This window comes from Pezoporus wallicus, unplaced genomic scaffold, assembly GCF_028554395.1.
Source record: "Pezoporus wallicus isolate ANWC-B61680 ecotype Strahan unplaced genomic scaffold, APGP_CSIRO_Pwel_v1 contig_10813, whole genome shotgun sequence".
NCBI classification, from domain to species: domain Eukaryota; kingdom Metazoa; phylum Chordata; class Aves; order Psittaciformes; family Psittacidae; genus Pezoporus; species Pezoporus wallicus.
In genome coordinates, this window is record NW_026642940.1 from 1 (window position 1) to 133,932 (window position 133,932).

The 133,932-nt window shown below is 54.8% G+C and overlaps 9 protein-coding genes and 14 non-coding genes across 28 annotated transcripts; 4 read left to right on the forward strand and 19 right to left on the reverse strand.

Annotated features, from left to right (window-relative positions):
• The first annotated feature begins 1,220 nt into the window (after positions 1-1,220).
• On the forward strand, positions 1,221-4,170 carry PSMB3 (proteasome 20S subunit beta 3). Its single transcript, XM_057433238.1, has 6 exons — positions 1,221-1,312; positions 1,484-1,738; positions 2,375-2,482; positions 2,835-3,012; positions 3,369-3,463; positions 4,049-4,170. Exons 1-6 carry the CDS (start codon positions 1,221-1,223, stop codon positions 4,095-4,097), a joined length of 777 nt encoding a protein of 258 aa, XP_057289221.1. The 3' UTR covers positions 4,098-4,170.
• Positions 4,171-6,826: 2,656 nt separating this feature from the next.
• PIP4K2B (phosphatidylinositol-5-phosphate 4-kinase type 2 beta) lies at positions 6,827-27,767 on the reverse strand. The gene is made up of 10 exons (XM_057433227.1): positions 27,489-27,767; positions 18,814-18,911; positions 17,176-17,272; positions 13,562-13,714; positions 12,673-12,819; positions 12,271-12,309; positions 10,853-10,966; positions 10,321-10,579; positions 9,847-9,950; positions 6,827-9,213 (listed from the first exon to the last, which is right to left on the reverse strand). The coding sequence occupies exons 1-10, from the start codon at positions 27,663-27,665 to the stop codon at positions 9,133-9,135; spliced, it is 1,269 nt and encodes a 422-aa protein (XP_057289210.1). The 5' UTR covers positions 27,666-27,767; the 3' UTR covers positions 6,827-9,132.
• A 1,095-nt stretch (positions 27,768-28,862) lies between these two features.
• On the reverse strand, positions 28,863-43,621 carry CWC25 (CWC25 spliceosome associated protein homolog). 2 transcript variants are annotated; one of them, XM_057433230.1, is made up of 11 exons: positions 43,614-43,621; positions 35,272-35,309; positions 34,894-35,066; positions 34,413-34,649; positions 33,654-33,723; positions 33,036-33,163; positions 32,734-32,803; positions 32,195-32,367; positions 31,556-31,642; positions 30,824-30,985; positions 28,863-29,373 (listed from the first exon to the last, which is right to left on the reverse strand). In XM_057433230.1, exons 2-11 carry the CDS (start codon positions 35,287-35,289, stop codon positions 29,259-29,261), a joined length of 1,233 nt encoding a protein of 410 aa, XP_057289213.1. In that variant the 5' UTR covers positions 35,290-35,309; positions 43,614-43,621; the 3' UTR covers positions 28,863-29,258. The 2 variants fall into 2 exon arrangements, with proteins under 2 accessions (XP_057289213.1, XP_057289214.1); XM_057433231.1 differs by lacking the exon at positions 43,614-43,621 and having other exon boundaries at positions 35,272-35,359.
• TRNAC-GCA (transfer RNA cysteine (anticodon GCA)) lies at positions 36,175-36,246 on the reverse strand. Its single transcript has one exon. It is a non-coding gene; the product is annotated as a tRNA-Cys (tRNA).
• On the reverse strand, positions 36,632-36,703 carry TRNAC-GCA (transfer RNA cysteine (anticodon GCA)). Its single transcript has one exon. It is a non-coding gene; the product is annotated as a tRNA-Cys (tRNA).
• Positions 37,026-37,097, reverse strand: TRNAC-GCA (transfer RNA cysteine (anticodon GCA)). The gene has a single exon. It is a non-coding gene; the product is annotated as a tRNA-Cys (tRNA).
• Positions 37,573-37,644, reverse strand: TRNAC-GCA (transfer RNA cysteine (anticodon GCA)). Its single transcript has one exon. It is a non-coding gene; the product is annotated as a tRNA-Cys (tRNA).
• Positions 38,029-38,100, reverse strand: TRNAC-GCA (transfer RNA cysteine (anticodon GCA)). The gene has a single exon. It is a non-coding gene; the product is annotated as a tRNA-Cys (tRNA).
• Positions 38,458-38,529, reverse strand: TRNAC-GCA (transfer RNA cysteine (anticodon GCA)). Its single transcript has one exon. It is a non-coding gene; the product is annotated as a tRNA-Cys (tRNA).
• Positions 38,935-39,006, reverse strand: TRNAC-GCA (transfer RNA cysteine (anticodon GCA)). The gene has a single exon. It is a non-coding gene; the product is annotated as a tRNA-Cys (tRNA).
• TRNAC-GCA (transfer RNA cysteine (anticodon GCA)) lies at positions 39,392-39,463 on the reverse strand. The gene has a single exon. It is a non-coding gene; the product is annotated as a tRNA-Cys (tRNA).
• On the reverse strand, positions 39,732-39,803 carry TRNAC-GCA (transfer RNA cysteine (anticodon GCA)). Its single transcript has one exon. It is a non-coding gene; the product is annotated as a tRNA-Cys (tRNA).
• RPL23 (ribosomal protein L23) lies at positions 41,738-43,611 on the reverse strand. Its single transcript, XM_057433232.1, has 5 exons — positions 43,538-43,611; positions 43,190-43,273; positions 42,630-42,758; positions 42,032-42,145; positions 41,738-41,864 (listed from the first exon to the last, which is right to left on the reverse strand). The coding sequence occupies exons 1-5, from the start codon at positions 43,548-43,550 to the stop codon at positions 41,782-41,784; spliced, it is 423 nt and encodes a 140-aa protein (XP_057289215.1). The 5' UTR covers positions 43,551-43,611; the 3' UTR covers positions 41,738-41,781.
• Positions 42,376-42,506, reverse strand: LOC130611968 (small nucleolar RNA SNORA21). Its single transcript, XR_008975364.1, has one exon. It is a non-coding gene; the product is annotated as a small nucleolar RNA SNORA21 (small nucleolar RNA).
• Positions 43,622-43,805: 184 nt separating the features above from the next.
• TRNAC-GCA (transfer RNA cysteine (anticodon GCA)) lies at positions 43,806-43,877 on the reverse strand. Its single transcript has one exon. It is a non-coding gene; the product is annotated as a tRNA-Cys (tRNA).
• Positions 43,878-45,196: 1,319 nt separating this feature from the next.
• On the reverse strand, positions 45,197-45,268 carry TRNAC-GCA (transfer RNA cysteine (anticodon GCA)). The gene has a single exon. It is a non-coding gene; the product is annotated as a tRNA-Cys (tRNA).
• Positions 45,269-45,522: 254 nt separating this feature from the next.
• Positions 45,523-73,857, forward strand: LASP1 (LIM and SH3 protein 1). Of its 2 annotated transcripts, XM_057433228.1 has the most exons (7): positions 45,523-45,637; positions 50,626-50,720; positions 61,844-61,928; positions 68,366-68,473; positions 71,134-71,314; positions 71,428-71,516; positions 71,655-73,857. In XM_057433228.1, exons 1-7 carry the CDS (start codon positions 45,569-45,571, stop codon positions 71,826-71,828), a joined length of 801 nt encoding a protein of 266 aa, XP_057289211.1. In that variant the 5' UTR covers positions 45,523-45,568; the 3' UTR covers positions 71,829-73,857. The 2 variants fall into 2 exon arrangements, with proteins under 2 accessions (XP_057289211.1, XP_057289212.1); XM_057433229.1 differs by lacking the exons at positions 45,523-45,637; positions 61,844-61,928 and having other exon boundaries at positions 50,640-50,720.
• Positions 73,858-78,587: 4,730 nt separating this feature from the next.
• Positions 78,588-89,504, reverse strand: FBXO47 (F-box protein 47). Of its 4 annotated transcripts, XM_057433234.1 has the most exons (12): positions 89,390-89,504; positions 89,128-89,243; positions 87,412-87,618; positions 86,829-86,999; positions 84,050-84,126; positions 83,431-83,508; positions 82,326-82,434; positions 81,257-81,433; positions 81,011-81,157; positions 80,271-80,413; positions 79,717-79,876; positions 78,588-78,778 (listed from the first exon to the last, which is right to left on the reverse strand). In XM_057433234.1, exons 3-12 carry the CDS (start codon positions 87,590-87,592, stop codon positions 78,657-78,659), a joined length of 1,365 nt encoding a protein of 454 aa, XP_057289217.1. In that variant the 5' UTR covers positions 87,593-87,618; positions 89,128-89,243; positions 89,390-89,504; the 3' UTR covers positions 78,588-78,656. The 4 variants fall into 4 exon arrangements, with proteins under 4 accessions (XP_057289217.1, XP_057289218.1, XP_057289219.1 ...); XM_057433235.1 differs by lacking the exon at positions 89,128-89,243; XM_057433236.1 differs by lacking the exon at positions 86,829-86,999.
• Positions 89,505-98,956: 9,452 nt separating this feature from the next.
• PLXDC1 (plexin domain containing 1) lies at positions 98,957-116,772 on the reverse strand. The gene is made up of 14 exons (XM_057433233.1): positions 116,669-116,772; positions 115,573-115,697; positions 113,621-113,764; positions 113,475-113,544; positions 112,512-112,634; positions 112,263-112,381; positions 111,358-111,457; positions 109,619-109,714; positions 106,373-106,454; positions 104,100-104,160; positions 103,133-103,268; positions 101,606-101,641; positions 100,377-100,537; positions 98,957-99,281 (listed from the first exon to the last, which is right to left on the reverse strand). The coding sequence occupies exons 1-14, from the start codon at positions 116,721-116,723 to the stop codon at positions 99,162-99,164; spliced, it is 1,428 nt and encodes a 475-aa protein (XP_057289216.1). The 5' UTR covers positions 116,724-116,772; the 3' UTR covers positions 98,957-99,161.
• A 182-nt stretch (positions 116,773-116,954) lies between these two features.
• On the reverse strand, positions 116,955-117,026 carry TRNAC-GCA (transfer RNA cysteine (anticodon GCA)). The gene has a single exon. It is a non-coding gene; the product is annotated as a tRNA-Cys (tRNA).
• Positions 117,027-120,311: 3,285 nt separating this feature from the next.
• Positions 120,312-120,402, forward strand: TRNAI-UAU (transfer RNA isoleucine (anticodon UAU)). The gene is given in 2 exon segments: positions 120,312-120,349; positions 120,367-120,402. It is a non-coding gene; the product is annotated as a tRNA-Ile (tRNA).
• A 119-nt stretch (positions 120,403-120,521) lies between these two features.
• Positions 120,522-121,689, forward strand: LOC130611958 (dickkopf-related protein 1-like). Its single transcript, XM_057433224.1, has 3 exons — positions 120,522-120,739; positions 121,303-121,498; positions 121,581-121,689. Exons 1-3 carry the CDS (start codon positions 120,697-120,699, stop codon positions 121,633-121,635), a joined length of 294 nt encoding a protein of 97 aa, XP_057289207.1. The 5' UTR covers positions 120,522-120,696; the 3' UTR covers positions 121,636-121,689.
• A 2,178-nt stretch (positions 121,690-123,867) lies between these two features.
• On the reverse strand, positions 123,868-132,614 carry CACNB1 (calcium voltage-gated channel auxiliary subunit beta 1). Its single transcript, XM_057433225.1, has 12 exons — positions 132,528-132,614; positions 131,569-131,688; positions 129,999-130,121; positions 129,767-129,903; positions 129,559-129,635; positions 129,158-129,306; positions 127,435-127,515; positions 127,281-127,339; positions 126,286-126,395; positions 125,640-125,791; positions 124,668-124,763; positions 123,868-124,167 (listed from the first exon to the last, which is right to left on the reverse strand). The coding sequence occupies exons 1-12, from the start codon at positions 132,561-132,563 to the stop codon at positions 123,883-123,885; spliced, it is 1,425 nt and encodes a 474-aa protein (XP_057289208.1). The 5' UTR covers positions 132,564-132,614; the 3' UTR covers positions 123,868-123,882.
• Between the last annotated feature and the right edge of the window lie 1,318 nt (positions 132,615-133,932).

Sequence of the window (133,932 nt, forward strand, 5' to 3'; positions counted from 1 at the left end):
AGATGCCACCAGGACACCCTGCAGCGATCCCAGCTTTGCCCCAGGCATATGGGGGACAGGGATGGGGGTGCTCTAGCCTCGGGAACCCCCCCAGCACCACCCTGTGATGTGCTGGTCACAACCACAGGCCACCTTCACAATGCTCATCCAGCTGTGCATACCCCCATGGGCACATCCAGCTGTGCCACGACCTTGAATGCATATCCAACAGCTGCATGCCTCTGCATGTACATGCAACTGTTGTCCTTGGATGTACATCCAGCTGTTGCATGACCCTTGAACTCCCATCCAGCTGTCACCCCCCTGCATGCCCCAGCTGTGCCCTGTTGTATCCAGCTGTGCCATGCCCCTGTAAGCACATCCAGTGCCTGCATGATCCTTGCGTGCACATCCGGCTGTTGCCTCTATATGCACACCCAGCTGTTGCCCTTATATGCGCACCCAGCTGTTGCCCCTATGTGTACATCCGGCTCTTGCCCCTATGTGCACACCCAGCTGTTGCCCTTATATGCGCATCCAGCTGTTGCCCCATGTGCACACCCAGCTGTTGCCCCTATGTGTACATCCAGCTGTTGCCCCATATGCACATCCAGCTGTTGCTCTTGTGTGCACATCCAGCTGTTGCCCCATCCAGCTGTTGCCCCTATCTGCACACCCAGCTGTTGCCCCATGTGCACATCCAGCTGTTGCCCCATGTGTACATCCAGCTGTTGCCCCTATATGCACACCCAGCTGTTGCCCTTGTGTGCACACCCAGCTGTTGCCCCTATGTGCACACCCAGCTGTTGCCCCTATGTGCACATCCAGCTGTTGCCCCAATGTGCACACCCAGCTGTTGCCCCTATGTGCACACCCAGCTGTTGCCCCTGTGTGCACATCCCCTATGTGCACACCCTGTTGCCCCTGTGTACACACACAGCTGTTGCCCCTATGTGCACACCCAGCTGTTGCCCCGTGTGCACACCCAGCTGTTGCCCCATGTGCACACCCAGCTGTTGCCCCGTGTGCACACCCAGCTGTTGCCCCGTGTGCACACCCAGCTGTTGCCCCATGTGCACACCCAGCTGTTGCCCCGTGTGCACACCCAGCTGTTGCCCCTATATGTACATCCAGCTGTTGCCCCTTCACACCCACCCAGCTGCGGCTCCAGCTGTGCGCGCCCTCCCTCCAGCGCGCCCCTCCCGCCCAGTCCTCCACCGTCCCGGCATGCCCCGCGAGCAATGACTCCTCATTTTTACCCCCCCTCCCTCCCCGCCTCCGCAACCAACGCGGCAGCCAATGGGAAGGAGCGGGAGGCGGGAGCAGCGGCACGGTGTGGAGCGGAGCGGGGCCTGGCGGTGTCTCTGGAGCCGGCGCCATGGTGAGCACCGGGCCCGGGGACCGGCGGGGCGAGGCGAGGCGCGGGGGTGGCCCCGGGGTGGGATGGGGGCCGTCCCCGCGGGGGTCCCATCCCCGCGGGCTTCCCTCAGGCAGCGGCTTAAAGAGAGCGGTGCCGGTGCCCCCGAGGCCTCCGCAGGGCCGCGGCCGTACCTGCGCGTCCTGCTCTGTTCCAGTCTATTATGTCCTATAACGGCGGGGCCGTCATGGCCATGAAGGGGAAGAGCTGCGTGGGCATCGCGGCGGACCGGCGGTTCGGCATTCAGGCGCAGATGGTGACCACAGACTTCCAGAAGATTTTCCCGATGGGAGAAAGGCTGTACATTGGATTGGCGGGGCTGGCCACGGACGTGCAGACGGTGTAAGTGGGGCTGCCGCGTGTGCCCATGCCGAGCCCCCCAAGAGGACAAGAAGGACTCAAGCGGCAGCTTATGCTGAGCAGAAATGGCTTTGGTTATTGGTGGGGGAGGTAACGTAGGTGGGGTCAGTTCGGCACTGCTTGGTCTCCCTTCTGTTACTGTAAGTGATTTAAGATCCCATCCCTATGAAGACTTAAAGGGGGTGACAGGAAACCTGGTGAGGGGCTTTGGACAAGGGCCTGTAGGGACAGGCCAAGGGGAATGGCTTGAACCTGCCAGAGGGGAGACTGAGATGAGCTCTTAGGCAGAAGCTCTTCCCTGGGAGGGTGCTGAGGCGCTGGCACAGGGTGCCCAGAGAAGCTGTGGCTGCCCCATCCCTGGCAGTGTTCAAGGCCAGGTTGGACACAGGGGCTTGGAGCAAGCTGCTCCAGTGGAAGGGGTCCCTGCCCGTGGCAGGGGTTGGAGCTGGAGGAGCTTTAAGGTCCCTTCCAACACAAACCACTATGGAATACCTACTGGTCTCAAGCAGGTGTCAGGAGCTGGCATCCATCAGTGTGCAGCAGAACAGTTCATGCCTGGGTGAAGGCAAAAGAAAAGGAATCTGCTTCTGCTGTAATGCTGATTCTCCTCTCTCACAGTGCCCAGAGACTGAAGTTCAGGCTGAATCTCTACGAGCTGAAGGAGGGCAGGCAGATCAAACCTCAGACTTTTATGAGCATGGTTTCCAATCTGCTCTACGAGAGACGGTAAGTGTCAAACAAGAGTCGCTGTTTATGCATCAGTGAAGGTCGTGGTGGCTGGAGCTGATGTGATCCTAGAGAAGCCAGGAGGCTGAGGAGTGCTCCTGCAATGACTGCCCATGATACAGCAAAAGGAGACTTCAATCTAGTGACGATGTCATCTTCAGTTTCCTTGCAAAATAACACTCTATAGCAGTACCACTTTGTTCTCTTTGCTGTGCTGAAGCCATGGTACCGTGCTTCTAGGTTCCCCTCACCAAAAGCACCTGTGGGATGTTTTCCTTGCCTGGATATTCACATGGGATGCAGAGCTGGAGCTGCATCAAGGTGGTTTCACTGCTCTGTTTGTCCTTCACAGGTTTGGGCCGTACTACACAGAACCGGTCATTGCGGGGCTGGACCCTATAACACATGAACCCTTTATCTGCTCCCTGGACCTCATCGGCTGCCCCATGATCACCGATGACTTTGTGGTCAGTGGGACCTGCTCGGAGCAGATGTATGGCATGTGCGAGTCCCTCTGGGAGCCCGACATGGTGAGTGGGGCTCCTCTTCTTGGATTCAGGCTCCTGCTGCTCACTGGAGAACTGGGGATCCATGCGTTGGATGAAAAGCTATGTCCATTGGTGCTTCCCAAGGAGCATGGGAGAACAAAGAGGCTGGAGCTTATAACTGCAGGAAAAATCTTACAGCAGCTTGGATGATACTTTGGGGGTTGAACAAAATCCAGTGCACCAACATTGCTGGACAGGGCTTGGAGCAACCTGCTCTAGTGGGAGATGTCCCTGCCTGTGGCATGGGGTTGGAACTGCATGAGCTTTAAGGTCCCTTCCAACCCACATCATTCTGTGATTCCATTTTCACACTGACTAAAAGAGCTTCTGTTCCTCAGGAGCCCGACCACCTCTTCGAAACAATCTCACAGGCCATGCTGAATGCAGTGGACAGAGATGCCATTTCTGGAATGGGAGTGGTGGTGCACATCATGTAAGTGCTGCTCTCCTTCCCCTGCAGAACAGAGGTAGAATTCAACAAGCTGTGTGTAAAGGAATTTGGTGCCAGGGTATCCCTATCCCGCTCCTTCCAGCAGTATCATTAACAACATTCTGTCCATTCTAAGTGGTTTACTTCACTGCTGCAGCTCGTGGCTGTGGCTCCAGCTGCAGGAGCCACATTGGAAATCAGTCCTAGACACAGGGATTACCTGCCTCCATTCCTGGTGGTATTTATGAGTGCAGCTCCTCAGACAAGTAGCACTGCCCAGAGGGATGCTCTTTGCCACAGCCAGATGCAGTGTTACCTCCCCAGCTCTGCAGTCAGACTTCTGAAGCAGTTCATTTTGCTGATGGGGCTCATTCCCTGGAGCATCCCTGGCACTGTTCTTGCTGGAGCTCCCTTGGGGTAAAACAGTACAAGGATGAGCTTTACTTGGCTGGAACAGGCACCTTCAAGCCCAGATGATCCTGCCTGTGCCAGCAAACCCAACTACCTGTGCACACTGCAGAGGGGCCAATCTGTATGTAGGTATTAAATGTGGGTTTACTAATAGGTGTTTTCTCCTTTCCCCTCTAGTGAAAAAGACAAGATCACCACCAGGACCCTGAAGGCTCGCATGGACTAACCCAGCCCCAATCCTGTGCTTCACAGCCCCCTTTGCTTGGAACTTTTTTAAATAAAGCCCTCTATCGTAGTGAGCTTTCCTTTTCTTGAGTCTCAACGCTAGGATTAAGTTCTCTAAAGCTGTCAGGAGGAGCTTGGTTTTACACAGCAGCAGTGCTTACCTTTGTTTGAGCCACCCATCATCCCCCTACATGTGGTGCTCCCAGGAGTCAACCCCATCTCCTGGAGACAGCACAGCAGCGTTGGCTTTTCCTATCAAATTCATATGTTCTTACATCCAGGATTTGGTTAAACCAGTTCTTACTTAACCCCCCCCATTGTACAGACACATATCAGATGACTTTTCCAGTTCACAGAGGACTGAAACCAACCACGTACCTTGTGGAGGCACGGTGAGGACACTTGAAAGAGGAGAGCAGGAAGGAGCAGACGTACACAAAGTTTTACTTTTATTTTTCTCTGGTTGGAGACTCATCTTGTAACATGCATGCATTTCAAAACAGTAACAGTGTCTCAAACTGCTCCTAGCAAACAGACAAGCACAGAGGACTTCAACTTCCTAGTTAAAAAACAGCAGTGAAAAAACCCTAGAATGTTTTTGTTGTTGTTTTCTTGACTTTTAACTTCATTTATTCACATTGTTTTCAGTGGCACTGATCAGCCCTGCCCACCCTTACAACCTGCGTGTAACACGCTGGGGTGCAGCTGAACAAAGACCAGTACAACAGCCGAGTAGGGAAAAACCCAAACCTCTCAACCCGATGGATGCCCAGCGGCTGGTTCTGAGCTTTGTCAGCACTGTTACACGTGATACTCACACCAAAGAGCAAGGAAAATCAGTAGTGGCTAATCTGGATACTGGAGAATGGCTCTGCAGGAGTAGGGAAGCCAACAGGCATTAGGACACGTGGGGAGAGGAGAGGGGTTTCGTTTGGAGCTGTTGGAACCCCCATCTGTCTCAGATCGGTTCCTCAGCATCACAAACCAAGTTGAGGACACACACACACACTGACTTCAGAAAGGTTTGGACCACCTCAAGGTTCAATGCTTGGAGCTCTGCAGCTGGGAGGGAGGTGGCTGTAAAGACTGTGGGACAGCACACAACCCCTACACCAAAGGCAGCCCATAGCTACAACCCAACCCCGCTCCATGCCTTTCCTGGGCTAAGAGGCTACTGAAGGTGACTGTGGGGGTGCTCCCAAGGGGAGAGCAGGAGGTTCCTCCCAGAGAAGGAAATAAGACTCCAGTGCTTTAGTGTTCTTCCTGGTTATGAAAATTGGATTCAAAATTAGGATGCTTGGAGGTGAGAGTACAACCTCATTCCCGCAGGAATCTGGAGTTCTGAAGTTCTCCCTGTGATGAACTGCATGGCTTTTAAGAATTAAAAGCAGGTTAATCAGAGGCATGTACCAGACCAGAGGAAGGAGCCCTTGCTGTGAGAACTCCTGCTGACATTCCCATTCCACACAGCAAACCCAGACCCTCTTCCTGACACTGAAGCTGCCCCACAGGGCGGGTGCTGGCCTGGTACCTCCAGAACATGGTGCTCTATCACAGGGTGACCCACCACGTCCTCGAGTGGGTTTTATTGCACTATTGGAGCAGAACAGCACCCCCAGTCACAACCTGTGACTGCACTCAGCCTTCCCTCTCCCGCTATCTCAGACAGGGAAGATGTCAAAGTTCTAGGTTAAACCCACTTTTTAGGTCTTTAAATTTGACAGATCCCTGTTCAGAACGAGACCCTCAGCACAGGCAGGACTGTGGACGGGGGCAGCTTCCCACTCAAGCTTCCCCAATAATCCTTTCTGAACCTCCAGCTGCCCAAAGAACTGCACCATAATTCCTGGCCGCATCCTTCCCTCAGAGCAGGCTCTGAGGGATGTGCTACCCACTGCAATTCTTTCAGCCAGGGGTGGTTTGCAGTCAAAATGTGCTTCAGTGTAAAGTGTTCTGCAGGGTACATGCTACAGACAGGAATATCTACATTCAGCAACCTAGAACTAAATTCACACCAGAAACAGACAACAAACTAGCACAAGCAGTTGGTAAAAGCAAGAATTAATTGAAAGGGCTGGGGTTTTTTGCTTTTAAATACTTCGAGTTAAAAAAGTGACCTAAAACAAGATTAAAAAAAAACCAAACCAAAACAACCCCAAAAAAACAGAAAAAAAAAGTCCCTTTTAAAAAGAAATCAAATATTTGCAGCTTCACTTCTTATTCTGGTAAGAAAAATACTGTCTAGAACCAAAACTGAGCATTTTTTCAACGCAATGCTACCGCTCCAAATGTAAACAATATACAAAATGCTTCTGTTAAACCAAAGTTCCATACCTGGGGAATACATCAGGAAGTGAGGAAATCGCATGTCCTTACTTTAATACACAAATATGGCAACTTGACAGAACTGGGGAAGTGCTAAAGTGAATGGAGTTCATGGGGCTTTTGGTGTCACCCGAGCCAGCGACAGCCAATTTGATCCTCAAAGGAGGTCGGTTGGAGTGGAATAAGAAAATACAATTAACTGCTCTTAAGCCCTTTAGCATCAGCCTTCCAGAAAGATTGCTGCAGGAACTAACTGCATTTTCATGTCAGCCCTGGTGATGAATGAGGCTCTTGCTCCGAGCTATGCAAGCTTCATCTGCTGACTTTCTTTGGGTTGTTTGCTTTGTAGGATGGCTGCAGTTCACTCATCCCCTTCTCTCTTCCTCCCCCCATTTCTCTCTTCTGTTTTTCCTCTACAAATGCATGATTTCAAGCCTTTCAAAGGTCCCAGCTAGTTTCCCCAAAGGAGGATACAAACTTACCAGGCCAAAGTTGCAGATTCAATGCAGAGTTTTATAACTGTCAAGAATAAAAAGTGATTGGTATTTAATTTCCGACAGTAAACTTAAGTGCTTAGTGTTTTAAGAGAAAAGCAACCAATATAATGCCCACAAAACCAAGCTGATGATACCCTCCAAGTCCTCCCTTTTTCAAAGCATTCTCATAGCTGCATTTGTTTTGTGGCTTTTCCAGCTACACACCTTAAGACATGAGACTCTCAGGCCTCCCAGACAATGGTGTGTTAACCCCACATCACACAGAACAAGGACCGGACTCCAGCGGAGAAGAGATCTGTCCCGTGTCAAAGGGAATGACCCATGAATGAAGGAAAAGATTCAGATCCCGTTATGACCCCTAATGTGAATTCTTGTTTTCTTAAAGACTCTATTTACAGTGCACTCTCGTGGGCTGAGACTTCAGCCCCTTTTTGTCCCCTTCAACGTTGAGACCTGTGGGATTCACATCACAAATGTGCGTGTGAACATCTACGAGAACCCCAAGCCCACATTCAGAATCCAGACCAGAGCTAGGTTTAGGCTAGGGAAATTACCAGAAGGTGATGAGCACCAGTTATCTCTCAAAAGGACCAAATTCCACACAGCAAACTGTAGCACGTGTTACAGCACAGGACAGACATTCGAAACAGCTTATTCCCGAAACAAAGGCATATGTGAAAACAGTTTCAAGGCAGAGAAGCAACATGTTTCAACTGCAAGAGGTTTGTTCAAAACACTAAATCCTGCTTCAAAAAAGAGAAAGACAATTAAAAAAAAGGAACCAAGAGATCTGTAAGTGGTGTGCAGCAGAGCTAACGAAACCCAAAGCAAGTCTGACAAGCTTGGCTGTGAGAAATAGTACAAGCATTCTGGAGACAAAACAGGACGTTTTTCAGTCACTCCAATAAGTTCCAATTCCTTAAAGGGGAGGAGGAAGGGGAGGGAATAACCTGGCGCAAGTGTTCAAACATTTCCACTCCTTGACTGTTGCTCTAGAGAGGGGTATGGAGCAGAGAAGAGTAAAACCAACCACAGCTCAAGTCCTGAGTCCTTTGGAGCTGGGAGACTCGCTCCGCAGTCCCAGCTCCCAGCACTCCCCACTGGTAGCGAAGTCCAATTCCTTCGTGTGCAAGTCACATTGCCATGTGAACAATGAACCACCTAAGCAAAGAACCTCTGTCAGGAAACAAATTCAAGTACCTGTTGCAGATGGGGCTAGTAAGGAAGACTGAACATTAGCTAGATTAACACTGGCGGAAGTGCGATGTTAAGCTGTCACCTAAGAGACACGGTAATTCCCGACTGAGGTGCGACAGGGAAACGCTCCGGATACTCAAATATATCCCATATCTACAGGTACAAAATGCCTTTTTCTTTTTCCTTTTATGAAATCTTCATAGCTGGCCAAATTAAAGCACAATGGGTCCGAGCACATTATGATCTGAGGTCATTCAATGCCTCTACTACTTCTCATACCTGTTTCTTTCCGTTCTAGGAGTTACACCTCTTTAAGTGATCATCTTTGGTAGATGTTCATTTCCCTCATCTTTCTTGGAAACCAAGTGCAGTTACAAAAGTTTGTCTTGCTTAAATTAACCCAAAAGCATAAAGTGTCCCAGTCTGAATTTACCTAAAGTTCAGCGACTCCTCCTTATCAGAGTAGTATTTTCTGTCCTTGAAATGGTGAGCTAGTTTCCTTCCAATTCCTACCAAGAGGGAAATAAAAGGGTTTGTGTGTCTTTCGGGTAAAGACAGTCCAATAATAAAAAACCCCCAAAATAGTAGTTTGTGGAACCAGGCACTGCTTCACTCCCACTGAACGTGATCTAGAGCGACCCCTTCTAGACAGTGCCACGTATCATATCCCTATGGGCTTCTCTTGATCGGAGAGGAGAAAATGTCATTAGAAAGAGCAGCGCTGAAACAATGCACTTTGCTTGTTTTAAAAAGCCCTCAAATCTGTGTCTGGGCACTTCTGTTAACATAAAAACCCACTTTTCCACCTGGGTCAAGTGGACTGTTGGAGGGTGCACCTAGAATGAGTTTTTCTCTTAAGTCACGCAGTGCCACGCACTCGCTCTTGCACACTCACACACGCACACACACGCACACCCCACATGCTGCTACAGTGTCTGTTTTAGTGTCACAGGCTGCGTTCTCTGTTTGGAAGTAGCCCCCTCTTCCTCTTCATGTCTCGCTGAAGGCTGAAGACGACTATGTCAGGATATTGGAGATAAATTCATTGAAGCGCTTAGAGTACTGCTCTGGATTCACGGTGGAGATCTCTGCCCCAGCCTGCAAGGCAGAGAGGAGACAGGAGTCACAACACCTTCCTCCAAGGGCAGCAGTGCCAAGGGGAGAGAAGGGAGGACAGAAGGGAGGGATCATGTCGGCACAGCCTGGCACAGACCCATAACAAACTGCAGGTTCTAGGGGGGAAAAAAACCCATCAAGAGGTCAAGAGATATCCCCAAGGAACTGATTTTAGGTCCAGTTGGATCTTCTGCAGACCCCTGAGTCAAAGCACTGGATTTGTTCTCATATGGTTTGGAAGGAGCATGAAAAACTCCATGTCCTCCTAAACCAGGCTCTTTCCAAGCCCTTTCGGGAAGCTTGGGATTGCTACTAGGGAGCGGGACTGGCCCCAGGATGGGGATAGGGTATCACGCCCAACTGCAAGCCAGTCTATTCTGCTCTGTGAGGCAATTTGGTGTCACACCAGGGAAATCAAGCACCTCCCAAACTGGGAAAACCTTTGCAAGACAGTCTGAGAAGATGCTAAACGAGGGAAGAGCTGCTCTTGGCCATGGAATCACTGGAGAACTTCCATACTGATAGAAAAATGAGAGTCAGGAGGCATCACCCATGCGCACGCAGGCAAAGCAGAAGCCCCAAAGCCCATCCTCCCTGCAGTGGGTGGCTGCTTACCCCATGTTTCACTGTTTTGGCAGCGTGTGCAGCTTTCTTCTTCGCATCATATGGCGTAAGAATGTCTATAATGGCCATGAAGTACACTTCCTTCTTGGGGGCACCTAGCAAGGCAAGAGAGTCGCTAGCACACCCTGAGCTCTGAGCAAAGCCCCCCTCCTCTAGAAATACGTGGCTGCTTTGCTGCATACAGCAGAGAAAGCAAGGAGCTGGAGGCTGTAAAGGGGTAGAGAAGGACTGGAAACAGCACACTAGAGGCCCACATGCTCTCTGACCATGCCACTGCTCTCCAAGCATCACATCTACCCATTCCAACTCTCACCATCCACAACCAGGCACTGCACGGCAAAGGAGAGACACTTGGCAGAATCCCTCTCTCTGTGTGCACAGTCCTCCCATTCCATTCAGCCCAGCCAGACCACAGGACACCCCCCCTCTGCCCTCCAGGGCTTCCCAGCATCCCAGGATACTCACTTTCGTGGCTTTTCATGGCATAGACGTCGACAGAGGGATCGAACTCCCCGGGCCCAAAGAAACGTGGGTAGTTGAGGAGGTTGCCAGGGCTGTCAGGGGGGGTGCCATAGGAGGAGATGGGGTTGCCTCCCAGCCCATCGTTCTCACACTCCTCGTCCTCTGCCCGATCCTCCACTTCCATCTCTTCCTGCTCTGCTCGGTCAACATCGTGGATCCCAACCAGCAAGCTGTAGTCCATAATCTTCAGCTGAGCTAAAAACTGGGAGAAAGAGATGAGTGAGAACAGCAGCATCCACGTGGGATCAGAGATTATCAGTCCTACCCTGCCAGTATCCCCCTAAGGATGGGCTGTAGCGAGAGCTAAACCCTTATTAGACTCCAGAGAATCTAACCAGCATATCCTTGACTGTACTTGCTTGACTGATCCAGGAATGGCATCCTTTGCAGCTACTACTGAGGCCACAATGAGGACCCAGTTATGGGAGACAGTTACAAGCCACCGCCCCCCCCCCCCCTCCCCAGGAAACTCTACCTCCACATCCCTCTTCAGCTTCTCCAGGAAGTTCTTTTTACTCTCTTCTCCAACGTGCAGCTTCTGGCCCTCATTCAAGAAGTCGTTGTCCTTGAATGTTGGTAGATCCTTGGCCTGCAACAAGAAGCCTGGGTCAGACTCTCCAAAGCCCGGCTTCCTGGGGGAGGGCTGGTACATGGAGTGCCACAGAGACTCTGACCAAGCGTGGCCTTGCACCAGGGTGTTCTGGCTGTTTATAAGGTGAAGTGGCTCATCCTGTCCACTAAGTATGAAAACGGCATTAGGCAGAGCACACTGTTTGTCAGGGAATCCATGTGCTGAGCTGGACCTAAGGGGAAACTGAAGGGAGACACAGAAAACAACCCAACTTCAAAGGCTGCTGCAGGCTGAAAGCTCCAAAGCTGGGCTCCAGCCAGAGGTGGCCCAACCAGCTCCCACAATAGGAAAGAAATCCATTTTGTTGGCTTGTGGCTGGAGGAAGGCTTGGGGAAAACATGCTTCTCCTCCAGAAGACTTGAGGAAAGGCTTAAACCCACTGCTCTTGGGAGGAATGCGCTTGCAGCAGGCCCTGAGCACTTCTCAGGGCCACGGAAGAACATGAAACCCCTTTGTACAACTGGGAATTCATTGATTTTGTTCTTAGAATGACATATGAGTGTCTGGTGGCTTTAGACAGATCTAGTCTGAATGGCCTGAGACAAAGTGCAGCAGCAGCAAAGGCTGGGGGGGTAAAGAGCCAGCAAGCTGGGCCTTGACACCAGAGCATTCAGTGTAAATGGGAGATCCTTGGCTCACACCAGAGATCTAATTTTAGGCCAGGCTGGAGCAGACATACCCTGTGGTCCCAAACCTGAACATTCTATGTGCAAAACATGTAGTACTGTGAGTTACTACTGTGATTTCTACAGGACTTTTCCCAGCAGCATCACAGCCAAAGTTTTGCAGAGGCAGATTCTTAGTCACAAGTTCCCCTAATGGCACCAGAAACCAAACTGAATAACACACTGAGATAGCCAAGAGCCTGAGATGAGCTGCTCTGGTTTATGAAGCATCTGCTGCAAAAGCTAACTGCTGACCTGACTCAGTCTGGTACTCAGGGAGAGCTATGAAGAAATCCTTCTGTAAAGACACCATTGCACTAATGTGGGCTTGGGTACATGGGGGATTGTCCCCCAACAAATTCCCCCCATTCCTGGTAGTGTCAATATAACAGAGCAGGGTAGGGCAGCATCAGATCTGCACCATCTCTTCCTGAGCACTTACTGGGCACAGCCTGAAAGGTGGGACAGAAACAGGTTATCACTCAAGGCCCATTTAATATCCCGTGCTCAATACCCCTTTGGAAAAGGGAAGTCAGTTGGATCCATGTGCTTCCAACCACCTGGAGGAAGGAAAGGCTGGCCAGGGATGGTCCATACCTTCTCTTTATCGCTTGCTTCCCTGGATACTGTTGAGCCCTGATAAAAGAATAAAGAAAAGAGCATTGCTGCACTATGTGTCACATTCCCAAAGAATTCCTCAACCCCATTTAATTCCTCCATGCAGAAAAATAACAGAAGCAGCTTTAACATCAGTTCTCAGCCCCTTTTTCATGCCCGGGGTACGCTTATGGGTCTCCCTGGTGTAGCAAAGGCCACTTGTATTGTGGGAATGGAACAACATTTGAGCTCCAGGAGAAGCTCCATCCACAGCCCCCCCAAACTTGCTTCCCCTGAACAAAACCCAAAGCCCAGGACATGGTCAAATGGGTGTCACAAAGACCAACTCCCCCCACTCTGGAAAAGGAGCTCAGCTCCATGCCTTGCCCTCCAAACCCTCACCTTCAGGTCGTATTTCCTGTGCACAGTCAGCCTGTGACTAAACACGTTTCTGGTCACCACCATGTAGGTTTCCACTCCATCCACGGTGAGCCGGTACATGCCAAGGAACTGAGGCAGGAGGGTGTTCCCATGACACTCCACTATGAACTGGAGGAGGGCAGGGAAGGGAAGGGCAGAGGAAGACAGCACTGTCACACAAACCCATCTCTGACAGCTCAGCAAGACGCTGACAGTGAAGCCTCCAGTTCCAGCCATCTGACACCGATGGGAAAGGAAAGAGGCTTGCAAATGGCTCCGAGGGTCTCAAGAAGAGCAAGTCAGGGCATTGTAAGGACCTTCCAGCCCTGAGCTGAGACAGAGCATCCCACTGTGTGTGCATGTCTGCTGTGGCAGACTAGGTGTGCATGACCCACAGCAGAGGGAGTGTGTTGTTGGCACTGGCTAAACTTCACTTCCTGTGGTTGTGTGAGTGAAGAGAAAGCAAAGAGAAGGTCCACTGGCAGATAATGTGGACAAGGGTAGGACATTTCCAGCTGTCCCAGTTTGCCCTCCCTTCCCTGCTGCGTGTACCTGTCTCCTCCCTGGCTCCTCTGGGAAGTCTAATTCAAAGGATGGAATTAGGAGCATGTCTATGGATCTCAGGTACCAGTGATCCATCATTCATCAATACAAGGAACAGGGTGAGCTGGGAAGGGGCTCAGCACTGAGAAGAAACAGGCAGCTGTGCCGTGACTGGCTCTCCAATGCTAAGAGACACCGTTTCCTCCTGCAACAGCTCTTTGCAAGCTCTGCCAGGTCGCACGCTGCAGATCCAAGCTCCAGCTCCCCATCAGCGGATGCTCCCCCAGGTGTCTGCCACCTCCCCGCCAGGCTTCCAGACTCACCGTACCTGATGGTACTTCTTTAAGATGTTGTGCATCTCTGCTACATCCTCGCTCGACACGGCCTTGATGACGAACCTCCTGTCGTAGGTGGTGAGGAAGCGGGCCCCGCACCGGCCCTGGCTGTCACTGTTCACCGGCGCGCTGCGTGTCACCGAGTTCTGAGGGAACCAGAACAGAGCAAAGTGGGGAGGAGAAGCCGAAGCTGCCACCTCCCTGGGGAAGAAACAAAAGCAGATGAGACCTGGGGGAGCTGGGCCAGCTCCACACCCTGGCTCTGGAACAGCACACATCCCAGGGATGCTGTGGTCCACTGTAAGCGTGACGGTGGCCAAGCTTTGGAGAGCATTTCACTCATGACCATTGGAAGCATCCTTGAGTGCCCAGGTTAACCCAGCTATTGATTTACCTGGTTCACTCCACCACCTGGCGTGTATTTTTGATGAGGTTTTTTTACTAAGAGCTTTTCATACACAGGCCAAGCCTCCTTTTCCTCCTGGAAGCTTAAGAACAGTCAGGATATTTCTAAAGGCTTAAAGAAAACCAGAATACAGTGAAGGAAATGGCCTTCTTTTCCCTCAAGCAGCCTAAACTGGCAAAACCACCATTGTCTGGGAATTCTTTACAGGTCCTCCTGGAAGCAAAAGCCACCCTCAGCTTCTGCTCTTCCTACAATGGGATGAAAAAGATTGGGAGTATAAATAGCTTGGTTGTTCTTCCGACAACCAGCAGCATCTGTCTTTATATCCCTGTCTCCACCCTTAGCAACGAGCCATTGCAGCTTCTTTTCCTCCTTGCAGCACGACTGGAAAATCCCAGGCAGACTGCAGAGTATCCACAACATTCCCTGAGCCCCAACGCGTTCTGAAGCCTCTCCCCAGGTAAGGAGCCTCATCCCACTGCTGGAGCCCCTGCTCTTCACACCTTCCACACCAAGTCAAACAGGTCCCCAGTCTCCTGCTTGTTTCCTGTGTCACTCCCCAGCAGCTGCCTTCCAGCTCCATGAGCCCAGTCACCAGTGCTGGTTTAGAAACCATTCTGTCAGCCAACAGTGGTGGCTCTCACTGCTGTTTCCTTGCCACTGGTGCAGGCAGACGGGGAGAATTGAGTTGTGCTCTGAAACAGTGATACTTGGTGGTGGTCTTCAGTGTCTTTTAGGATGTCAGGGCTGGACAATGCATTTCATGCTGTGTATTTTAGCTGCTGGTTACTGTTCTCTCCTCCTCTCAGCTTTCTGAGGAGCAGGCAGCAGAGGGAGCCTGCTCTTCTGCAGACAGATAGGCGAGCAGAGCCTGCTGTGAAAGAGGGATTTACCATGTCACGCTGCAAGTGAGCTCAGAGGTTTCCTTTCAGAATGAAGCATTTAAAGCTTTTAAAACTTTAATGAAGCAGGGGAAAATCTCGGCTCCTGCCAATGGCTTTAGAAACCATCAGGAAAAGAAAGGCAAACAAAAAAAAAAGCCCCTTTGCTTCTTACTGACATTTGCAAATGAGTCCGTGCTCCACAATTTAATCACCCCTCACCTCAAAACCACAGAGCTTTTCTGGTAGAAGAGCTGGGAAGCAGAAATCATGACCACATATGGACATGACCAAATTTACAGCCCTTCGGTTTACTCCGCTCCCTTCCTGTCACTCCCACCTCTTCCCCACTTGGGGTGTTATATTTAGCATTCTGGCTCCATTCCCACTGAAGCCATCACATTTTACCCACCTGCATTTAGCTCAATAAATGTTTTCTGCTTTCTGTTCTAGCTGCCGGCTTCTAAAGAGCCAAAGATGGGAGAAGTAATCCTTCAGACCGACAGCTAAAGTGGCAATGAGAGAAACCAGGTAGTGAGAACCAACAAGCACCCCAGGGGCAGGGTGCTGCTGGCCAAGCAGCCCCCTCAAGAGCCACACACAGCCTGGCATGAGCCACTGCCAACAGCCCAGAAGGTGCTGGTGCTGCTTCTCTCTGGCACCATCGGTGCCCAGAGAACAAGCCTGAGGGGAGGAGGGAATAAATGAAACCAATAATCTCACAGGCATGTGCTCAAGAAAAGCATGTCCTGAAAATAGAAGAGCTCTTCCATCACAAGCAGGAGAGATCTGCGTGCACAGCTCGCAGGTAAGGACAGCGCAAAGAACCTGGGCTCAGCTCTGTCTCTGTCAGCTCATGGGCACTCACCCAGCCCAGAGCTGCAGCAGGCAGCGTTTGCCATTCCTCCTGGGGATGGCTGGCCCCTTGCAGAAGAAAAGCAAAGCTGACTGTCAGTTCTGCTTGAAAAACACGTCTCCGTTTGAGCAAACAGCCTCCGAGTGCCCAGCACGCCTGAGAACAGGCAGCAGAGTGGGATGAGCCCTGGCAGGCAGCAGAGAGGCAGCTGAGACAATGAAACTAAGCAGCAAAAAGCCCCAGCACCGAGCCTGGTACCCCCAGAGGTCACCCCTTCTCACAGAGGCCGGTGTGCTCCCCTCTTGGTCTGGACCAGGAGGCAGAGGATGGGATGCAGGCGCTACACAGCTGCTCTTTGCCCCATACATGAGACTGCATGGAGTAGATGCAGCATCTTCCCAATGTAGCAAGCCATGGGCTAAGAAAACAGATCTCTTCATGATACTAACCTTGAAACAGAGTGAGATCAGGCATAATCTAGATACAATCTGGGAGAATTCTGACATGCTTGGGGAGGGTATAGGGAGATGTATGTGGACATGGGAACACACACACACTCCCAGAAGGAAACAGTGCGGTGGGATCAGCAGGAACAGCCCTGCTCCTATCTCCTCTCCTCACAACACAGGCAGCAGTGAAGCAAAGAAGGGAGAGAGCAAGCAGCTTGTGCCACTCACCCACTGCTCCAGTGCTGTGGTGCCTCTCTGGGCTGGTGGATTCCAGGGAGGATTTTAGCTGAAGCCCTCAAGCAGCGAGTACTGGAGCTCTGCCAGCCCTTATCAACTGCAGCCATGCCAAAGACACCGGGTTTAATTACCTAACCCCAGCCTGCTAAAGGCCATGCAGCTATCAAAGCCACCCTCTTCTTCTGCACTGGCTTTTCCCCCAGTTTCAGAGGTCTCCAAGAAGCCTGCTACTACACAGCTCCTGCAAGCAGCAAGAGTTGTGCCATCTCTTTCACTGGATTTAAGCTTAGTGGTATTAATACAAGAAAATCTCCCCTCCAAGGCAAGTCTGAGCCTTTGGCCTTTGGGGTCAAAGCAGCAGCCAGCTCGATAAACCCAATTCAACAGCACCAATCCTTGGCACACACTTGGTCAAAGCAGCATCCGAACCTGTGAAGCCACGGCAGACTCATTCTCCTTGCAGATGTTCTGCACTAGATCATGGTTATCCTCCAGCTCCTGCCTGTCTGCAGCCATCTGCTGCCTCTTCTTTCCTGCCTAGACTGCACGCTCTCTGCAGCGGGGACCATCTTTTCATCCTGCAATTGCCCAGTGCTTGGCACAGCAAGATCTACTCTGCTGCTGTGAGCCCTTGGGGTTCTGGGAAACCCATTCCAACTGTGATAATAAACCCCTAAAAACTGGCCCCATGAGAATGTTGTATCACATCTCCTCTGCCGGTTTGGTTCTTGTATCCCAGGGAAAGGTGTTTGGAGGGCAGGGAGAGAAGAGACTGTACCTGGTAGTCTTGATCATCGATCCCAAATCTCTCCCGGAGGTTTCGGAACACCAGTGGACAATATTCCTTAAATTTAAAGCGACTTGGCAGGTTTTCCCTAGGGCAAAGCAGAAAAGAGATTCTTGTGCAATGATCAGCTTGGGAAATCACACTCAATTCTTCTCCCACCTCACTGCTAACCCCCCCCCCCCGGGATAGCCAAGCCCCCTCCTACCTACGAGGGCCCTATTCTGCACGTATTTACCCTCATGAGGGTAGCTTGTTTCTCTGGATGCCTACAAGAGTCACCTCCTCACAGGAACATTTGCAAGCCTAAAAGGCTTTTTGCATGAGGATGTCTGTCTGAACAGAACAATCTCCCCTGTCACAAGCACAGATGTGACAGAACCATTTCTCTCTTTCCCCTTCCTTTGTTGCTTTGTTCCCTTCAGTAACACAGCTGCCCCCTGCAACACACTGCTACTGTTCAAGAGGAAAAGCTGCAGGAAAGGAAGGGGGGAGCTCTGATTTCAGATCAGATCAGATCACTGGTGCATCAAAAGAAAGGTCAACACGCGACAAACCGTCTGACCCAGAACCCAAAGGAGAGGACAGGGATCAGCTCCAGCCAGGCGCGTTCCAGACCCCAGCATTCCAGAGCCAGCTCTGCTGCCAGGCCTCCCCAGAGCACAGTGGACACCTCACAGCATTCCCCATGGCTGAAGGATGCTGCCATCTCCTCCCTAGCAGAGCTCTTTGTCTGCCCAGTGGGAAGAAGCAGAGAGGATGGTCCTGCTTGGACACAGTGGGAGATGTTGGCAGCTCATTCTCAATGAGAATCCTTTGCATTAATATGTGGGAAACCAAACTCTCTGTAGGAGAAGAGGGAAGAGCAGATACTGCAAATTGTAAGCGCCAGGGAAGACAAACTTTTGAATCACACTCCCACTCCTCAACACTGATCCCTGTAAAATTGAGTGAAACTGAAGCATTAATCAGGGAGCACCACACACACACAGAGCCAGGGTGGAGAACACGGCGCTCAGCATCAGTCACAACCACGGCTTCCCCAGGGATTCCAAACCTTCATCTCCAGGAAAAGGAAAAGGGGGTAACTCCAGACAAAACCCCTGGGCCAGAGGTTTAACACAGCCTCACAGCTGTCTCCTGTGAACAGTCCCAAAGGGACAAGGAACTCGGGAGGCCACAGAGAGAAAACTCCTGCCCTCTGTTCCATGCTCCATGGGATTTGGGGAATACCCAGACAGGACACTGCAGGAGTCACTGTCCTCCATCAGTTTTGTGCATAACCAAGATTCCAAGGCCCTAGGGCTGGAGTTTGCTGCACAAGTTACACCTTGTGAACTCTAAACTGTCCAGTCCAGTTATCCACATGTAACTTGCTTTGCAGTGGTGCCACTTCTGAGCCTGGTCTTACCAGACTTCTTATCCCTCAAAGGCTATAAACCAAACCATGAGACAGCATCTCAGTGACAAACTGACCCTCACCATGGCCTCTTGAGGGGTCTGGGCAGGGCACAGACTTGGGGCATGTGTGCAGCCATGCCATATCCTCTTGCCATTGCAACAGGGAACAAACCAAAAGGCCGTCACCGTGCCACAGCAAAGAGACAAACAAGTTGGGAAGCACCTACTTACTTGTTGAATAGATGATTGTCCACCTTAATCTTACTGTAGGCTTTAAAGTCATCTGGCATTAACATGACAGGGACAGGAACATTGCTGAGCTCGTTGATCTAAAAGAGAAAGGAAACAGAGACTCAAACCCCAAGTTCCACTGCTCTGCAGTTACTGTCAATGGACTTCAGGGATGCCAAACACCCCAGAAGCTGGTTTGGAAGCAATAAAACCCATTAGACTTTTAGAACAACTTGCTGTGCTGAAGCAACCTGGAGAACACTGTGGTTACAAGCGGTAGAAGCATCTCAGTCAGTCATGTGCTGAGCACTCTTGAGCCAACCTCAGCTCTTCCATCTTTTCACCTTCCGCTGATCATCCAAGACACAGCTTAGAACTGAGACAAACCGACAGAAATAGCAGATCTCCTGTTTTAAATAAATCCCCTCTGCTTTTATTTAGGGAATGTTGCATCAGCCAATCTCTTAACCAGTTCTCACCATCACAAATCATGGATGACCGAAGCCTCCAACGTGGCCAGAGCAGACTGGGGGGAGCAACACAGCACAGCTCCCCTGTGGCTGCTATTCCTATGCTTTTGCTGTCTCTTGTTGCTCTTATCCCACCTTCTCGAAAGGGATGAGTCACTCCACTAGATTGTTTTTGCTCCTTAGTCATGCGTGTGCCAAGCACAGGAATAAGGGAAGCAACAGAATGAACCTGCAGCTACTATTGTACAGCCAGGCTCATGCTACAGCACCCAGCAGCGAAACAGCACTGGTAAAAACCTAGCACATAAGAACAGAATCCACCTCTGGGCTGGATGTGGCCACCCTGCTCCAGCCAAGCCCAGGCACTGACAAGGCTGTGCCAGATTCAAGAGCAGGTCAAGAGGCAGCACTGAAGACAGCCCCAGTGTCATCCATTCACATGGACCTCACAGGAATCACACGAGTCCCATCCCTCTGAACTGATATTAACCCACTGGATTGAGGAAGTCATTCCATTCCAGCTCCATTCCCATAACTCTTGTGCCAAGCAGGTAATGCTGGAGAGGAGCAGCCAACACTGGCAACAGCGGGGTTTGGACAGCAGTCAGGCCTGGAGTCTGTTCCCAACACCAACACCTTGGGCAGGGCAAGTGACTTCCAATAGGCTTGGAAACCACCAGCACTTCCCTGCTGCCTGGGAACAGGGTCCAAGCCATCAGCCTAAGGACATGGACTCCAGCTCCGGGATTCCCTGCTCCCTGCATGCAACATTACACACAATACTGTCCAAAGAGCTGCTGCCACAGCACCTCTGGAGGCAGAAACAAAAGGAGGCACAAAGGGAGCTGCTCTGCAGCAACACAGAATCACACAGTTTGGGTTGAAGGACCTTAAAGCTCCTCCAGCTCCAACCCCTGCCATGGGCAGGGACCCCTTCCACTGCAGCAGCTTGCTCCAAGCCCCTGTGTCCAACCTGGCCTTGAACACTGCCAGGGATGGGGCAGCCACAGCTTCTCCGGGCACCCTGTGCCAGCGCCTCAGCACCCTCCCAGGGAAGAGCCTCTTTACTGTCTAATCTGAACCTAAGGAGGCCAAGGGAGGCCCCAGCTCCAGAGACGTGTGATGAGCTGTCTGATGCTCTGAGCAAGCCTTTGACAGGGTATGGATTTAGCCCATCCTTTCCCCATCATTCCCAATGACAAAACCAGAGCAGATTTAACAAATGTCAGACGGGAGAGAACGACACACACACACTGCAATGAGAAAAGATGACTATTTTCAGAGCCTGCCATCCCACACAACAGATAAGCGGGAAGTAAACCGGGAACGGCTCCGTGAAGAGCAGAGATGGTGCTCATTAAAGCTCTGCCTTGGATTTCCTTTACAGCAGCACCGAGGAGCATTAAGCACTCCCATAAAGTGCTTTGGGATGTATGGAGAATGCTGCACAAATGAATGAATAATGCCACAGGCTTCCCATCATTTGTAATCACAATGGGAGCAGGGAGGAAAATACCCCCTGACTTCAGCTAAAGGCTCAATCCTGCCCAGGGCTGTTCCTTGAGCAGTAGGTAGGAGAAAGGGAAGGCAAAAGGGACGTCCCAGATGCTGATGTCCAGCTCCCAGCTCCTGCCGGGAGCTGCATCAAGCAGCTCCATGCACTGACTTTCCCCTCAGGGCACCAGCTCATTCTGTAGCTGCCTCCAGCCACTATTTCTTGCTGTCTAACAGGAGGGGAAGCTCCTTCCACACGCCTGTCCTCAGCCTCTTCCCAGCTATTAGCAGCTTGTTCCCGAGCGGAGGAAGGATGCTGAGAGGGAACAGCCATTTGGAGAGAGTCTCCTCCCTGCCAGGAACTGAGACACAAACGTTAGCAAAGTGAGATGTCAAGACGTCTCTGGATGTCCTCATTTCTGCCAAAGCACAAAGCTCAGAGCAAATGTTGTACCTGTTGCAACCCTCCTGACTGGCAGAAACGGTGCGCCAGGATTCCTCGGCTCCTTTAGAAGATGCCCCCACTCTTCCCAAGGGAAAACAGCCTGACACCAGTGAAAAAATCCCCCTCTGAGGAAGCCTCTCCCCCCCCTTTCAGCTGCAGTCAGCAGAGATTTCTGGATGCTCTGGGATTCCTGGAGGAGACAGGGAGAAGGGGTCTGTGCCAGGCTCTGCATCACTGACTGGTCACTGATGGCCTGTTCCCCACCACGCAAGGCAGCTCCTGGTCACTGCACCTTTGCTCCTGACACCAGTCTGAAAGCAAACATGAATGGTGGGGGGTGGTTTTGTCCCAGCAAAAGGACACGCACTGTGTGCTCCCACAGTGACTCCTGCGCTCGATGCCTTCCTCAGGACGTCAAAGGGATTGGAATGGGAAGCCCCCACACTGCCTTCAATAGGGATATCCCAACCCCTCCCTCCTCACAGTATAAGGCTCAGCATCCAGCTCCCCTTCCTAAGGCTTATCAGGCCAGGTCCTGCAGCACGGTGCCAAGTGAAACCCTAGGAGAGCAGCAGCAGACAGGACAGGGATCCTCTCCTGCGGCTCATCATCACATCATGCTGGAATGTGAGCAGCCTCCGAGCGCAACGTGACGAACGCCTGGCACATGTTTGCTCTCTCGCCTTCTCCCCAGGGAGAGGCGTGGAGCAGGGATTATATATAGCAGAGTCTGTGTCTCGGAGTATTTCTGCTACAGAAGGCAAGGTCACAGCAAGGTGCAGAGTGATGAGGTGCCCAGCAAGCCCCTGGGGAGCCCTGCCCCACGGGTCTGACCCACCTGGTGCTCATAAAAGAGACGACACCGTCACCCAGCTGCAGGAGGTCTGTCCCTGCCAGGACCTGGGGAGAGCTCTGGGTACAAGGTGCACAGTGAGGTCTTGGATTGGGGTCTTTGGAAGAGGCAGCAGCCAACAGCAGAGGTGCAGCAGACACAGCCAGGCAGCAGACACAGCCAAGACAGACAGCAGAGGTGCAGCAGACACAGCACCGCATCACACACCTCGGTCCCTCACCACATGGGTTGCTGTAGGAAGCACAGTGGCTGCAAGGAGCAGGTCCTGCTGCATCACAGCCTGTGCCTGGGGTGGGGGGGGGGTCCACACCTCCCCATCAAATGCTTTAATGGTCCCCAAGGGACCAGAATTAAGACCAGCTGATGTAGAGCAGGAGCTCTTCAGCCCTGAGCCCTGTTCTCCAGCCCCTGCAGGTTTCCTGTAACACATCCAGCTTTTCAGATCTCACCATCTACCTTTGAATCCTCTGGAAAATAAGCCCCTGGTTTTGCACAGTCCTCTTAGAGCAGTTTTCTGTTCCCCTGGGTAGGGGACATACACACAACCTGACAGGGACCAGTCCAGGCTGAAAGCACCACGAAGAAGAGCATTTGCCACTGCTGCCCTTCCCCAGGAGGGACAGCGTGAATGGGACATGCTCCTCACAAAAGGCTCAGACGTGCCAGGCTCTGAGAGGCATTAAAACAAGACACATTTTAGCCAAACCAACTGACATCTTCCCAAGGCACCAGCAGGGGAGGGAAGAAAGAGATGCTTCACATTTCCCTGCTGGTTTCCCCCTACGGTGAGAACAAAGGAGCCACTTCCCAAGCAAGGCAAGGAGTCCGCTGCATCCCGAGGTCAGCCCGGCCAGGAGAGAGGTGAGGCAGCCCATTGCCTGCTGTGTCCAACAGCCATCGGAGAGGGAAAGGCAGGCAGAGGCCAGTGCAGCAGGGACCAGGGCTTGGGGCAACAGTGGGTTAGAAAATGCCCCCTCCCCTCTGTCTGATCAGCTTTTACTCTCCAGTCACTGGAACTGCAGAGCAAGAGCAGTCAGCAGGATGCTGGGTTTATCTATAGCTGATAATTTGTCTTCCCCACCAAAGCCAAGTCCTTTTTCACTCCGAGACACATCAATAGCGTGTGTCATTCAGGGACAAATGGGCCAGGCAGGATTTGGTTTCAAAACCTGACTGTAGCCTCAGAGTAGCAATTACCATTAGTAAATTGATGGGAAAATGCGAGCTGTTTACTAACAAGAGCCAGATGATGGAGTGTGTGAGTCTCCTCTCCAGGATTCTTTACACCAGGAATTTGCTCAGGGAAGGAAAAATACTTTGCCCCTCTCCAAGTCTTTCAAGCAGACTTTCCAAGTGCTTTGTGAGGATTAGTTAAACTTCAGAATCCTCCGGGGAAGCAGGTAAAAGACACATAGAAAAATCACTTCAGCATGGAGACAAACTCACATCTGCAGCAAAACTTTGCCTCTGCTGGGCTCTCTGTGCAGGGATTTGAGGAAAAAAGAGTTTTCCATGAATTAAAGCATGATTAAGCAGTATCCAAGCTAATACCCCCCCATGCAGTGCTATGGAAGCATGAATCTTGATTTCTCTCAGTGCTCTGGGGACACTTTGGGCTTTAAGAGGGAAAAGCAGCATCGCCCAATGACAGCAAACCCACCTCTGCCCTGAGGAAGTACTTTGAAGCCTGCTGCAAAGGATCCTGCATCCCAATGGAGCTGCAGCACAGGCTGAATCGGTCAGTGCTGCCTTGCTGATGTGGGGCAGGCTGTGCCCCAGCACCTCAGCAGGGCCTCAGGACCACTGGAGAGCATCTGTCCTCCCCATCCATGCACAGGCAAGCAGAGCTAGTGCTTCCCTTGCTTCAACCACCCTCAGCCACACGAGTCAGGGGCAGAGCAGGCAACTGAGCCCCATTTTCCTTATTGAACCACCCAGGAAAACCTCTTCTCTCCATGGCCCAAGAAGGAAAAAGCCTCCTGGAATCTCTATTTTAACAGGAGGTCCCTGGATAAGAAGGTTCAGAGCAAGGGCCTTGATCATCCATCACCATATGTTGCACTCTCCAGAGGTCAATCAGAGGCACAGCAGACAGCAAGTGCCGGAAAGCACAAATCCACACTCTTTACCCTGTGCCAGCACCAACTGATGGGACTTAAATGCTTGCTATGTGGCAGATGCTGCTCTGGCAACACCAAACCCAGTGCTGCAGAGAAGGGAGAAGCGTGCTGCAAATCCCAGTTCTTCCACTGGAATACTCCATAGCTGCGTTCTGCACCAGCACCACTCTGAAGGGTCCCAGACGTGCTGGTGCCTCAGCCAGTGATCCAGGGAGAGCAGGAGCCTGCCCTGGGCAAGATCCACAGAGCAAGAGGAAGAGATCTACCCATTTCCACAAACATGGGGTCTGTTTATACCCACCTTTCCCTACCAACACCCACAGAGCTCCGGGGGCTGTCGCCAAACGGATCCAAGAGTCACCTCTCCAACAAGTCCCTGGGATCCCAGTGCCTGGTAGAATCAGCACCTTACAACCGTTTCTATGGTTTCCAGAGCATCACACAACGCTGCTGTGCTCATCTCGCTCCTCTTGCGAGATGGCTTCTCCCTTCCAGAACCATCCCAACGTTCCCCCCTCCTTGCACATCCAGCCAGGGCATGGATGGAGAACACGCACGGAGCCCAGCCCCAGGAGCTGAGTCTCCTCTTGCAATGCCGTGACGACAGCAGAGCTTCCCCAGGAACCATGGCCACGGCTGCTGGATTCCCCAGCGCCTGACAGCAAACTCGGACATCAAGAGTGAGCCTCTGGGACTCCACTTTTCCCTCCTAGCTGCACAAGTTCTCCTCTCTCTGGTTTCTTAGCCCCAAAGTGAGCTCTTGGACTAATCCCACCCACATTTGGCTTTGATTAAACCAGCCCCAGTCCCATCCCAATCCCAATCCAGGCAGTTTAAACGCTGGCTGGGGAGCCCCACGACAGCTAAGACCCAGAAAGGCTCCAAACTGGTGCTCCAGAAACCAGCTCCTGCTCTTGGTGTGCCAGCATCCCTGCTCCTGAACCTCTCCAGAGCCAGCACTGTCTGCATGCACACCAGCTGCTCACAGGCTTGTTTAAACACAAGGCAGGGCCGAGCTGTTGCCAGACTCGGTTAATGGACCCAAGGGAATGCCTTCAGTCAACAGAAATGGTGGATTGGGGAAAATGGGTGTTCTGGTTGCTTTGCCCACTAAAAGGTTCATCCCAAATGGACAGGATCTCCCTGGCACAGCCTCGTGGTTGCGCCAACAGCCATGCATCTCCTCCTGCTATAGAAGACCCCAAGGGAGGGCTCCACAGGCACAGCCAAGAGATTCACCTCTCCTTGTAAAGCCGTGGCTCAGGAGCCGAATACTAAAGAACCCCCCAGAAAAGAGGTTTTGAATGAAGTTCCATGGCACCCCCGAGAACAGGTCCTGCCCACACCCACTTCCCATAAAGCACCCACACCATCTCCCAGCCGCACACTGGGATGAGCAGCAGCTCAAGTGCCATCAAAGCCACCTCAACAGCGCTCGGGCACTCACAGGAGTCACCCAAACCCAGACCGAGATCGGCAGCAGAGAGATGGAGGAAAACCAGCAGGAATTTGTTGGGGAACCCTGGATTTCCAAGGGTGAGGAGGTCACAGCTGAAACGTTCTCACCCCCTTCCCAGCCCCCTCGGGTCCTCCTTTCTGGAAGCAGCTTCTTCAGAACACCCATTGGAGACAGCCTCACTACCAGCTCTGTGCTCACCACCACCGCAGCTTCCTCCCTTTCCCTAAGCATTTCATAGCCAAGTGCTCCAGAAATCCCATTGCCCTGATCCAGTGCCTAAAAAAGTTGCCAGATCCCTCCTGCTACAAGAAGCTCACCCCAGAAAGGGTAATTGCCACCAAGCAACAACTGTCCCTAAGGGGCCGCAGATGAAACTCCAAAGAATCCCTCCGATTTCCATTTCTTCAGGGCTCCACTGATCAAAGCCTCATTAAAACTCATTACCCTGCTTCCTGGGAAGGCTCTGAGCAAGCAAGCACTGGAACATCCTTTGACTCAGAAAGGCAGCTGCGTTGAACTACATTTGGAAGCTTCACTCCAGCATCAGGCAGGCTGGAAATGCAATTCTCATCATTGTGTGTGTGTGTGCTATTGGTACCTGCAAAAATTAAAGCTTAAATCCCTTTCACTCTCTAGGAAACAGCCACTAATCCACTATAGGTGTCTTTGAGCCCTAGGAGCATATTAACTTAGGAAGGGATGAGGTTTGTGGGTTCTCTGACTACCTGAATGCACAGCATCCATTCCCCACATCCCGGAGAGAGCAGTGGTAAATCAATCCTCCTTCCCAGCACGAGATCTGCGCCTGGCATCAGAGACGAGGGAGAAGTTTCCAGAGCCAAAACATGAAAGCTGGCTTTGGGAACCTCCAAAGGAGAGGGATGAAAGCACTGAGCCATCACAGGCATTCCCAAGGGAGCCCCCTCCTGAGCGAGACCTGGACCAAGCCATCACCCAGAGAAACCAAGAGTCCAGCAGCGAAAGCCTGAAGTCAAAGGGAACACGAGGTTGGGCAGAACGGAGCCAAAAGACCCTTTTGTCCTTTGGGATGGAGATGAGAGGCATCACTGTGAAGACCGGGACTGTCACCGTGCGAGTGGGACCTCGACCCCGCGCTGTAACGGTGCCATAGGGATGGGACAGGGGGTGTCAAAGGGATGCGCTCAGGGCACCAGCACCTTGCACAAAGGGGCGTTAACCAAAAGGGCATCGCTCCCCCCCCCCCCCAATCCCGGGATAAAGACCCAGGAGCGCTGAGGAAGAGGGGATGGAAAAGGGGTTGGGAAGAGGCCGCAGGCAGACGGGTGGGTGTGCGGGGGCTGCGTGCTCCGGCACAGGGACGTGTCTGGCAGCAGTGAGAAAGACAGGGACACCCCGATCCATAGGGAGAGGGAACACACCCTGATCCGGGGAGGGAGGGGGGGGAACCCGACACACCCCACCTTGATCCATAGGGGCTCCCAAACCGCCTGGACACTGGGGAAGGAGCCCCAGCCCCACAAGAACGGCACCACAGGGACACAAGCGGGAAGCAGCGGAGCCCTCACAGGGCTCCCTGGGCCGGGGAAGGGAGGGAGCGGTGCCGACCCGGGAGTGCGCTGGGAGCAGGGATCCAGGGAGGGAGCAGGGATCCAGGGAAGGGATCGACTGCCGGGGGGGGGGGGGAAAGGCTGCGATAAAGGGGTAAAGGGGTGTGGGGGGGCGAGGGGCCTGGGTTGAGCCCTGCCTGAGGGAAGGAGGGAGGGGGCGAGGGATGAGGAGGATGAAGGCTCCGTCCCTTGGGTCTGGGGGTCCCGGGATGAGGATGTCCGCGGCCGAGGGGCCCCGCGCTCACCGTGTGGTTGGCTCCCCACATGAGGACGCTGAGCAGCGGCTCCGAGGCCCGGAACAGCTTCACCTTCTGGCACACGAAGTGCTTCTTCTTGGTCTTGGTTTTACTGGCGCTCAGCACCGTGCCCAGCGCCGCCCCGCCGCCCCCCGCCGCCGAGCCCCCCGCGCAGTTCGAGGCCATGGCAGCGGCACCGGCAACCGGACCGAGCCCCCTCCTCCGGGAGCCCCCCCTACCAGCGCCTCCGCATGGTTCCGCCCGGGCCGGCACACGCCCCCCGCCCCTACCCCGGTGGTACCGCCCGCTCCTGTCAGCCCTTGCCCGTTGGTCCGATCCGGCCCGTTAGCTTCTCCACACCCCCCCCGGGTGTCCCCGCAGTGGTTCCGTCCCCGCCTCCCCCTGTTTCCCCCCCCCCCCCCCCCCCCGCCCCCGCGGTGGTTCGCTCCACCGCTGAGGCCGGCCGAGCCCGCTCCGGCCCCGCGCTGAGGAGGCGCCAAGATGGCGGCGGACGGCGGAGGTGGGGAGCGGGAGGCACCATGTTCTCGGCGAGGAGGGGGAGTCGGGGATGCTGAGGAACGGGAGCGCCGCGCTGGCCGCCGCTTCGCTCCGCCTGGAGCTGCGGTAGAAACGAGGAGAACCGCTGCACGGCTCAGGCTGGGACAGAGAGCAACGGAAAAGGTTGGACATTGGGAGAGGGAAAAAGGCGAAAGAAAACGCCCTTCCCTCCTTCTCTTCCCGGCGATGGTCTCGCCCAGTTGGCGTGACGACCCCGCCCGGGCCACGCCCCGCTACACACGGACCAATAAGCAGCGAGGCGCCCGGACTTATGAATGGACTGCTGCACACGTCACAGGCCGCCGTTCCCAGGGTGAGGACGGGGATCGGCGCTGCGCGGGGTGCCCCCCCCCGGCCCCCGAGGGTCGTTCCCCCCTCCAGGTCTCGCAGCACCGGGGTCGGGAGCTCGGATGAAGCCGAGAAGGGGCCACCACTGCCGGTTAGAGCCCGCCTGGGCCCTCACAAAGGCTTCCCCGCCCCTTCCGCCCCCAAACACCACAAAGAAGCATTTAAATAGGAGAGGGAAGTTTCTTACGATTCCAAAAAGGAAAAGGCAGATGTACAGCGCTGTACATATACACACTACTTACAAAACCCCAGAGAACCGTCCGTGTGCCAGCTCTGCTCCTTACCTTGCCCCCCCGGAGCAATGACTCCTTTTGGGTCAAACATCATTGACATCTGCGAGCAACCAAGTAACACCCCCAGGGCTTTTGGAGATGACACATTCCAAACCCACGCCCCACTCAGCCACAGGACTGAATGGGATTTTGTCCGTTACTCGCATAGCTTCATCAGATTCCACCAAATTAACTCACGTGTGAATTGGTACCAGTTTGGGGTTTAAGGACTAACAAAACCAGGGCTTTTGCTCCGTCAGGTGGAGAGCTTGGACCATCTGCTCCAAGCAGTCACCGCCCGGCAGGATTTGGTAATGACAATATACAAAAGTGATCCCGGTCAAGGTGGGGAGAGAAGGAAAAGACGTGGCCATAGGTTAAAAACGGGATACAAAAGCTCACGAGTTCTCCGGCAAAGGTTTTCCTGCAAGGTCACATCACTACAAACATGTTCGCAATGTCCTGAGCGCGCAGCAATCCAGCACCTCTTGGGGAGATGGGAAGTGTTGCTGTAGAGAGCAGGGATCTGTGCTGGAGGCCTCTCACCTTTGGGAGCAAGTGTCCGTTTCAATTCTGCACAGTGGCAGAGGGAGAAGTTCTTTCATCTCTGCATAAAGTTCCTTTCCAAGGCAGCAGGAGTCCTCTGGAGGGAGTGGATATTGCGCTTCACCCGATCTTCCAGGCTGGAAGTGGATGCACTCTCCAGTTTTAAGCGACTGCAGGGAATTGAGCCAAAAGAGAGAACTCAGGATTGATAAATCTCTTTTAAACATGACATGATTTCCAGCAGGACTCTTCATCCCGAGTCATCTACCCCAATCTAACAGAGAAACCAGCGAATGAGCTCCTATTAAAGTCTGCATTAAACTGAGCACCTTTTAGTCTGGCTTGTAACAGCTCCAAGGCCTGATTTAAGGTCAGGAATACATCTGCAGCAGCTCTCCAGCCGCTCTCCAGCCTCCTCCATTTAATTACAAGCACAGTGGGGATTTGGTTGCTTTCTATGAAGCAAGCAAGGGAAAAGCAAAGTGTTCTTGAAGGGAAGGCAGCGTTCTCCAGGGACCAGAGCTCGTGTTGTACATGCCTATGTCAGTAACAGGAGAGAGGAGGGATCCTTGTGACCACTCACTTGACTCTGCTACTTCAGATCCCAGTGCTGTGCTTTGATGAACAATCCCTTCCTGCCTGTCTCTTAATATGCAATAAACACCATGTTTATCAGCTCAGCCCCATGCTGCTGCACAAGGAACCACAAAAAAATCATTGAATCCCAGACTGGTTTGGGTTGAGGGGACCTTAAAGCTCCTCCAGTTCCAACCCCTGCCATGGGCAGGGACCCCTTCCACTGGAGCAGCTTGCTCCAAGCCCCTGTGGCCAACCTGGCCTTGAACACTGCCAGGGATGGGGCACCCTGTGCCAGCGCCTCAGCACCCTCACAGGGAAGAGCTTCTGCCTAAGAGCTCATCTCAGTCTCCCCTCTGGCAGGTTAAAGCCATTCCCCTTGGCCTGTCCCTACAGGCCCTGGTAAAAAATTCCTCTCCATGACATTTGTGATTAAGCCACCCTTGTGTGATCCCAGCTCTGGGCAGCTTTGGAAATCAGAGTTCTCCTCTGATTAATTTATAGAGCCTGAAAAACTCTACTCCAAACTACCTAACACTGCCCTGGGACCTTTATGACACACCACTGCCTGTTCTGGAAGGCAATTTCCTTTGCTTGCCATGTGCACAAAGGACTGTAAGTTACCACCCGTGTTTAGAAATGGTCTTATTTCTTGTGGGTCAGAAAGCCGTACCCAACAAGCTCTTGGCACACAGTGGGTTTGCAGGCTGAAAACTGCTGAAAGCTCCTAAAACCAGAGAATTTTCTAATATCTATGTATTAAATATGTAAAGCACTACCAGGTATTTCCAGAGGTTGGCAAAAAAAATACCTGATTGCTGGTTCCCAAGTCTGACTGCCAAAGCCATCACAGAAATACCTATCTTTTGGGTGCAGAAGAGAGTCTGGCAACAGTAGATGTTAAGTTCTACTGCAAAACACAGTAGAGATGGATCTTACACCATTACCTGAAGCACCTTGAACATTGAGGCCATCACTCTCTCTCTCAGACGCTATGGCCTGTATTTCCCTTGAGTGCAAAAGCAGACCCTAAAAGACACTCACTTGAAGAACTTCCCATCTCTGGAGTCGAGCTTCTCCAGCTCCCGCTCCTGCTCCTCCTCCTTTTGGTGCTTCCTGAGGTTGGTTGCTCTCTCCTCTTCCCGCCACTTGGCATTTTCCATCATTTCTTGGCGTTTACGCTCTAGTTCCTCCGGAGAGATCTTCCTGTTGTGTTGAAGACATCACTGCTCTGAACCAACAGCACGCTGGGCAACCCCCCCCTCCCCGACCTTTGCTTTCCATTCTTTGAGTTACAACCCCCAAAACCAAGGTGTTTAACACGGATTTTTCCTTTGGCAGCCAGTCTGTCAATACAGGTCTAAGTGTTCTGCTTTACCACACCCCTAAAAAAACAACACTCTGGTTTCTCCCCCTTTGCAGCCTTCTGGGTTTCAAGATGATGCTGTCAAGGTCCTGTTTTCTTGTTAGCAGTGAAACAGAACCTTTCTAATTAACAATCCATGGCACTTAGACTGACTTCGTGTCACTGCCTTGCATAGCGATATGAGACACATGGAGAACCAACAACCACATGCATTGGTTCAGGAAGCTGGCCGAGATGGCAACTACCAGCCAAGCTCCAGAGCACAAAACAGGGCACTTTAGGACTCCCTGTCTGACTTTCTGGACATTCAATCCAATCTATTTTAGTTAACAGAGGAAAACTTGGTTCACAGATTACACCTGCAATCACCAGGGCAACTTCCATCCAAAAGCACAAGGACAAGACCTCACCTTGTGTAACCCTGAGTCTGCTGTCGTCGGTAGCTCTTCTTAGGGGAAGGGCTTCTGGCTCTCCCTTTCTCCTCCCGATTGCTGTGCCTGTAACCCAGAACTACCCATAGTAGGACAGACAAACACACATGATCACACCTCTAAGCTTGCCCTGGATTGTTTCTATACAGTTGGAAACCGAGATCTCTCTCACAACTGCAGGACTCTCAAACCCTGTCCACTCTCAAACCCAATTCTAGTGAGTATACCGTGAATTCCCATCTATTTTACTCAGTTTTAATTACTTTAGCAAACAATAAATACCATTTAGCATTTAGTCAAGGTAATTCAACAATTCTAAATACCTTTGAAAAGGTATCAGTAGCCCAAATGCAGCACAGCCACAGGCAATACCTAAAGCGTGCTCCTAGACAGAGGGTGTCCCAAATGAAGAGCGCAAAGAGAGCATGTCCTCACTAGGGACTGCCCCATGTGCTTCTGCTCCCTTCAACAGCAGCACAGCTCTGGCCTTTACACCCTGAACCCAGCAATAACATGGACAGGAAGTGGTAGGAGACTGAGTAAGAGGATTTTGACTCTGGAGAACTCTCCCCCCACAAGCAGCCTGTGGTTTACAGCACCCAGGTCAGCCACACTCACTGTTTGTGTCTAAGAGGAGATCTGGAGCTCTTGCATCCAGGCTGCTCTGAATTCTTCTTGCTCGAGCGGGACCGGCTCCTGGACCTGGAGCGATCCCGGTGCCTGTGGGACCCCCTCTCCTGAGTGGCAACTGGAGAGCTCCGAGACCTGTGGCTCTGCTCAGAGTCTCTAACCTGGAATTGAAAAGTGTTTTCAGGAGAGATGCCCTGTAAGAGCACAACAACAATGGAAGGCCACAGAGGAGACCTCTGCCAAGACAGTCCAGCAGAGGATTAAACCAGATGGGTAGTGATGTGAAGAGAAACTAAATCAAGCTTAACTCGAATTCAGAGCAGACAAAAGTCCTACCAGGATCTGAACAACTTTAGCTTAAAGGTCTAGATGGCTCCAAAACGAATCCAAACTTTATTATACCATGTCCCCCTCAAAATCCTCTTGCAGTTGGTGAAGGAGCCTCACAACAAACTGCCAAAACTCCTTTTCTTCCCTAACTCAGGGCTGCTGCTACTGAAGGAGTTGTGCAAAACACATGGACTTACTTGTAAGCCATATCCTGTGACTCTGGGAGGAGCAGGTTTCCAGGATGAACTGTTCACCCTCTTCTGAGACCTAAAGAGAAAACAGAACAGGGCTTCTGAAGCAGAGGAAATTCAAGAATACCATCGGGTTTTTGTCCACATTAAAATGTCATAAGAATAATTTAATGATGCAAACCCAATGAAGTAACAACACTGAGGGAAATAAAGAGCACCCATTAGAATGATAAGACTCAAAGAGAGGATGCATGAAAAACAAGTAACCAGCAAACAAGGTACTTTTAGTATCAAGCCTCCAAACATACTTGGTTTTGCTTCGCTCCTCCTCACTGCTGTCACTTCCACTGCTGGAGCTGCGATGTCGATGTTTCTTGTGCTTCTTCTTCTTCTCTTTCTTCTTCTTTTTCTCCTTTTTCTCTAAACTGCTTTGCAGCTACAAAGCAAGAGACCGGTTCCTTAGTGAGAATGACTGGGACCACACTTAGCACCACAAGGTAAGGAACAGAGCTCTCTGTGCAAAGGCTCCTGAAACAAAACCTAAAGCATTAAACAAGGTCCTCTCTCAGAACTAAGGAGGTTAAAGGAGTCCTCCCTAGTGACAGTCTGGTATCAGTGCTTGTCACACCCTATGCCTGCAATCACCCTGTAGTACTAAAGCATTAATCACCAGCTAACAAAACCCAAAGCACATCAGAAGAGTAAAATAAAACTGAACTTGAAAGGAGGAGAAACTGATTCCTGCAGACAGAAGTTTGAGACCCTTATTCTATGCTATGAGGATTATAGGAAGCTGAATTTCCTGAGTCAGGAAACAAAACTCAGCTCCTTATCCTAAAAGGAGACTGATTTTGACCTATGATCCTCTCCTTGGTTCAGTGCATTCTGTGCTTTCAGTCTGTAAGAGGGCACCGAGATAGACTTACCAGTGCCTTGATTTTCTTCATTTTCACAGGATTATTTAACACTTCTCTCTTCTTTTCCTCCTCCTTCTTCCTAAAGCAGAACAAAAATAACCAGGATTTTCAAACAATTGAAAAATACCAGCTTTTCATAAAGGGTACCAACCAAGTGCAAGCTCTACAAACACATCAAGCAGGAAAGTTGTGTCCATTCAAAGCAGATCCAGCTATGGAGGTGTCTGCCCTTTCCTCCTCCAGTTAAGAGTGCAACCAGTAGGGAAAACAAAAAGCTCTTCTATTAACCATCAATGTGCCCACAACACTAAGAAAAGCCTAATAATCACAGCAGAGCACATATATTCATACACATGCAAGGGTGAGCTAAGCTGGGAGAGGGGAATCAATGTGGAGTAATAATCTTTGCATTTCCCAACTTCCAGCTCCACGATCATCAGGCTCGTTCAGGTCACAAAGCCTTAGATTTGAAACCAAGTCAGCAATGTTACCCCAAAGCAGCAAACTGCCTCAAATGCATTCTTTGATGTCGCGTTGCTGTGTGTGGAACACACAACAACCAAAACCCTACAAGTCATGAAGAGGGCCTCTGACCTCTTCCCAGGCAGGACCGCCACCTCCAGCCTAGAGCTCACTAACAGGCAGCTGTAGCTTTGAGACACACACACCACAGCAGCCTTTACAAAGGCAAATAAGACATTTCTTAGGGGGTTGCTACTCCTGGTGCTTTGCCTCAGCTACTGCTGCTTTCAAGGCTTCATTTAGTACCTTATCATGAAAAGCGGATCCTCCCGGATCTTGTTTGCCATATCCAGGACAGAATTGGCACCCGACTTGGCAAAAATGGAGCCTGGGAGAAGCCCTGTCTCACTGGAACAGCCTGCATCCTTGTCTTCTATCTTCTCAAAGATGTATTTGTCCACAGGGCGACCCATAAGGTACTCCTCTCTGTTCACCATGCCGCCAGGACCCTGGTACATCCACTCCAGCTTCTCTTCTTTTTTCCTGTTGCAAACAAGACCACCTTATTTCCCTTCTCAAGCTTCTGAAGTTACATTTTAAGGCAGTGGCTTATGGAGGAGAGTGGCAACGTCTTTTTGACCTAAAGAACCCTCTCATCATAGAACGGTTGGGGTCGGAAAGGGCCCTAAGATCCGGTTCCAACCCCCCAACAGAGACATTAAACCCATCGACAGGGGCACACGCAACGCCTCATCATGCAGGGCTGAGGCTCCGGGGTACCCCTCACCTCACGGTGCCCATGTCCTCAGCGTAGCGCTGCATCTCCTCCCGCGCCCGCTCCTCCTGCAGCTCCCGTTGCAGCTCCTCGATCTTCTTCCTCTCGGCCTCATGCTTCTGCTCGGCTTTCCACACCTTCTCCACATTGCGCAGGGTCTGCGGGTGCCAGCTCTTCTTCAGGTTCTGCGGGAGGGGAGACACCGCGCTGCCACGTTAACCACGAGCCGCCTGCCCTCACGGCCGGAGGCCGACAAGGGCCCGCTCCGAGCCCTCCGGCCCCGGACAACGCCAACCGCGCCCTCCCATCACCGCGCTGCCAAGGCTGGGGAAGGCCCCAAGCCCAAAGCGGTGCCCGGAGCCTCTCCGGTGCCCCCCGTCCCCCCCTTACCAGGTCGCCTCCCCCCATGGCGGCGGCCGCTCGGGCGCTGTCGTCTCCGCGGATACCGGGCCCGGATGTGCGTCACCAACACTCGCCGCCGGCGCGACTGTCCTGCGCGGCTCAGGCTCAAAGTCGTCACTTCCGGCCGCGGCTCTCTGAGGAGAGGCGGGGAGATGGCGGCGGAGCTGAAGCGCGGCCGGGCCCGGGCGCCTCCCGGTGCGGTTCGGTAGGGAACAAACACCGTAAACCCCAGCGAAACAACCCGCAATAGAGACACCGAGCAGTAGTGAAAGCCCTCCCACACGTAAAGCAGCTCAAACCCGGCTGCCCCCGAGCCGGAGCTCTCCGCATTGCCATGTATAAAGGCGGTTTCCGGGTCCCGTTGCTGGCGGTAGCGGCCCTGGGTGGGTTAGAACCGGCGACCTCCCGGTTCCCGGCCCGACGCGTCTCCCCTGCGCCACCTCACCCCGGCAGAGCCCCCCCGCCCCTCGAGCCCTGCGGCGGGGGCGCGGCGCAGGGGCAGGGCGTCGGGCTGCGGGGCTGAAGGAGCCGAGTTCGAGCCCCGCGAGGGGCGCAGGCAGTGATTCCCTGTCGGTTCAGCACCCAGGAAGCCGCTGAGCCCCACAGCACTGCCCCGGTGCCCCTTGAGCAGAGATCCCGCTCCTAGAAAAGGGTTAAGCGCTGTGGTTAGTGGTTAAATTAATGGCAATTACTCAAACAGGAAAAACTGGAGCAGTAGCACCTGCGTTAGCCAGCGTATGCATGTACGTGCAGGATTCAGGAGAGCTTGAAACGTGGCAAACTCTGCAAAACGATCAGCAGGTGATTGCCAAGAGCGCAGAAGGGTAAGAAAGTCTCTGTACTGTCTGTGAGCAGATTCCAGACGAGAAGAGGGCCTAAAAGCAGCTAAAGAGGGGGCACCTGGAGTTGAACCAGGGACCTCTTGATCTGCAGTCAAATGCTCTACCACTGAGCTATACCCCCTCGACAATGCACTTTCAAAAAGAGACATCTGAAACATTCATATAGAGACAAGTTTTGCTGTCTGCTTTGGGGATCCCTTTACTTGACAACCCCCCTTTGCCTCTTCATGCACCTGACAGAACCTCTGCAGGCAGTTAAATATGATGCATTATCATTAATGTCATTACTGCAGAGAATTAAGAACAGAGAGCAGTGCACGCACAGACAGGGAGCAGTTACACAGTGCACTCCAGTTTCCTAAGAGTCAGGGCCTCAGCTCCTTGAGCACTGGAGCTCAGAAACCAACGTTCAGTGCACAGCACATCCTCACAAGGCCCAGGGAGAGCTCTCGGTCTCCTTTCTGGATCCTATTTTGGCAAAAGGCAGGCTGAAGGAGGAGAAAAAGAGGGGGCACCTGGAGTTGAACCAGGGACCTCTTGATCTGCAGTCAAATGCTCTACCACTGAGCTATACCCCCTGACAACACACATAAGCAGGGTTTTACAGAGAGCCAAGCTTTTCTGTCCATGGTAAGACTGTGACCCAACACCCCCTGTGCCTCCTGATGTGCCTACCAAGGGCCATACAGAGAATACTACTGAGAATCAAAACCAGGGAGAAGTCTATAGAGAGGGAGTAGTTACTCACACAGTGCACAGCAGTTTTCTTTAGTCAGAGCCTCAGATGCTTGAACAATGGAGCTCTGAAAGCAGTGAAGAGCACAAGTCACAAGATCCAAGGGGAGTTCTCCATCGTCTTTGGGATCAGTTTTGGCAAGAAGGCTGAAGGAAGAGAAAAAAAGGGGGCACCTGGAGTTGAACCAGGGACCTCTTGATCTGCAGTCAAATGCTCTACCACTGAGCTATACCCCCTGTGTGATGGTTTCTACGAGGAACAGCACACAACTTCATCTAGAGTTCTATGTCCACTGGTTCATGCTATAGAATTACAGAATGGTTTGGGTTGGAAAGGACCTTAAAAAACATCCACTTCCAACCCCCTGCCTCTGGCAGGGACACATTCCACTAGGACAGCACCCTTGTCTGCATGCTAATGTACAAGCAAAATTGTCTCTGTAACATTCTCTGCACAATCTGGAGACAAACACATATAGACAGGGCCTAATTACACACACAAACTGGATCCCCTGCAGGTTCCTCTTCTATAAAAATAACCTTTGTGTCTTTGCTTCGTCACTGACACCATTCCCATAGGAAGTGTTCAGCTAAGTGCTCAGCTGAGTATCTTCAATCTTGGCCTTTGGAGATGCCGTCATGGGCAGGACAAGGACAGCAGAGCTGAAAGGGAGGAATGCTCAGTTCTTCGTGAAGGAAAAGGACAACCCAAAGGGGGCACCTGGAGTTGAACCAGGGACCTCTTGATCTGCAGTCAAATGCTCTACCACTGAGCTATACCCCCTTGGCAACACATCTTCAAGAAGAGATATCTGAAACATTCATATAGAGACAAATTTTGCTGTCTGCTTAAGGGATTCCTTTACTTGACAACCCCCTTTGCCTCTTCATGTGCCTCACAGAGGCTCTACAGGCAGTTAAATGTGATGCATTACCATAAATGTCATTACTGCACAGAATTAAGGACAAAAGTACACACAGAGACAGGGAGTAATTACTCAGTGCACAACCCCTGCAGTTTCCCTATTCGGGGCTTCAGCTCCTTGAATAACAGAGCTCAGAAACCACTCTTCAGCACAAAGCACATCCTCATAAGGTCCAAGGAAAGCTCTTGGTCTTCTTTCTGTGACCACTTTTGGCAAAAAGGTGGCTAAGGGAGAAGAAAAAGAGGGGGCACCTGGAGTTGAACCAGGGACCTCTTGATCTGCAGTCAAATGCTCTACCACTGAGCTATACCCCCGTGGCAACATGCCTTCACAGAGAGGTTCTAAAAGCATTTCTATAGAGAGCCAGCCTTTTCTATTCACTTGTTACTCTTTTACCTGACAGCCCCCTCTGCCCCTTAATGTTCCTCCCAAAAGGCTGTACAGAGAATTGCAATAGAGGATCAAGAACAGAGAAGTACATAAAACAGGGAATAGTTACACAGTGCACAATCCCTCCAGTTTCCTTAGAGTCAGGGCCTCAGCTCCTTGAGCACTGGAGCTCAGAAACCAACGTTCAGTGCACAGCACATCTTCACAAGGCCCAGAGAGAGCTCTCCACCTTTTTTCTGGGACCAGCTTTGGCAAAAGGCAGGCTGAAGGAGAAGAAAAAGAGGGGGCACCTGGAGTTGAACCAGGGACCTCTTGATCTGCAGTCAAATGCTCTACCACTGAGCTATACCCCCACTGTACACAGTGGCCACCAACAAAACAGCATCTCAAGGATGTTCTTTGCCTAGTCTCCAACCTCTCTGTTCCATAGGAATCCAATCCAGAGGCAGAAATTGCAAGGCTGAAGCACAATAGCAGCACAAGACATCAAGTCACCACATTCCAGCACAGGAGACTGACACTCCTCTATTCCCCAAACAGCCTTGGCCCAGTTCCTCCCAGCTCAGTCTGCTCTCTTTGAGTCCACTCTTCCATGACATGGCCTTAAGAGTCTCGGACAGGACTGGGCAGAGTCTCCCCACACTGTTCTGCTCCAGGTCTAACATGCAAAAGAATGCACAGGAGAGGAAGCTGAGGAAGCTGTTCACAGGCTTCCAGTGAACAAACACCCCAAAATCCTAAAGAAAAAGTGACTCCTGAGGGGGCACCTGGAGTTGAACCAGGGACCTCTTGATCTGCAGTCAAATGCTCTACCACTGAGCTATACCCCCTCGACAATGCACCTTCAAAAAGAGACATCTGAAACATTCATATAGAGACAAGTTTTGCTGTCTGCTTTGGGGATCCCTTTGCTTGACAACCCCCCTCTGCCTCTTCATGCACCTGACAGAACCTCTGCAGGCAGTTAAATATGATGCATTATCATTAATGTCATTACTGCAGAGAATTAAGAACAGAGAGCAGTGCACGCACAGACAGGGAGCAGTTACACAGTGCACTCCAGTTTCCTAAGAGTCAGGGCCTCAGCTCCTTGAGCACTGGAGCTCAGAAACCAACGTTCAGTGCACAGCACATCCTCACAAGGCCCAGGGAGAGCTCTCAGTCTCCTTTCTGGATCCTATTTTGGCAAAAGGCAGGCTGAAGGAGGAGAAAAAGAGGGGGCACCTGGAGTTGAACCAGGGACCTCTTGATCTGCAGTCAAATGCTCTACCACTGAGCTATACCCCCATGCACAACTGCTCCCCACAACTGCTCCCCATAAATCACCAGCCCAACAAAGTCCCTACAGATTAATCCCAGGCCAAAAACCAGTTTCTCAAGAAATGTTCATTTCTTCCCTCACAAACATCCCACTGATATTCTTTAGGAATCAACTTCACCTCTGGCCAGCACCCTGTCAAACCCAGGATGGAGCCAGCAGACAGTTAAGGGGAAACACATGGCAATGGAGAGCCCCCCCCCCCAACTTTTTCTGGATAAAAAGCAGGAAAAGGGGAGGGGGCACCCGGATTTGAACCGGGGACCTCTTGATCTGCAGTCAAATGCTCTACCCCTGAGCTATACCCCCACTGTGCAGCAAGGGCAGGAAGAGTTCCTTGTGTGCAGGGATGAGGCAGCTCTGCAGCATTCCACTGCCTCACTCCCTGCACCTGTGGCACTGCCTCTTCTACATTGCAGCCCTCTCATTACCCTTCATTTTATCCTAAACCCCACCTCTCAGCATGCTTCCAACCAGGCTCCTGGCACATAACCTAATGACTTCCCTATTAACTTTCTCTAGAACACCTCATCATACAGAAAAAAAAACCAAAGAACACTTTCAAATACCAGCTTCAAACTATGGCTGAAGCCATTCAACTGCCCCTCTGCTTGGTCTTGGGGTGGGTCATTCCTCAGCCTCAGAGAGGGATGACCTGCCACAACACCTCTCATGCTGCCAACCCATCCCAAACTGCTGCCCAGGAGCAGGGACAATCACCCACCCAAAGCATTTCATCCAGGGCCAGTCACCCAAAGCATGGCAGCCTTGTGCCCTGCCTCACAACAGCTTCAGACATCAGAAACGCAGCACAAGCTGTTAAAATCCGTCAAGGGAGAACACGTTTATTTTAGTGATGGTTCCTTACTCAGCAGCAGGTCTCCGTGTCTCTCCCCAGGGCTGAAGAACAGCTCCTCCATCACCAGTGCATCGGAAGGATGGCACCTCTCAAAGTGACTTGAGCCATGGGTTAGAGCAGTGCAATGACAGCCAAGAGCACCCCTTGTGCCCTCCTGGCACTCCAGCTCTCCTGGGAAGAAGCCACAACCTTTTGCCAGCTCCATGGAACGACCTGCAGAAAAGAGAGCAGCCCTCAGTTGGGGTAAGTCTTTTCCCAAGTTTCCCTCCCCAGATCCCAGTTGTCCAATTGGAATGCCCGAGTTAAGACTTTCCAGGCCACATTATTTTGTGCATTCTTGGTCTCTTGGTCAAACAGCTGTGTCAAAACAGGGGTTTACAAAGCACTGCTTTTGTCCATTTCTTATCTTTTTCTACACAACCTCTGAGGTTTTGGTGCTTGTAACCACTTCATCCACTGTAACCTCTCTGCGCTGAAAGCATCAGGAATAGCAGGAAAAGACCAGGAATCCTTCACAAAGCAAAGCACGCCATGGGCAGTCCAAGGAAGGGTTGCAGCTCCTGTGGGTCACAACGTGATGTGGACTGGGGCCAAGCGGGGCATTACAGGGCTACAGCATCCAGGACACTATCACCCCTATTTTACCTTGCTCAGGAGAGCCAAAAAAACAGCTGACCTCTGGTTCACATCCAAACATCCCCTTCTCAGCTTCCACCTGAGAGGAACATGAGGAAAACCACTTCACACAGCCCAAGTGTTTGTGTGTAGACGTACCTCCAGCTCTGCTCGTGAAGCCTTTCAGCTCAGCTTGAGAGTTCAGCTCAGACCTTTCACTCACAACTGCCCATCGCTGACCTCGGGGCTGGAGGGCTTCACACACGACCTCCACCAGCAGCCATGAAGCTCTGTGTCCTTGCACGTCTTCAGCAAGGCCCAAGAATCATTCCTCAGAGCTGCTGTGCATGGTGAGCTCAAGCAGCTCACAGTACAGCTCACTTCCAGGTACTGCTTCCCACCCTCCTGCACCATCAGAGCAGTGTTCCTAAGCACTTCAACTGCCTGTTCTAGAAGAAAATTCCAGCCCCTGTGTGCAGGCATCTCGCAGCAGAGCTTCCACAAACCCACCCCACTTCTATTCATGCGGACATCCAGTGCTCAAGTCAATCCTGCTAAAGCCATTCCAGCGCAAGCCCCTTCCAGGAATTTTCCAGAGGTAGACTCTGCCTACAAAAAGAGACTTATCACTGGGTATTAAACCTCCAAACCCCCCGTCCCTGCTCCACGCAGACAAGGAGCTGTATAAACTGGCTTCCCAGAACTACCTCCCTTGTGAGGACAGGGTCCTGCTCCGCAGAGAAGGGCACTTTGGCAAGAAAGACACCACTTGTTTGGTACAAGGACTTTTATTGTGTGTATGGAACGCCGCGGCTACGCGATGCTTCCCGCGTTGGAGGCTATCCTGGGCCACAGATCCGCGCACTCCTTCGCCACAGGGCCTGTGATGGCAGAGCCTGGGAAAAAGGAGAGGAGGACAACGGCGCCTTAGAGCCCAGCATGGCTACGGAGAGGGGTCAGGGCAGCACTTTGCTCCTCTATGAGGAGCATCGGGGTCCTTCCACCCTCTAAGCAGCAACACCAACCTCCACGCTCCCCCTTCACCCAGGGTTCCCATCCATACCTTTCATTTCTCCTTTATTATTTACTATCACACCTGCGTTGTCTTCGAAATAGAGGAATACTCCGTCTTTTCTCCTGTAGGACTTCCGCTGCCGAATTACCACCGCCGGGTGGACTGCAGAGAGACAGGAGCAGCTCAGTGTCACAGCCAGCATCTCATCTGCAGGGCTTTGCTACGTGAAATTCCACATTATAGGCAACAGGATACTTAAACCGATGGTGCGATGCTCGCAGCTGTATCTCTACTTGGACAATTTGATGTCTTCCCATCCTTCTCTCTAAATCCACCCTCAACCCACAGGTCCCTCCCCACCCTGAGCAGCGCCAAACCACGGTACCAAAGCACCGTGTCCCACCGCTGATTGAAACGAACAGCACAAGCTGCCGCTTCACCCAAAAGCAGTGCCTTCGCTCTGCCCTTCCACGACAACTCACCGAGCCACTGCCACAGACCCAGCAAGTGCTTTTCGAAGGGTGGAGGCCACGCTCCAGAGATCCAGTGCCCAACTTCAGCACCGGTTTGGGGGCAGAACCATTCCCAGTGTCTCCACCCAAAGAGGGGATCCCACCGCCCCCCAGCAGAGCCATTCCCCACTCACCTTTCTTCCGCAGCTCTGGCTTGCCCTTCTTGACGGTGGCCATCACCATGTCACCCACACCGGCCGCTGGCAGCCTGTTCAGGCGGCCCTTGATGCCCTTCACGGAGATGATGTACAGGTTCTTGGCACCTATGGAAAGACCTGGGTCAACGGGGCTGGCCAGGACAACGCTTCCCAAGTCAAATCACTGAGTGAAAGCCAACAGCACAAGCGGCCTCTTCACCCAAAGCACTGCTGTTGCTGTCTCCTTCCACGAGCACAGACCCAGCAACCTAAACAAGGGAGGTTTAGGTTGGATATAAGGAAATTCTTCCCTGTGAGGGTGCTGAGGCACTGGAATGGGTTGCCCAAGGATGCTGTGAATGCTCCATCCCCGGCAGCGTTCAAGGCCAGGCTGGAGAGACCCTTGGGTGCCATGGTTTAGTGCGAGGTGCCCCTGCCTATCGCAAGGCGTTGGAACGGGATGCCCTGAAGCCCCTTCCCAACCCAAACCATTCCATGATTATAGGAACTCTCCAGGAAGAAAACGAGGGCTCCGGAGCGGCCCCGCTCACCCTCACCTGTGTTATCGGCGCAGTTGATCACAGCTCCCACCGGGAGACCGAGGGAGATGCGGAACTTGGCACCCGAGGAACCACCGCGTCCTGCAGGGCGAGAAGCGGGTTAGGAGCCCGGACATGGCGCACGGCGAGGAGCCGGCCTAGCACCTCCCGGTGTGTGTGTGCGTGTGCGTGTGTGTGTGTGTGTGTGTGTGTGGAAGAGGGATTCCCGGCACCATCCGCGGGCTCCGCGCTCCCCACACCCGGCCCTCGCCATCCCCACCCGGAGCAGCGATGGAGGCACCGCGGGGAGCGCGGATGGAGCCGGATCCCGCCGCCGCCGCCCCCCCGCCCCGGGGCCTGTCTCACCTCGCTTCGACATCTTGGCGCCGGAAGAGGGGAACAGGCGCGGGGCACGCTGGGATATGGGCTTGCCCCGCCTCTTTCCCCTCTCCGCCGGACGTCACGTGGTCAGGCCGGGGATGTTCACGTGGCGCTGGCGGGGAGGCCCCGCGGTCCCCACGTGTGGATCGCACGGTGGCCACGGGGAACACGTTGGGCCCGGTCGGTACCGGGAGTGATTCGGGGTAGAAAAACCTTGGAAAAGGGGAAAAAAGAAAGGTAGAAAACGCAAAAGAGGGGGCACCCGGATTTGAACCGGGGACCTCTTGATCTGCAGTCAAATGCTCTACCACTGAGCTATACCCCCGCCGCGCCGAATTCCCCTCCGTGCCGCCTTCCAGCGCCGCTACCGGGCACCGAGCTTGGGGGGGGAGCCGGTGGCTCCTCCCGGTGCGCGCTTCCAGGACCGGCGGAGCCCGAGGGACCAAGAAGCGAGCACAGGAAGGGAGGCAAAGGCGCAGCAATTCGGTGTTTCCCAGGCACCGCTTGGTGTACCGGAGTGCGGCTGCAGCGCCGTGCCGCTCACCCTACACCGAGGAGGGGATGTGTCTGTTATCAGAGCCAGCCACTCTTGCCTCCATGTGTATTTGTCAGCCCTAATGATGCTGTAAATCCCGGTGTAATTTAACTGCAAAGTGAAAGGGTTTTGCCTGTTGGCAAGAAATGATTTTTGTGTTTCCCCAGGGAAAGCTTAAATCTAATTTCAGGAGGAAAACACAAGTGATGCTTCTTCATCAGCCTGGTCCTCTAAGTGCTCCGTGTAGAGCTTGAAAGCAAATAATCATAGAGTCCCAGCCTGGTTTGTGTTGGAAAGGACCTTAAAGCTCATCCAGTTCTAACCCCCACCACGGGCAGGGACACCTTCCACTAGAGCAGGTTGCCCCAAGCCCCATCCAACCTGGCCAACTGGGCAAGATGCAGGAGGTGAAGGAAATAAGAGAAAGAAAAACCAAAGCCCTGCAGTTTTGCACCCAAAACTTCTGTGTGATGAAGAGCCTCGCGCACTCGTCAGCATCTCCTCAGCCAAGAGAGGAAAATCCACCCACAACATCCCAAATTGCTGGATAAACTGAAAAGCTCGGTTTATTTTAAGCTGAGATGAGCCGGGAAAAGGTGGGAGGCTGTTTCAGGGGAGCTGGGAAGCGCTGGGTGAGGCGATCAGCGAGGGAAGGAGTGGGCTGTGTGACAGGATCAGAGAAGCTGCTTTTAAACTGAAGGAAACCAATTTAAAGCTGCATCCTGAAATAAAAGAGGCGGAAAAGAGTCGAGCGCAGCCTTTTTTAGTGTGGGTGTGCTTCATTAAAGCCCACCTGCAAGCAGAGGGTCCTTTTCTTGCGTTGGGTTCCTGGAAAGGGGAATCAAGGTGCTGTTATCCCTGACAGAGATTTAGTTAACGTTCCTGTAGAGGGTTTTGGAATGGAAAAACCCCAATTGGGTCGATGCTGCCTATCACATTGGCAGTGCAGGAAGAACCTACACGGTTCTGCCGGCCTTGCAGAGGTCGGGGAGCTTCTCCTCACGTACTTTTAAGGAGGAATCATGCGTGGGGATGAAAATAAAACACAAAAGAGAAAGACATAAGAAAAAAACACGCAGAAAATAAGAGCAATCAAAAGCTCAACCTCAAGGGGGCACCCGGATTTGAACCAGGGACCTCTTGATCTGCAGTCAAATGCTCTACCACTGAGCTATACCCCCGGCTGCCGGGGCGGCCGCGCGAGCGCTGTGATAGCGCATCCCAACGCGTGTGCGCAGCGCTCCATGCAACGCACACGCGTGTGATGGAGGGGAGGAAGAGGAAGGGGGCGGGTGTACGTGTGCGTGCACGCGTGGGTGCGCGCCCGCCCGTCCGTCCGTCCTCCCCCCGTGCTCCTCCCACTCTTCCCCCCTTACTCCCCCCCATCACTATTTAGGGTCGCGGCAGCGCGGGCGGCGGCCCCAGAAGCGGCGGCGGCGGCAGCGGGAGGCGGTGGTTGGAGTCCTGGGGTCCTTGCAGCCATGAACCCCAACTGCGCCCGCTGCGGCAAGATCGTGTACCCCACGGAGAAGGTGAACTGCTTGGATAAGGTGAGTGCGGCGTCTGGGGAGGGGGGGGCGGATATATGGGATTGTGACATCTTCTGTGGGGCTGGTTCTTCCCCCCCCCCATCCCCGTCCCATGTAGGATATTTCACGTGCCCCCTTGTAGGGTATTTAAGTCTTTTCCACTTTCTCTGGGGTATCCCGTTTTCTCCATGGGCTGTCTCCAAACTGCCACCCCCCCTAGAAACCTTCTCGGGGTCCCCACATTGTGGGACCCACACTTCTTCCAGCCCCGGGGGTACCTGAGGTGGCATCTTCTCATACCCCACGGGCAGTTGCCCTTTGCCTGGGGGTCACCAGCAATGCCTGGAGCCTTTTCCTTATGTGTAATCAAACAGCAGGAGAGGCCGGTGGAAAGCAACAGTTAACGCTCCCCCCGAAGCCGGGAGCCTCATCTGGTTTGCATTAGCCAAGCTTCTCCTTTTTTTTCACCCCCTTTCTTTTCCTTCCATCCCAATTGATACTTCTGTGTTCCAGAATTCCATCTTTATAGCCCGTTCTGTCTGCCATAGGGGAGGGGGGGAGTGCTTTGAGTGTCTCTTTTTGAGTGCTTTCCCATCAAAACCCATCCTTGCTGGTGCCGAGGTCCGGTGAGGAAGGCGATGGCGGTGTCTCCATCCCCTCCGCCGCCCGGCTCCCATGGGATTCGCCTGGGAACTCGCCCCTCCTGGAGAGCCGAGCCGCTCTCCTCCTCCCCCTCCTCTTCCAGGCTTCTGGGACGACCAGTTTAAGGACTAAAAAAAGTAACTTGAAGAATGCGCCGCTCTCCAGCGGCATTCCTGAGCTCCGGCAGACCCTGTTGCTCGCATTTTTAACAGATGAGGTTTCTTCCTTAAGCTGGGAATGGCTCGAAGCTGAACTATCGGCCCTGTGTTCCCTGCCTGTTGGGAGCAGGGAAGTGGCTCTGTCTTAAGGAGCCTGTGCTGCCCCCGGGTAGCTGCGGGGCATCTGAGTTGTGGATAACTGGAAAGGAAGGCGAGGAATGACCCATCCCTTCCTCCTGCGCAGCCACTGTCTGGGTTTTGGCTCCCCTGAGCTGGCAGTTGTGCAGTGCCGTGAGGGCATGGCTTGGTGTGCATCCCAACACCACGTATCCTGGCTGTTTGGAAGCAGGCAGGAGGCTGCAGTCACCATCTTGTACTTGTAGGGGCCTTATTAAGCTAAAAATCATTCCATGGTCAGCCTTGCCGTACAGCCCAGCCCTAACCAAAGAGTTACACCCCACCAACTCCCCTCGCTTTCATTTGCCCTGGTGTTTCTGGCTGGACGAGCCCTCCCATGAAAGCACAGTGTTATTGGAGAGGCTGCTCCCCTTGTTTTCCTTCTACCTGGAGCAAAGTCGAAAGGACACCTCTGGTGTTGTTTGCACAAGCGCTGAAGTTGAACCCCGGGCAGCAATAAGGAAGGGCTCCGGGAGGGGAAGTGTACACGTAGCCGTGTTTAAGCTTTCAGCTCTGGTGTGTTGACAAGCAGATGGGCTTGGTTCTCCTGGGAGTGAAATCATTAAAGTCCATTTCCCTGCTGAGATTTTACAGCCAAGGAAGGAGGAAAATGTGTGCCTTGGTGGGGCTCCATCAGCGGGGCGCAGCAGCCGGGCAAGTGAGGCCATGGTGCGGTTCTGCCTCTTGACTCTGCCCATCAGCACCTGGCGAAAGGCAAACGGGGTTCAGGGAAATGGGTGTCGTTGCCTCCCCGCTGCTCTCCATATAAGGTGCTGTACCCAGCTTCTGTTTGTGGAAGTGACATCTTGTCACAGGGTTTGGTGGTTGCAGCGGCTGAACCCACGTAGAGCTGATGTCAGATGACTTTCCTGAGATGAGTAGAAGTTAGACTTGGCTGTTGCACTGCATTAAACCCGTTCAAGGCTTTGCCTCCAGCCCAAGGAGTCTCCTTTATGTCCTTTAACCCTTGAGTCTCAAGTAATGCTTGCTCCCAAGTGTGGAGCAGAACTGGGCTGGGTCAGCCTGGAGAAGAGAAAGCTCCTGAAGGGGAGACCTGAGAGCAGCTCCAGTGCCTAAGGGGGCTGCAGGAAACCTGGAGAGGGGCTTGGGACAAGGGATGTAGGGACAGGCCAAGGGGAATGGCTTGAACCTGCCCGAGGGGAGACTGAGATGAGCTCTTAGGCAGAAGCTCTTCCCTGGGAGGGTGCTGAGGCGCTGGCACAGGGTGCCCAGAGAAGCTGTGGCTGTCCCATCCCTGGCAGTGTTCAAGGCCAGGTTGGACACAGGGGCTTGGAGCAAGCTGCTCTATGGAAGGGGTCCCTGCCTGTGGCAGGGGTTGGAGCTGGGTGAGCTTTAAGGTCCCTTCCAACCCAAACCAGGCTGGGATTCTGTGATTTGCTTCGTGGAGGGATGCTGTGTGGCTGTAGCGTGTGCTATAAATGGAAACACCCCACCACGTGCTGTGGCTGTGAGTCCCCAGATCTAATCTGTTGCCATGACCAGGTTGGCCAAAGGGCTCCATCTCTCCAAGAGCAGCATGCCTGGACCACAGCCCGTGTGCTTCTCATCGAGTCCAGCCTGCTGGGACACGGGGCTGTGCTGTGCAGCTGTACCTGGGATCACCTCCAGATGTTCGGAGCGCTTCAAGCTTGGGATTAGAAAGCACAGGCGCTAATGCTCCTCTGCAAACCTATTTGGAACTTGTCCTCTTTCTCTGCTGGAGGCTCGGCAGAAGTGTTACTGGAAGCCTACGTAATTGCTGTTCCCCTGTGTCTGTTTTTGCAGCCCTTCCTTTAGTGCTGGTTTAGATTGCTGGAGCCAGCGTTAATGCTGGCAGTGGTAGGATGAAGCTTAGTGGTGGTGAGACTTGGAGACAAGGGGTAGTGCTCTTTGTGTAGCTCTCCTCAGGCTGTGGAGAGTCCTCTGTAAGAGGTACAGGACAGAAACGCCTCTGTTGAAAGATGCCTGGTGCAAGAAGATGTGTTAATTCCTCTCTGTCTGGGGGTAAGGGCTGGCTAAATCACTGCCACTGTGCTTATTGTGGAGCCTACCTTGGGCAAGGGCAGTGCTGGCCTTGCCTTGGCTCTTGGGAGCCTGGATATTCCTTGGAAGAAGAGGCTCTGAAGTAGTGTTGGCAATGAATTCATCTCCACAGTATTTACAGTGGCATCCCTGGTACTTATCCACAGCTATTGCAGCAGAGGCAGGCCCGGGGAGGTCTGTTAACTACCTCTAATGTGGCAGGAGCTCACCCAAAAGGCTGCAGTGCCTGAAGAACTTGAGGCTCAGCCTCGCCTCATAGAGGCTGAAAGCTGGGATGGAGGGGAAAGCATCCTGTGTGGGCTGGATGGGGATGAGGGTGTTGGTAGGGAGCAGAGGGAAGCCTCCTCTCGCCGTTTGCAGTGGAGGAACTTGTATAACTGGAGGAAAAGAACAAATACGTTGCCCTGAGCAACTGAAAGGAGGCAAATTGTCCTCCTGGGCTGAGTCATCGTCTCCCAGTGTTTGTGCACTGGGGTGTGGTACCTGGGGGTAGGTGGCACAAGGGCTTGGCTCTCACCACCCCCTTGCAGGAACGCAGCAGTGGTGGAAGTGACTTTCTGAAGGCTTAAGGGGTGGAAGGAAATCACAGCGACAACCTCCAGCTGCTCTCCAGGGCTCTTTGCTTGCTGCATGTTCAGTGTTGGGCTGGGTGCCACGCTGCAGGCTTGTTGACTGGAACCTGCTGGGTGTGATGAGCTGCTGGGGTGGCTTTGGGCTGGTTCTTTCCCTGCTTCTGTGGGGTGATGCTGGGTGGCTTGGGTGCTCTGAAGAAGGGAGGGCAGCCCTGGGGCAGGGCTGAGTTGCTTTGGAGGAGCAAAGGCACTGCTCCAGCTCTGCTCCTTTCTCCTGTGTCTGATCTGGGCCATGGGATGTCTCACCGAGCCCCTCAAACAACTCCAGAGGAAGCACCAGGTCTGGTCACCTGGGGACTGGCATCGGCCTTGGTCTGCATAGGCTTGAGCAGAATTGCTTGGTAGCAGCTCTGAGCTGTTCTCATTGGGCTCCATCCAGGCACTCAGGCCAGGTAAATGCCAAGTGGAAATCATTTCATTAAGAGTAGCCCTAAAAAACCCCTGTAAACCACATCTTTATAGGGTTCATCAGGTGTTGCAGCTCCAGTGTAGGGTCATGGCTTGATTTTCAGGGGCTGTGTTTTTAGCCTTGAGTCTGAGTGTGCCTTGCTTAAAGGAGAGCTTTTGTCAGGCAACAGACCTCATCTGGGGTCAACCTGAGGCTGCTGCTGCTGCGAGCTGTGGGTGAGAAGATGCCAGAACAGCACCCCGATGTCAGGCCAGCAGCTCCTCTTCCCTGTTGCTGCCTGCTTCAAGCCCTGGCAAGAGCAGTCATCGGTCTGGACAGCCCCACTGTGAGAAGAGGGGGATGAGGAGTGCCTGGGCTGATCCTGCATCCTCTGGGGATGCAGAGCTTGGGATCAGCCACCTAAAAGGCAGGCGGAAGGGTGGCATCTGTGGCGAGGACCTTGGAGCTGCCCGCGTCGCGCTGTCTGCTTCTCATGAGAACCTTTTAGCCTCTGCCTTGGCTCGGTGTCTGTGTGCAGCCTTACCTGACCTGCTCTTCTGGCTATCTCTTGGCTAACATCAGCAAAAAAAAACCCTAAAGCAGCATCTTTGAAGCCTGCAAACCACAGCTGGTAACTGCTGACGGCTCCCTGCTCACAGGGGTTTGTGTTGTGCTTCTTTCCGAGCAGGAGGCTTTGCCTGTCCTGTGAGTTCCTGCTCTGGAGATAAGGAAGCAAGATGCTGCTATAATGCAACTCCAGTGTTGTGCCCTGTTGAGATAAGATGCGTTGGGAGGGTCTGGGGGGGGTTTACATGTGTCCTAATCCAGTCAGAACATTGAGCCGTGCGCTCTGCAGGGGTCACGCTGGCATCGCTGGGCTGGAGTCGCTGCCGAGTTGGACTTGTGCGAACCTGTGGCCCTGTTTTGCAAGCCACTGGTGCTAACGATGCTCTTGTCCCTTGTTTGCAGTTCTGGCACAAAGCATGTTTCCACTGCGAGACCTGCAAGATGACCCTAAACATGAAAAACTACAAGGGCTACGAGAAGAAGCCGTATTGCAATGCGTAAGTGACTGCTGCCTGCTCTCGTGGGCACTGGGGCTGGGAAATGAGGGGTGAAGGGACCCTTGGCCTGCAGAAACTCTTCCCCTGCTGCTCTGCTTTGGTTCAGGGAGTGCATGTGAAGCCCTGGGCTGGAAGGGGTCACCCAGGCCAGTTAATGCTGGTATTAAAACAAGGGTTTCCAGGCTTAAATGCTGTCTATGGCTGCTCTCCAGTTCCAGCTTGGGCAGACAAAATGTGAATGAAATCCAAACTACAGGCAGGCGTTTCTATGGAGTTGACTTTGACCTGTATCCCCTTAAAGAAGGGGAAATAAAAGGGTGTTTATTCCACCCCTACTCAATGCAGGTGTTTGGGAAGAGGAAAAAATGCCTTTTAGTGCAGAGGAAAGGATGTGTGAAGCAGTGAGGGACATGGGTGGCACTGCAGCCTGGGCTCTGCTGATGGCCAAGTGCATTCACCCTCAGCTACTGGCACTTGCCCTTGGTGTTGGGAACGTAAATGCATCTGAAGGTAAATGGAGCTTAAATGCAGAATCCTTCTCTCCTGAGCAGCGTGGGGGAGATGGAGGCAGAGCATCTCCAGCATCCCACCTCAATTCACTTTCCTGCTTCTCTCAGGCTGCTGCTGAGTGATGCATGTTCACTGGCCCCCATGTCTTTTCCTGTCAAGAAGGACCCTTTACTTGTGCCCAGCTTTATGGGCTCTGCTGAGTGATGAACACAAGTCCCTGCTCAGCCCAAAGTGAAGCTCTCAGTACCCGACATGTTTCTTAATATCCATAAAGCAGCTTTGCAGTAAGATTTTTGTAGCTGCTGCTTATACATGAGTGTTCTTAGAAAGAAAAGTAGATAATGTAATACTGCTTGGCATGTGTATAGCTTGGTCCATTCACAGACTACTTTAAAAACATTAATCCTGACAGCATCCTTGTAAGATGGGTATTAATGTGTAAGATAAGCAGAAGGAAGCTGGAAGACCTTCAGCCCTGTGGTGCCTCAGCACAACCCTCCCTCTTACGTAGCTCTTATAGGTTGGTTATTGTGGACTGAAGGTGTCGATGGTGGTTGTGACCTGCCCAAAGTCCAAAACCCCTGTTTAATTGGGATGAGACTTGGAGCACTATTAAAGCTCCAGCTTGTGAGGTGAAACTGGGAACTTCCTGGAGTAGTGGGGTAGCATGAGGGTGACCTGTTGATTTAGAGGGCTGTGCGTGTGTCTCAGCCTACCATGGTGGTCCAAGCAGCCTGGGGTCTGTGAGGCTGAGACCTGGATCCGTGGAGAGCTGCAGGAGATCAGACCCCTGAGCTCTTTTTAGTGTCCTGAGCCAAAGCTTCCTTTGCTGGATCGTGGGCATCACCCACATCCCAGCTTTGCCTGGGTCCATGTGCCAGGGCATGCTCATCCCCGGTGCTTCTGCCCCTGGCCTGGCTGTAGGGATGGGCCTGAGGTCCTGTTCTTGTGCTTTCTCCCTCCAGGCTGCTGGAAGGGAAGTGGGATAATAATGGGAAATTCCTGAGATTCCAAGGAGTCTGCGCAACCCATCTCAGTTTCTCAACCCCCTCTGCTTGAGGGCTGCCTTTGATGCTGGCTTGCTGTCTTAACCCTTTGCAGCCTCCCTGAAGAAGAGGCAGCTAGGCGTCTGTCCTCCCTCTAGCCCAGGGATGTTCAAAGCTGTGCACAGAGACCTGCATTAAATGCTTTGCTCTTCCTTCTTTGCCTGATCTTGCTTTAAAGGGAAGTGAAAGCAGCCGAAAGCTGCTGGCACACGAGGCTGTGCCCTTTGCTTGCTGGGGGGGAGGCTGTAGGGTGCCCAGACATGGGGTGAAGGGAACGTCCAGCCAGAGGACATGGGTTCAGTTCCTTGTCAGTTCTGCCCCCCTGCAGTATCCTGAGCTAGGAGCAGTGTCCAGGGAAGGTGAGTGACAGCCCAGGAGGAGCCCACCCATTCCAAAGGGCTGTTGCTCACGTTGGGGTTGAGGAGCCACCTCTTTTCTCCCCCAAGAAGGGGGTGGAAAAGCAACGTTTATCCTGGCAGGGAAGAGACTGCTTTTCTGAACATGCCTTAGCACAGGGTCTCCTCTGTTTGAGCCGTGGCCTTCTGCCAAATTCCTGAGTTTCTTTCTTCAAGAGAGCAGGAGGAAGAGGGCTGGGCTTCCTCCTTATCTGTGACATTACCCCAGCAATAAATCTGTGGGAAGCCTTTCAAGAAGGTGGCTGCTTAACTCTGCCCTCCCCGTGCCCAGCAGCGTTGGGAACTGGCTTGGTGGCAGATGCGATGCTCTCCACCCTCCTCCTCACTCCTCTTTTGACTTCAGCTGGGTGCTGGGGTGACTGGTTGTTCACTGGAGGCAGCGTTCAAGGCTGGGCTCATCTCTTTACATGAGCACTTTGAACTAACAGAGGTAGAAGTGGAGGGAGGGCAGCATCCAGGGGAAGTTTGAGGCTTCTGGTAATGAAGGGTGAGGGAAAGCCTGGCTGCAGAGGACAGGCAGGACTGTGTGTTCAAGGGCACCAGCTGCTCCCAAATCTGCCTTATATAGAGGCTTTAATGTCATCTTGTGCTGTAGGGATAACAGAGCCCTGTGCCTCAGTGGTGGCTCAGAAATGACTCTCTCCCAGCTGAAACCAAGCTGCTGTGTGCAGCACGAACCTGGAGCCTCGACAGTCCTGTCTGAGGGTCCAAAGCTGTGTATTTGTTCTGGGGAGCTGGATCTTCAGAGATGGAAGCACTGCCCAGCGATGCTCTAAGTGCAGAGAGGAGCTTGCTTGTGCCTGGGTGTGGAGCCGTGTAGAGGGGGGAGAAGGAGCAGGATCCCAGGCAAGAGGCTCCTTCTGTACCTGTCTTGGCTATAAGGAGGTTCTGCTCCTCTCCCTTGAGGAGCAAGGGTGAGACCCAAGGCTTCATCCCTAGCTGTAGGCTTGCCCAAGTTCGTGCTGATGAACAAGCAATTGCCCTGTTGGATGCATCTGGTTGGAAAGCCCTGCTCTGGCTGCATGCACCAGCCCCTGTGCTGGCATCCCGCTGCTCAGAGGGGCTGTCCCTGCTGCTGCACACCCCACGGGGCTGCAGTTTGACTTCCTTACTGCTGCAGACGAGCTGGCAGGAAGTTAATGGTCTACTTGCTGACAGTCCCTCCTCCCCCAGCACCGAGAGGCAGCCTGGCCCCACTGCAGCATCCTTTGTTTGAGCCTCCAAGGGAAGATGCTGCTGCCAGCAGAGACCTTTGCTGTGGTCCCACCAGCACAGAGAAGAGGCAATAGTGGTGCTGCTGCCTTCCACATCCCCCTTGCTAAACCCCTCCAAAAGGGGTTCAAGGCAAAGCAAGGCTGCCAGGAATATCCTGTGTAGGTGTATTGGCAGGGTCGCTCCATCTGCCACGCTGGGGTGACTGCAGTGTTCTATAAGGAGCTGACTTGCATCACATAGAAACCACACTGAGCTATCCCGGGGGATTCACATCTCGGGGCTGACATTCCTGTTTGCTGAGTCAGGGCAGGCAGCTCAGCCCTGTCCTCCTTACCTAAACCTAGCCCTGGCGTTAGTTGGGCACGGTGAGTGCGAGCTGTAAACCCTCCAATTCGTTGTGATGACCCAAAGAACCTCCCTGGCACACGTCTCTCCCCTCAGATCCTTGCTTTTCCATGCAGAGCCTGGTACCTCTGGGCTAACTCTTTCCTTGGGAGAAGTTAGTGCCTCCAAGCTTCACAAGGAGCCAGGGATCTGTTCTTGGCATTCCTCTGCGCTCCATCTGGTAGCAGCCTACTCCATTAATAAAGTGATCTTCCAAGTTTGGGGGGAGGCAGGAAGGGAAAGAGGAACAACTGTGTTGCTGGGCTGGAGTCCAGGTGTTTATCCCAGGCTTTATTTGTGCCGAGTTTCTGGATGAGAAGAGCTGCTTCCTCTCTCGGTGGGCACACTTTGCATGCCGTGGAGCTCAGAGCAGACTCTGCTGTTGGTGTAAATGAAAGCTGGTCTGCCCGTATGCTCCTATGGAGGGGGGGGGATACAGGGTCCTGCTGCTTCCCCTTTGCTGTGTTGGGGGATGGATTCCCTGGCAGCAGCCATGGAGCATCCTCGGAGCCAGGTTTGGGCTGAGCCAGCAGCAAGGGCTGCCCAGCGTTGACCTCGGTGCAGGGTGTGGATGGATGTTGACTTTGCTAAACTTATCCATGCCCTGGGGCTGGAAAAACCCAGCTCTGTTGGGATGCCCACCCTGTTCCCATAAACGGCACTGGAGGAGGTTGGGAAAGGCACTGCTCTGTTCTGGGGGCTCAGGGATGGGAGAGGGGAGCAGTGGGATGAGCAGAGCCCTTTCCAGAAGTGACTTCTCTCTTCACAGCTTGGCAACCCCTCTTCTGCATTCACCTGGAATCTTTCCATTCTGGATTAAAGCAGGTTTATGGAAACAGGCTGGTTTTTCCTTAGGCTGCTCTGCAACACCCTCAGCAACTGCTGGCAGAGCCTTTGGGGATGGAGGCGAGATGGAGGCTGCCTGGCCTCACAGACAGCAAAACCCTGCTTCCTGCCATCATCCCGCACTGGAGCCACGCTGGGGCTGGTGGTGATGGGTTTGGCTTCTCCTGCCTCCTCCAGCCCTCTGCTAGCCTGGTACCGTGGCAGGGGCTTTGAGACACCCCCAAAGGCAGAAGCTCTTCCCTGTGAGGGTGCTGAGGCGCTGGCACAGGGTGCCCAGAGAAGCTGTGGCTGCCCCATCCCTGGCAGTGTTCAAGGCCAAGGGGCTTGGAGCAAGCTGCTCCGGTGGAAGGGGTCCCTGCCCGTGGCAGGGGTTGGAGCTGGGTGAGCTTTAAGCTCCCTTCCAACCCAGGCCATTCCATGAAGCTGTGCTCTGGGTTATGTTATACCAAGCCAATCCTGATGCGGGCTGGGAGCAGATGATGGGAGCAGCAGCTGGACACGTGGAGGGCTGGACCAGCCATTTTGGCAGCTCCTCCTTGGAAGTGCTGGGAGGAACCAGAGCCTTTCCCTGCAGCCTGCTCTGGTACAGAAGGATGTTTGCGAGCCGGGTGCTGCCTTTGTGACTAACAAAAGGCCAGTTTATTTCTTGAAGCTCGTCCCCAAGAATCAGCAGCTCTTTGAAAGGCAGGATGTGACCCGGGGAGCCTCCTGGCAGAGCAGCCCTTATTGCTTCCTTTGTTTAACTCTCCTTTCCCAAAACCCTGATGCAACAGCCCAAAGGTGACAGTGTCCTCCTGGAGCTGCAGGTTTGTGGGTGGCATTTCTCCATCCCTTTAGGATGCTGTTGCTGAGCAAGCCTGCCAGAAACACTTGCTTTAAAGCAGCTTGGATTGAATGCAAGCAACACTTTGAGCTAGAAGAGGCTCTTCTAAACACTCAGTCATCTTGTACATGGTGTAAACCAGCAGTGCTGGAGGTTTGAGTCATGCTGGAGAGGCAGAGTCTGGGTCCTGTTGCTAACAGAGCTGCTGTGCTGCGTTCAGTGGGGTTTATACAGCTGTGCCCACCAGTGTCTCCTGTTGGAGAAGCTTAACTCCATTTCCAGCTTGTGAGAAGCTCCAAAGGCAGAAGTTCAAGTGCTGCCCTTCTTGGGAAGGCAGCTCCTGAGAGCAGATGCTGCTTTCAAGGCAGGACTGGGATGTGATGGATTGCAAGTGCTTGGAGACTCCCACTGATCTGGAAGTGAGATCTTTACACTGTTTCTCCCTGTGAAAATACTGCCTAGGTGCCACTGGAACAAGGAAACTGGGAGCAAGGTGCTGGAATGGGGCTGTTCCTGCTTGCTGTGTGGGGAGGAAAGGGCTGTGCTTGCTTTCTGATGTCCCTGCTAAAGCAGCTTTGGGTGTGCAGCTATTGCTCCTGCCATCACTGTGCTCCTCTGCTCCTTAGGTGCATGTGGAACCTGGGGTGCCTTTTCCTCGCGCCCCTCGGGATGGGTGTAATGGCTCTGTGGAGCTGCAGGTTAAAGGGGGGTGTTTCCCAGCCTTTGCTCCATCACGTGTCCCTCTGCCCCACATATTCCTGTGCTGCTTCACTTAATCTGACAGCAGCAGGGGTCGGCCTGGGGGAGGGATCCCACGTGTCCCATTTGTTCCGCTCCAAGCGGGCCGAGGATGGATGCGAGGAGAGACCCCCCCAAGGGCAAGGCCGATCTGGTGTCTCTGGCCCCAGCGGTCTCCTCTCCAGCAGCTGTTAAAGCAATCCCCATCGGATGGAGCAGCCGTGGGGATGCTGAGGGCTCTGCACCCCCTCCTCCTACACAGCCCCTGCTGTGTCCCAAAGACCCACAGAAACCTGGCTCCTTTCCTCCTCCACCCTCCTGCATCCCTGTCCCCTGCAGCAGGGAAACCACCGGGATGCTCCTGCCCCACCAGGAGCCAAGTGTTTGGGTCCTGTTGTCAACCAGCCAGCCCCAGGACCCACAGCACCTCGACGAGCAGCTCGCAGGGGTGTGTTTTGCCCTGGCTCCTGGTTGCTCTCGAGAGGTTGCTGCTCTTGCCTGAGCAGCTCTTACTTAGCAGCAGACTTTACCCAAGTGCCGCATCCGAGGCTGCGTGGGACTCATCATTTCCTTGCAGTTTGTCAGGAGAGGGATGGTTGGAAGCAGCTTTCCCCCTCTTTGTCTTCTCGGGCAGCTTGTGCCTGAAGCCTGTGGGGCCTGGAGGGTTTTAATGATGCTCCAGGGCTCCATCATCCCTGTTTGACTCCTGTTCCCTACCTGTTGCGCTCGGGAAACAAGCATTCCTGCAGCAGAGGAACGGGAGTGAAGGGCATCAGGGCAGGTACACACGTGTGTGGGGGGGGGGTATAAATGAGTGGTGCTGGAAGAAGACCTCTTCCTCCACTGCCTTTGGGCTCGGTGCATGGAAGCTGCTGTGGTGGGCACCAGAACTCCTGCTGGTTCCAGTTGTGGAAGCCTCCATCTCTAGCCCATGCTGGTGAGTGAGGGTGGCCGATAACCGCACAGGGTGGATTTGGGGTGCGTTGCTGGCAGAGGGAAGCAGGGTGAGCAATAAACGCCCTCCCTCTTCCCTTGCTTCCCCAGCCAAGCCCTATTTATGGTGCTGGCGAGGGGGGGGAGGACCCACAGCTCTGCTCCTGCCTTGCTTTTGGCCACGAGAAGAGGGAGAACCGGGTCCGCTCCCCCACGAGAGCACCGCAGGCAGGGAGGGACGAGCCCGTTTGCTGCAGCTCCCCTGCCTGCTCCCAACCCCAAGCAGTTCACTCCCTGCCTGCTCACGGAGGTTTAGTTTCGTTGCTCACTGCTCCCGAGGCTCATTCTCATGCACAGGAGATGGGTTTCCCCTCTCTGCTGTGTGTGGCAGGGATGCGGGTGTCTGTGTTTGCACGGCTGGGCCGTGTGGGGCTCTCACGGCTCCTGCAGCGGGAACCCTTCCATTCCCTAATTTAAGGTTCCTCATTTAAGGCACAGCCTTAAGTTCCCTGGGGACTGAAAAGCCTTTTCTTTATCAGACAGATCTCAGGAGCTGGGGAGAAAAGAGATGCCTCCGCTTAGGGGGAAGATGCTCGGCTCGTGTGTCTCATCCTGCTCCTAATGCAGACGGACAGATTACTCCTGCCTGCTAACCGCAGGCTGGAGGGGCTCAAGGATGTGTAAAAACCTCTCTCAACTCCTTGGGAGGTTTCCTCAATCCCTATCAGAAGCAGAAACCAATTATAGCTCAGGCTGTGTGGTCTCTGGCTGTCTCGTCCCGTCCCTCAGCAGGCTGTGGCTGCAGCAGGGCCCAGCTCACTGTGGATCCATCAGGCAAGAAGCAGGGATGCTCTTTCGGGTTATCCCTGTTCTCTCCCCCTCCTACCACAGCTTCTTAGTCTCTGAGCCTCACCGGGGTGAATTTCTCCATTTCCAGCCCTCGCAGTGACTGGGGCTTCCCTCCTCCTTGCCTCTGGAGGCTGCTGCTGAGGACTCGGCTTCTCCCAAGCGTTATTAGCATGCCCGGGGCATGGGATGCAGTTGCCATGGCAATGGGATGATTTCTGCCGGCGGCATCAGCAGATAGTAGCGGAGCTCCTGGGCCGTGGCTGAGCTGTAAATGCAGCTCTGGCTGGTGGTGCACACACCTTACCCATTGCCTTTGCCCTACACGGAGCCCCGGCTGTGGCTGTGGCTTTTCTGTGTGCAGCCCTTGAGCGTCAGGGGATGGGGCTGTTAGAATTGGGCATCTCTGTACCAATCCTGTCTTTGCAAAGGCCCCAGCAGCGGGGATGCCGCTTGGCTCTCCCCATAGGACCAGGATGAAGCTCCATCCCTGTTCCCAGGGGAGGCGTGGGGCTGTCTGTTGCCTTCTATGGCAAATATAGGATGAGGGAATGTAGCATCAGAGCCTTGAGGGTTTGGGCTTTGTTTGCTTTGACTTTGGTGAGAGTCAGGACGGTGGCTTCCGAGAAACTCGGGAAGGGGCTCCAGGATGCAAGGGGTAACTGGGCTGAAAGAACAGACAAGTCCCAGGACTGCCCTCCCCTGCCCCTGTAAGCTGGGTTAGTGCAGTGACTGGGTTAGCACCACTGTGAGGGAAGCCCCAGCTGCCCCAGCAGCTGTTTAATAGCACCTGCGTTTGGAACTAAAACTGATGCTGCTGGTGTTTGCCCCGTGGGTACCAGCATCCCCATAGCCCTAATGCAGGAGTCATCCTGAGTGCAGCTGAGGGGCAGAGCCCCGTGAGCAGGGCTGTGCACTGCAAACTCCTTTGACACGTGCTGCCTCGGTGCCTGCAGCTTCGCTCTCAGAGGGGGTTTTGTCACCTCCACAAGGACAAAAGGGGCACGTTTCCCTCTGTGCTGTCTCTTCAAGGTAGGAATGCATTAACCCAGCACCTCCTGCAGCTCCAGGAGCCTTTACAGAGCAAACTGTGTTAACCAGAGGCCAAACCGGGCCGATGCCGTTTGTCCTTTGCACCCCTCCAAGCTGTTCATCTCTGCTCCAGCAGACAGCAGCTGGGGGTGGATTTGGTTCTGAGATGTCTTAACGCCGTTTTGCTGCATCTAAAACATCCCTCCCCGTTGCTAAGCCTTTGCTCCCACCCAGCCATCCCCACTCCAGTGGGCACCAGTTGCTGGGGGAGCAGGATGTCAAGAGCAGGTAAATGGCAAAAGCCTGTGCCCTGTGCCTGTAGCTCCTGCAGGACCCTTGTGGAGAAGCAGGATTTATCCCTGTTGGAGTGATAATGCAGGAATCTCTGCAGTGAGCTCTGCCTTGATGGCTCCCGGTGTGAAGCTGCGACACAGCCGTGCCTGCAGGCAGCCTGACCGCGGTATTATATCCCCTCTAATCAGGTTAATCTAAACAGGGATTAAACTCTATCCTGCAAGCAGTCACTGAGCTGTTGTTTGTGTAAAACTGAGCCTTGTCCTTCCCCAGTCTCACTCCTGCTTGGTTTGAGCCTTCACTTGGCCTTATTTTATGCCTCAGGCCAGCAGGGATGGGGCCGATGGGACGTGGCAGCGGGTGATGCCCTGGAGCTGAGTTCTTTTCCTCCTTCTGCAAACCACATCGTTTCTCTGTGTGTGTATGGGGGGGGGGGTGTTTCTCTTTATTCTTTCAGTGGAGCAGCTGTTTCTACTGCTGGGTTTCCTGCATTGCTGCTCTCCTGAGCTGTGCGCTGCTCTTGCAGCTCTGTGGTTGCCTCTGTCTCGTAGGGAGCAGCTCGCAACCAGACTCCTCCACATGCAGCTGGGTTTCTGCTGGTTTCCCCTCATTTGACCACGCTTGCTTTGGCCTTGGGCAGAGGTGTTAATGCTGCTTGTATAAATAGATAACTGCTGCTGCTCGGAGCACACAGGCTCCCAAAGCAGAGCCCAGCATCTTATTAAGACCCATTTCATGTGGTCTGGGAGGGGACAGGGGCTGCAGCGTTCCCAGGGCTACCAGCACCAGCTGGGTTGCATGGATGGAGATGGGGAGGCTGCACGGGTTGAGTTTCAGCCCTGGACCTGGAAGCAAAGCCTTGAGATCTGCTGGAGTGCATGGGCCCTCCCCGTTATCCTCTGCAAGGAGCTGCTGTTTCCAGTGGGTTGCTGAGCCCTGCTCAGCCCTTCCAAACCGGTTGCATTGCCTTGGATAAAAGAGGATTTATCCAAGCTCTTGGGGTAAGGGTTGGATTCGATGATCTGGTGTTGGAAAAGTCTTTTCCAACCTGGTTAATTCCATGTATGGGAGTGAACCTGAGCGTGCTGCCCTGGTGCCACGGGTGGGATGCAGGGCTGGGGCTGGGGCTGCCTCTGGTGCCTCCCACCCTTCTCCTGCACCATTAACCTGCCTAAACCCATGCGCTCAGTTCCTGCCACCCACTTGGAGTCCTGCTTTAGCTCATGAAAGAGAAACCTCTGACCCTTTCAAAAGGCAGCTTCCCCCTCCTTGCTCTCTGCATTATAAACCTGAAGCGCTGCCGGGGGATGTCTTTGGTTTCTTTGCTGTCCCATGAGAGCAGCCACCATCTGGGCAGTGTCAGATGTCTTATTGGGGGGGGGGCTTTGCATCCATGGCAGCTACAGAGCAAGCTGCTCTAGTGGAAGGTGTCCCTGCCCATGGCAGGGGGGTGGAACTGGCTGAGCTTTAAGGTCCCTTCCAACCCAAACCACTGCATGCTTCTATGATCTGGCCACAGGCAAGAGCATCCCCATAACATGAGGCTGGTGTGGCTGAAACTTGGAGTGCAACGAGCAAATAAAGCCCCCCTGCTCCCCCCTGCACAGCTGAAACAGCAGAGCAGGCACAGCCACTGTAAAGCAGAGCGGAGGCAGCGCTTACTCAGGCTAATGTTACCCTGAGGAGTGTTTAAGGGGAGATTGAAGATGTGTTTAAGGTCTCTCCAGGAATCAGCCAGGCACAATGGAATGGCTCCATCCCTTGGGAGGAAAACTGCCCCTTCTTTGATGAACCTGAAGTTAATAGATCGAGGGTGGGAGAGAATCAATGCCTCAGCTGGGGAAGGCATCGGGCACAGGGAGAAATCCCAACACCCCCAATGGCTCCTGCTCACCCTTGCAGCGCATGGAAGTGCTGCTGCTTGCTGTGGGGCTGGGACACTGGGATGTGCTGGGGGCTGGTAGTCGTGGGGTGGTTGGGATGGGACGGGGAGCATGGCCATGGGCCCGCTGTGACTGGTGCCCTCCGTTCTCCCCACAGACACTACCCGAAGCAGTCCTTCACCATGGTGGCAGACACTCCGGAGAACCTGCGCCTAAAGTACCAGACTGAGCTGCAGAGCCCGGTGAGTGCCCCATCACCCCACGTTCTCCCTATGCCCTTGCATAGGAAAGGGCAATTCTGGGCTCTGAGTCCTTTCTCTTCCATCTCTGAGTCCTTTCTCTTCCATCTCTGAGTCCTTTCTCTTGCATCTCACCCATCTCGACTGCCTTTGCTGTTCCCTTTATCCAGGGCTCCTTGGAGCTGCTGCGGGTGGGAAGGGTCCAGGAGGCAGTCATAGAGCAGAGAATGGTTTGGGTGGGAAGGGACCTTAAAGCTCATCCATTTCCAACCCCCTGCCACAGTCAAATGGCTTCATGTGGCCAGGCCTTGACTCTGTAGGCAAGTATTTCAGGTCAACCCAAACCTTGTAGGGCAAGCAGAAATAAACAGATAAACAGGATAAGGACTGGCACGGAGAAAGGCTTGCTTTCTCCAGAGCCTGTTTGAGAAGGGTGCTGTGCAGACGTGTCCTGTTTCATCCCCTGAAGGTATCCCTGCATCAGCAAAAGCCCCCAGCCTCGATGCATGGGCGATAACTCCTGATGGGGCAGTGGGAACTGGTCCCTTTGGATGGCCCCGGAGCGATCCCTGTTTTCCTTTCCTTACTCCGAGATGAAAGATGAGCATCAATTTTGCAGAGAAACCCTTGGAAGGGCCTGGAATGGGCAGCTTTGGACGGGGGGTGACCCTCCCTCATGGCACTTGGCTCTGCTGAGGGGCTGAAGCATCTGAGATGATGCCCTGAGCCCTCGCGTCCCACATCTGCAGACGTGGGCTCAGAGGATGCTGTGCTGGAAGGAACCGCATCCAGCGGCCCTTTTGGCTTGAGTCAGCGTCTGAGCAGAGCCCAGGATGTCGCCCATTCAATGCCTGTTTCCCTTTGAAAAGGGGCAAAAAAAACCCTGTCCGGAGGGGACGCACGCACTGCCTCGGCTCAGTGCGGGAGCAGTGGGGCGCAGCGCAGGGTTTGCTGCGGTGTTTTCATGGGGAGCGATCCCTTCTCTGGATCAGCGCCCTCCTCCCCCTGCTGCGCTGTGAAGGATGCAGTGACCTTCCTGCCTTCTCGCCCGTTAGCCTCAGTGAAAGGCTGGGAATGCATCCCAATGGAGGAGGAGGAGGAGGAGGAGGAACCTCAGGACCTCACCTGATCGGAGCTGCTGGTGCCACCTCTGCTTTTGTAAGGTCCCTTCCTCCCAGCGGGAGTTGCCCTACGGCTCCCTGGCTTGCACAAGGGCAGCTTGGCTCCAGCTCAGAGCTCGAGCTCAGCCCGGGGGCTGGCTTTGTGCTTGATGCGCTGAGGAAGGGGACAGCGGCTGCTTTTCCATGGTAACAGGCGAGATGCTGCTGCGCCCGGCGCTCAGGAGACTCCAGCGCTGCTTTTACAGTGAGCCCAGGCTCTTTGGTAGTTGTTGGTTATCAAAGCAGGCCCTGGGGAGGGAGGCAGGGATGTGCTCTGCTCCCTGGGGCTTCCAGGGGCTGGATCTGGGGTAGCACAGGGCTCTCAGAGCCTTCTGCAGGCTGGGTTATGTGTGAGAATAGGGGCTGGGGGGCAGACAGCATCCTCCAGTGACCCCCTTTGCAGTGCTGGTTGTGCTGGTTGGAATGGGAGGGAATAGGGGCTGCTGGGGGGTGTTGGTGGTTTGGGTGCTGGGGAGGGATGAGGAGCAGTGGGAGGAGGTGGCAAAGCTTGAACCTGCCAAGAGCCCTGGGGAGGATGGATCCTGAACGCTCCAGATAAGATCTTAATTCCTCCCTGCTTTTGTTGTGCCTACAAAGGGGAGTCTCCTCCTTTCCAAAGGCCTCACATTTGTATTTCTGGAAGCACCAGCAGCAGCTCTGCTTTATTGCCCATCCCTTCTTTACTAATTGCAGGAGCTGAGCACATCCCTGGGGACAGGAATGGGTCCCTTCAACCCTTCCAGAGCAGGCAGTGGGGTTCATTCTTGCAGAGGAGCTGTTGCCAAGGCTTAAGGAGGAGCTGTGCAGTGATGACAGCCCTGCGGGTGCCAGTGCCACGTCCTGGCTGATGCTTTGCACGTGGGGCTGGGGGTAAGGTCAGGGATATGAGAGCAGTTACGTCCTGTTCACGCTTACAGCCCAGCTCGGGTCCTCGGTGCGAGGCTTCCCTGAGGCTCTTCCTAAGGAGAAGGGGGCTTGCTGGGTCCGTGCCTTCCGCAGGGGTCATTCCCTGGCCGTGGGCGATGCTCCCGTTCCTCTGGGTGTCTGTGGGGCTGCAGAGCTGCTGTCAATGGATGACCCTGAGGATGCTCATCCTCTTTCTGTCCCCACCACAACCACCCAGCCCGAGCACGTCCCTCCCGGTGCTGCTGCTATTTGTGTCTGCTGAGGAGGCGTCTCCTGTTCTGGTCACCGGTAACACCCGTGCCTTGGGTCACTAAAGGAGTCTCCAAAGGGGCAGCTTTGGCACCTGCGGCCTCCTCCCACAGCCCACGTGTGGGGAGAAGATTGCAGGTTCCTGGTCCTTGGCTCCTGTTTTGAGCTGCAGACGGGGGGGGTTTGGGTGCAGCCCTTCCTGCCCTGGCTGCGGGAGGCAGGAACCGGCCCCTGGCCCTCCTGTGGGTGACCTCAGGGACCTGCTGGTGGTGACGTCGGGGACGTGGGCATGAGGAAGGTTCAGTGCTCTCAAGCTGAGAGGGGTTAAAACCACGGTTATAACAGTGAAGGGGTTATAATGTGAATTATAACAGTGAGGGGGTTATAACAGGAATTACAACAGTGAGGGGGTTATAACAGGAATTACAACAGTGAGGGGGTTATAATGTGAATTATAACAGTGAGGGGGTTATAATGTGAATTATAACAGTGAGGGGGTTATAATGTGAATTATAACAGTGAGGGGGTTATAACAGGAATTATAACAGTGAAGGGGTTATAATGTGAACTATAACAGTGAAGGGGTTATAACATGTGAATTATAACAGTGAGGGGGTTATAACATGTGAATTATAACAGTGAAGGGGTTATAACGTGAATTATAACAGTGAGGGGGTTATAATGTGAATTATAACAGTGAGGGGGTTATAACATGTGAATTATAACAGTGAGGGGGTTATAACATGTGAATTATAACAGTGAAGGGGTTATAACATGTGAATTATAACAGTGAGGGGGTTATAACATGTGAATTATAACAGTGAAGGGGTTATAACATGTGAATTATAACAGTGAAGGGGTTATATCATGTGAATTATAACAGTGAGGGGGTTATAACATGTGAATTATAACAGTGAAGGGGTTATAACATGTGAATTATAACAGTGAGGGGGTTATAACGTGAGTTATAACAGTGAAGTGGTTATATCATGTGAATTATAACAGTGAAGTGGTTATATCATGTGAATTATAACAGTGAAGTGGCTATATCATGTGAATTATAACAGTGAGGGGGTTACAACATGTGAATTATAACAGTGAAGGGGTTATATCATGTGAATTATAACAGTGAAGTGGTTATAACATGTGAATTATAACAGTGAAGGGGTTATATCATGTGAATTATAACAGTGAAGGGGTTATAACATGTGAATTATAACAGTGAAGGGGTTATAACATGTGAATTATAACAGTGAAGGGGTTATAACATGTGAATTATAACAGTGAGGGGGTTACAACATGTGAATTATAACAGTGAAGGGGTTATAACCTCAATTATAACAGTGAGGGGGTTATAACGTGAGTTATAACATTGAAGGGGTTATAAAGTGAGTTATAACATTGAAGGGGTTATAATGTGAGTTATAACAGTGAAGGGGTTATAATGTGAGTTATAACAGTGAGGGGGTTATAACATGAGTTACAACAGTGAGGGGGTTATAACATGAATTATAACAGTGATGGGGTTATAACGTGAGTTATAACAGTGAAGGGGTTATAACCTCAATTATAACAGTGAGGGGGTTATAACATGTGAATTATAACAGTGAGGGGGTTATAATGTGAATTGTAACAGTGAAGGGGTTATAACGTGAATTATAACAGTGAGGGGGTTATAACCTCAATTATAACAGTGAGGGGGTTATAACAGTGAAGGGGTTATAACATGTGAATTATAACAGTGAAGGGGTTATAACATGAGTTATAACAGTGAAGGGGTTATAACATGTGAATTATAACAGTGAGGGGGTTATAACATGTGAATTATAACAGTGAGGGGGTTATAACATGAGTTATAACAGGTGAATTATAACAGTGAAGGGGTTATAACATGTGAATTATAACAGTGAGGGGGTTATAACATGTGAATTATAACAGTGAAGGGGTTATAACATGTGAATTATAACAGTGAGGGGGTTATAACATGTGAATTATAACAGTGAAGGGGTTATAACATGAGTTATAACAGTGAAGGGGTTATAACATGTGAATTATAACAGTGAGGGGGTTATAACATGTGAATTATAACAGTGAAGGGGTTATAACCTCAATTATAACAGTGAAGGGGTTATAACATGTGAATTACAACAGTGTGGGGGTTATAACGTGAAGAACCATTCTCCAGCTCCCTTTGGATGAATGTGTTTTATTTTCCTTTGTATGATGGAGGGAACAACTCCTGGGGAAGTGAATTGTGGATCCTGTTGTCATTACTCTGGGATGAGGTGTGGATACTGCCTGCATCGCTCCGCTCCAACGCAGCGTGTGGATGGAGGCAGCGATGGGTTGGCAGGAGTGATGGCTCTGCAGCCCCTTGCCCGGTGCCCAGCAGTGCTCACGTGTCCCGTGGAAGCACAGCACGACGTGCCCATGGATCCTGTTGGGTTGCAGTTCCCCCGTGCTGAGCACGGGGACGTGGCCCTTGCATCCTTCCAGCATTGCCCCCGATGCTCGTGCTGGGAGCACCAGGCTGGGATGTGTGGTTTGGGTTAGACCTGGCCCAAGGACCAGCATCTTCACCCGTGGCTCAGAGCTCAGGTCCATCCTGCAGCCAGTTCCTGCATCCTGGAAGTTAGAGGGGTAAAAAACCCCAAGGAAGATGGGATTTGGGAGGGTAAAACCACAGCAGCTCTCAAGGGAACCGCTCAGCCTTGTGATGAGCAGCAGCCTGGGGACTGGGTTCCCTACAGCTTCTCCAGTGCTGTGTTTGCAGCAGGATGGGTCTCAGTGAACAGGAGCCTGTGGGATGAAGGCTCTCCTGAGCAGCATCCCACACCCTGAGGCTCTGCAGGAAACCAGCCTGGGTTGGAAGCAGAGCAGAGCAAGGACAAACGCAGCTCGTGGGGCTGGGGCAGAGGTTCAGTGTCCCAGCTCCATAACCTTGGGTTCCTCCAGGCTGCTCCCTCCTCACCAGTGCTGCTCATGGGCTTCACCCCAGCTGGAACCAGCTCTGCTTTGGCTTGAAGCAGCGAGGGGCACAGAGAGCTCTGCCTTGAAAAGGATCTCATGTTCCTCTGTGCTTGTATTGACATCCTCCCAGGGTGGATGCTGCAGCCTGGTTCCTTAACCCTTTGCTGGCTAACATCTAAATGTGATACGGGACAGAGAGGACAGCATCTCCCTAAGGGTTTCTGTGATACCGGATGGGGGGGCTCCGATGTTCTTCCCGAGCCTGGATTTCCCCTGCCTTGCAGCTTAGGAAGAGGGAAGGGGTTTGCAGTAGAGCTCCTGCTGGTGCCCAGGGTGGGTGAGCTCCAGGGCACCTTTGCCTCTGCACAGAGCCCCTTTTAAGGCTCTTTCCAGCCCACACGGGCAGAGGCAGCTCCCGATCCCGGCACAGGGCCAGATCCCTGCGCAGAGGATGGAGGAGGTCAGGGGGTCTCTGTGCACATCTGCTTCCCCCAGCCGTGGGGGAAGAGCTGCTCTATGGGGGCAGCCAGGCCCTGGCTCCTTTCCTGCTGGAGCTGTTGGGTTCCAGCCTCTGCTGAGTGATGTGGGTGGGAGCAGAGCTCCTGGCTGGGAGCAGGACCAGGGCTGGGAGCTCCAGGCTTTGAGCTGTGTAGATTTATCCTAGTAAATAAAGGCACAGAGAACTGAGCCTTTTGAGCTGCTGGGCAGTGATGCTGAGGTCAGTGTGTGGCAAAGAGCAATAAGGAGGCTTGTGTATTGCCAGCCTCCACGCTCCCGTTTCCCTATGGCCATCTGGGTGTATTCCTTCCCGGTGGGGCTAAAGGTCTCTTGATGTGGACCTGCTTTTCTCTGGCTCATAAACCCTCAGGGCTGTGGGGCAGGCAGCTTGCCATGGCTCAGCTGCTCCCTGGGACGTGACCTGGGTGTGTTGGTAGCCCAGAAAGGAAATGTGAGTTATCCCAACCGTTGCAATAGAGAAAGCAGCTCAGTAGGTGCAAAAGGGAGCTGTTGGTGTGCTCCAGCCCTTGGCAATCCCCTATTTTACCCATGCTGGATACACTGGGGCAGGGGGGGGGGGTCTCCTTACCAAGGCAGGGGTTGCTGCAGTGCTCACCAGCGTTGCTTTTCAACCTCTCTCTTCTTGATTGCACCCAGATCCGCTACAAGGAAGAGTTTGAGAAGAACAAGGGGAAAGGTTTCTGCGTGGTGACTGACACCCCGGAGCTGCAGAGGATCAAAAAGATCCAGGATCAGATCAGCGACGTGAGTAGCTCCTGATCCCTGCGGGTGATGCTGCCCAAAGGAGGGGGGGTTCTGACCCACACTGATGGATGTGAATGAACACATGAGGAAAGCCAACCTGGATGCACCTCTGGATCCATCGGCCAGCACAGAGGGGCCCGAGAGGTGCAGAGCACCTCTCGGGCCCCTCTGTGCTGGCCGATGGATCAGGGGTGCATCCTAATCCTCATCCCATAGTGCTCAAGGTCCCATTGGTGTGAGCAGCAAGCACAGGGGGGGTATTTGACTGGAGCAGAGCAGGGGCAGCACTTGCAATGGTCCAGGTTCAGGTCCCCCCCTCTCTGCTCCCTGCTTGTGTGTGGCATCCCCAAGCCAAAGGCACCTCCTTCTCGTGTCCCTGGGCAGGCTCTGCTTGCCTGGACCCCTCCTGGCTCCAGTGAAGCCCTTTCACCCATCCAGGAGCTGCTGCTGCTGCTGTTGGTTTGTCCCCAGGGTCCCCCCTCTCTGCTCTCACCAGCCCCAAGGGGAGGACAGGGATTGTCACCCCTTTTCCTAACAACATCCCATATGTTGCAGTGCTCCTGCACCTGAGGAGCCTTGCAGGGAGCTCCTCAGTGTCCCTCCTTACCTCTGCTGGCGTGGAGGTGATCCTGGAGGCTGCTCCCATCTCCATCCTGCTTTGTCCTTTGGGAAGGGGGGCTCTGACCTCTGTCTGCAGGAGACCCAGCTCTTCCGTTTGGGAACATGAGGTTACACCCGTGGCCAGTGGAGTGGCAGCTTCACCCCGCAGGCCCTGGCTGTTGGTACCCAGGCGCTGTGCGGGGCTGTCTGCGTGTTGCCATGGTGATCAGGAGGATGCTCACTCGCACATAGAGCTACGTGGGCTTTATCCATCCCCTGCCCAAAGCAGACCCCGTGCCCCTGCAGCAGAGCACAGGGAGTTAATTAACCTTTGCCTAATGAAACTCACGGGTGCTCCTCATCCAACACTGGGAGCTGGTGCTGAGCCCTGGCAGAGGGCTGGGGTCTCCGTGACCGCTAAACCCAGCCCTGGAGCACAGCTTGGCACAGGAACCTCTGCCGGGAGCTGCGATCCCACATGGAATTCCACAATGCCTTGAGCTGCTCCCGCTTTTCCACCCCTCAGCATCCCTGTCCGGGTTGGGAGCTGCTCTCTGCTGTGCCCAGGGGTGCAGGGAGAGGGAGGATGGTGCAAGTGGAAGCTTGACCCCCCACCCCAGGAGCTCACACGCATACACAAACACCCTGCTTTATTCCCTCCTCTTCTGATCCCGTTGTGGACTCTGGCAAGCCCTGCTCTCTCCCTGGGGACCTGCAGGGTGTGTTACCTGTGCACCAAGGGCTGGAGGAGGTTTTCCCCTTGGGAAACAGCCCTGGCTGCAGGATATTCCCTAGGGACAGGTTCTCGGTGGGGTCTGGTCCAGCAGGAGATGGGTGCAGCGTGGAGCAGGGCTCGGTGCTCGGTTCCAGAGATGCTGGGGAGGTTTGGGGGCACTCAATCACACAGCAGAGAGCAGAAACCGGCCCCCCCCTCCCTCCTCTCCCAACCACGGCAGCAGCTTCCCTGTGGGCATCTGGCTTCCAGCCTGGGCTTGCAGTGACCCACTTAGTGCAGACACAGGCGCGAACCCGCTCCCTGCGCCAAGCCCGGCTCAGCCTGTGGGGTTTCGCTGCCACAGGGGCTGCAAAGGGGCTCAGTGGGGCAGGAACCTGGCACCGCACGGGGATTTAACCAGCAAATGGGCTCCGGGGGGGTCCCCCATTCGTTAATACAAGAGGCTGTTGGCTCTGACACCCAGGCAGGTGGGTGAAGCCTTGCCTCTGTGCTGGCTGCGGGAAGCCTTGTTCTGATGCAGTCGGTGTGGTTGGAGATGCCTGCTCTGAGAGCGGTCCAGAGGAGGCCATGGGGATGCTGCAAGGGCTGGAGCAGCTCTGCTCTGGAGCCAGGCTGAGAGAGCTGGGCTGGGGCAGCCTGGAGAAGAGAAGGCTCCTGAAGGGGAGACCTGAGAGCAGCTCCAGTGCCTGAAGGGGCTGCAGGAAACCTGGAGAGGGGCTTGGGACAAGGGATGTAGGGACAGGCCAAGGGGAATGGCTTGAACCTGCCAGAGGGGAGACTGAGAGGAGCTCTTAGGCAGAAGCTCTTCCCTGGGAGGGTGCTGAGGCGCTGGCACAGGGTGCCCAGAGAAGCTGTGGCTGCCCCATCCCTGGCAGTGCTCAAGGCCAGGTTGGACACAGGGGCTTGGAGCAAGCTGCTCCAGTGGAAGGGGTCCCTGCCCGTGGCAGGGGTTGGAGCTGGAGGAGCTTTGAGGTCCCTTCCAACACAAAGCAGGTTGTGGGTCTATGATCCTCCTTCAACACCCCCTCTCATGGCTCAGTTAAGAGCAGTCTGGGGTTAGATGTTGGAGTGGTTCCTCCCCAGTGCTCCTGCAGACTGGGGGCCTCACCTCACATCTCACCCCCATGGCCCATCCCACCCATGGGACACTCAAACCTCCCCCTTCCTGTGCCCCAAACGGGTCTGAGCAGATTTCCCCATGGCCTGGGGAGATGTGGGGGAAGAACCCCCTTGGTACTGCCGGGCACACCAAGAGAGGAGCTGAAGGATGCTGCTGGTGCTGCAGCGCTGACCCTGCCCTCTCCATCCCCTCCTGTCACCGTAGATCAAATACCACGAGGAGTTCGAGAAGAGCCGGATGAGGCTGAGCCCCGGCGAGGGTGCGGAGCTGGAGCACCGGAATTCCCAGGAGAGCACCAATTACCAGAGACCCACGGAGCAGCAGCAGCAGCAGCAGCAGCAGCAGCAGCAGCCTCCGGTCCATCACATCCAGCCCAGCAACCCAGGTACAGGGGGGCTGCGGGTGCATGGCCCTGGCTTTGCTGCAGCCGCAGCCACCTCCTTGCGAGGGGTTTTGCTGCAGCCCCACATCAGACCCATCTTTCCCCCCCCTCCTCAGTCTACCAGCAGCCGATGTCTCAGTCCTATGGCTACAAGGAGCCCGCAGCACCAGCTTCCACCCAGCGCAACGCTCCTGCTGGAGGGTGGGTGAGTACAGCCCTGAGCGCACCCCCATGGGGCAGGCTTTGCCCTGCTTCCCCCCCCTGTGCAGAGGAGCTCTTGGGATGGGGTTGGAGGGTGCTCGGTTGTGGGGCTCTGTGCCCACTGACCCCTCTCTCCCCACAGAAGCGTTTCCGCGCTGTCTATGACTACAACGCAGCCGATGAGGATGAGGTCTCCTTCCAGGACGGCGACACCATCATCAACGTGCAGCAGATCGACGACGGGTGGATGTACGGCACGGTGGAGCGCACGGGGGACACGGGGATGCTCCCCGCCAACTACGTGGAGGCCATTTGAGCCTCGGGAAGGGGACGGGGCAAGGGGCTGATCCTCACAGCCGAGCCCCCAGCCCCACCGGCCTCTCCGGGTTGTGTGTGCGTGCATCTCTCAGCCCCAGCATCCCTTATCCGTGTGCTCGGGTGTTGCTCACCGGAGCCGCCTCCTCACGTCCCGGTTATTCCGTGTTTCTCTCTCGCCGATTCAGCTTTGCTCTGGCTCTGTTGGGACCGAGGGAGCGTCTGCAAAGGGGATGCTGGGGGCTTGAGAGACCAAACGCCGCAGTTTTCCTTCTTCAGGCTCCCTCCTCTCTCGCCGTCCCGGTGTTTCCTGGCAGGGGGAAGCAGCTGGGATCTGGCAAAGGGAGGAGGAGACCGTCCGTTAGGACCAAAGTCCCTGGTTGGGGTGGGTTTGGGCAAGGGGCAGCCGTGTCCGCGTGGGTGAGGTGAGGGATGCTCATCCCAAGGGATGGGGTGGCTGCCTCCACCCTGCGCTGCTCTGCCTTCTCCCGTTGCTTCTCCCGGCTCCTCTGTGCTGTTTCCATTCCTTCCTTGCTTCCTCCAGTCCTTAAAACAGGAAGAACATTCCCAGTTCAATGTTAACCACAACGCTGGGATTCAGAGCGGCTGCTCTGGACACTCTGGAACCTGCCTCATCTCCCCCCTCCCCTGCATCCCTCTGGGAGCACTGCGACACCGAGACCTCATGTCCCCCCCTGCAGCTCTGGGGTTCTCTCTCTGGGCCGGGGTCTGGGGGTCCCCTGGGCCCCCCTGGTGCTGGGGCAGCCTCTTCCTCTCTGCAGTGCTCCCAAATCAACCCCCAGTCTTCTCGCTTCCCTCTTGCTGCTGCCGGGCTCCTGGGCCCCTCCTGAGCCCTCCATGTGCTGGGTGGGTGATCCAGGGTCCCTGTGCCTCTGGGGGGGGGGCATCCTCCCCCTTTGCCACCTCGCGCTGGTCCCCAGCTATGGTGGCTTTTGGGGCCACCACTGGCTTGGGGTCACATCGTGGACCAAAACCTCAAAGCACATCCCCATCCCCTTCTCTTCTGGGCTCCGAAGGTGCTGGGACAGGGGCAGGTATAACTGGAAGCCTGTGCAGGGAGGGCAGGAGCCGGATGCTCTCCTGGGTCACAGAAGCTGGATACCAGGGCTGTGATGATTCCCCATTCCCAGCCCCGGCTAAGCCGGACACTGGGGACCAGGCAGCCAGAGGACACCATCCCCAAGCTGTGCTGCAGGGGCTGGGATGCTTCCAGGGGGAAGCTGCCACCTTTGCTGTTCCCAAAGGAAAAGAGGGGAATCTAGGGACCAAAGCAGCTGAGTTAGGACATTCCTTGGCTCTGTTTGGGGCTGGAAGGGAATGGGGCACCGCTGTCCCCTCGGGGTGACAGTGGGACCCCAGAGGAGGCCGGGATGGGCTTCCCGGGATGTGAATCCCGGTTGGTGCTAAACCAAGCGAGCACAAGAGCAGGGGAAGGGGGAAGTCACATCCTGCTCATCCCCTTCTGAATCACGTTCTTGCCTGGGAGTGGGGCAGTGTCAATGTGAACCCATTTTGTAATGGACCAAATGCCACAGCACCCGTTTTGGGAATAGGGACCTTTTTAATGCTACCTTGGATCCGTTGTCCTACTTGTCCCCTCCTGTCCCCTGCCATGGGAAATGAACCTCTTGACTGCTTGATTTCTGCCTTTTTCTCTCAACTTATGCACTTTTTTGCCTTTCTTCATAGCTGAAAAGCACCTAAACCTGTATTTAAATAAAGACAGAAAACAATAAGGAAAAACCAACCCTGAAAAGCTGAATTGCTCCTTACCCCGTGTAAAATAGCCCTCGCCCATCCCAGCTGCCCTGGTTGTGTCTTGGTGCTGAGCTTAGAACGTGTTTTCTTCCGGATCCGTCGCTTGAGCGGGGTTTGTCTGCGTGTTCCCCTTCCCGACAGGGCCAAAATCCATCCTTTGGCCCTTTGAACTGAACCTTGGAATGGAACAAACCCAATGAATCTCTGCCCCATTTACTCCAATGAACAATAAAAGTCTAATTTTTACCTGATGCTTGTGCTGGTTGTGTTCGGGATCACTTTTCCTGCTCCATTGGGACACGGAGTGGGGGGGGGGAATCTGGGCTCTCGGGAATGCTGCTATGGATCTCGAGCAGCTCCAGTGTTGAAGGGGATGGTGGTGGTATCAACAGGCAAAACCCATGAGAACCAAAGGGCTCCCTGGTGTTGCTGCTCGCTTCAAACCGTGCTGCTCTGCGCTGCACCGCGGTGGGTGACGGTGGCAGCGAAGGATGCTGCTGTACCCTGGGGATACCAGATGGAACAGTGGGAGTTTGGCACGGTCCTGCCCTACATACAGGGTTTTGCTTGGGGGGGGGGGGGTCACATCCCCATGAGCACCCCCTAATCCGGGCAGCGGGGGGGGGGGGAGTGGGGACAAAGCCCCTCAGGAGCCCCCCCAGCATCGCCCTGCCCGTGCCGGGCTGGAGCCCTCTCTGACCCCATCCTTTATCCCTTTATTTCCTGCCTGCCCGCTGCAAAGCAGCTCCGTCAGCTCCGGCATCATCTCTGCATCCTGAGCGGAGCGAGGAGGGGAGGACGCAGGGGCTGGCGGAGCGGCGGCATCCCTTGTCCGTGCCGAGCATCCCTTGTCCGTGCCGAGCATCCCTTGTCCCTGCTGAGCATCCCTTGTCCCCACAGTGGGGAGCCTCCCCTCCGCTCCTCAGCGCCATGCTGGATATCTTCATCCTGATGTTTTTTGCCATCATCGGCCTGGTGATCCTCTCCTACATCATTTACATGCTGTAGAGCAGCGCTGGGGACGATGCGGCTCAGCCACCGGGGTGTTTGCCAGGTGAGTGGTTGCTCCTTGTCCCATCAAGCTTGGATTTTCGGGGGATGGAATGCGTCCTGGGAGGCAGGAGAAGGGGGAGGTTTGGGGTTAATGCTGCTGCTCAAGGCAGCTGAGCTCTTCCTGCTCAGGGCTGGAAGGAGGGCACCAGGCTTTGTTCCAGAGCTCAGGCCACCTCAGCCATGCTGCTTCCTCCCCAGCGGCTCCAGCAGCCCCTTCCTGGTTGGAAAAGCTGCTTTAACAGCGCTGCAGCACGAGCTGGTGGCTCCCGTTCCCAAGAGGGACAGAAATCAAATGGCTTCAGGGAGAAGCAAGAAGGGATCCTGGTGCCTCATTCTAAAGGAGGCAAAGGGGGGGTTCGGTGGCTCTGCTGGCAATGGGGGCCTGCAGCCGCTGCCACTGCCCCCATCCCTGGGGCCGCTGCAGCTCTCGGGCCTGGCTCTGACCAGCATCTCCTTTCTCTTCCACAGCCACCACCGCTGCCTGCTCCATCTCCCACAGAAGCTTCTGGAACAGCATAACCCCGCTGCGAGGAAACGGAGAGCTGAAGGAGGGGAATGGGGTGGTGGGAGCCAGGGGACATCCTGCTGCTGATGTTCCCGGTGCTGGACGCAGCATCCCAGGGGATGAGGACGGTCCTGCTCCCCCTCCCTGCGTGGCTTCCCTTGGGATGAGCGCTTCCGAGGGTTTAGCTTTAGAAAATCCCTTCTATTTTCAAACGAGAGATGTAAAATGTAGAAGGAAATGAAATAAAGAGGAATGAGACGAGGGAGAGAACGCGGCCGATGCCGAACGTGTCCTCCTGCACAGACTGGAGCGTCCCTGAGCCGGGCACTGCCCGTCCCCATCTCTTGGATAACCTCACCACAGCAAAAAGGAACATTTTAAATAGGATGGGAATTCCTGTGGGATGGAAAGAACGTTTCAGAGCTTCAGTTCCCCCCGCGAGGAGAGGTCTGGGAAGGTGTTTTGGGGCATCAGGAGGAATTTTCCTGTCCTTTTATGAGCTTTTTCCTATCCTTTTACAACCCCCCATGTCCATCCCTGCTCCTCCAGGCAGTCCCACGCTATCCTGCTCTCAGACTGGAAGTCTCATCCTCCTCAAAGACAAAATAATCCCTGGTCTCCCCTGGGATTATTCTGTTCTTAAGCCATAAACACCTGAAATGCCCATGATGGGAAAAGCTCCTCGTGGTTAACCATTAGTTAACCACAGCACCAGCAGTGCAAGCAAGTGGGACCCACATAGAACAGGGACCAAAGTGGTCGATGGGACCTTCAGAAGATGCTGTTTGCAGGAAGCAGGGGGATTTCAGAGCCTGGGAATGCTGGATGTGGTCGGTGCTGCCAGCTGAGCGCTTGACACGGCAATTTCCTCTTAGTAAAACTCTGGGGAGAAAGCCCAAGTTGGTGACTCTGGTCCCAGGCGTGTCCTTGGGGTGCAGAGAGCCGAGGCCTGGAGATGGGGAAAAGCTTCTCCTCACTCCACCACCAAATATAGCCGAAAATGGGAAGCTGGGAGTATTCTGGGAGGAATTTCTTCAGGCACAAGTCATGTTCTCACCAACCTCCCCTCCGTGGGCCTGTGTCTGATGTCAACATCTGCAGTGATTAAGAGAGAGTGAGTAAGGAGGAATGCATGGAATGGAAACTCAGCTGAGTGTGAGACCAGGAGCAGTCATTTTCTCTTACTCCAAGCTCTCCTCTCCCCTCCACGGCCCTTCCACACCCACCAGCAGGGTGGAATGATCCCTTCCTCCCTGTCCCAAACCAGACAGCTCCGTGCTGGAGGGTGAAGTGCAGAAGGATGGAGACCACCGGGCAGGAGAAGTGGCTGCAGCAGATGGGATCCAGGGCTCCACACTGGCACAGAGGGAATTTTGCCTCTCACGCTGGGAGGGTTTCAGCTCCTCATGGCAGCAGTTCAGATTTGGCAGCTTTTTCTTCTCCAAGCTCCTCTGGATCCAGGGTTTGTGCTAGCCCAGAGGTGTTCAATCACCAGAGCACATCAGAGGGTGATGTTGGTGATACTGGCTTCAAGTGTGGTGCATTCCCAGGTCAAGCACAAGTGGTCTGGGGAGTCCCACTGGGAAGGGGTTGAGCTTTGGTCCTTGCTGGTGGCAATGCTGGTGTACGTATGAACGCTGCAGAAGCCAGCACTGAGCTGGGCTGTGTGCAAGGAAAAGAGCAGTTCATAATGATTAATGACACCATCAATAACTCACAGTGGGCAGCTTTAGCACAACTGGGCCTTCAGCCTGGGGCTGCTGCCGGTGAATCAAAGAACTCCTCCTGTGCTGCTGTGCTGGCCCCAGGGCATCCTTTGGGACAGGCTATTGCCACCGTGTCCTTGTCCCAGGAGAGGAGCCAGGTGCTGATGGGGGAGCTCTTCCAGCCTGGGGGGTGCTTTGTGTCAGAGCAGTGACACACTGGAAACCCAGTGGAGCGGGAAGGTGCAGGACACTGTTATCAATCCGTTATTCTGGATTCCACCAACCAAGATGATTTATTGATGGTGATCCCTGTATCTAGAGCAGTGGGACAGTGATTGATCCAGGCAGTAGCATTCCAGCACAGCGGCTCCTCAGCTGTATCTCCCTGTCCCTGTATGTGCCCCTGTATTTGCTCCTGGTAGTTTGAGCTCCTTTGGGATCAGTTTGGAGGCACTCAGTTCACTGACAAAGCCTTGGACAAAGAGCCTTGCTTTTGGCTTCCTTCAGAGCCAGTTACACGTAGTTGCAGAGCAGTTGTAGGAATGCAGTGTGCTCTTGCTAACCTTCCAAGAGCAAGGAAAAGGGATGTTGGAAGCGATTCTGCAGACACTCCTCTCAGGAACGGTTTCACCTCTGCCATCTACCGGCGCGCTGCAAGGATCCTCAGCAAACACATATGCCATCCTCACTCCTTAATGGAGTCAGATCCTGCCGGTAATAGCGTATTCACCACGTTGAAGGATCTTTAACGTGCAGGCTGCTGTCACTGGTGAAACCAAGTGGGGGCAGCTGCCATCAGTCGGCTGTCGCCTGCAGCTGAAGCACTTCCGAAGCTGAACGTGGGTCCCTGCAGCTAAAATCTGGTCCTGGAGGAACACAGAAATGTTTGGGTGGAGGAGAGGCTCTTTAATCATCGGGAGAAAAACAGCCACGTTGTAAACAACACAGAGTAAAGTAAGTGCTCTTTATTGTGCATCACATAGGCTTGAAGGCAATATAGGAGAGAACCAAAACCTTTCCTAAGGAGCAAACATTTATGTACCTTAATGAAACAGTGATCTTAGCCTACGTGGGTTTAACGTGTATCTTCCACTCGGCTAAGTCCTACAACAACCCTTTAACAGCTCGCTTCTCACACAAGGCAGGGAGAGGGATCTGAAGTTTCTTGGTTTATGGGTAGAAGGTGCCTGTGGTTTGAGGGGGGATTGCCTTGCTTGATCAAAGGCTGTCAGGAATCACCTCTTCCTGCTAAAGTGGGCTGAGGAATATAGAGAGTGCTTCTGTCCCAGGATTAAGAGGTAGTGAGAGAGACCTCTTCAGTGTAGCTGCACTTCTCTACTTACATCTGCCTCTTTCTCCTCCGATTCCCAAGGGAAAGCAAAATGGAAAGATCCAAATATTTTTGGTTCTGAACTAAGATAACATTCTTCAATTTGTGTGTGCCCCTCAAACGCGGAAACGGTGTCATTTTTATTGTGTATGCAAACAGCCACAGTGGGAAAAGAATGCAGGGTATGTTCCCAAAGGAGAGGCCCCCACTGCCTTCCTCAGTGCTGCCACAGAGCAGCTAAAGGCCCAGAACTCCACTGCGAGGTCCCAGCAGCTCCATGAGCTCATTCCACTGGGCTGATGTGTCCCTGGCTCCTCCCGCTGCCGCTCCAGCTCCTGCTGGAATGGAAGTTTTTCACAAATAATTGGACATTGCTTTGAAAAAAATGCTTAGGAAAAAAAAAAAGCTTTGGAAAACCCCAGCAGGATTTGAGCAGAGTCCGGCACACCCGGAGCGTCAGGCAGTGCTGCTGCTGGGGCTGACCAGGCTCAGGCATAGGAATTCCTTATGGAAGTTCGCTTGTGCGTTGACAAGGTGAAACAAGTTCAAGAAGCTGCTGTCCTCTTCATCACGATCCCCTGCGGGAGCAGAGCAAAGCAGTTAGGGATGACCAGTGAAACACAATTACTTCTTGAAGCTAAGTCTTATTCCCTGTGTGTTTTCAGCAGCCTCTGCTTAGATGTACAAGGCATCAGTTACAGCACCTAAGGGCAGCGCAGCTGAGGAAGCACACTGGAGACTCTCCAACATTTCCCTCACCAGCTTGTCCGAAGATGGACAAGAGCAATTGTGCATTAAGATGCAGGAGCAGGGTGTTCATCTCTCCAGCTTGTTACCATCAGCAGTCTGGAGGCTTTATGGAGGCTGACAAGCTGTGGTACAGGGAGCAGCTGCTCAGAGCCCTGGTTTAGGCTCAGCCCAGAAGGATCTTGGGCCTAACGCTTGGTGGGACCTGTTTTAGAAGAGTGTGGCTTCCCCTGGCCATGGCACTGGGAATCTCTGAGGCAAGAGGGACTGGTTAAAAGAAATGTCTCTCCCAATTATCATAGGATCCCAGCCTGGTTTGGGTTGGAAGGGACCTTAAAGCTCCTCCAGCTCCAACCCCTGCCACAGGCAGGGACCCCTTCCACTGGAGCAGCTTGCTCCAAGCCCCTGTGTCCAACCTGGCCTTGAACACTGCCAGGGATGGGGCAGCCACAGCTTCTCTGGGCACCCTGTGCCAGCGCCTCAGCACCCTCACAGGGAAGAGCTTCTGCCTAAGAGCTCATCTCAGTCTCCTCTCTGGCAGGTTAAAGCCATTCCCCTCATCCTGTCCCTACAATCCCTTGTCCCAAGCCCCTCTCCAGGTTTCTTGTCAGCCTTTCTAGGTATTGACACTCATGATTACTTATGACATTGATTTTATGATATCAAAGCACTTGAGGCAGCCCCATATTGCTCTGGTGGTGAGGGAAGAAGGAGGCCTGGATGTGGTGCCATGCTGACCAAGTTGCTCCCTGCCCTTGTCAGTGCTTACCAGACAGCACTGCCTGGAGCATGTCCATGATGAGGTGAGCAAAGGCATTCTCCAGACACTGTAGAAAGTAGTTTCTCTCCCCTGGAGTGCTGAAAACGTTGCAGACCTTCTGCATCATTTTTACTGCCCAGTCCATGCAGTACAGGTCCTTCTCACAGACCTGATGGACATGGGGAACATTAGAAACACGCCTTTTATGGTGGGAACAAAACCACAGAAGGCAAGATTAAATTTTAGGATTAAGCGTTGATTCTAATGCAGGGCTGTAGCTATGGCCTAGAAAATGAGGGGCTGCTCTCAGGACATAGAGGTTGCTGTTGTGGTTGGCATGCTAATGGAGGAGCTGCTCCACTTTCTGCTAGTGGTACTTCTCCTCAAAGCCAGGCTTTGCAGCGGCTGCACAGGGACCAGAGGGTGAAAGAGTTCCCAAGCCTCTGCCAGGACTTACTCCTGGTACGTAGGAATAGATGGGGCAACAGTTTTCAAGTCTGGGAAAGCAAATCTGGGGGTAAAGAGACAAAAGGCCTGAGCATGCTCTGTTCAGGGGCACTCACCAAGGCCAGGAACACCACGAGCCTGGCTAACTCAGCCACTCGCCCGTTCACAGCTTTACTGGCCATGAACGTGAAGCAGATGTTGTTTCCACTCAGAATGAGCAGCCGAGCATTGTTCTCCATGAGCCACTCCCTGGGAACCACTGCAGGAACCAGAGAGAGTTACAGCCAGCTTTGAACAAAAGAAAGGAGTGCCACAAGAACTGCTCTGAATGACATGAATCTGTGAATCATTGGCTTTGATAGCTAACCAGGACATGGAGGGGATACTCTCTGGATTGCAGTTGCAGCACTGAAGCTCCTACCAGCAGTGCAGTTAGAGCTCTTCACAATAGCTTTCATGACACAACCTCACCCCAAGCTAACTTTCAGTGTAGCTGTTAACATTGTTCAGTAGATGTTGGCTGGAACAACCATTATGTTTTCAGCTTACACAGCTTGCACAACGTTTCCTCACTAATGGCTAGACAAGACTTGGATTTTAAAAGGTCTGCATGGGTTCTTAAAATACTTCACAATGGGGAAAGACAGCCTGGATTTGTCAGCAGTGCTGGGTTTCTCTCCTCCCCAGCTACTGCCTGGCTTCCATGTGTAATGGCTTTTCCAGTTATGCTGCAGCTACTGTAAGGAATATCACAATCAGCTTCCCCAGGCACCCGTGTGCTGGAAACACACCCACTGCCAGATTTTAGGCCATGAGTGTATAATCCTATGGATTAATGATAAAGGCAAAACCACACCTGACAGCTCATCCACAAGACTGATGACATCGTCTGTTGTCCATTCTCTAGCTTCTGCATCATAGAGCAGTTTAATGGCCTCTGCTAGACCTTTCAGGCTGGCTTCATCTGTTGGTCCTTGTATCATTTTCTTCCAAACCACGTGTCCTGAGCAATATATGAACCACAACTGCTGGTAAGTGACCAAGTGATTAAACAAACTCTGTAAATGACACACACACACACACACCCCCCCCGACTACTCACCATCAAGAGAGGACACTGGCCCAAAGATGATGTACAGCAGGCGAGCTTGGTTAACCATGGGCCATGGCTTCAAAATGCGGGTCAGCCAGAACGCGGAGTCGCTGCGATGAACCCAGTGGTTCAACAAGACGCTGCGGCAGTACAACCTGATCCTCAGCTCCAGCTTCTGGGCACTTCCTGGGGCAAAAGAAGGTGGATGTTATCAATCCAGTAAGCCTGAGGTGATACAGATGATCACTTCCTTCATAGGAAGAAAAAGAAGGATTTTCTTAAAGCTGCACCAGAGCATCGAGAGGGATTGAAGGAAATTCTGGCTCTTTTAGGTACGTTGCACTAATTCAGGCCATAGGATCTATTGATGCAGCATGTGGTACCTTTCTGCAGCAACTCATGTCTAGTTCAAGAGCTCTCAGCTGGGTTTTGGTTTCTGGGGTTTGGCATCAGTAAGTGGAAATAGGAGGGAGGTGTGTATGTGGCTGTGGATAGTGTCCCATAGAAATACCCAGTCCTGTGCTGCACAACATGAGAATTTCTTGAGAGGTGTGTGCCACATCACTGCTGAGTTTTAGAAACATTAAACCTGACTTTTTACTGATTCCCTCTCTTTCTGTGCTGGTTCCTTTCCTGCTGATTTCACTGGTACTGGTGTACAGTCAGAAAGGTTCAAGTCCATGTTACTATTCACATACATATATAACTTATGCATTGGTTTGATAATGGAATGATTCAAAACACCCCAATGCCTCTCAGGACAACTCTTTTCACTTTAGGGTAAGTGAAAAGCATTAGGGTAACAAAAGCATTTATCTTTGATGCTGGTAAGCAAAAAATACCTCTATCTATCTGTGTGAAGGCCAAGTATTTGCCTTCAAATGCCCATTTTCTGCCTAACGTTGGAGCCAATAGAATGTACATGAGTCTGGAAAGGATTGGTGCTACAAGGCTTAGGAGAGATAAAGCAGTCTCAATTCTAGACACGTTTTGTTTGCAGTAATGGAGCTCCATTTTCTGCCTTTTCCTTGATAGTGTGTTTCGATTTGGTAGGGCTTTTGTCTGCTTTGATGATTACCTGGTTTGCTGCTCACAACTGTCTGTACTTTACGGGCTAAATTGCTCAGCTCCCAGAGGAAGTTAAAAACCCGGTGACACTCCAGTTCATCCCAGCCTGCTGTTAGGATCTGAAGGTTACAAAAGAGAGGGGGTAAAAATGAAGAGATTGAGCCCTAGATGTCCATCACAATGCCATTTCTCCTATTGGATCAATGCAATCTGTCCTGCAGTTTCTCAGAAGGACAGGGAGGGAAGGTGTCATACCTGCAGTGTGGTGCCTGCACAGCTCCTTCCTTATGAGCAAAGGGAAACCATTATCTGCTATAGAGGGGCTGTGCATTATGCCAGAGGTTGTGCTTAAGCTTAGTGCAGCCCAGAATCAAAAGCTGCCAATGGTGTCCCACATTCAGAGCCAAGATCTTAGTTTGGAACCTTATGTGGAGAAGTACAGAAAGGGATTTGCTACAAAGACAAATGTCCCAGCACAAGTAATTATCTGTAGCTCTTAACCACAGAAAGATAATACAGGTTTTGGTATTATCAAAGCCTTTCTTGCTGCATGTGTATAGAACACGTGTAACACAAGTTTCTAAGACTTAAATGCTTTTTAAATGGGCTCAGGGTGCCTGTTCTTTTCAGAGAGAATTTCTTTCTGTATTTTGTTTTACTGTTGCTCTCCACTAAAGCCTCCACTATGGCAATTCCAGCACTTCACTATCAAACGTCTCAAGTAGTGTTAAGAAGCCCAACCCAGAGTGTTCTACTGCATCTTTGCAATCACAGCAGTCATTACGGTAAGTAAGCCTCTTGAGCTGTGAATTTGAAGCTGTGTAATCAAATGTTCTCCTTCTCCCATGTCATCTTAGATAATAAACGGCTAATCAAGATCCAGACTGGTTGGTAATGAAATCCAAACCGAGGAATTCCCAAGTCAAATCAGCAACTTTAACAAGCAGAAAGGAAATTCGGGGAACTGTGTGAATAAATACCTTCCCCCTACATCCCAAGGCTCAAAACCATCTTAAACGTCTAAATAGCTTCCAAAACCACAGATTAATTTAGAAAAACTGCCTCATTTTTCTTTTCTATTTGGGATACTTGCCTTGTCTCCATAGATACTGTACCTGTAAAAATACCCCATAACACTGTAATCCCAAACAATGCAGAGGACTTGGACAACCATTAAGTTTGAAACAGGAAACCTGGAAGGGCAAAACATTTGTGATTTATCTGGCTAGAAGCTAATTCCTGTGATTGAAAATTCTCTGTGCTACCTACGGACATCAATACTGATTCAAAAGACTCAGAGGACTCCCTTATTGTATAAGGAAACAAATTATAGTCCCTATGTCAAGGCTTAGCATTAAGTCCAAAACTGTGGTCAAAAGGGTGTGCAAATGGTCTCTAAGATGAGCAACCCTGTCTCCTCCAGGAGAGTCACATTCCTGGAAGAGCTGTGCTCTTCCTCTGCAACATTTCTAGTAGTCCACAAAGTGAAGAGAGGCTGAAACCCACTGCTCTTGGAATATGAAATCTCTGCAGAACAGCCTTAGTCTAGGCTGGCTTAGGCTTTTCTCTTGTTAAAGAGAGACTGATTTCAAATCAATAAACTCATTACACAGTAGTAATAAACTCCAGCAAAGGGACAGTAAAAGGCATCATTCAACATTAAGTGCTTTATAGAAATGGTGTTGTAAGTGCAAGGGACAATTAGAAGCAGTAGTGAAAGGACCATGAACTTACTCCTGAGAGAACCTTGTGGATGTACTTCAGCCTCTCTTTAGTAGGCAGGAGAAGCGTGCATCTTTTAAGCAACAATCCTGTGAGCAGAACAAACACATGCATGTTGTCAGTACAGCCACGCAGCAGAGGCGCTCCTCAATGAGCAGAAGTGCTCCCATCACACATATCCAACACACCATCCAGAAAAACTGCTGTGAGGCAACAAGAGCAGCACAAAGAGTAATTTGTGCTTTGGAGGAGAGGTGCACCCTCTTGTAGCAGAGATATCTTTTACTAGAGAAATGTTGTCAGGGCTTCCTAGGCCATAACTTGTTTATTGTGTTGTTGTAAAATCCCCGTTAGCCACAGTTGGAGCCCTATAAAAATGACTCTATTGGTTTTAGAATTACAGCAGTTAAAAATACTGGAAAGAAATGTTACTCGTTGCACCTCTTCTAACAGTTCCCTGGGGAATGCTGTTTTCCCCTTCTATCATGGAAAGACGAGCTTCCCAAATTGTTTTCAAGATAGCCACGTGCTCTAAAAGGAAAAGATTCTAAATGGTGTGAATGTAAAACGTAGCTAAGGGGTGGAATTCTTTTTCCTCTACAGGACTGAAATGGTCCATTTAGGATGTCCAAGTCTGGAGTTCATTATAGTGTGGAACAGCTACCCTACTGATAGAAAAGAGGTTAACAGCTTGCTTTTCAAAACCTTTTACCAGAATTGTGTATATATATAGTTAATTAATCAAGAAATCCACAGAAAAGCATGTGCTTTGTACTTTTCAGGGGGAGGGAAAAAAGAGGAAACCTTTTTTGTCTGAATTGTCAGTCTCCCAAATAACACACAGCTTCTCCAATGTCAAAAAGTGCTTTCTGCATTCACTGTGGTTCCAAAGTGACTCTTTCTTTCTTTAGCAGGGTGTGAGCATTCCTGTGTGACAGACATCATTTATTCATCAGCCCATGACAGCGTCCAAAGCTCAATCAAGTCAATTTGCTCTGGACTATAATAGGCTTTAGAGAGATGTCCCAGACAGGCATCAGCAGGGGGAATCCTGGTGGGTGAAAGGGTTGAGCAGAAGGTGCTGCTCCTGGGTTTGCTCAGCAGAATCCCCCCTGTGCAGAAGGACAGGGCCATGATCATTTAGAACTCAAGTCTCTTTTAAACCATGGCTGGGATTCTGACCCTATTATAAGCACTGGAAGATTTTACTGTGCACTTGAGTGGAGCCAGACCCCTGTGAGGTTAAGTGACATTTATGTACAGTCCCTGCTCAGGCTCTCTGAATGACAATGAGTTTTTTCCATTGTATCCAATCTTTTCTGCTGTAAAGTGAATATTGATTTTGCAACTGACCTCTGAACAAAAACGTACTCTTGAGTCTTCCACTGATGACACAGATATTGCCAGTGATCTTTATATTTTGAGTATGACATTGGTTTACTACTAGGCCTACTATAGTGTTCACACCTACGTCCAAATAGCAAGTTGCTGTTTTGTGTGTGTCAAACTAATTTTGACATTTATTTTTAGTTGTTTTTTAAGAATTGTAAGTTTTCAGGCTTCATTTTAAAATAAACCACTAAGATTACTTTAAGATACCTCAAAACCTGGAAGGATTGCTTACAATAGGAGCTCTTTGGTCTGAATGACTTTAACAGTGTTCCGTTGCCTTTATTTAATGTCTGAAGTTCCAACTGTACTTATAATTCCACATCTAACCATGGCATCATTTTATTTCTCTGTTGGCTATCAGAGAGGTAACAGTAAATAGCTGTGGGTCAAATCATGTTATAATTTCATTTGCTTCCCTGATAGAATGCCTTAGAATGAGTTAGAATAAGTGTGTTTTAAACGTTAGCAGAAAAGTTAAAAAGCAAATGGGTTTGGATTTGAGGCTGCACAGCGCTCCTCCTTACCACATAACCCAGGTCATTCTGATCTGTTTCTATTAGCAGGAGGTCTGAGCAGCTGGAACAAAGAACATGTGCATCTTTTCACCCAGAAAGAGCTTGATTAGCACACAGGACACCATGACAGCCAAAGCACAGACATTTTCACATTGCCCTTAAGCTCAGAGTGAGAGGAAAATGTGTTCTCCATGCCTTTTTGTCTCTGAACTCTGAGCCAGAGCTGCCAAAGAGAGCTGTAATCGCTGACAAGTGAGAGAACATTTTTATGATGAGCATGCTTCTTTCCTAAGGAGTGGAATGTGCTCTGGAATCCATCTCAAGGAGACTGTCAAGCAGTCTTCCCGATGGCAACTGTCCTTGGTCACTTTAGAGTTAGGCTGGCTTTAAGTGCTGCGGCTGCATTTCCCACACTGAGGAATGTGAGCTACTCCGGAGTGCTCCAGGAATGCAGCCTGAGCAGCCACAGTCCTTCCTTCAGGCAGTGTGGGGCCTGGGAGCCTGGGTTCCTGCTGCAGTTTCCAGTGCTGGTGGCCAAACAATCTATATTTGGAAACACCTACTACTGAGAGCTGATCCTCTGCCCAGCCCCTGCTTGCCATTTAATAGGGGGGAAAATAAAACCCGACATAGAGGAGGCAGAATATACATTCTTTTTTCCATAACTAAGAGGCTTTGGAATCATTTCAGGTAATTCCTCCCACCTCCCCTGGCCAGTTAATGGAGCAGGCTATTTGGCACCGAGAGGAACTTCTCTTTCAGAGGGAGCTGCACAAATGATTTGGGCCGTATCTTCAGCATTTTACTGATCAATGCAGAAAACAGAAGAAACCTTTTAACCGAGCTCAGTTCTCTAATCTTTACCATTTGCATTAAAGGATCACCTAGAGATCTGTAGTGCTCTAAAATATAGGATCCTTCTCCCTTGCCAGGTAGCTCAAGGTTATGGAAGTCTCGCAGTAAGAGCCTTTGGTTTCCTGCTGAGGTTGAGATGTAATTCATAAGGTGGTTGCTGATGGTTTTCGACACCATGCTGAGCATGCTGATATCCTTCACTGAAAAGGCAAAACCCAGTATACTTGTAATTCTTCACAGCAAGAGAAAGGTTAGTCAGTAACTTGATCTTCCTCAAAAATAGGCCAAGATATAAGATTTATCTCGTATATACCAAAATTTAATTAGTTTATCTCTTTTGCTAACAAACTGTAGTCATCAGAAATGGAGAGATCTAATAATGGAGAGACATAATAGGCAAAACCCACTTCAAATAATTTTTCATTATCATTTACATTTTTGGTCATTTGGTTCTGCATACATAAAAGCTGAAAATTCAGAGAATAACTCACATCAAATGGCTTCACCCAGGTAAAAGCTAAACCACTTTACATAAGAATGGATTTTTCTGAATGGGAAACTTGTGGTAATCTTCAGACACTGGAAGGGAGATTTTTCTTATCAGATTCTCACCTGAAAGATAATTCAATATCATTTGAAAGATCTCTAGTGGAAGTGTTTGAAAATATCCAAGTGTTGACAGAGATTGGGAGTGTGTGTCCGAGGGGTTGCAGCGCTGACTGGAGCGACGGGTGCTGCGCCTGTATTTCTGATTCGGAATCAAGGTGTAGCTGGTCCCTGGGGTGGAGGTCATTGTCCTGTCAGTCCCATCAATTGAACCTGGAGAGAAAACATGGAAGTCTGTCATAACAGAGGAAGAAAATACCATCCCCGAACCTAGGAGGAAATGGCCGCATTGTCGACACTGCGATGGAGCGTGAAAATCTGGTCATATGCATAGGATAAGGATTTGCTTTAGTTTAGTGCAGTGACATTTAATTTACTAAGTGATGTTCTAATTCCATGCCTCAGAGAACGGAGTATTCAGCTGATTTTAAAGGAGGAAAAGATAAAAGCATGGGGGTCATCCTTTGAGTGCGACATCGGGAAGATGAGAAAATAGTTCCGAAAGGAAACTCTTGAAGTGCATGTGATGGTACAAGCTGCAGTGGTTAACTAAGTTCTCTTACCTTGGTACACCAACTATTCAATAGAATAAGATGAAGTTCTAGGGGTGTTATTGAAAGGACTGTCATGTTACTTGATTCCTCTAGTGATAGCTGTTTATACACAGTTATACTACTTACACAGATGCTTGCATACGACAAAAAAAGGGATTAAAAGTAACAAAGTGATGCTTCAAATCATTTTTTCTGCAGCATTTAAGTTGGCACGTGGCTTGATTTCATATAATGACATATATATTTTATATCATGACATATATATTTCATATAATGACATATATATTTCATATATGTGTGATATACACATGTGAACAAAGAAAACCAATGAGCCAAACTCTCCCAGAATCCTGAGGGCCTGAAAGGAATGAGCTTTAAAAGATCAATACCTAAGCTCTTTTGCTTTGCTTTCTGGTTTCTGAGTCCCTAGAACAGGCCCACCTCACCTTGTCAAGCAGCAGTGAGAGTTAGTGCCTCGCTACCTCGAGTCTTATTCTTTTTAACAGAGATTTTTCACACTGTTTCTTGATTCCAGCAGCTGAGGCTCCAGGGAAATTGCCACGGAGAATGAGTGCTGCAGTGTAATTACAAGAGCTGGCAGCGCTGGTAGCAACAGAACTGGACCCCATCCAAGCTGCAGTGCAACATCCCAGTTGCCATCAGTGGGAAACACGCTTGGAGAATAGGCCTCATTGTTTGGAAGATTAAAAATTGACAAAAATTACAGCAAACGAGTTCCAAACATCCTTCATGTTTCTTACGAAAGCCTGCAGAGCCAGACCTCTCTAATGTGCCACTGAGCAAAATTACCACATCCACAATGGAAGCACTGTTTGTCCTGACAACTGCAAGAATACAGGCCATTTCATTAGCAGTGTTACAAATGGGTTTGGCTGGCTCGGGCCTGGGTGTTGGATAGAGTTTGCATTGTGCAGTTAAGGAGGTTATACTTCACTGGAAGCCTTTTTCATTTTGGTATGGTTTAATTCTAGCTTCTAAGCTCCAAGCTTAAACTTTCACAAGGCTCGTGAGCCAATATAACTGCTCCTAAAATTAGTGTTTCATTAAGCTTTTGCACTGCCTGAGACAGAAAACTGCTGTAACACCTTTAGGAACAATCAAGAAACCACTTACAGATAAACATAGGTGCATATGGATAAATGTTTACCTTCTAAAAGCAAAGGCTGAAGTCAGTTGGAAATGTATACTCACAAGTGTGGGTTGAACACAGCTTGAATTCCTTGTGCACAGTGCACAAAGCAGCTCCACTCCTCTTTATAGCCACTAAAATGCGTTCAAGACGGGCTAAACCTGATACATATTTCAGATTCATAGACATAAAGTTGCAGCCCTACGCTACTTTCTTTTCCTCCCCACTCCCCTTCCCGCGCTCAGCAGGACTGTACTTGGGAGGATTTATGGCCTCTTACCTCGGGTCTGCAATTGTGTTATAGGGAAGGATAAAACCACTTTGCCACCAGGGAGGTTTTCAGCCGAATTCAGCCAATTCCGGTCTGTTCCCGTTCAATCTGATCGAAGTGGAATCGACTCCCACTATTCGAACCTAGAGAAGAGCTAGATAAAAAGAACATAAATAAACCCGACTACAAACAGTGAGTTTCAAAGCCAAAAGCTTTAGAGACTTTTACTGAAAGCTCCCATATGCTTCCTCTTTGACTTAACGTGGGGTTTTCTTTCTGAGGGAGTTCAGCCAGAGCAGGGCCATGGTGTGAGCATCCCCATCTGCTTGCCGGGATATGGCTTGTTTAGAGAACTGCTTAATCCAGGCTGGAAATTGAAAGGTAAACGTTAAATATTTAACAAACTAAACTCAGAATATCAGCCAGGAAGGGTGGCCTTATTTGTTGCTATAAGCTGATCTGTTTACAGAGCAGAAAGCAGCAACTCCCAGTGCAGAAAGCAGCAAATCCCAATGTTTCTTGTCCCGGAGCAGTCGCTAACCGCCCGCTAATGGATGCGCTGTTGTCCTGGTGCCCTGTCTTAGGGTTTGGCAAACATTTATTGCTTACTTTGGAGATGGCTTTGGAACATTTCCTCACAAAGAGCACGGAACCATTTGCTTCAAATATTAGCTCCAAAGGGGATTTTTTCCCCCCTTATTTCTTTAGGTTTTTCCTTCTCAGTGCACAAAGGCACGGGTTCAAGTGAGGGAGGACAAACCTCGAGGGCCCTGCTTGTCCTCGTACCCCCCCCCAGCCCACACACAGTGCACAACCCCTATCTTTTCCCTTATGCTAAAGGCATAACTACATCTTAAATACCTCACTACGTCCTTAAACGACTTCTATGGGGCTGCTAGCGCGGACTGAAAGCACCTCGGGAAGGGGTAGCCATGAGCCCAATGCAGAGCTGAGGGAAGCCTGCCCCTGCTCATGGCGGCTGCGGGGAGGGAGGACCCTTCCCCTCCAGGGTCTGCATGGAGGGGGAGCACCGACCCCTGCTTGCTTCTCCCCTCACGCTGGGTTTGCCCTCATCGATGCAGTAAGTTATGCTTGTCCTTCGGGTTGGGTTTAGCCAGGCCATGACATACCTTTAGGCCGAAGAACCAGCTAGGCCGCGCTCCCCTCCCACCCCCCCCCCCCCCCCCCCCTCCCCAAAAAAGGGGGACCTGCACCCCCAAACCTCCCCCAGGCACTAAAGAAGGTCTCAAGTTGATGCTTGCTTACAAAGAGCACCATAGGAGCCATGTTTTACCTCAGGGATGAGCCCTGTCCTCAACAGCCCCCCAGGGCCGGGGCGCCTGCGTCTGAGGGGAGCCACAGGGGTGTGGGGTGGAGGGGGGGGGGAGAGGAAAAGAGTATTATTATTGTTATTATTATTATATTATTATTATTATCAATTCATCATTTAAAGCATGATTTCAGCCACCCATCGCTCCCTCGGGGGCTGAAGTGGGTCTGTGTGGGTTACTGTGAGGCAGACGTGCTTGCCAACACTGACATAAACCAATGCAGCTTGTCAATGGGAGGGGCGGGAGGGCTGCGGTGCCCGGGGGCAGCCGAGGGGTGCTGCTGCGGGGCTGCGCCATTACCGTGCTTTAATAAGCCATTAATGACTTAATTTCATGCTAATTAGTTTGTAAGGATGACTTTCCCGCCTTTCCGCCCGCTGCCGCTTTCAAAGCGGGGTGGGAAGCCAGGGAGCGCCTCGGCCTCCTGATGAATAATTAATGAGGTCCCCACCAATCCGCAGCCGGAGAGCGCGGCGTGGCCACGCCCCCCTCGTGAATAATTAACGCCTTTGGGCCGCCATGTCAGCAGCGGCGGGCTGTACTGGTGGGGCTGTGGGTTCGAGGCTGGCCTCGGCTCTTTGTGGGGCGAGCTGGCTCCTTGTGGGGCGAGCGGGCTCTTTGTGGGGTGAGCGGGCTCCTTGTGGGGCGAACGGGCTCCTGCGGCGGTTCGGTGTCCGCGGGCCTCCCACCGGGGTGAGTGGTTGATGACAAGCTCTGAAGTGCTGTGGGGTTTGTGTGTGGGCACATGGGTACCACCAGGAGCATCTCTGCGGGTTACGGGTTTTAGGACGCCTATGGAATCACGGAATGAATCCCAGATCGGTTTGGGTTGAAAGGACCTTAAAGCTCATCCATTTCCAACCCCTGCCGTTTCAATCTCCCCTCTGGCAGGTTAAAGCCATTCCCCTTGTCCTGTCCCTACAGGCCCTTGTCCAAAGCCCCTCTCCACGTTTCCTGTATCCCCTTTAGGTACTGGAGCTGCTCTAAGGTCTCCTGTATGTCTTGGGACAAAGCTATAGCGTTGTAAATCAAACCCATGGCACAACATCAGTTAGCAGAGGCTGTGCTGCGTGCACCAAGCAGTTGGGAATCGCTGTGCAGCGGGGAGGATGCTCATGCTGTGAAGCAGCGTTGGCCCGTGGTGCTGCGATGCGAACACCGTGGCAAGCCGCCGTGCTTTGTGTAGGGCAGCGAGCAGTTGGTATTCACTAAAAAGCTCGTTTAAAATAACGATTTCCTTTTACAAACCCTGCCTCGGAGGTAGCTGCCTATAAATAACTGCTTCTGTCGGGGATAAGTGAGTGAAACCCTCGGGAAAGGTTTTCCTGCTGCTCCCAAGGCACTTCCCATACGATGGCAGCAGAGGGCTGCAGCTCGATTAAAGGACTGCTCCCTGTAGGTAGGGTTTTCTCCCCCTCAAAGACTGTTTGGGTTGGAACTTCATTGGAGGAAGAGCTTTCCTTAGCGAAACTGGAATAGCAACGAAGCAAAGGTCACGCCAAACCGAATGAGGAATGGTACGGCATCATTTGGTGTTAATGATAAATGATAATGCTGCTTAAAGGAACGGCGTCGAGAGTGGGAATTACGATGATGGAATCCCGATGGCAGGATTTTTGCTGAGGAGGTGAATTAGACAAACGTGCCTCCAAGGCATCATCACAGCCTGAGCAGACAGCGGGGCAGCACCAGCTACGTACAGCCTAAAGCCTTGCAGTATCCCTGTTCCTTTTGCCATGTGGGAGACAGCCAGCAGTATCCCTGCCGACTACCCCTTCCTGCAGCTGGGTTGTGCCTCTGTTAACCCTTCACTCCTCCTCCTCATCCCCACGCCTGTTTCCTGGTCTGTGCCTCTGTTCCATCACAAGAGAGTTGCATTCCAGGAATGCCGGGATAAAGGATTTCAGACGTGTTCATTTATGCCCGGACCAATGTTTCCAGTGGTTCCCCCACTGCTTGGGGAAAGAATATAATAAAATGGGGCACGTATGGAATATTTTGCTACAGCTTTCTGGAGCCTGACAGCGGTTTAAGGGTTTCCTGTGTCCAAACCCACATCCAAACATGTTTAATATGCAGTGATGGACCTACATTTAACTCCATAGTGATGGGCATAATGAAGGACCACAGCAGCACCACTGCGTTCTGCAGTTTAATTGCATTCCGGGGTAAAAGTATTATCTCCTGTTTGGTTTAAATTGGTTGACTGAGTCACGGTTGATTTCTTCTTCCATTTGAGGCTCTAATCTCGTCGCTGTTTGTAAACTGGTTTGAGCTGACAGGATGAAAGTTAATAAGGGAAATATACAATTGAGTTGCTCTAAACTCGGGTGATGGTTCTCTTGGAGTGCTAACGGCTTATTCTATGCAGGAGGGGCTTTGCCTTGTGTACCTAATTTATCCTTGCCCTGCCTACACCAAACGTGTGAGCATCATGATGTAACCGGTAAAAATACCAGCTCTGTCTCTGGTGCTCTGCTCCTGCTGGGGACAGAAACAGTGGCAGTGGGCATGAGCCTGTTGGGCACCTAAAACCTATAGGAGGCTCGGAGGTAAATGTGCTGTGTGTGAGCATGTCATTAAACCATAGACTCACAGAGTGCTTTGTGTTGAAGGGACCTTAAGGTCATTCAGTTCTAATCCTCTGCCACGGGCAGGGACCCCTTCCACGGGAGCAGCTTGCTCCAAGCCCCTGTGTCCAACCTGGCCTTGAACACTGCCAGGGATGGGGCAGCCACAGCTTCTCTGGGCACCCTGTGCCAGCGCCTCAGCACCCTCCCAGGGAAGAGCTTCTGCCTAAGACTTCAAAGTCATTTTAGTGTGTGTAAGAGATGGAAACCACCAGCTCCTGGGATGGATGTGCCTGATACTTGCAGTCACCTTAGCAAGTGATTCCAGCCTGCACTGAACACCCCTTTCCCCCCAAGCCTCTGTAAGTATCTCACAAATCCCAGCCCATTTACAATTTGTTTGTGACAAAGGAAGTTATTCCCATCCTTCCTTCCCAAGCGAAGCAACACAAAGACATTCAATATACAACCAAGTGAGGAGTCGAGGAGCCCTCATTCCCTGCTCCCGATTGCGACCAAAGCTTCATTCCCCAGCCCTTGTCAAATGCAGCTTCAAAGCTGTGCATCTATTTGAGGTTTTATTCCACCACCCACGGGCCCTTTTGTAGAGCAATCTGCTCCCTGCTTATTCACCATGCTCTCCATTCCGGGTCTGCATCCTGTTGGAGCTGAGGTTACCTGGCCAGGGCACAAACCCGTGTTCATTTGTGTAATGGATCAGGTATTTCCCCCTTTTCCCCTGTTTCTGGAAGAGGGTTTGAAAACCATTTAGGATGAAACCTATTTGCTGAGAGCTGGCTATTTATATTTCTGCTTATTTATATATTATAGGGTATTTGCTTATATATGTATGTGTATATATATATATAAATGGAATATATATATACAGTTCCTAATTATGTATCTGCTACTTTTCTGCTGGAAAAAAATAGAACAAGGCATTGGGATAGTTGAATTCTGTTCTGAGGCTGGAATTAACTCTTAGCTGTCCCTATTGTGGTTGTTTCCAGCCTGGAAAAGAATTCTGGGGAAGAGGGGATGGGCAGGGTGTGAGGGGCTGGGGAAGGTCAATGGGGAAATGGGAAGAAGCAGATACATTGCCCCTTTTTCCAATACTGCAGCACAGTTGTAGCCAGCAGGGACAAAGTTCTGCTTCGAAAAGGAAGGATTTAGGTCCTCGAGGAGCATCAAGGCCAAGAATGGGAGCTATAGATGCTATGGAACAGCCCCAGGCTGGGGAGTGGAAACAGCCCCAGGTGGAACATGGTGTGTTCCTGTTCACACATCACAGCCAAGCAGCTGGGATACCAGGAGCTGCTTTTATGACAGCTCTGTCCCCTGTGCACATCATCCTCTCTCAGTGTGTCTCTAATGATCTTTTCTCTTGTAGAGGGTGTGAAGCAGGACCCAACTGCTCCAGTTTTGGTGCCAGCTTGGCTATTTCTACGTGACACAGCAGTTTGCAGGGGAAGAGCATGGAATATGGGTAAGTCCTTGTTCTGGCTGTGCCCTTAGCAGCTACTCTGGGTGTAACACACAGGAGCAGTGCTGTCAAAGCTCCCACAGAAATCAATCTATCGATGGCACAAAAGCCATTCCCTACAGTTCATCATCTCCTTTCATCGCTGCATCGTGCCAGTTTGTTCACACTTTTCATGTACAGTAGCAAAGGAAGCCCAAACACAGAGGTGCTCCCCAGAGCTTCCAGGTAATGACCCTGAAAGTGCTTCAGGGTTTTAACTACTGTCAAAACCAGGCCAAGCAAATTATAGCCTTGATTCAAACCCCAATTACACTCGTTTTTATCCCAGCTATGTCCTGGGAACACCTCCTGATAATGATGTCTTATTGCTAAGGCAGCAGAGGACGTCTTCAAAAACCTTTGTGTTCTCATAGCATCCATTAAGAGAATACAAGAGGAAAATCACTCCTAGAAGTTCACATAATCGGAGCAGTCATCTTTTGCATGGTTTATTTTGAAAACAAAGCAGTCCAAAAGGGAGATTTTTCTTGTTTAATAATAAGACTGTATTCCATGCAGCTACTCCATAGTAAATACCTTGCATTAAAAGACAGTTAAAGTGCCTTTAGTCCCTCAAAATAGTCCAGCTGTGCTGTAAATTCAAGTATGTGGAAAATAGGCCTTTAGTTATTAAGAGAATATGTTTTGATCAGGGTCCTGCTCCCACTGATGTCAAAAATGGGGGGGTAGGGGTGTTTAGCCTCCCTTCCATAGGAGCAGACCCCACCTCACGCTGGTCTCTGACAAGCCCTGTGCTGTGTTTGCCCACTTGCTGAGTGGCCAAGGGGCAGCTTCTTGATGGCATTTTCTGCCTTATGCCCAATGACACACTCAGCACTTGCAGGGTGCTTGGAGAGACAAATGAGGAGCCACAGCACTTGGTTGTGGTTTGCATCTTTAACCAGCTGAGCACTGGGCTGAGCACAGCCAGCAGCCCCTATGAGAGCTCTAACTTACACAGGTTGATATGCACACGTATGTTACGCAGGCTGAAGCAAGCCCAAACCCAACCCAGAGGGAAACCCCAGGATGTGGCTAGAGAAGCCCCAAGATTCAAAGCAAAATCCAACTCTTTTTATGTTGTAGTCCCCATCATCCTGTTCTTGCTCCAGCACTCCAGACTAGCAAGATTAACCAGCATCTTGAAGTCAGAGTTTGACAGACAGGACAGGGATATTGATCCTGATGCTTTTGACTTGGTGCAGCCGGCATTGTACTTGCAGCCACCCTCTTCTCTTCAACCTTAGAGGAGCACTTCTTGATGGCAAAGGCATTTTTCTCTTTCTTCTAGGCATTGGCAACGTTACCATTGGGGTTTCCTGAATTTAAGAGACAACCTCTTCTCTTCCACTCTCCCAGATGTGAACTTCAAGTGCCCAGAGCTAGACCTCACATCAAAAGGCAGGACAGAATATGTTACCCTCCTTGAGACACAGAATGTAAGCGCCTTGCTTCTCCAGGCTGGGCACTGAGAGATGCTGGTTGGCTCCAAACCTTCAGCTCAGAGCACGACTATGGGCAGAAACGTCTTTATCTACTCTACCCCAAGATCTTAGAGATGATGAATTGGAGCTGTTAATGCTCTACTTGACAGTACCCTGAACTATATTCTTCAGTGGAAGAGACAGCAAACATCTGGTGCATGGCTGCAGAACAGCCTGCTTTGGTTTCTTTCTTTCCTTAAAGGAAAAAGAACCATTTGAAACGGTCTTTTTCCCTCCAGGCACTCAGAACTTGGCCTCTCCCCTCAATGCAGGTGTTTCCCATATCTCAGCCATTGCTGTGCAAGGCACTTGGATGTTGTTGTTCTCCACCTGAGCACCTGATCCTCTTCTGAATCCTTCCAAGACCCTGGCTGCAGTAATGCCCCAGTGGTTTACACAGCTTTATACATTATTTAAAGTCTGTTTTCTTTCAAATTCCCAGCATTTCAGAACCCTTGGATATTACCCAGCATTTCCAGGGCTTGTGGATGAGGAGGAGTACCCCAAATCTTCCTGTTCCTATGTGTGCATGGTCAGAAAAACAAGCAAACCAAGGCCATTATTTGAAAAGAGTAAAATCCAGAGCAAATTCCTTACCAGCTCATAATCATTTCAAAGGAGATCGGATCCTGGGCATAAACTAGATGAAAGCATCCCTTTGAATTCTTTCTCCTTCAAGGATACAGGGGGAAAGGCAACCTTCCAGCTGAAAGCTTCATTTGGGCATAAAGTTTCTCGTCAAACTATGTCTAAAGAGAGACTTTGTCTGGGCTAGAACAACTCGGCGCGACTCTGACTTAGCCAGTTTGAGCATCTTGGTGCCTTTATGCCATAAGATGAGCCATATCTCCCTAGTGGCTATGTAGAAGATAGTAGAATCTGGGTGTAAATGCCACAAAGCAGCCGTATTTGTCTTGAATGGCTATAGGAGTCAGCAGATGAGAAGGAAAACACAAACTAGACAGCCCCTGCCTTTGGCAGCATCCCCCACCAATGGCAGCTGGACCAGGCGGGGGAGGAAATTTGCACCAAACCCATGATTATCAGAATAAATAAATGAGGATCAAGAGAAAATTAATTAAAAAAGGGGGAAAAGGCCCCATACACCCAACACCTTTGTTGGGGGAAGGAAACCTTTACCTTCCACTGGACTTTGGCCTCCTTTGTTTTTAACAGGAGCTTTCCTCAGTTTAGAGCCCAAGCTCTGTCTGTGGAAGCAGGGGGCAGTATGTATAACCTTAGTATGGAATAGTCTTAGTATAGCCTTAGTGTGGAATTCGATGGCACAGAAGGAGTAGGAAACCCTGAGAGGTCTCGTGTCTGAGCCCTTTGCTAGGGTCAGAGGCTGGAATCATTCTGTGCACAAATCCAGACCAGGGACCTATGGCAGGCAAAATAAACCAGTAGAAGCAATCCACTGCCTCCAGAAGGCTCTGAACCCAGGATATTCGATGGGGTGAAGCCACCAGCGTGTGCCTTCACTCCTTATTTATGTGCCATGCCCACGGAGGCGTTTGGATTCCCTGCAGGACTGAGCCTGTGGGAGGACTCTGTTTCACTCGTGCGCTGTCCCCATCCTCCTCCACCACATCCCACTCTGTTCCTGCCGGATTAGTGGCCACAGCACCAGGGTGTGTTCTGAAGGAATCCAAGCTGTCTGCAATCACACTGTCTGCTTTAGGGCAAGGGTTATCATTAGGGATATAGCAAACTAATGAGATGCCAAAAAAGTGCTTCAGAGCCATTGGCTCACAAACATCCTGAAGGGGAGTCCTCTGCAGGGTTTTGCTGTTAAGACAGAGCAGGTTTCCCTTTCTCCCAGGCAAGGGGTAGAAGCTGTTGCTTTGAAAGGAGGGGAAGGCAGGGAGTTGAAGGCTGCAGGCTTCTCAGCTGCAAAGACAAAGCTAAATGTTGCCTGCCACAAAAGGAGGGGGGAGAGGAGGAAGGGATGGAGATGGGAGAGAAGAGAAAGGGATGGAGAGTGGAGAGAAGAGAAAGGGATAGAGTGGGGAGAGAAGAGAAAGGGATGGAGATGGGAGAGAGGAGAATGGGATGGAGAGGGGAGAGAGGAGAAAGGGATGGAGAGGGGAGAGAGGAGAAAGGGATGGAGATGGGAGAGAGGAGAAAGGGATGGAGATGGGAGAGAGGAGAAAGGGATGGAGATGGGAGAGAGGAGAAAGAGATGGAGATGGGGGAGAAGAGACAGGGATGGAGATGGAAGAGAAGAGACAGGGATGGAGATGGAAGAGAAGAGACAAGGATGGAGATAGGAGAGAGGAGAAAGGGATGGAGATGGGAGAGGGTTGGTGAGCCCTGGGAGCCAGCTTTAACCTCTCCTGGGCCACCACCAGCACCTCCCCAGCCTCTCCATGGAGACGAGCGAATCAGCCCAGCTTTCCTGAGTGCAGGCAGCAAAAAGCATTGGGTTTGCTGTCTCCAAGAGCTTCCTGCTTGAGGCAACCTCATGTTTTGCCCATAACAAGATTTCTTCCCCCCTTTGCTGCCCCTGTAAGGCTCCCAGTGGAGGAGGGAAGAGGTCAGCCAACACAGCGGGGAAAAACCCAGCCACAAACCATAAACCCCACTGTGAGCTGAAGAGCTGAGTGCACTTCTTTCCACCCTGCATCCAGGGCTACAGCCAGTCCAATGTCCACAGCCAACTGCCATCCCTGCAGGCTCTGCTATCCCGGGAGGAATCCAGGTAAATCCAGCCCCACATCACCCCGCCTCACTCTTCAAATGCTCCATTGGGTCTTTTTTTGCCTCTACTCGCTCTTTCTTTTCCAAGAGGGGAAAGACTTTGCAATAGGATAACAGAAGACTCCAACACTTGAGACATGGGAGGTTTGAGGTGCAGGGGGGGGGAAGAAACGCTCAGCACTGTTCTGCTTCCACAAAGCCCTCCTTCTCCTGGCTGGCTGGTTCCACCTCGGAGTACGTTGCGTGGTTGCTGTGATTTCGGAACTTCATGGCAGGCCAGTGATGTGGCCTTCGCTGGGGACAGAAACAAAGAGCCATCAGAAGCTATGGCAGAGCCCTTCATGCCAAGCCCGCAGGGAAGTTGGAGTCTTGGTCCTGAAACAAGAACAGTCTTTGTGGAAGTAATAAATGCTAACAAATACCTTCGTGCTTAACCCCGTTCATCCCAACACATCCATCTCGCTGAGCTGACCCACTGCTAAGGTTAAAATGGGGCAGGAAATGGAAGCTTGAAGTGAAACCTCACATCAGCCTCAGAACAAGGATGCGCTGTGCCCGGGGTGGCAGCCGAGCACGGCCACCCCACACAAGCCAGCTTTGTGTGTCCTCTATCAGCAGAGCAGGGACAACTGCATTGCCCCATCCCAGCCGGGTGCAGGTGAATGCATCCAACACTGCCAAGTGCTGCTAGACTGGTAGAGGCCACGTAGCTCAATTCCCTTGCAAACAGGGCACATGGAGCAAAGCCAAGTGCTCAAGGAAAAAGCCAGGGAGCGATAAGGAAAGGCTGAGGGTTCAGTGTTGCTCACTCCCTCCTCAGCAGCTCCTACGCCAGGATTCAGCCCACTTCTGCCTGCCTTGGGATCCTGCAGCAAGCGGTCTTCTGGCTTTAAACAGCAGATGGAGACGGTTGGACCCCCATCATTGTGTGAATTAAAACCTTCTCTTTAGAGCCTTCACACCACCACTTACACAGTAGCTGATGGCGTGCCACCTAGCAGTAAAACCTGACAATTTTAGTCCCCAGAATCCAGCTGGGTGACTCAAAAGGCAGCGAGCTCAAGCATGTCGTGGCTCCAAGCGAGCCCTCCGACTGCGTGTCGACGGCTCCTGCAAGCAGGTGGAAGAGGGGAACGTCACATGGGGGAAAAGAAAAGGCAATGTGTGAAAGAGAGCATGTGAAAGGGAGCAAAATAACACCGTGTGGGAGGGGAGAGCCTAAGTTTAAAACATCATCAGCTGGAGGTTGGGAGATTAGCTCTGACTGTAGGACCACGAAAAGAAACCCAGTCTGGACTCCATCAACGCTCCTCTTTGCTCTCCTGTAGAAGGTTGGGATTTGGGGTGATAGCAGAGGGAACCGGGCGAGGGATCAGGTTCTGCACTCACCTCAATGAAGAAGAGGGCAGCAGTGGACGTGGGGTGGCTGTTGATGTAAATGCCAGCGAGGATGATGACTGCGATGAGCAGCACGGCCAGGACGATCCCCACGATGGTGCCAGTGTGGATCGGGGCGCTGGCTTGCTTGGAAGGAAGGCTGCTTCCCAGCCCTGCAAGAAAGGGGTCACTTCAGTCTGGAACTGTGCCGGGACCTCGGGGAAAAAGGAAGGGAAAAGCAAGGGAAGAGCTTTCAGAGCTCTGCACGTAAGACTGAGCACCTCAACCGGCTCCTGCCTGGCTCAACGAGAGGGGAGGAGGCACCAAAGGGCTGTCCGGGCTCCAGCATCCCTTCCAGAGGATACAGGGGGGTTGGTTTGAAGGCAGATTAAACCAGCACCATGCAGAACCCCATCTCCAATCTGTATGCTTTATAGATTGGCTGCTCACTCTGCTGGAAAGCCATTAGCCATATGCTGAGCTGTGCCTCCCTTGCCCTCGGTCCTCAGCTATGAATATACAAAAGAGGATGGAGGTGGCACTTCTGAACAGTGCCATTGCCACCATTTGGGGAGCAGTTTGGCTGCAACTGGGAAGCTGAAACATTCCAAGGGCCCTGTGCCTGCAAAGGAGCCCATCCTGCGCCCAGTTTAACTTCCCTGAGCTGCTTCCAGGTGAGCGGAATGGGCTCGGGGTTTGCACAGACCACAGTGCTTGCAAACCTGACATCGGGTGAAGAGGGCTCAGATCCTTCCCATACTCTGGAATTAGTCAGAGCCTTAAGGCAACAGTTTGGTTCCCTGCCCTTGGGGCCGATGAGCAGACTTTGAGTGAGAAAGGATTCATTGGAACAGGGATGAAAAAGGCAGAGCTGGGCTGAAGAACACTTCATATTTGGACTTTACGCTGCTCTTTGGCACAGCTGAGGAAATTCAAAAGGAAAAGGGACTTTGTCTGTGCAAAAACTGCAGGGAAAGGGAATTACGTGGAAAGAGAAAACTCATCATCTTCGTTTGCACAGCAGGGCTAAGCGGGAGAAGCAGACAAACAGCAGCAGGGTAAAAGAGATTTGGCCTGACTCTCACTTTCCACTCTCTGCCATGGTACTAATCAGGGTAAGGACAAGAGGAGCCTTATCTTGACTCCATCCTCTCCGCTCCAGCTGCCCACCCTTTCCACCCGGTGGATTTGATTTCACTTGGAATGCCTGGGAGCAGGCAGGGGGAGGATGAAGGCCTTACCTTCACTGCCTGCGTACTGAGTGAGCTTCGTGTCATCTGAAAGAACAAAACACAGGCAAATAAAGTTAGGAGGCACCGAGGACGTTCTGCAGCTTCCCACCCGCTCCCACTATGGTGTTTGCAGCAATGAGTTGCTAATACAGGATCCCGGCCTGGTTTGGGTTGGAAGGGACCTTAAAGCTCCTCCAGCTCCAACCCCTGCCACGGGCAGGGACCCCTTCCACTGGAGCAGCTTGCTCCAAGCCCCTGTGTCCAACCTGGCCTTGAACACTGCCAGGGATGGGGCAGCCACAGCTTCTCTGGGCAGCCTGTGCCAGCGCCTCAGCACCCTCACAGGAAAATTAAGGCTTCTTTATAGCAAGTTCTCAGTCATGGTGCCCATACAGCCCGAGTAAATCAAGGGGATGGTGTTACATTATAGATGTCTTCCGTGGAGGCCCAAAATCCAATCCCATTTTCAATCTCATTCTGGAAGAACTGGGATATGTCACACAAGGCTTAGCATCTTGACGGGCTCCACATCAGCACCCTCACGTGTCCAGCTGGAATCTCACTGCTTGGCTTCCACGCTGACACATGGCCCATCCACAAACACCCCCATGAGCGGCTCCAGCGAGATGGGGAGGAGGATGCAGGGGGTGGCTCCATCCTCGTCCTCTCTGCTTCCTTGGCGGTGCTTCTCCAGATGAAGCTCGCTGCCTGATGCAGCTGGATGAGTGTTTGCTTCCAAGAGCACAAATGAGCTCCATGCCTGGCTCTGTCCCAGAAAAGCCTCTTGTTCTTCTTCCAAGAACCGGCGATGAGTTGGGAAATCATCTCAGCCCTGGTGTCGTGTTCCCCCCTTCCCTTTAATTGCTCCTTTCAAAGTCAGCTCTGTCAGCACGGGCTCCGTTCACCCACCCAGCTCCTTCCCATTGCTGAAGGACAATTAGGAGTGCTCCTTTCTATTCAGTCTAATTAGCAGTTTGCTTTAGGGACTATTAAGCAGGCAAATGGAAGTGATACCTGCCGCTAGGATCCGAGGAGCCAGCCCTGTCTTAATAGGATTATCAAGCTTTAGACCATGGGTGTCTCGAGGGACACTCAGGGCCTTGTGTGGAGCTTTCCTGCGCTGGAATCAACACCATTCCCAAGCAGAGGGCAATCACAACCCTGTGTTATTGCCACTCTGATTGTCCTGGCAGCCCTGAGCCACCAGCTAAGACCAAGCACATTAAAAGCAGGAGCCCTATATACTGTATTAACCCCTGCTATGATGCTGGGGTTCTCCCCACCAGGTACCAGCTGCTTGTGGACCTTCTCGAACACCCAAACCGGCTGCAATACAACTGCAAGACTCTCCCCACGGATGGGTTTCCTCTCCTCCTTTGCCACGTCACCCCTCTCACCTTTTCCTTCCCATTGCCTCCTGTACTCTCCCCAACCCTTGTGCTTCAAAACCTGCTTGTTCTTGGATTTAACCGGATAAGAATGGGCTTTGGAGTGGGGTAAGCATCAGGGAGGCGGTACCCACGCGCTGGTCCCTACCTTCTGTAGTGAGGCTGTCAATGAAGAGCGAGGACGTGGAGGTGGTGATGTCCTCATCCAGCGGGGAGGAAGAGCTCTCGGGAGGTGCTGAGTAGTGCTCACTGGCTGCTAAATCCTCACAGGTCTTCTCCTCAGCCTGGGAAGGAAACAGACAGGAGCCATTTTGCCCTTGCTCTCCTCCAGCAGGAGCATCAGTGGGCACCGGACTCCGCTTCCCAGGCTTGGGACTACCGAGCAAGAGGGCTTCCAACACTGGAGTGGAAGCAGAGGATGTGGTCCAGAAGTATGGAGGGGGCTGACCTAGGGGTTAGAGGAGGAAAAGGTTGGGAACCAGTTAAGCAGGCCAAGGTCTGACCTTCTTGCATCACTGGGTGACCTTACATAGGTCCTGTGACCCCCTTTCCCCTCACTCAAGCCTCTCGGTTAAGAGGAAACAAAGCTGGGTTTTCAGAGGGAGGAGAAAGAAAGAAAAGCAACCCAAAGCAGAACCAGATGTTTCCTTAGAGCTGATCTTTCCGAGACAAAGAAACTGGTTCATCCAGCGTGGAGATAATTGGAGAGCAAAGAAAGTCACAAGGATTAATTCCTTCATGCTCGAGAGTGAGTAAGAGTCATGCTTCAGAAGGTGAAGAAAAACACATCCCAGAGCACTCCGACTGCACCACTTGGTAACTTAAGGAGGTCTCTGCACCTCTGCTGAATACCCAGCACCAGGGAAGCAAGACAGCAGCAAAGCAAACCCTGTGTGAGATGGACCAGCTTTTACCCATTCCCATACAGACACCCAAGTGGATCGGCGGTCCTGCTCTAACGGGAAAGGGGTATCTAAAGGGATGCTCAGCCTATTCCAGGTGTGGGTTAAGTGGAGCCGAGTGTGACTTTTAGGGGATGTGGCCATTGGTTTTGCTGCAGATCAGCATCATCCTCCTAGCAGAGGACCTAAAAGTGACTCTTGCCCCAGCCTCACCTTCTGCCCGCAGCCATAGGAGAGCCACTCCTCACGGTATCGGTCAAAGCCACTGGAACATCTGTGGGCAAGAGCAGAATTAACCTGGGCCAGAGGAATTCGAGGGACATGGCAATGCTAAAGCTCCTTTGCCTGCTGGGGGGGCACTGGTAGGGATTCCCAAGCCGCCCAAGAGTCCCAAATGCTGCCCTGATGGGTGTTCAGACAAATAACAGAGGGCTGGAAAGAGGAGATACAGGTTGACATGGGGATGTTGTATCTCCTAATACAGCTGTGCTGGAAGGACCCCAATGTTCCTCTTCACGGAGGAGGAAAAGGGTCAGCACCGCTTCTCCAAGGGGAACAGAGAAGCAGAGAACTGGGAAAAATATATGGCCTGACTTGGACTTTCCATTCCCTGGACCCTGCCGTGATCTCCACGAGGGTTTTGTGGGGTTTTTCCAGCACCATCTGCACAGGAAAAACACATTAAAGGAATTATAAATGAGCTCAGGAAAACACCAGCTCGAGAAATCCCTACAGAAAGAGAGGGAATGGAGGAGCACTCTGACCTTTGGGAGGTCTCTGGGGACACCAAGCCGTGAATCAGGGGTTCAGAACTCATGCAAGCACTGATTTACCCAACGACCAAGCAGGAAAAGGAGGAGAAACCACAAAAACCCCACTCCAGGTCCTGCTGAGTCGCTGGGATCTTTGCTTAAGGTGCTGTTCCGGTGAGAGTTATGGGCTCAGCAAAAGCAAAAGCACAAACCCCACTGTCCAGAGGTGAGGTACGGGGTTAACGCTGGGGTTAAATCACTGCATTCACTCCCTGGAAGCCACCCGACCCATTCCCTTGGGAAAGATCATGTTGGCTTTGCAAAGCCAACCTGGTTGAAAGCCAGCAAGAGAGCAGCAGGCTTGCTCCAGCTCGCCATGTGTCCTGGCCGTGTGTAACCTCAGCTCCTCGGGATGGAGCTGCCAACACGCAGTTACGGCTGTGGGAAGCGTGGCCTTTAGCCAGCACAGGCAAGCATCTGGAGAGGGGCTTTGGACAAGGGCCTGTAGGGACAGGCCAAGGGGAATGGCTTTAACCTGCCCGAGGGGAGACTGAGATGAGCTCTTAGGCAGAAGCTCTTCCCTGTGAGGGTGCTGAGGCGCTGGCACAGGGTGCCCAGAGAAGCTGTGGCTGCCCCATCCCTGGCAGTGCTCAAGGCCAGGTTGGACACAGGGGCTTGGAGCAAGCTGCTCCAGTGGAAGGGGTCCCTGCCCGTGGCAGGGGTTGGAGCTGGAGGAGCTTTAAGGTCCCTTCCAACCCAAACCAGGCTGGGATTCTATGAAACATGAGCAACAGTGACTTCGGTTTTGGAAGCTGGGGTTTGCAAACACCATGACTTTGGAATAAGCAGGATAGCAAAGCTCTGGAACCCTGAGGTTTTGGCCCAAACAAGACCCAGACTGAGCCACTGACCAACCCCAGGTTTGGTTTTGCTACAAAAGCCACATCTGCTTTCACACATCTCAGCTGCAAGAGCATCCCCTTCTCTGATCCGAAGGGCTACAGCAGGGGGGAACCACACTGAACCACGCTGCCCTTGCAGGAGGCGGCTGGGGAAGGGGCCCAGCCTCTGAGCCTCCCTGGTTGATCCTGTGCCGCCTGTGAGGATCTGTGTTACTGGGTCCCCTCCCCTGCCACGAGCTCCAAATACAGATTTCAGCAGAATCTCATTAAACTCCTGCTCCCCATCACGCTGAAGAAGAGCACGGAGCAGGGATGCTGCATGGCAGGGCCAGCCTCATCCCTGCATCCTCTGTGCACCCCTAAACCAGCAGCAATAGCCCTCCCCTTGCTATGTCTCATCCCCAACAGGGAGAACACGGGAAGCATCCCCCTCTCTGTGACCTACCTGAGGCTGGAGCGCATCCCAGCCTCCCTGCCCTGCACTTCAGGCTCAAATCACAGCCTAAAGCAGGACAAGTTTCCTCGCATTTAAACTTGCTGATTCACATCAGAAATGTGAATCTTGCTTCTGGTCCCAGCTTGTTCCAGCTGCTGCACTGGGACGGCAGGACCGAAAGCCCCAGGGTTGGGAAATGTCTCCTTTCAATGGCTTGTAACTGGAGACCAGCTCACAGCATCACCAGGGCTGTGAGCCTGAGAGCAGCCCCAGAAAGCACCAGAGAAAGGAAAAGAGTAATAAAAGCCCATGAGCCAAACCCGGAGCTGTGCTTGCACTCCCAGCTATAGGAACGTGAGCAAGAGAAGAGGTGGGGAGGAAACCCATCGCTGGTACCTCTGCAGGACGTGGCACCAGCTGCAGTTGAAGGTCAGCTCCGAGCTCACGCACATTTCACAGCTCTGATGCTGGAGACAGGCTGTAAAAGAGAGAGGAGACACAGTGACCCAGCAGCATCAGCACGGGCACCATCCAGTGACCCAGCAGCATCTGCACGGGCACCATCCAGTGACCCAGCAGCATCAGCACGGGCACCATCCAGTGACCCAGCAGCATCTGCACGGGCACCATCCAGTGACCCAGCAGCATCTGCACGGTCACCATCCAGTGACCCAGCAGCATCAGCACGGGCACCATCCAGTGACCCAGCAGCATCTGCACGGGCACCATCCAGTGACCCAGCAGCATCTGCACGGGCACCATCCAGTGAACCAGCAGCATCTGCACGGGCACCATCCAGTGACCCAGCAGCATCTGCACGGGCACCATCCAGTGACCCAGCAGCATCTGCACGGGCACCATCCAGTGACCCAGCAGCATCTGCACGGGCACCATCCAGTGACCCAGCAGTATCTGCACGGGCACCATCCAGTGACCCAGCAGCATCTGCACGGGCACCATCCAGTGACCCAGCAGCATCTGCACGGGCACCATCCAGTGACCCAGCAGAATCTGCACAGGAGCATCCACTGTGTGCTGCTGCTGTGGGCAGACCCAAAGCATCAGCAGGTGAGTCTCTAACCCAGCCTCTCTGCTATGGGCCTGCAGACACCTCTCTAGCAGGATGAGTTCCCAGTCCATCTGCAAACCTCTTCCCATCCTGTTTAGCTGGGAGGTAAATCACATCTGGGACTTACAGCACTTCTATTGCACACAGGGTGTTGAGCAGAAGGAAGGGAGCGATACAGACAGTTTAACCCTCTGTTGCTGTGTCCATAGTATGTAGCTCTGCAAGAATACTTCCATCTGCAGAGGCTGACCTGCTTGGAGAGTCCAACCCTGGCTGGAAAAGGTGGTCTGTCACAAAAAGCCACAGAAACTGATGGTTTCCATGCCCCACACCTGCCCTCCTGCCCTGAATGAACCTAACCATGAAGCCCCCAGGAGAAGAAGAGGCCTCCAGCTCCCCCCAGTCCTGTGGCTCCTCTGGAGATGCTGCTCTCAGCATCCCTGCCTGCTGGGGAAGACGAAAGAGCAGGGTTTAAGGAGAAGAAATAGGGTTATTGCTGGGTGCTTATTTATGATGTGCTCTGCGGTGACCCTGCTGCTGCTGACAGTCACCCAATGCCCTAGGGAGGCCGTTCCCATCCATAACCCTGGGATCTCTGGACACGTTCCCTCCCTGCTCTGTATCCATGGGCTTCGTGACGACTCGCACGTGTCCTTGGATCCCAGCACTAAAAATGGGGCTGCATCCCGAGATATTCCATCTGTGTGTGGAGGCATCCAGAACTGCTCATAGGCAGACCTGAAGTGAACCGGTGTCCAGCGGGATGAGCTGCAGCTTGTGGAGCAAAGGGAAGGAGGTCTGCAGGATGGGCAGCTGGGAAGAGCAGGGAAGAAGGAACTAAAGGCCTAGGGTGAAAGGGGATCCATTGGTGAGCAGCAAGAGCCATCAACCCCACATGAGGTATGGTGCTGGCAGCGGCATGGAGCGTGGCCTGGGACCATGGTGCTTGGCACCACGGCTCTCATCGCTTAGTGGGGAGTGCTGAGCAGTAGGGAAGGGAAACTGCCTGCAGACCCCTCCTTTCCCAGCTTTTCCCGTGCCCGCTGGGCTTTGCTGCATCCCAGGCTCCCATCGTGGCTCCGGAGCAGGCAGCCTGGCACACACATGGGATATGGAGATCAACCCAAACAGGGCTGTAGGCACGAGATGGCAGGGGTTGGAACTGAATGATTTTAAGGTCCTTTCCAGCCCAAACCATTCTCTGTTCAGTGACAGCCACTCAGAGACCTTCAGGACAAGTGGGGGACCCTGGTTGATGCTCACCCTCCCTCCATAGCTCCCAGCCATCGCTTGGTGGGTGACAGCCACACAACCCCGGTACCCACTGAACCTGCCTCCTCCTGCCCTTGGCTCCACACAGGAGGCTGCTGTAGCTGATGGTGAAACCATAGGAGGAGAACACCCTTCAGGGCACCACCCCAGCTGCATCGTCCCATCGCTGCGGTCCCCAAGTGTTCCCAGGGCCCCCTTGCCCCATCGCTGCGGTCCCCAAGCATCCCCAGGGCCCCGTTGCCCCATCATTGTGGTCCCCAAGCATCCCCAGGGCCCCGTTGCCCCATCATTGTGGTCCCCAAGCATCCCCAGGGCCCCGTTGCCCCATCACTGTGGTACCCAAGCATCCCCAGGGCCCCCTTGCCCCATCGCTGCGGTCCCCAAGCATCCCCAGGGCCCCGTTGCCCCATCGCTGCGGTCCCCAAGTGTTCCCAGGGCCCCATTGCCCCATCACTGCGGTACCCAAGTGTTCCTAGGGCCCCATTGCCCCATCACTGCGGTCCCCAAGTGTTCCTAGGGTCCCATTGCCCCATCGCTGCGGTCCCCAAGCATCCCCAGGGCTCCACTGCCCCATCACTGCGGTCCCCAAGTGTTCCTAGGGCCCCATTGCCCCATCACTGCGGTCCCCAAGTGTTCCTAGGGTCCCGTTGCCCCATCACTGTGGTACCCAAGCATCCCCAGGGCCCCACTGCCCCATCACTGCGGTCCCCAAGCGTTCATAGGGTCCCGTTGCCCCATCACTGCGGTCCCCAAGTGTTCCTAGGGTCCCGTTGCCCCATCGCTGCGGTCCCCAAGCATCCCCAGGGCCCCGTTGCCCCATCGCTGAGGTCCCCAAGCATCCCCAGGGTCCCGTTGCCCCATCATTGTGGTCCCCAAGCATCCCCAGGGCCCCGTTGCCCCATCGCTGCGGTCCCCAAGCATCCCCAGGGCCCCGTTGCCCCATCACTGTGGTACCCAAGTGTTCCCAGGGCCCCATTGCCCCATCACTGCGGTCCCCAAGTGTTCCTAGGGTCCCGTTGCCTCATCACTGTGGTACCCAAGCATCCCCAGGGCCCCGTTGCCCCATCACTGTGGTACCCAAGCATCCCCAGGGCCCCACTGCCCCATCACTGCGGTCCCCAAGCATTCCTAGGGTCCCGTTGCCCCATCACTGCGGTCCCCAAGTGTTCTTAGGGTCCCGTTGCCCCATCGCTGCGGTCCCCAAGCATCCCCAGGGCCCCATTGCCCCATCACTGCGGTCCCCAAGTGTTCTTAGGGTCCCGTTGCCCCATCGCTGCGGTCCCCAAGCGTGCCTGACTCACTGGGCAGGGGGGTGAACTCCACGGCTGACAGGTTGCTGATCTTGCTGGTGTCCAGCTCCACGCGGTGGTACTCGTAGATGGTCCGGCGGCGGGACTCTGAAACACGGAGCCTCGGCTATAGATGGGGCACGAACCCCCCTCAGCACCCTTCTCCATCCTGCAAAGGGGGGTCCCCCGCTGCTGCCGCCTCCCAGTTGGAAGGCAAAGGTGGCCCCAGGTCTTGGGGTTGTTCCTGTGGGAGAGGAGAGTGCATGGAGGCTGCAGGGAATCACGGAACAGTTTGGGTTGGAAGTGACCTTCATCCTCCATCCCGTCTGCAATGAGCAGGGGCATTTCCAACCAGGGAGCGATGCAGGATGCGCTGCGGGGCAGAGGGATGTCGGGACACAGAGCTCCCCATCCCTGTTTGCTGGGAGGAGCTTGGAGCTCGCTGTGCCCCTGTCCCTGAGCAGAGGTGGCCGTGGTCCAGGCCAGCATCGCTCTAAACAAACACATTTCTCCTCAGTGACTCATGGGGCTGTGAACCAACCCCTGCTGCAGCCGCTTCCCCACGGCCTCCTCCTTCCCCGTTTCCTTCTCTTTCCCCACCATCCCGGGCCTGGAAGGGTCTCCCACGTTCCTCTTCTCCCTGATCTGGATTCACGTGGTGACACCAGCCAAGATGCTGCTCTGGCATCACGCTTCCATGGGAGGGGAATGAAAAGAGCCCAAGGGATGAGCAGGACAGAGCATTGGCCCCTCCTCTCCTTCCCTTCAAGCCTCGTTTCTTCACCTCAGGAGCTGGTTTTGACCCCAGTTCTTGCACTTCTTCTCCCCTCACCCCTTAGGGCAGGCAGGAGGTACCACAAGCCACGGGGATGGAGGCACATCCATCCCGGCTGAGGTTCACTGTTGTAAGGGGGTGACGAATGAGGAGCACGTGGAGCTCCATAAATAGCAGGGGAAAGCGACAGCAGCAGGAGGCTGGGGCTGGAAGAGCCTTTTTGGGGAGCTCAGCCCATGCCTGCAGCTCACGTGTGGAATAAGCACGCGCATGAAGCCCTCTTGCCTGCAGCACCTGGCTAAAGCTGACAGTGCTCATGGGCCATGGTGGTCTTGGCCATGGAGAGATGGATCCAGAGAGAGATGGACCCAAATACTGATGGACTCCAAAGAGAAATGGACCCAAATACTGATGGACTCCAAAGAGAAATGGACCCAAATACTGATGGACTCCAAAGAGAAATGGACCCAAAGAGAGATGGACCTAAAGAGAGATGGACCCAAAGAGAAATGGACCCAAAGAGAAATGGACCCAAAGAGAGATGGACCCCAAAGAGAGATGGACCCAAAGAGAAATGGACCCCAAAGAGAAATGGACCCAAAGAGAAATGGACCCCAAAGAGAGATGGACCCCAAAGAGAGATGGACCCAAAGAGAAATAGACCCCAAAGAGAGATGGACCCCAAAGAGAGATGGACCCAAAGAGAAATGGACCCCAAAGAGAAATGGACTTCAAAGAGCGATGCACCAGGGGATGTAGGACATGAGGGGTGTCCATGCAGCTGAGCCCCACACATCTCCTCACACTCCTTGCTCCGCACCATGAAGCCAAGCAGTGCATCCTCCTGAAGTGCCCCAAGGGAGGACATCCCATCTCTCCTTCCCCAGCTGTGATCCCAGGGGAACTGTGGCATCCCTGCGGGATCCACTGCTTCCCTGCCCCAACCTTCCCCGGTTTCCCCAGCCCAGCGACCCACCAGGCACATCAGGAGATGGGTTGAGGACCATGAAGGCATCGGAGAGGCCAGCTTTCACGGGGTGCTGGGTGGCACTGATCTGCAGGACCGGCACGGGGACCTGCAGCCAGGGAGAGAGGACATGATGGAGGTGATGGGGGTGATGGACGTGATGGAGGTGGTGGGGGTGATGGACGTGATGGACGTGAGGAACGTGATGGAGGTGAGGAACGTGATGGAGGTGATGGAGGTGATGAACATGATGGACGTGATGGAGGTGATGGATGTGATGGACGTGATGGAGGTGATGGATGTGATGGAGGTGATGGACGTGATGGACGTGAGGAACGTGATGGAGGTGAGGAACGTGATGGAGGTGATGGAGGTGATGAACATGATGGACGTGATGGAGGTGATGGATGTGATGGACGTGATGGACGTGATGGAGGTGAGGGACGTGATGGACGTGATGGACGTGATGGACGTGAGGAACGTGATGGACATGATGGACATGATGGAGGTGATGGACGTGATGGAGGTGATGGACGTGATGGAGGTGATGGAGGTGATGAACGTGATGGACATGATGGAGGTGATGGACGTGATGGACGTGAGGAACGTGATGGACATGATGGACGTGATGGAGGTGAGGAACGTGATGGACATGATGGACGTGATGGAGGTGATGAACGTGATGGACGTGATGGAGGTGATGGGGGTGATGGACGTGATGGACGTGATGGACGTGATGGACGTGATGGACGTGATGGATGTGATGGACGTGATGGACGTGATGGACCCTGCTCCCGGTGCTGCTGCAGATGTCTCTGGTGCTTTGGTGGCACCGGGAATGCCCAGCCCCGGTGTGTAGATGGTTACAACAGGGCCCCTCCTGCTGTGCCTTCCCCAGCAGAAGCACCTCTCACCTCCTTGTACCCAAAGACGATCCTGCCGGTGCTGTGCAGCGCTGCCTGGAAGGTGAAGCTCCCCATCTCCTCCTTCCCCTGAAGATAGACCTTGTCCCACTGCACCACGAACGCCGTCCCTGCAGGAGACACCAGAGCGCATCAACCCCTTCCCCTCTGCTTGCTCCCGTTCCGTGAGGACGGAGCAGGAAGCCGGGATGCTCCGGCAGCCGCTCCGGTGCGCGCTGGGGTGGCCGGAGCCGGACTCACCGTTATCCATGTACTGGACGGTGGAATTGCGGGAGAAGCTGGGGTTGAAGTTGGCCATGAGGGGAGCCACGTACTGCGTGGCCGTGAGCATCCGGTGGATGACGTCCCCCATGAAGATGAAGCCTGAGCGGGCAGAGGAGGGTGAAGAGCTCCCGTCCCCTCCTTCCTTCCCTCCTCTGACCCCCATCTCCCTGCCCTGCCTCCCGCAGCATCTCCCCTGCATCCCCGCAGCCGCTGGTACCAGCAGCAGGGCTGGGGTTACACTTGGGGTGCAGGGAGAGAGCTCAAAGGGCTCTCGAGGGCTCAGGGTTGGACTGGATGATCTCCAGTGGTCCCTTCCAACCCTATTGATTGTGTAAGGCTGGAGCCAGCCTCAGAGCCACATCCTCGCACTATGGGAATGACAATGGAACATAGGCACCCCATCACATCCCACCCCATTCCATTGACCCCATTGCATCCCACCCCATTCCACTGACCCCATCGCATCCCACCCCATTCCATTGACCCCATCACATCTCACCCCATCCCATTGACCCCATCACATCTCACCCCATTCCATTGACCCCATTGCATCCCACCCCATCCCATTGATCCCATTACATGCCACCCCATCCCATTGACCCCATTGCATCCCACCCCATCCCATTGACCCCATCATATCCCACCCCATCCCATTCACCTCATCACATCCCACCCCATCCCATTCACCTCATCACATCCCACCCCATCCCATTGACCCCATTGCATCCCACCCCATCCCATTGACCCCATTGCATGCCACCCCATCCCATTGACCCCATCATATCCCACCCCATCCCATTCACCTCATCATATCCCCCCCCATCCCAATGACCCCATCGCATCCCACCCCATCCCATTCACCTCATCACATCCCACCCCATCCCATTGACCCCATCGCATCCCACCCCATCCCATTGACCCCACCCCATCCCAACTCACCACCCGTCGCTATCGTGACCTGCCGCAGGAGGTGGCCATAGAAAGGGAAGTCGAAGGAGAGGACGATTCTCTATGGGATGGAGATGGGGTGAGAGCCCGTCCCCCAGGACGTGGGCTGGGGTGCAATGGGATGGGTCGGGGCTCACCGATGCCTGTCGGTGCATGTTGGAGAGGATCCCGTGGATCTTCACTTGGCTCCTGTTGGCCGCGGCCAAGTCGACCCACAGCCCCCTCAGACGAGCATCACCCGGCCCGTAGACCCGCGACACGTAGTAGCTGTGGTTGTCCTCCTGCAGCGACAAGGAACGGTGGTACCCGGCTGGCTCCATGGAGACCCCCAGGCAGGGCTCAGGGACCCCATCTCAGCCACCCACCAGCACCCAAAGCCCGGTGTGAAGCCTGCGAAGGGCTCTGAGCAGTAGGAGAAGGTGCAGAGAACACCATGGGACAGCTGAGAGCAGGGGCCGGTTGGCAGGAGGGAGCCGTGACTCAGAGAGACCTCAGCGGAGCAGATGCAGCCTTGCTGGGATGAAAACATCCTGCTCCCGAGCCAGGGCTGGGAATTACATACGGGAAGTGAAGCCAACAAGTGAGGATGGGGAAACCCAGAGGAAAGGGAGAGCAGCAGAGCGGGAGCGAGGGGCTGAGCATGGGGACACGGGGCTGCATCCCGGCAGCATGGGATGGGACACGGCTCCATGTGAGCGGTCAGACCCCTCCTTGCTATTCCCAGGATCCCAGACCCCCTTCCCAAGCAGACCAGAGCATGGAGCACGCAGCAAGAGCCATCTCCAACCAGCCAGGGACCTGCTGGAGGATGCACATCCCCAGCCAGACCCCAGCATCTCTCCCTAGGGACCTATTCCCCATGTGAGGCCGTGCCAGAGGCAGGGAATGGCCCATCGGCCCAGGATTCAGTGGGTAAAAATGAGGCAGTAAAGCCCTGTGTTATTCCCAAGAGAGCAATTACAGCCCCTTCCTGCTCCCAGGCCTTCCCGATGTATTCCAAAGAGTCAAGGGCTGGGATTGCGGAGCAGCTGACTCACTTGGGTGTCCTCATCCATCACCTTGCTTTGGATACAGCAGGAATGGAGAGAGGAGAGGCTTTGGACACACCAGTGAGTGGGGCAGTGCTTTGGGCAGGACTTGGGGATGCCCGGTAGCACATCCCCCTTCATCCTTCATCATGCCAACATTCCAAACCTGGAATACTTTGGGAAACCCCTCTGGGCTGGCACCCTCCTTCCATGGGCCGGACGCAGTGAGATGCAGCAATGCCCCTGACCCTGATGCAGAGGCTCCGAGTGCCCCAGCAGGGAATTGCTGCCTTTTCCTCCGGGAAGCCCAAGTGCCATCGCTCCCACCCTCCGGCTCCGTGGCTGGGTTTGGGCTGCTTGGGTTTTGCCTTTAAACGCTTCCACATCAGCGACTTTGCTGGTTTCTGGCCCCTCTCCATCCCTGCTGCTCCCGAGCTGGGGCTCCAGGACCAGCCCCAGCCCTTTCTCCCCTCCACCCCAGGCCACGGAGGCACCAATCCCATTGAATCCATGAGTGGCAAAAGCACCAGGACAAGTCCATGAGGAGCCAACCTCCGCCGCGCATCCAGAGCCCGGTACCCTGCGATCCCATGAGCCCATCCCGTCGGGATCAGCGCCAGGCAAATCCCCTCGGTTTCAAGGGACACAAATAACCAGGAGCTAATTGAGGGCGGGTAATTAGGCAGGGCTGGGATGGGGGAGCCAGGGCTGATATCCCAGGAGGGGCCGCTGCAGCAGCGCAAGCTCCTGCATCCCAAACCCATCAGCTTCCAGCACCCCTCGAGCCCCATGGCAGCATCCCCCTGCACATGTGGCAAGTGGAGCATCTCCAGCTCCTCGGGGTGGGAAGGGATGACCACAGGGCTCGGGGTGATGCCCAGGGCACCTCCTCACTGGGCTCTAATTACCCTCCTGGATCCAGCCCCATGCATTAGATCCAAGCCAACATCTCCCTGCCCAGCCTGGAAATAGCTCCCAGCGGTCAGGCTGGATCCTGCCTTGGGGGGGGACCAGATTCCCTCTTCCCAAGGGTGGATCCCGCTGGGGGGGGGGGCACTCACCACGATCCGTGTTTCATTGGCAGGCAGCGTGTCGATGGCCAAGCTGCCCCCCACCAGGTCCTGGCTGATGTGGGTCCCCTCGCTCCCTGGGCCTTCACCCATCGCTGGGCTCCCAAGGGGGTGTCCTGGAGGACAGGGGGGGGGCACAGGGATGGGTTATCAGGGTCCCACAATGGGATCAACACCCTCCCCCCACAGCAAGGCAGCTTCTGCTTGGGTGACACGAGTTTGGGGGGGTCTCAGCCCCCCATCGCTGCAATGATGGAGGCAAAGAGAAGGGCTCCCCGGGTGAGGGATGGGTGCAGGGATGGGTGATGGACACCCATGGCCGTGGGAGGACAGCTGCCGTGGGGGGGGGGGGGTGGTGTAAGGACACCCCACAGCTCATTCACACCCACACGAGGGGCTGGGGCTGCGGAAGATGCAGCTTCAACCACCAGCACCAGTGGCCGTGGTCCAGAGCCACCCATCCCCAAACCCGGGCTGCAATGGGGTCTCCGGACCCGGAGCATCCATGTCCTAAAGAAACACCTCCTTTGTGTCCCCCCCCGGCCCGGCTCCAGCCCCAGGTAGATGGAAAACATGGAATTGGGGGGGGGATGGATGTGAACAAGCCATTTGGGACCAGACCTGCAGAGATCCATGGCACTTCCCTGCTGCTCCCGATGGAGCCAGGACACCGGGGGGGGCTGCTCCATCACCCCTGGGACAGGGTCCCCCCCCTTTTCCCCATAGGGAGCTCGTTGCTGCCTGAGGAGCTCGGAGCCATCCCATGGGGCTGGGTTCTATCCCCAGCTCCTCTGGGAGGGGAAACTGAGGCAAGGAGGGGGGGGGCAGCCGGCAGCCCCCGGGTAAGGGAAAGGGTGCTCAGTGCTGGGGGGTCCCCATGGGAGCACTGAGGGGGACCCAGCCCTCGCCGATGCTGGGGGCTCAGTGGGACCCCACAGAGGCTCCAGTGTTGTCCCCCCCCAAATCTGCACCCACAGCCACGAGGGGGGGGTGGGGGGTCCCCACCAATGGGGCTACAGCCCCCCCCCTCCCCAGCCCCACCGCTGCACCCCCCCTCGGGTCCCTCGCCCCCTCCGCAGCCCCCTACCTGCGCCCAGCGCCGCGCGGAGCAGGCAGAGCAGGATCAGGCCCCCCCAGCGCATGGTGCTGGGGGGCGGCGGGGCCCCCCCTCGGGCCGGCGCTGCTGGGGGGGGGTGTGGGGGGTGTCGAATTGGCTCCGTCCTCCTGCAAGGGGAAGCGACCCCCCCGCTGGGGTCACCCGAGGCTGCGGGGAGCAGGAGGCGACCCCCCCCCACCTGGTTGAGGTGGGTGCTGGGGAGCAAATAAAGGGGACGGGGAAAATGAGCCCCTCCCGCGCCCCGAGATAGCAAAAAAGGGGGCACCCGGATTTGAACCGGGGACCTCTTGATCTGCAGTCAAATGCTCTACCACTGAGCTATACCCCCGCCGCAATCACTGCGCGCTCACTCGCGCTGCAGCACCGCTGCATCCATTGTGTACCCCCGCCCCATGGACACCCCCTTGTGCACCCCACTGAGCACCCATGACCCACAGGCTCCCCCGTGCCCCCCCCCCCGTCTCACCTGCACACACACACACACACACCCTCCCATTTGCACAGCAGGGGTTGGAGGATGCAGCCCCCAGACTCATCGGTTCGGTTCGGGGGACACGGGACATGGCATCATCACCCCCCAACCCCATCAGCACAGAGCAGGATGGAGCCAGCGCAGGGCCTGCCTGTGTGTGCACTGCAGGGACTTGGGGGGGGCTGCGGGACCCCCGGGGGTTGGGGGGGGGGGCAGAGGCACCATGTGGGGCTTCCGTGGGGCTGGGGGGGGGGGGAATTCGAGCCGGAGACAGCAGCGTTGTGGGGAGCAGCCAGCGGGGGGCGGATGAGGGGAGCGATTGCCCCATGGAGCCGGGTCAATATTTGCTGCCGGAGCCGCTGAACAAACAGAGAGCGAGCGGCGGCAGCGCCCGGGGCACGATCCGGGGGACAAAGGAGGTTTGGGGCCCCCCCAGTGCGAGAGGCCGCGGTGGTTCCCCAGCCCCCGGCCCGGGGTGTCCCCTCGGCCCCGTCCGTGCCCCATCGGCCTCCCCCCGTCCTCTTTACATGGGGAAACTGAGGCACGAAACAAAGCCCAAGGGGGGGGGTCATCTCCATCCCCACATCCCTGCAGTGCCCCTGCCCTGGGGACAAACCAGGGCAGCGATGGCATCGCTGCAGGAGCCAGCCCTGGGCTGCTCTTCCCCGCTTCAAAGTGTATTGGAGAGGTCGGCGGGTGCCCCCCCCCGCCTGTTTGGGACCACACTGTTGGGGTGCTCGGGGGGGGGGGCCATTAACGGGTTTGCCCAGCGCCAGCGCAGCTCAGCCGGGTGATAAGGGCCCGGCCACGCAAACACCTCGTTAGTGAACCCATTAGGGAAGGTGCAAAGCCCGTCACCCGCCGGCAGTTGTGTGTGCACAGGGAGGGGGCACACGGGACATGCATGGCTGGGGGGGGGGCACAAAGCAAACACCGCTCAGATGCCAACTGCGTGCCTTGCGTTTGCCCCCTGATTTCCCCTCCCTCCTTCCCACTGCCCCCTATGAAATGGGGGGGGGACAAACCCCGAAGCTGCTGTTGCGTGGAGCTGCTCGATTCCAGCATCCTAAACCATGGAGGGGGGGACGCACACAGGGGCACCCCAAGCTGCACCCACCCGGCGCCGGAGCCAGACTGCACCGAGGGGGCTGTTTGCTTTGGGGCTGTTGCCCGCAGCGAGGGGAAGGCTGCAATTACGTTAATCCCTTAACCCCTGATTGCCTCCTCCTTCCCCATTAGGTGGGCAAACAGTTTTAGCAGCAGGGTTCATGATAGGCTCTGGGCTACAAATACCCCGTGTGCCCCCGGCCCGGGCACCCAGCGCCACCGCCAGCACCATGCCGATGTCCCCGGCCATCCTCATCCTCATCGCCTCGCTCCTGCCCGCGGCCTCCGGGTACCTCTGGGCCTGGATGTACTCGCTGCCCCATCAGCCCCCCGAGGAAGCCGCGCTGGGGAGGAGCGCCAGCCCCGGGGACAAGGCCGAGGAGGTGAGGGATGGGTGCCCGGTGCGATGGGTGCCGCACGGGGAGGGGGTCCTGGGGGGGGTGGAGGGGGCAGGAGGAAGCGGGGTATGGCTGCGGCAGGGGGGGAGCTGGGTTTAGAGCCAGGGTGGGAGCAGAGGTGGGTCCAGGAGCACGAGGTGGTTTTGCCCCTGGGGTGGGAGCAGAGATGGGTGCAGGATCGGGGTCTGCCCTGGGACGGGAGCAGAGATGGGTGCAGGATCGGGGTTTAAAGGCAGGGTGGGAGCAGAGATGGGTGCAGGAGCTGTGTTTGCCCTGGGATGGGAGCAGAGATGGGTGCAGGAGCTGGGTTTGCCCTGAGATGGGAGCAGAGATGGGTGCAGGATCGGGGTCTGCCCTGGGATGGGAGCAGAGATGGGTGCGGGAGCTGTGTTTGCCCTGAGATGGGAGCAGAGATGGGTGCGGGAGCTGTGTTTGCCCTGAGATGGGAGCAGAGATGGGTGCGGGAGCTGTGTTTGCCCTGGGATGGGAGCAGAGATGGGTGCGGGAGCTGTGTTTAAAGGCAGGGTGGGAGCAGAGATGGGTGCTGGAGCTGTGTTTGCCCTGGCATGGGAGCAGAGATGGGTGCGGGAGCTGTGTTTAAAGGCAGGGTGGGAGCAGAGATGGGTGCGGGAGCTGTGTTTGCCCTGGCATGGGAGCAGAGATGGGTGCGGGATCGGGGTCTGCCCTGGGATGGGAGCAGAGATGGGTGCAGGATCGGGGTCTGCCCTGGGATGGGAGCAGAGATGGGTGCGGGAGCTGTGTTTGCCCTGGGATGGGAGCAGAGATGGGTGCGGGAGCTGTGTTTAAAGGCTGAGATGGGAGCAGAGATGGGTGCAGGAGCTGTGTTTGCCCTGGGATGGGAGCAGAGATGGGTGCGGGAGCTGTGTTTGCCCTGGGATGGGAGCAGAGATGGGTGCGGGAGCTGTGTTTGCCCTGGGATGGGAGCAGAGATGGGTGCAGGAGCTGTGTTTAAAGGCAGGGTGGGAGCAGAGATGGGTGCGGGAGCTGTGTTTGCCCTGAGATGGGAGCAGAGATGGGTGCAGGATCGGGGTTTGCCCTGGGATGGGAGCAGAGATGGGTGCAGGATCGGGGTCTGCCCTGGGATGGGAGCAGAGATGGGTGCAGGATCGGGGTCTGCCCTGGGATGGGAGCAGAGATGGGTGCAGGATCGGGGTCTGCCCTGGGATGGGAGCAGAGATGGGTGCAGGATCGGGGTCTGCCCTGGGATGGGAGCAGAGATGGGTGCAGGATCGGGGTCTGCCCTGGGATGGGAGCAGAGATGGGTGCAGGATCGGGGTCTGCCCTGGGATGGGAGCAGAGATGGGTGCAGGATCGGGGTCTGCCCTGGGATGGGAGCAGAGATGGGTGCAGGATCGGGGTCTGCCCTGGGATGGGAGCAGAGATGGGTGCAGGATCGGGGTTTGCCCTGGGATGGGAGCAGAGATGGGTGCAGGATCGGGGTCTGCCCTGGGACGGGAGCAGAGATGGGTGCAGGATCGGGGTCTGCCCTGGGACGGGAGCTGGGGCTGGGTCCAGGGGCCGGAGCCGGTCCTGCTCCAAGGGGGAGCCCCGTTTCCAGCCGGGGCGGGACCGGCGGGGCCGGCAGGGGGCGCGGGCGCGGCGGGCGGCGCCGGGCGCTCCAGTGGCGCAATCGGTCAGCGCGCGGTACTTATAGGGCAGTACGCGGAGCAATGCCGAGGTTGTGAGTTCGAGCCTCACCTGGAGCACGACTTTTACGTGCCCCGACACCCACCCCCCCCCCCCAACCCCCGTCTCTCCCCATTGTCCCCGTTGTCCCCACCACCCCGCTTTGATTCGAGATGCGCGAGCAGCTTTTGTCCCGGAGGCAGGGATGAGGATGCCCTGTGTGTGTGTCCCCCCCATAGGCATCAACCTGCGGCCCGGCCACCCCCTGCACCCACGGGCACTTCTGCGACGAGCACTTCGGGCTGTGCCTGCCCGAGCGGCCCGAGGGGCAGTACTGCCGCCGAGACTCGCACTGCGCCCGCGGCCTCCTCTGCATGTTCGGGAAGTGCCAACAGCCCGTGCCCGACGGGCAGGAGGGTGAGCGGGGACCGGGATTTAACGGGGACGGGACGGGGGGGACACGGGACATCGCAGCATCACCCCTGCGAGCTGATGGAGGGGGGACACCCACTGGTCCAGCTCCATCCCTGTCCGCTCCATCCGTGCAGAGACCGGGCTTGGACTGGGGGGACATTGCAGCATCCCCCTTGATGGAGGGGGGCACTCACTGGTCCAGCTCCATCCGTGTCCCCAGTGTGGGGATTTGGCTTGGACGAGGCGGGGGGGACATCATAGCATCACCCCTGCGAGCTGATGGTGGGGGGGGGGGGCACCCACTGGTCCAGCTCCATCCCTGTCCGCAGTGCAGGGACCGGGCTTGGACTGGGGGGGACATCGCAGCATCCCCCTTGATGGAGGGGGGCACCCACTGGTCCAGCTCCATCCGTGTCCCCAGTGCGGAGACCGGGCTTGGACTGGGGGGACATCGCAGCATCCCCCTTGATGGAGGGGGGCACCCACTGGTCCAGCTCCATCCGTGTCCCCAGCGCGAGGACCGGGCCGGGTTCCCCCTCCCTTGACGCTGTTCCCCATCCCCGCAGGAGCTCGGTGCGTGCGGGACGAGGAGTGCGGAGCCGACGGGTGCTGTGCGCGGGTGCACGGCGAGAGCGTTTGTCAGCGGCGGCTGGAGCGGGGCCGGAGCTGCCACGTCCCCCCCGGGGGTCTCGCCTTCAGCATCAACCAACTCTGCCCCTGCCAGCGAGGGCTCGTGTGCAGGGCGAGCGCGCCCGTCCGAGAGTGAGTGCGGGGCTCCCGGGGACGCGGGGACCGGGGCCGGGAGCGCGGTGTTAACCGCTTTGTGCTCCATCTCCCTCCGCAGGAAGGCGTTCGAGTACCGGCCGGAGAAGAGCGAGTGGCGGTGCCGGCAGCCCTGAGCCGGCGGCTCCCTATTTATTGCCTGTAAATAGCCCGCCCGGAGCCGGCCGAGCCATCGCCCATCACCGCGGCTTCGGGTTCCCTCCCCTATCCCCAGCGTGGAGCCGGGCGGGTCCCAGCTCCATCCGCAGCCGTTCCCCTTTGGCTGGGCACTGCAGAGCTGAGTTGTGCCCGGTCTCAACCCTACCCCCCCCCCCCCCCCCCCCCCCCCCCCAACCCCCCCCCCCCAACAGAATAAATAAATAAAATACACTTTTTTGGGGTCTTTTAAATAACGGTTGTGGAGTGACATAAATAGGGGGGATCCAGTGCCCATGGGGGGGGGGACCCCGCTGCCTGGCGAGCACCAGGGCAGGAAGGTCTCAAAGCACTTGGCAGCAGTGACACTGTGTGACCCCCCCCCAAAGGGGAAACTGAGGCACACATGGGCAGAGTGGGGTGTCGTGTGTCCCCCCCCCTCCTCCTCGATCCCTCCAAAGCTGGGGGGGGGGGTCTGGGTAAGGCAGCGACCCCCATAAATGGCGCAAGCCCGGCCCCACGGTGAGGGCTGGATGTGGGGTGGGGACACCCCCACCTTGGTGCGGGTTGGGGGGGACACGCACACACACACACACAAAGGGCACCCCAGGGCGGGCGCAGGAGAAGGCAGTGCCCTTGGGGGGGGGACACACAGAGACAGGCTCACAGACAGACGGACACAGCGGGGGGAAACGGGGGGGCTGCCCTGTGCACCCCAACCCCAGGGTAAGGGCCCCCCCCATAGGGCAGGCCAGGGCTGGGCAGCTGTTAGCACGTGTTAGACCCCCCCAAACTGGCTCAGATTTACATCCCCCCCCCCCCCCAAACTCAAGCAGAGCCCCTCCAAGGCAAACACATGCAAACTGCTCCCCCCCCCCCGCTCAGGGCACACAGCACCCCAACACCCTGCACACACTGCACACGCATGCGTTGGCACCCCCCAACCCGACGTTGGGGGGCGCTGTGGGTCACAGCCCTGCAGTGGGGCAGTGCTGTAGGCGCTGCTTGGGGGGGGGGGGTTGAGATGAGCGCAGGGCCCCCCCCTGCAGCCGGGTGGCAAAGAGCACCATGGAGGGGGGGGACACATACACAGAGCCCCCACCATGGGGCAGGGGACGGGCTGGGGGGCCCATTTGGTCACTTGCCCCCTCCCCAGCAGGGAGGGCTTGAGGCACCGCGAGATGTTGGGGGGCTGCGGTGTAATGGGGGGACACCCCCCAAGGGAGAAATGGGGGTCCCAGGGCAAAGCAGGGGCTCCCCATGGGGGCACAAAGGCAGGCGATGGGGGCCTGCATCCCCCCCTTCCTCTTCACCCTAACGGGGGGTGTAAACATCCTGGCCCCATCGCTCCCCATCGCTCCGCTCCCCTGCGCCCTGCCCCATAGCCCGGCTGTGGGGCTCACCCTCACCCCATAGCCCCGCGGGGGGGGGTGTGGGGCTGGCAGCCGGGGGGTGCCCCACGGGCTCCGCGTCTCCCGGCTCCATCTCGATGTCCGTGGGGCAGGAATCACCGGGCTCGGTGCCGGCTGCGTCCGCGGGCTCCACGTCCACGGTGTCCTGGCGGGACAGGGGCTGCCGGGGGGGGCGGCCGCGCTGCCCCGGCACCGGGTACGGACCCTGGTTAAGGAGAAGCAACCACACCGTGCAATGGGGGGGGGGGGGGGGGGGGGGGGTTAGTTGGGGGGCGGGTGGGGGGCACATGCATCAAACCCAGCCTGGCCTGCACACGCTGCTCACTCAGGACATGACTTGTGTCAGGTCTCAGCCTGGGGGGGGCTGCGGAAATGGGGGTGATGGGGGGGTCCCAGCAGCCACAGACAACACAGGACGTGTGTGTGTGTGTGTGTGCGTGTCCCCACTTCCTGCCGTGGGGTGAGGCTCACGGTGGGGCAGGGCTCCCCATCCCAGCTGGTCCTTGCCCTCACTGTGGATCCCCCAGGATTGGGGGGGGGGCGGGCACCCAAAGGGGATGTTGGGGGGGGGGGGGGGCTAAGAGAGGACATGGATCCCATTGAGACCTCAACCTGGGGAGCACCGGTCCCATGGAGGGGGGGGGGGGAGCAGCCCCCCAGTGTGACCCCATCCCTGGGTGTGTGTGTGGGGGGGGGGGTCTTCATTTCCCCCCCCATCCCAAGGCCACCCCATAGAGGCCACCCCAAGGATGGTCCCCAGTGCCTGGGGATGGTGATTGATGGGTGATGGAGAGGGGGGGGGCTTCTGTGCGTGTCTCACAGCGCGTGTTCATCCAGGGCGCCGGGGGGGCCGGCGTCGGAGCCCCCACGGCCCCAGAGGCCCAGGTTGCGGCGCAGGGAGGTGAGCACCTGTACCTGGAGGTTGGAGACGGGCGCGGGGCTGGCGGCCAGCGCCGCCGTGGCCATGGTGCGGTTGAGCAGCGGGTTGGGGGGGTTGCTGCTGGGGGGGTGCGTGGCCTTCCAATAGGCCTCCAGGTACTCGGCCAAGTGCTCGCAAGCCTCCTCCAGCTGGTTCTCGTCCAGCACGATGTCGAACATCTCCTGGGGATGGAAGGAGGATGTGGGGCGGAGCAGGGGCTGTGGGGCTGGGTGAGTGCTATGGGGTGGGGGCTGTGGGGCAAAGTGAGGGCTATGGGGCTGGGAGATGGGGCAGGGTGAGTGCTATGGGGCTGGGCTATGGGGCTGGGAGATGGGGCAGGGTGAGGGCTATGGGCCAGGGTGAGTGCTATGGGGCTGGACTACGGGGCTCGGTGAGGGCTATGGGGCAGGGCTATGTGCCAGGGTGAGGGGTATGGGGCAGGACTATGGGCCAGGGTGAGGGTTATGGGGTGGGGCCTATAGGGCAGGGTTGTGAGGCAGGGCTGTTGGGCAGGGTGAGTGCTATGGGGCAGGGCTATGGGCCAGGGTGAGTGCTATGGGGTGGGGGCTATGGGGCAGAGTGAGGGCTAGGGGGCAGGGCTATGGGCCAGGTTGAGGCCTATGGGGCAGGCCTATGGGGCAGGGTGAGGGCTATGGAGCAGAGCTATGGGCCGGGCACGCACCGGGGGGCACTGCGCCAGCTTGTCCGAGGCCACCATCTGCACGTTGAGGTGCTTGGCCTGCGACTTCCCGCGAGACTTCACCAAGCGCTGCAGGACCTGGGCGGGCGGGCACAGGGACCCTGCTGAGCTCCGCACCCAGCACCCGCTCCGTGTCCCTGTGTGTCCTACCCACAACCACTCAGCACCCGCTCCATGTGTGTGTCCGTCTGTCCCCTACCCACAACCACCCAGCACCCGCTCCGTGTCCGTGTGTCCCTGTGTGTCCCCTACCCACAACCACCCAGCACCCGCTCCGTGTCCGTGTGTCCGTTTGTCCCCTACCCACAACCACCCAGCACCCGCTCCGTGTCCGTGTGTGTGTCCTATCCACAACCACTCAGCACCCGCTCCGTGTCCCTGTGTCCGTTTGTCCCCTACCCACAACCACTCAGCACCCGCTCCATGTGTGTGCCCGTCTGTCCCCTACCCACAACCACTCAGCACCCGCTCCGTGTCCCTGTGTCCGTTTGTCCCCTACCCACAACCACTCAGCACCCGCTCCATGTGTGTGTCCGTCTGTCCCCTACCCACAACCACCCAGCACCCGCTCCATGTCCGTGTGTCCGTTTGTCCCCTACCCACAACCACCCAGCACCCGCTCCGTGTCCCTGTGTCCGTTTGTCCCCTACCCACAACCACCCAGCACCCGCTCCGTGTCCCTGTGTCCGTTTGTCCCCTACCCACAACCACCCAGCACCCGCTCCATGTCCGTGTGTCCGTTTGTCCCCTACCCACAACCACCCAGCACCCACTCCGTGTCCCTGTGTGTCCCCTAGCCACAACCACCCAGCACCCACTCCGTGTCCCTGTGTGTCCCCTACCCACAACCACCCAGCACCCACTCCGTGTCCCTGTGTCCGTTTGTCCCCTACCCACAACCACCCAGCACCCGCTCCGTGTCCGTTTGTCCCCTACCCACAACCACGCTCCCACCTTCGGCGAGGCGATCTTGATGTAGACGATGATGGGCGCCAGGGAGGTCTTGGCCAGCTGCGCGGGGTGGTTGATGGTGTCTGCGTCCAGCGCCACGAGCTGCAGCGTCCGCGCCAGCTCGAAGATGCGCTCGGTCTCGCTCTGCACCTCGGCTGTGGGATGGGGACATCGAGGTCAATGGGGCCGGGAAGAGTTAAAGGACAAAGCCACCCCCCACCACCCCCCCCCCGACCGTGACCCTCTATCCCCAACCCTTCGGTGACCCCAAGGCAGGATGGGGGGCCAAAGGGATGTGTGTGTCCCCCCACACCGCTGTCCCCCCCACTCCCTCCCCACACACACACACACCAGGGGTGCCCCAAGCTACATACCCAAGACATCTGTATCAGGAGCAGGGGAGGAAGGAGCAGCGCGGAGGGGAAGGAACCCAAAGGAAACAACAGAGAGAAGATAAAGGAGGAGGAGGAGGAGGAGAGGCTGAATCAAACGGGTTGGGGGGAGCACAAGGGACAGGGTCCCCCCTTGTTGGGACAGGAGGCTGATACAGATGGAGGCTTGGGGGGGGGATGTTAGGGGGTTCAATGGGGGGCGTTGAGCACTGGAGGAGGAGGAAGGGGGGGATCCGGATGGGGGTGCTGAGGCTCACCCAGGCTGGAGCGCGTGCTGGAGCGCTCGATGATGGTGTGCTTGCTGGGGTTGTTGAGGACAGAGCGCTTGGCCAGCGAGATGTCGGCCGTCACCCTCGTGATGGAGATCCTGGGGGATGCAGGGGGGCACAAAACCCACCCCAAATGGGCACACCCGGACCCTTGGGGACCCTCCTGACACCCCCCCCCCCTCCACTTTCATCCCCCTCCTATGCTGGAGCTCCCCCCAGCAGCAAGAACCATGGGGCAAGGTGTTAGGGGTCCCCCCATAGGGTTAGGGGGTTCCCCCATGGGATTAAGGGCCCCCCACGATGTTAGGGATCCCCTCCATGGTGTTAGAGGTCCATCCCCTCATGGCATATGGGGTTCCTCTTTGGTGTTAGGGGTCCCCCTCCATGGTGTTAGGGGTCCCCCCATGGGGTTAGGGGTCCCCTTGTGGTGTTAGGGGCTCTCCCATGGGGTTTCCTCAATGGGATTAAGGCCCCCCACGATGTTAGGGGTTCCCTCCACGGTGTTAGAGGTCCATCCCCTCATGGCATATGGGGTTCCTCTTTGGTGTTAGGGGTCCCCCCATGGTGTTAGGGGTCCCCTTGTGGTGTTAGGGGCCCTGCCATGGGGTTAGGGGGTTCCCCCATGGGATTAAGGCCCCCCCACGATTTTAGGGGTCCCTCACGGTGTTAGGAGTCCGTCCCTTCATGGCATTAGGGGTTCCTCTTTGGCGTTAGGGGTCCCCTCATGGGGTTAGGGGATTTTCCCTATGAGATGAGGGGTCCCTTTATGGAGGAATGGGTCCCACACACAGTGTTAGGGGTTTCCCCCATGGGATTAGGGGACCCCTCATGGGATCACCCCCTCCTTGGGGTGAGGAGTCTCCCTGTAGCATTAAGTGTCCCTCATGGGGTCAGGGGTCCCCTTTTGCCATTAGGGACCCCTCACGGGGTGATGGGTCCCCCCATGGTGTCAGTGCCCCCCCCCCCACCCCCCCATGTCTCACCTGCCATCAAAGCGATGCTTCAAGAAGTCAAAGAGTGCTTTCTGCATCATGTCCGTGACCTGGGCAGGGATGCACAGAGGGGTCCATGGCACCGGGGTCCCCCCCTATGTGTCCCATTCCCCCCCCGTGCCCCCCCCCCCCCCCAACTCCTCACCTCGTACCCCTTCAGCGACGGCCCCACCAGGATGATGGGGCGCATGGAGGGTACCACGTCGTAGGGGGGCACGTGCTCGGTCTGTGGGGCAGAGCTGGGGGTCAATGGGGTGAGCGCACGGATGGAGGGATGAGGATGCTCAGCTTCACCCCTGCGAGGGGGGGGGGGGTAGCTCCAAAAGAAAGGGGGGGGGGGGGGGGGGGGTGCTGCAAGCAGGGGGACCCCCAAACCCCTCCCGGGGGGGGCCCTCCCGGGGGTCCTGTCGGTACTCACCGACTTCTGCTTCTGCTTCGCTACGCGCCGAGGGGCCGGGGGGGCCGGGGGCGAGAGGAGACAAACAAGGCATGCGTGTTACCAGCCATGGGGCACAGGAAGCATCGCCCTGCTCTGGGTTAGCTTCTGGGGTGCAAGCGGGGGGCTCGGAGCGGGGCGATTGCCCCCAGTTAAGCCTTTGCAGACCCGCTTCTTCCCCCCCCCCCCCCATGGTGGGGCTGTGGTTGCACCCAGAGCCCCCCAGGTCCTGCCCAGCTGAGGGGGAGGAATGGTCCACTCTCATTCGCAGGGGGGTGAGGGGGTGACACGCCGGCCGTGCTGGCACACACCATGCGCACACATGGGGACCCCAGGCAATGGAGGGGCATGGACTGATCCATCCATAGGCCATGGGGGAGGCAGGCAGAGATTCATCCATCCCATGTACTATGGACTGACCCATCCCCATGGGCCACGGGGGGAGGCAGACACAGACTCATCCACCCCATGGACCACGGACTCATCCATCCCATGGACTATGGGGGGAGACAGCCATGGACTCATCCATCCCATGGGCCACAGGGGGAGGCAGCCACAGACTTATCCACCCCCATGGACCGCGGACTCATCCATCCCATGGACTATGGGGGGAGGCAGCCACAGACTCATCCATCCCATGTACCATGGGCTGATCCGTACCACGGATCATGGGGGAAGGCAGCCATGGACTCATCCATCCCATGGGCCATGGGGGGAGGCAGCCACAGATTCATCCATCCCATGGACCAAGGACTGATTCATCCCATGGACCAAGGACTGATCCATCCCATGTACCATGGACTGATCCATCCCATGGGCCATGGGGGTAGGCAGCCACAGACTCACCCACCCCATGGACCATGGACTGATCCATCCCATGGACCACAGGGGGAGGCAGCCATGGAGTCATCCATCCCATGGACCACGGGGGGAGGCAGCCACAGCAGCCACACTCATCCATCCCATGGACCACGGACTGATCCATCCCATGAACCATGGGGGGAGGCAGCTGCAGGCTGATCCACCCCATGGACCAAGGACTGATCCATCCCATGGGCCATAGGGGGAGGCAGCCACGGACTCACCCACCCCATGGACCAAGGACTGATCCATCCCATGGGCCATAGGGGGAGGCAGCCACGGACTCACCCACCCCATGGACCATGGACTGATCCATCCCATGGAGCACGGGGGGAGGCAGCTGCAGACCCATCCATCCATAGACCACGGACAGACCCATCCCATGGACCACAGGGGGAGGCAGCCACGGACTCATCCACCCCATGGACCACGGCCTGATCCATCCCATTGATCACGGGGGGGGGGGGATGCAGCCACGGACCGATCCACCCCATGGCCCGGGGAGGGGGGAGGCAGTGTTAGGGCAGGCAGGGTGCAGCAGGCGAGCGCGGGGCCCGGCGGGTGCCGTTACCTTCCTAAAGAAGGGGATGCGCTTGTTGTGGGCTGGGGGGGTGGTGACACTGCTCACGCTACTCTTAGGGGAGCGGTGGGTCTCCATGGCCGCCTCCTCCTCCTCTAACTCATCGGGGTCAAAGGCAAAGCTAGGCATGTCCAGGGCACCTGGGGACGGGGGCAACCGGAGCAGGGGATGGGGTTGGGGTTGGGGGGGGGAGAGAAGAAGAGCGATGATGATGATGATGATGGAAGAAGGGGAACATGGAGGTGTGGGAAGAAGCAGGAGGGGATGGGAGAGGAGATGGGGGGTCCCCAAGGGATGGGGGGGGGGGGGGGGGGGGGGTTGCACCCGCCTGCCTGCACCGGAGCTAAGGACAAGGAGGGGGGTCCTGCCGCGGGGACCCCCGACACTCTTACCGCTGGCGGGGGGGGTCGGCCGGCGCGTCCCCGTCACCACATCACCCAGGCTGGAGCTGGAGTTGTCGCCTGATTTGCTGCATGGGAGAAGGATGGGGGGGGGGGGGGTGTGAGGATGGGATGGGGATGGGGATGGACATGGAGAGGGGGGGGGTGAGCACCTTGCAGAGCCGGGACAGGAGCCGGTGCCCCCGTGGCTGAGCCGCACCTGGAGCTCAGGCGGTTCTGCCTCATCTTCTGCTCCTGCAGCAGCCGCATGGCCTCCAGCTTGACGGGGCTGGGGATGAAGCCGACCTCGCAGCCCTCCTTCACCAGGCGCCCGATCCACCAGTCGTTGTTGTACTTCTGGGGGGGGGGAAGCGGGGGGCAGGAAGCCCTGAGACCCCCAATTCCTGCTGTTCCCCTACCCCCCTTCTCCCCGTCACCAACCCCGTGCCCACCTCCTTGATGTGCAGGAAGTCCTTGGGCTCGAAGCAGATGGCCATGCCCTGCACCGGGACGTCGTCGCCGGCCGATGGGTTGTACCCGACGTTGGTGCGGACGGCGAAGGCCACCGGCTTCGTCTGGCAACGGGACAGGGATCAGCACCTTCCAACCCCCCCCCCCCAGCCCCCACAGAGAGCCGGGGACAGGCGGGAGCTGGTGCCACCGGCCGTGGGTACCACGGCACAGCCCCTCACTGGGGCACCAATGGGGCGGTAAGGAGGGGCTCACTGCATGGAGCAAGGGGAGAACCCGGGATCCCAGTGCCTGCCAGTGCCACCCACTGCTCCCAGTGCCACCCAGTGCACCCAGTGCCACCCAGTGCTCCCAGTGCCACCCAGTGCCACCCACTGCTCCCCATTGCCACCCCGTGCACCCAGTACCCCCCAGTGCTCTCCAGTGCACCCAGTGCCACCCTCTGCTCCCAGTGCCACCCAATGCACCCCCTGCCTCCTACTGCCATCCAGTGCACCCAGTGCCACCCACTGCTCCCAGTGCCACCCAGTGCTACCCACTGCTCCCAGTGCCACCCAATGCACCCCCTGCCTCCTACTGCCATCCAGTGCACCCAGTGCCACCCACTGCTCCCAGTGCCACCCAATGCACCCCCTGCCTCCTACTGCCATCCAGTGCACCCAGTGCCCCCCACTGCTCCCAGTGCCACCCAGTGCACTCACTGCTCCCCAGTGCACCCAGTGCCACCCAATGCACCCACTGACCCTTGCCACCTCGTGCACCCACTGCGCCCCAGTGCACCACTGCTCCCCAGTGCACCCAGTGCCACCCAGTGCGCCCCCTGCTCCCACTGCTTCAAAGTGCACCCCAGGGCTTCTGTGCCACCCAGTGCACCCCTGCTCCCCAGTGCCCCCCAGTGCTCTCCAGTGCACCCACTGCTCCCCAGTGCGCCCATTGCTCCCCAGTGCCTCCCAGTGCACCCACTGCTTCCCAGTGCTCCCCACTGCCCCCAGTGCACACACTGCTCCCAGTGCCACCCAGTGGCCCCCCAGTGCACCCACTGCTCCCAGTGCACCCACTGCCACCCAGTGCACCCCCTGCTCCCACTGCTTCCCAGTGTACCCCAGTGCTTCCGTGCCACCCAGTGCACACCCTGCTCCCCATTGCCACCCAGTGCATCCAGTGCTCTCCAGTGCACCCACTGCTCCCCAGTGCCACCCAGTGCACCCACTGCTTCCCAGTACTCCCCACTGCTCTCAGTGCCCCCAGTGCCCCCTCCCGTGCCACCCAGTGCACCCCCTACTCCCCAGTGCCACCCACTGCACCCACTGCTTCCCAGTGCTTCCATGCCACCCAGTGCACCCCCTGCTCCCCATTGCCACCCCGTGCGCCCAGTGCCCCCCAGTGCTCCCCAGTGCCACCCACTGCACCCACTGCATCCCAGTGTCCTCCAGTGCCCCCCATTGCTCCCCAGTGCCCCCCCCCCCCCAACTCCAGCCTTCCAGCGCAGGCGATGCCGTGGGGCAGGGGCAGGGGCAGGGGGGGAGCCGTGGCCCGGGGGCTCCCTCCCACCTTGGCTTTCTCGAGCTGGGCCATGGCCTGGCGCTCCGCCTCCCTGCGCAGCGCCTCCCGGTCCTCCTCCAGCGACACGTCCGAGTCCGACGGGCGGCTCGTGTAGGACTCGGCCGAGCCCTGGAGGGTAGGGGGGGGACGGGGGGGGACGGGGTCAGTGCCCACCCCCAGCACCCATCGCCCCCCAGCCTCGTGTCCATGGGGGGGGCGGACACGAACCCGACCCCCAGCGCTGCCCCTGCCCCACGGATCCGGCCCCCGCGGTGATGGAGCCGCAGCTGCTCCCGCAGGGAGCCGGCGCCCCCCCGTCGGAAGGGAGGGAATTGGGGACCCCCCCTCCCTGCATCTCCCCATTGCCTCCACACCCCCCCCCCCCATGGCAATGGGGTCACCCCAGGACAAGGCTTGGTGGGGGTCAGAGCCCCCCGGTAACCCAAAGCAACCCCCAGCCCCATGGCAATGGGGTCACCCCAGGACAAGGCTTAGTGGGGGTCAAAGCCCCCCGTAACCCAAAGCAACCCCCAGCCCCATGGCAATGGGGTCACCCCAGGACAAGACTTAGTGGGGGTCAAAGCCCCCCGTAACCCAAAGCAACCCCCAGCCCCATGGCAATGGGTGCTGCAGGGGAGGGCAAAGGCACCAAGCACCCTGGTGCTGCCCCCCACGTCCCTCCAGACCCCCCCCCCACCCGTGGGGTTGTGGGACCCCCAATTTGCCCCATGGAGGTGTTTGGGGAGGGGGGGGGGTGCACTCCCTTTCACCCCAACCCCAGCCATGCGTCAGCAACTGGGGACACCCCCACCCCAAAACCATGGGGCAGGGAGACCAAGGGGTCAGCCCTGAGCCCTATAGGGAGGCTTTAAGGGGGGGGCAGAGGGGACACCCTCACCCCACACCCGCCATGGGTCCCTCAGCGGATGGGGACCGAGGGGTGCTGAAGGGGGGGGGCAGAGGCTCACCGGGGCAGCGGGGGGCTCTTTGCCGGGTACCTCCATGGCTGTGGGGCCGGGGCGAGCGCTGGGGCGGGCGCTGGGCTCGGGGCACCCGCTCAGGTTTCAGCCCCGGGTATATTTAGCCCAGAGCCAGGCAGGGGTGGGGGCCACGGGGGGGGGGGGGGGGGGGGGGGAGAGACCAAATAGGGCCCAATATGGGGGGGGGACGGACACACACACATTGGGAACGGGGTGCAGCACCCCAATATGGGGAGGGGGACACGGCGGGAATGGGGGTGCAGGACCCCAAATGGTCCCAGTGACTGCAGGGCTGAGATTGATGATGGGGAGCGGGGGGGGGGCACAACCATTGCAATCCCTGCGCTGCCAAACCTGGCTCCTGCCGTGATTCCCGGGGGGATGAGGGACCCCCCCCAATGCAGGCAGAGCCCTGGGGACCCCCCCACCCCCAAATGCAGTGTGCCCCCCCCCGCTCACCTGCCTGACGAAGCTGTTGGAGGTGGTGTCGGACGAGGTGCTGCCATCCGAGCGCTTGAAGCGGCTCTTGCGCCTGCTGTACTTGCCCTATGGAGAGCAATGGGGGAGCCCCAGGACTTGGGGGGCAGCTCTGACACCCCCCCCCACACTCCCACCCCAAAGCCCCATCCCCAGCATTGCTCCATCCCCCCCTCCCTGCCCCACAGGTTCCTATGGGATGAGAGAAGGGAAACTGAGGCAGGGAAGGGGTTGCTCCCACTGCCATGCAGCCCCCCCCCCCCCCAAGGGCCCAGCATCGCCTCATCCATGGGGATTGGCTCTGTGATCCCAATGGAAAAGCGCAGCTGATGGGATGTGGGGCAGACCCCACTGTGCCCTCAATCCCCCCACGCCCCATAGATTCCACCCCCCCCCCCCCAAGCCAAACCTGAACCCAGGTGGGGGGACACCCACATGCTCCTATTGGGATGGATGGGGGGGCAATGGGGATGCCCCAGTGCCCCCCCACCCTGTGTCACAGGGACAGCTGGGCCCAGCTGCCACCACCACGGGGGGGGGGTCCCATAATGGGCACCTCTGGGTATTTTTAGGTCCTTTCCCCCCACACCTCACCCACCCATGGGGCTCAGTGTGGGGTCCCCATGGGGGGGGTTTGCCACAGCCACCCAGAGACCCCCCCCAGCCATGGAGATGTGGGGGACCCCCAGCGCCTCCATCCCTTCTATGTGTGTTTCCCCCCCCATTATCACCCTAAGTAGTTGGGGGGCAGCACCCAGACACCCCATGGGGATGGGATGCCCCATGGGGGGCACATCCCTTGTCCCCCAAGGGGATAAACGGGGGGGGGCACACACAAACCACCCCAACAGAGTTTTCCCAATGCCTCAAAGTTTCCCCATGCACCAGCATCCGTGGGGGGGGGAACACACACAAC

Bases quoted from the DNA above. Each gene is read 5' to 3' on its own strand.
- PSMB3 (XM_057433238.1), top strand. From the start codon at position 1,221: ATGACTCCTCATTTTTACCCCCCCTCCCTCCCCGCCTCCGCAACCAAC. The intron at 3,013-3,368 runs GTGAGTGGGGCT...TCTGTTCCTCAG, and splicing joins CCCTCTGGGAGCCCGACATG to GAGCCCGACCACCTCTTCGA. The intron at 3,464-4,048 runs GTAAGTGCTGCT...TTTCCCCTCTAG, and splicing joins GGAGTGGTGGTGCACATCAT to TGAAAAAGACAAGATCACCA.
- PIP4K2B (XM_057433227.1), bottom strand. From the start codon at position 27,665: ATGGCCTCGAACTGCGCGGGGGGCTCGGCGGCGGGGGGCGGCGGGGCG. The intron at 13,715-17,175 runs GTACAGTCTCTT...TGGTTCCCTCAG, and splicing joins TCGATGATCAAGACTACCAG to AACTCGGTGACACGCAGCGC. The intron at 10,967-12,270 runs GTATGGACCATC...TTCTTGTTGCAG, and splicing joins AAGCAAGCGATAAAGAGAAG to GCCAAGGATCTACCAACATT.
- CWC25 (XM_057433230.1), bottom strand. The intron at 32,804-33,035 runs GTATGTTTGGAG...TTTTCTCTTTAG, and splicing joins GAGGAGCGAAGCAAAACCAA to GTCTCAGAAGAGGGTGAACA. The intron at 32,368-32,733 runs GTAAGTCCATGT...TTTCAATTCCAG, and splicing joins TCACAGGATATGGCTTACAA to GTTAGAGACTCTGAGCAGAG.
- RPL23 (XM_057433232.1), bottom strand. The intron at 42,759-43,189 runs GTGAGGGTGAGC...GTCTTTCCATAG, and splicing joins CAACTGCGCCGATAACACAG to GTGCCAAGAACCTGTACATC. The intron at 41,865-42,031 runs GTATGGATGGGA...CCTTTTTCCCAG, and splicing joins TAATAAAGGAGAAATGAAAG to GCTCTGCCATCACAGGCCCT.
- LASP1 (XM_057433228.1), top strand. From the start codon at position 45,569: ATGAACCCCAACTGCGCCCGCTGCGGCAAGATCGTGTACCCCACGGAG. The intron at 45,638-50,625 runs GTGAGTGCGGCG...CCTTGTTTGCAG, and splicing joins AGGTGAACTGCTTGGATAAG to TTCTGGCACAAAGCATGTTT. The intron at 50,721-61,843 runs GTAAGTGACTGC...TTCTCCCCACAG, and splicing joins AAGAAGCCGTATTGCAATGC to ACACTACCCGAAGCAGTCCT.
- FBXO47 (XM_057433235.1), bottom strand. From the start codon at position 87,592: ATGACCTCCACCCCAGGGACCAGCTACACCTTGATTCCGAATCAGAAA. The intron at 82,435-83,430 runs GTACAGTATCTA...TGTAACCTTCAG, and splicing joins GTTATGGGGTATTTTTACAG to ATCCTAACAGCAGGCTGGGA. The intron at 81,434-82,325 runs GTAATCATCAAA...CTTTTGCCCCAG, and splicing joins AGTTGTGAGCAGCAAACCAG to GAAGTGCCCAGAAGCTGGAG.
- PLXDC1 (XM_057433233.1), bottom strand. From the start codon at position 116,723: ATGCGCTGGGGGGGCCTGATCCTGCTCTGCCTGCTCCGCGCGGCGCTG. The intron at 115,698-116,668 runs GTAGGGGGCTGC...CCTGTCCTCCAG, and splicing joins CCGCGCGGCGCTGGGCGCAG to GACACCCCCTTGGGAGCCCA. The intron at 112,635-113,474 runs GTGAGTTGGGAT...CTGCCCGCTCAG, and splicing joins GGTCACGATAGCGACGGGTG to GCTTCATCTTCATGGGGGAC.
- LOC130611958 (XM_057433224.1), top strand. From the start codon at position 120,697: ATGTTCGGGAAGTGCCAACAGCCCGTGCCCGACGGGCAGGAGG. The intron at 120,740-121,302 runs GTGAGCGGGGAC...CCATCCCCGCAG, and splicing joins CGTGCCCGACGGGCAGGAGG to GAGCTCGGTGCGTGCGGGAC. The intron at 121,499-121,580 runs GTGAGTGCGGGG...CTCCCTCCGCAG, and splicing joins GCGAGCGCGCCCGTCCGAGA to GAAGGCGTTCGAGTACCGGC.
- CACNB1 (XM_057433225.1), bottom strand. From the start codon at position 132,563: ATGGAGGTACCCGGCAAAGAGCCCCCCGCTGCCCCG. The intron at 130,122-131,568 runs GTGGGAGGGAGC...TCCCGTTGCCAG, and splicing joins CCCAGCTCGAGAAAGCCAAG to ACGAAGCCGGTGGCCTTCGC. The intron at 129,307-129,558 runs GTAAGAGTGTCG...CCCCGTCCCCAG, and splicing joins GCCGACCCCCCCCGCCAGCG to GTGCCCTGGACATGCCTAGC.